The 144179-nt window shown below is 41.7% G+C and overlaps 1 protein-coding gene and 1 long non-coding RNA gene across 2 annotated transcripts; one reads left to right on the top strand and one right to left on the bottom strand.

Moving 5' to 3' along the window:
• The first annotated feature begins 26605 nt into the window (after positions 1 to 26605).
• Positions 26606 to 121190, top strand: LOC146755720 (cytosolic carboxypeptidase 4-like). The gene is made up of 6 exons (XM_085525389.1): positions 26606 to 26804; positions 60203 to 60332; positions 64691 to 64822; positions 67965 to 68141; positions 97620 to 97786; positions 120694 to 121190. The coding sequence occupies exons 1-6, from the start codon at positions 26647 to 26649 to the stop codon at positions 120695 to 120697; spliced, it is 768 nt and encodes a 255-aa protein (XP_085381515.1). The 5' UTR covers positions 26606 to 26646; the 3' UTR covers positions 120698 to 121190.
• Positions 91621 to 96849, bottom strand: LOC146755721 (uncharacterized). The gene is made up of 3 exons (XR_014937971.1): positions 96461 to 96849; positions 96199 to 96290; positions 91621 to 95048 (listed from the first exon to the last, which is right to left on the bottom strand). It is a non-coding gene; the product is annotated as an uncharacterized LOC146755721 (long non-coding RNA).
• Positions 121191 to 144179: the final 22989 nt, after the last annotated feature.

The following is a 144179-nucleotide window of genomic DNA, read 5'->3' as shown; positions in this document are numbered from 1 at the left end:
AGCTAGGCATTGAGGATTCTAAGAATTGAGGATTCTAAGCATTGAGGATTCTAAGCATTGAGGATTCTAGGCATTGAGGATTCTAAGCATTGAGGATTCTAAGCTAAGCATTGAGGATTCTAAGCATTGAGGATTGTTAGCATTGAGGATTCTAAGAATTGAGGATTCTAAGCATTGAGGATTCTAAGCATTGAGGATTCTAAGCATTGAGGATTCTAAGCATTGAGGTTTCCAAGCTAAGCATTGAGGATGCTAAGCATTGAGGATGCTAAGCATTGACGATTCTAAGCATTGAGGATGCTAAGCATTGAGGACTCTAAGCATTGAGGATTCTAAGCAATGAGGATTCTAAGCATTGAGGTTTCTAAGCTAAGCTTTGAGGATTCTAAGCACTGAGGATGCTAAGCATTGAGGTTTCTAAGCATTGAGGATTCTAAGCATTGAGGATTCTAAGCATTGAGGATTCTAAGCTAAGCATTGAGGATTCTAAGCATTGAGGATTCTAAGCATGGAGGATTCTAAGCTAGGCATTGAGGATTCTAAGCATTGAGGATTCTAAGCATTGAGGATTCTAAGCATTGAGGATTCTAGGCATTGAGGATTCTAAGCATTGAGGATTCTAAGCTAAGCATTGAGGATTGTAAGCATTGAGGATTGTTAGCATTGAGGATTCTAAGCATTGAGGATTGTTAGCATTGAGGATTCTAAGCATTGAGGATTCTAAGCATTGAGGATTCTAAGCTAGGCATTGAGGATTCTAAGCATTGAGGATGCTAAGCATTGAGGATTCTAAGCATTGATGATTCTAAGCATTGAGGATGCGAAGCATTGAGGATTCTAAGCATTGAGGATTCTAAGCAATGAGGATTCTAAGCATTGAGGTTTCTAAGCTAGGCATTGAGGATTCTAAGCATTGAGGAATCTAAGCATTGAGGATTCTAAGCATTGAGGATTCTAGGCATTGAGGATTCTAAGCATTGAGGATTCTAAGCTAAGCATTGAGGATTCTAAGCATTAAGGATTGTTAGCATTGAGGATTCTAAGAATTGAGGATTCTAAGCATTGAGGATTCTAAGCATTGAGGATTCTAAGCATTGAGGATTCTAAGCATTGAGGATTCTAAGCTAGGCATTGAGGATTCTAAGCATTGAGGCTGCTAAGCATTGGGGATTCTAAGCATTGAGGATTCTAAGCACTGAGGTTTCTAAGCTAAGCATTGAGGATGCTAAGCATTCAGGATGCTAAGCATTGACGATTCTAAGCATTGAGGATGCTAAGCATTGAGGATTCTAAGCATTGAGGATTCTAAGCAATGAGGATTCTAAGCATTGAGGTTTCTAAGCTAAGCTTTGAGGATGCTAAGCATTGAGGATACTAAGCATTGAGGATTCTAAGCATTGCGGATTCTAAGCATTGAGTATTCTAAGCATTGAGGATTCTAAGCATTGAGTATTCTAAGCATTGAGGATTCTAAGCATTGAGGATTCTAAGCATTGAGGATTCTAGGCATTGAGGATTCTAAGCATTGAGGATTCTAAGCTAAGCATTGAGGATTCTAAGCATTGAGGATTGTTAGCATTGAGGATTCTAAGCATTGAGGATTGTTAGCATTGAGGATTCTAAGCATTGAGGATTCTAAGCATTGAGGATTCTAAGCTAGGCATTGAGGATTCTAAGCATTGAGGATGCTAAGCATTGAGGATTCTAAGCATTGATGATTCTAAGCATTGAGGATGCGAAGCATTGAGGATTCTAAGCATTGAGGATTCTAAGCAATGAGGATTCTAAGCATTGAGGTTTCTAAGCTAGGCATTGAGGATTCTAAGCATTGAGGAATCTAACCATTGAGGATTCTAAGCATTGAGGATTCTAGGCATTGAGGATTCTAAGCATTGAGGATTCTAAGCTAAGCATTGAGGATTCCAAGCATTAAGGATTGTTAGCATTGAGGATTCTAAGAATTGAGGATTCTAAGCATTGAGGATTCTAAGCATTGAGGATTCTAAGCTAGGCATTGAGGATTCTAAGCATTGAGGATGCTAAGCATTGGGGATTCTAAGCATTGAGGATTCTAAGCACTGAGGTTTCTAAGCTAAGCATTGAGGATGCTAAGCATTCAGGATGCTAAGCATTGACGATTCTAAGCATTGAGGATGCTAAGCATTGAGGATTCTAAGCATTGAGGATTCTAAGCAATGAGGATTCTAAGCATTGAGGTTTCTAAGCTAAGCTTTGAGGATGCTAAGCATTGAGGATACTAAGCATTGAGGATTCTAAGCATTGCGGATTCTAAGCATTGAGTATTCTAAGCATTGAGGATTCTAAACATTGAGTATTCTAAGCATTGAGGATTCTAAGCATTGAGGATTCTAAGCATTGAGGATGCTAAGCATTGAGGATGCTAAGCATTGAGGATTCTAAGCATTGAGGTTTCTAAGCAAAGCATTGAGGTTTCTAAGCATTGAGGATGCTAAGCATTGAGGATGCTAAGCATTGAGGATGCTAAGCATTGAGGATGCTAAGCATTGTGGTTGCTAAGCATTGAGGATGCTAAGCTTTGAGGATGCTAAGCATTGAGGATTCTAAGCATTGAGGATGCTAAGCATTGAGGATGCTAAGCATTGAGGATGTTAAGCATTGAGGATGCTAAGCATTGAGGATTCTAAGCATTGAGGATTCTAAGCTATGTAATGAGGATGCTAAGCATTGAGGATTCTAAGTATTGAGGTTTCTAAGCTAAGCATTGAGGACGCGAAGCATTGAGGATTCTAACTATTGAGGATTCTAAGCAATGCATGGAGGATTCTAAGCATTGAGGATTCTAAACGTTGAGGATTCTAAGCATTGAGGTTTCTAAGCAAAGCATTGAGGATTCTAAGCATTGAGGATTCTAAGCATTGAGGATGCTAAGCATTGAGGATGCTAAGCATTGAGGATTCTAAGATTTGAGGATGCTAAGCATTGAGGATTCTAAGCATTGAGGATTCTCAGCATTGAGGATGCTAAGCATTGAGGATTCTAAGCATTGAGGATGCTAAGCATTGAGGATGCTAAGCATTGAGGATTCTAAGCATTGAGGATTCTAAGCATTGAGGTTTCTAAGCTAAGCATTGAGGATACGAAGCATTGAGGATTCTAACTAGTGAGGATTCTAAGCAATGCATGGAGGATGCTAAGCATTGAGGATTCTAAGCATTGAGGATTCTAAACTATGCATGGAGGATTCTAAGCACTGAGGATTCTAAGCATTGAGGATTCTAAGCATTGAGGATTCTAAGCTATGCATGGAGGATTCTAAGCATTGAGGATTCTAAGCATTGAGGTTTCTAAGCATTAAGGTCTCTATGCATTGAGGTTTGTAAGCATTTGGGATGCTAAGCAATGAGGTTTCAAACAATAAAATTTCTCAGCATTGACGTTTATAAGCATTGAGGATTCTAAGCATTGAGGATTCTAAGCTAAGCATAGAGCATACTAAGGATTGAGGATGCTAAGCATTGAGGTTTCGAAGCATTGGGGATTCTACGCGTTGAGGATACTAAGCACTGAAGATTCTAAGCATTGAGGTTTCTAAGCAGTGAGGATTCTAAGCTAAGCACTGAGGATGCTACGTATTGAGGTTTCTAAGCATTAAGGACTCTGTGCATTGAGGTTTCTAAGCATTGAGGATTCTAAGCATTGAGGATTCTATGCATTGAGGATTCTAAGCTTTGAGGTTTCTAAGCATTGAGGATTCTAAGCATTGAGGTTTCTAAGTATCGAGGATTCTAAGCATTGAGGTTTATAAGCATTGAGGTTTCTAAGCATTGAGGATTCTAAGCATTGAGGATTCTAAGCATTGAGGATTCTAAGCATTGAGGATTCTAAGCTAAGCATTGAGGATTCTAAGCATTGAGGATTCTAAGCATTGAGGATTCTAAGCATTGAGGATTCTAAGCATTGAGGATTCTAAGCATTGAGGATTCTAAGCTAAGCATTGAGGATTCTAAGCATTGAGGATTCTAAGCATTGAGGATTCTAAGCATTGAGGATTCTAAGCATTGAGGTTTCTAAGTATCGAGGATTCTAAGCATTGAGGTTTATAAGCATTGAGGTTTCTAAGCATTGAGGATTCTAAGCATTGAGGATTCTAGGCATTGAGGATTCTAAGCATTGAGGATTCTAAGCTAAGCATTGAGGATTCTAAGCATTGAGGATTGTTAGCATTGAGGATTCTAAGAATTGAGGATTCTAAGCATTGAGGATTCTAAGCATTGAGGATTCTAAGCATTGAGGATACTAAGCACAGAGGTTTCTAAGCTAAGCATTGAGGATGCTAAGCATTGAGGATGCTAAGCATTGACGATTCTAAGCATTGAGGATGCTTAGCATTGAGGACTCTAAGCATTGAAGATTCTAAGCAATGAGGATTCTAAGCATTGAGGTTTCTAAGCTAAGCTTTGAGGATTCTAAGCATTGAGGATGCTAAGCATTGAGGTTTCTAAGCATTGAGGATTCTAAGCATTGAAAATTCTAAGCATTGAGGATTCTAAGCATTGAGGATTCTAAGCTAAGCATTGAGGATTCTAAGCATTGAGGATTCTAAGCATTGAGGATTCTAAGCTAGGCATTGAGGATTCTAAGCATTGAGGATTCTAAGCATTGAGGGCTCTAAGCATTGAGGATTCTAGGCATTGAGGATGCTAAGCATTGAGGATTCTAAGCTAAGCATTGAGGATTCTAAGCATTGAGGATTGTTAGCATTGAGGATTCTAAGAATTGAGGATTCTAAGCATTGAGGATTCTAAGCATTGAGGATTCTGAGCATTGAGGATTCTAAGCATTGAGGATTCTAAGCTAGGCATTGAGGATTCTAAGCATTGAGGATGCTAAGCATTGAGGATTCTAAGCATTGAGGATTCTAAGCATTGAGGTTTCTAAGCTAAGCATTGAGTATGCTAAGCATTGAGGATGCTAAGCATTGACGATTCTAAGCATTGAGGATGCTAAGCATTGAGGATTCTAAGCATTGCGGATTCTAAGCATTGAGTATTCTAAGCATTGAGGATTCTAAGCATTGAGGATTCTAAGCATTGAGGATGCTAAGCACTGAGGATTCTAAGCATTGCGGATTCTAAGCATTGAGGATTCTAAGCATTGAGGATTCTAAGCATTGAGGATTCTACGCATTGAGGATGCTAAGTATTGAGGATGCTAAGCATTCAGGATTCTAAGCATTGCGGATTCTCAGCATTGAGGATTCTAAGCATTGAGGATTCTAAGCATTGAGGATGCTAAGCATTGAGGATGCTAAACATTGAGGATGCTAAGCATTGAGGATTCTAAGCTATGTAATGAGGATGATAAGCATTGAGGATGCTAAGCGTTGAGGATTCTATGCATTGAGGATTCTAAGCATTGAGGATTCTAAGCATTGATGATTCTAAGCATTGAGGTTTCTAAGCATTGAGGATTCTAAGCATTGAGGATTCTAAGCATTGAGGATTCTAAGCTAAGCATTGCGGATTCTAATCATTGAGGATTCTAAGCATTGAGGATTCTAAGCATTGAGGATTCTAAGCAAGGCATTGAGGATTCTAAGCTAGGCATTGAGGATTCTAAGCATTGAGGATTTTAAGCATTGAGGATTCTAAGCATTGAGGTTTCTAAGGTAAGCATTGAGGATTCTAAGCATTGAGGATTCTTAGCATTGAGGATTCTAAGCATTGAGGATTCTAAGCATTGAGGAGTCTAAGCATTGAGGATTCTAAGCATTGAGGATTCTAATCATTGAGGATTCTAAGCTAGGCATTGAGGATTCTAAGCATTGAGGATGCTAAGCATTGAGGATTCTAAGCATTGAGGTTTCTGAGCTAAGCATTGAGGATTCTAAGCATTGAGGATTCTAAGCATTGAGGATTCTAAGCATTGAGGATGCTAAGCATTGAGGATGCTAAGCATTGAGGATGCTAAGCATTGAGGATGCTTTAGCATTGAGGATTCTAAGCATTGAGGATTCTAAGCATTGAGGATGCTAAGCATTGAGGATGCTAAGCATTGAGGATGCTAAGCATTGAGGATGCTAAGCATTGAGGATGCTTTAGCATTGAGGATTCTAAGCATTGAGGATTCTAAGCATTGAGGATGCTAAGCATTGAGGATGCTAAGCATTGAGAATGCTAAGCATTGAGGATGCTAAGCATTGACGATTCTAAGCATTGAGGATTCTAAGCATTGAGGATGCTAAGAAATGAGGATGCTAAGCATATAGGATGCTAAGCATTGAGGATGCTAAGCATTGAGGATTCTAAGCATTGAGGTTTCTAAGCTAAGCATTGAGGATGCGAAGCATTTAGGATTCTAACTATTGAGGATTCTAAGCAATGCATGGAGGATGCTAAGCATTGAGGATTCTAAGCACTGAGGATTCTAAGCTATGCATGGAGGATTCTAAGCATTGAGGATTCTAAGCATTGAGGATTCTAAGCCAAGCATTGAGTTTTCTAATCTTTGAGGTTTCTAAGCATTAAGGCCTCTATGCATTGAGGTTTGTAAGCATTTGGGATGCTAAGCAATGAGGTTTCAAACAATAAAATTTCTCAGCATTGAGGTTTGTAAGCGTTGAGGATTCTAAGCATTGAGGATTCTAAGCTAAGCATAGAGCATACTAAATATTAAGGATGCTAAGAATTGAGGTTTCTAAGCATTGGGGATTCTATGCTAAGCACTGAGGATGCTAAGTATTGAGGTTTCTAAGCATTAAGGACTCTGTGCATTGAGGATTCTAAGCATTGAGGTTTCTAAGCATTGAGGATTCTAAGCATTGAGGATTCTAAGCTAGGCATTGAGGATTCTAAGCATTGAGGTTTCTAAGCTAAGCATTGAGGATTCTAAGCATTGAGGATTCTAAGCATTGAGGATGCTAAGAATTGAGGGTGCTAAGCATTGAGGATTCTAAGCATTGAGGATTCTAAGCCAAGCACTGAGTTTTCTAATCTTTGAGGTTTCTAAACATTAAGGCCTCTATGCACTGAGGTTTTTAAGCATTAGGGATGCTAAGCATTGAGGTTTCAGAGCAATATAATTTCTAAGCAATGAGGATTCTACGCATTGAGGTTTCTATGCATGCATGGAGGATGCTAAGCATTGAACTTCCTAAGCAGTGAGGATTCTGAGCTTTCAGGATTCGAAGCTAAGCAATGAGGATGCTAAGCATTGAGGATTCTAAGCATTGAGGATTCTAAGCTAAGCATAGAGCATACTATGGATTGAGGATGCTAAGCATTGAGGTTTCTAAGCATTGGGGATTCTACGCACTGAGGATGCTAAGCACTGAGGATGCTAAGTATTGAGGTTTCTAAGCATTAAGGACTCTGTGCATTGAGGTTTCTAAGCATTGAGGATCCTGAGCTTTGAGGATTCTAAGCTAAGCATTGAGGATGCTAAGCATTGAGGATTCTAAGCATTGAGGATTCTAAGCTATGCACTGAGGATGCTAAGTATTGAGGTTTCTAAGCTATGCATTGAGAATGCTAAGCATTGAGGATGCGAAGCATTGAGGTTTCTAAGCTAAGCATTGAGGATGCGAAGCATTGTGGATTCTAAGCTCAGCATTGAGGATTCTAAGCATTGAGGATTCTAATCATTCAGGTTTCTAAGCAGTGAGGATTCTAAGCTAAGCACTGAGGATGCTAAGTATTGAGGTTTCTAAGCATTAAGGACTCTAATCATTGAGGATTCTAAGCATTGAGGATTCTAAGCATTGAGGATTCTAAGCATGGCATTGAGGATGCTAAGCATTGAGGGTTTTATGCATTGAGGATGCTAAGCATTGAGGGTTTTATGCATTGAGGATTCTAAGCATTGAGGTTTCTAAGCTAAGCATTGAGGATTCTAAGCATTGAGGATTCTAATCTATGCATTGAGGATTCTAAGCATTGAGGATTCTAAGCTATGCATTGAGGATTCTAAGCATTGAGGATTCTAAGCCAAGCATTGAGTTTTCTAATCTTTGAGTTTTCTAAGCATTAAGGCCTCTATGCATTGAGGTTTGTAAGCATTTGGGATGCTAAGCAATGAGGTTTCAAACAATAAAATTTCTCAGCATTGAGGTTTGTAAGCATTGCGGATTGTAAGCATTGAGGATTCTAAGCTAAGCATAGAGCATACTAAGGATTGAGGATGCTAAGCATTGAGGTTTCTAAGCATTGGGGATTTTACGCTTTGAGGATGGTAAGCACTGAAGATTCTAAGCATTGAGGTTTCTAAGCAGTGAGGATTCTAAGCTAAGCACTGAGGATGCTAAGCATTGAGGTTTCTAAGCATTACGGACTCTGTGCATTGAGGATTCTAAGCATTGAGGATGCTAAGCATTGAGGTTTCTAAGCATTGAGGATTCTAAGCATTGAGGATTCTAAGCCAAGCATTGAGTTCTCTAATCTTGGAGGTTTCTAAACATTAAGGCCTCTATGCATTGAGAATTGTAAGCATTAGGGATGCTAAGCATTGAGGTTTCAGAGCAATAAAATTTATAAGCAATGAGGATTCTGCGCATTGAGGTTTCTAAGCAATGCATGGAGGATGCTAAGCATTAATGATTCTAAGCACTGAGGATTCTAAGCTATGTAATGAGGATGCTAAGCATTGAGGATGCTAAGCATTGAGGATTCTAACTATTGAGGATTCTAAGCAATGCACGGAGGATTCTAAGCATTGAGGATTCAAAGCTATGCATGGAGGATTCTAAGCATTGAGGATTCTAAGCATTGAGGTTTCTAAGCAGTGAGGATTCTAAGCTAAGCACTGAGGATGCTAAGTATTGAGGATTCTAAGCATTGAGGATTCTAAGCATTGAGGATTCTAAGCATTGAGGATTCTAAGCATTGAGGTTTCTAAACATTCAGGGTTCAAAGCATTGAGGATGCCAAGCATTGAGGATTCCAAGCATTGAGGATTCCAAGCATTGAGGATGCTAAGCATTGAGGATTCTAAGCATTGAGGATTCTAAGCATTGAGGATTCTTGCCAAGCATTGAGTTTTCTAATCTTTGAGGTTTCTAAACATTAAGGCTTCTATGGACTGAGGCTTGTAAGCATTAGGGATGCTAAGCATTGAGGTTTCAGAGCAATAAAATTTCTAAGCAATGAGGATTCTACGCATTGAGGTTTCTATGCATGCATGGAGGATGCTAAGCATTGAGGTTCCTAAGCAGTGAGGATTCTGAGCTTTGAGGATTCGAAGCTAAGCAATGAGGATGCTAAGCAATGAGGATGCTAAGCAATGAGGATGCTAAGCATTGAGGATACTAAGCATTGAGGATTCTAAGCTAAGCATAGAGCATACTAAGGATTGAGGATGCTAAGCATTGAGGTTTCTATGGATTGGGGAATTTACGCATTGAGGATGCTAAGCACTGAGTTTTCAAAACAGTGAGGATTCTAAGCTAAGCACTGAGGATGCTAAGTATTGAGGTTTCTAAGCATTAAGGACTCTGTGCATTGAGGTTTCTAAGCATTGAGGATCCTAAGCATTGACGATGCTAAGAATTGAGGATTCTAAGCATTGAGGATTCTAAGCATTGAGGATTCTAAGCTAAGCATTTAGGATTCTAAGCATTGAGGATTCTAAGCTATGCACTGAGGATGCTAAGTATTGAGGTTTCTAAGCATTAAGGACTCTGTGCATTGAGGATTCTAAGCATTGAGGTTTCTAAGCATTGAGGATTCTATGCATTGAGGATTCTAAGCTAAGCATAGGGCATACTAAGGATTGAGGATTCTAAGCATTGAGGATTCTAACTATTGAGGATTCTAAGCATTGAGGATTCTATGTATTGAGGATTCTATGCATTAAGTACTCTAAGCATTGAGGTTTCTAAGCCTTAAGGTCTCTATGCATTGAGGTTTCTAAGAATTGAGTATTCTAAGCCAAGCATTGAGTTTTCTAATCTTTGAGGTTTCTAAGCCTTAAGGCCTTTATGCATTGAGGTTTGTAAGCATTAGGGATGCTAAGCAATGAGGTTTCAATGCAATAAAATTTCTCAGCGTTGCGTATTCTAAGCAATGAGGATTCTAAGCTAAGCCTAGTGCATACTAAGGATTGAGGATGCTAAGCATTGAGGTTTCTAAACATTGGGGATTCTATGCATTGAGGATGCAAAGCACTGAGGATTCTAATCATTGAGGTTTCTAAGCAGTGAGGATTCTAAGCTAAGCAATGAGGATGCTAAGTATTGAGGTTTCTAAGCATTAAGGACTCTGTGCATTGAGGTTTCTAAGCATTGAGGATCCTGAGCTTTGAGGATTCTAAGTTATCCATTGAGGATGCTAAGCATTGAGGATGCTAAACTATGCATTAAGGATTCGAAGCATTGAGGATTCTAAGCATTGAGGATTCTAAGCCAAGCATTGAGTTTTCTAATCTTTGAGGTTTCTAAGCATTAAGGCCTCTATGCATTGAGGTTTGTAAGCATTGAGGATGCTAAGCAATGAGGTTTCAAACAATAAAATTTCTCAGCATTAAGGTTTGTAAGCATTGAGGATTCTAAGCATTGAGGATTCTAAGCTAAGCATAGAGCATACTAAGGATTGAGGATGCTAAGCATTGAGGTTTCGAAGCATTGGGGATTTTACGCGTTGAGGATGCTAAGCACTGAGGATTCTAAGCATTGAGGTTTCTAAGCAGTGAGGATTCGAAGCTAAGCACTGAGGATGCTAAGGACTGAGGTTTCTAAGCATTAAGGACTCTGTGCATTGAGGTTTCTAAGCATTGAGGATTCTAAGCATTGAGGATTCTAAGCATTGAGGATTCTAAGCTAGGCATTGAAGATGCTAAGCATTGCGGATTCTAAGCATTGAGGATTCTAAACATTGAGGATTCTAAGCATTGAGGTTTCTAAGCTAAGCATTGAGGATTCTAAGCATTGAGGATTCTAAGCATTGAGGATTCTAAGCATTGAGGATGCTAAGCATTGAGGATGCTAAGCGTTGAGGATGCTAAGCGTTGAGGATGTAATCATTGAGGATTCTAAGCATTGAGGATTCTAAGCATAGAGGATTCTAAGCCAAGCATTGAGTTTTCTAATCTTTGAGGTTTCTAAGCATTAAGGCCTTTATGCATTGAGGTTTGTAAGCATTAGGGATGCTAAGCATTGAGGTTTCAATGCAATAAAATTTCTCAGCGTTGAGGATTCTAATCAATGAGGATTCTACGCATTGAGGTTTCTAAGCATTGCATGGAAGATGCTAAGCATTGAGGATTCTAAGCATTGAGGATTCTAAGCTAAGCATAGAGCATATTAAGGATTGAGGATGCTAAGCATTGAGGTTTCTAAGCATTGGGGATTCTATGCATTGAGGATGCTAAGCACTGAGGATTCTAAGCCTTGAGGTTTCTAAGCAGTGAGGATTCTAAGCTAAGCAATGAGGATGCTAAGTATTGAGGTTTCTAAGCATTAAGGACTCTGTGCATTGAGGTTTCTAAGCATTGAGGATCCTGAGCTTTGAGGATTCTAAGCATTGAGAATGCTAAGCATTGAGGATTCTAAGCATTGAGGATTCTGAGCATTGAGGATTCTAAGCATTGAATATTCTAAGCTATGCATTGAGGATTCTAAGCATTGAGGATTCTAAGCATTGAGGATTCTAAGCATTAAGGTTTCTAAGCTAAGCATTGAGGATTTTAAGCATTGAGGATTGTAAGCATTTATGATTCTTAGCATTGAGGATTCTAAGCATTGAGGATTCTAAGCATTCAGGTTTCTAAGCAGTGAGGATGCTAAGCATTGAGGATGCTAAGCATTGAGGATTCTAAGCATTGAGGATTCTATGCCAAGCATTGAGTATTCTAATTTTTGAGGTTTCTAAACATTAAGGCCTCTATGCACTGAGGATTCTAAGCATTGGGGATGCTAAGCGTTGAGGTTTCAGAGCAATAAAATTTCTAAGCAATGAGGATTCTGCGCATTGAGGTTTCTAAGCAATGCATGGAGGATGCTAAGCATTGAGGTTCCTAAGCAGTGAGGATTCTGAGCTTTGAGGATTCGAAGCTAAGCAATGAGGATGCTAAGCAATGAGGATGCTAAGCAATGAGGATGCTAAGAATTGAGGATGCTAAGCATTGAGGATTCTAAGCATTGAGGATTCTATGCTATGTAATTAGGATGCTAAGCATTGAGGATGCTAAGCATTGAGGATGCTAAGCATTGAGGATTCTAAGCATTGAGGATGCTAAACATTGAGGATGCTAAGCATTGAGGATTCTAAGCATTGAGGTTTCTAAGCTAAGCATTGAGGATGCGAAGCATTGAGGATTCTAACCATTGAGGATTCTAAGCTATGCATTGAGGATTCTAAGCATTGAGGATGATAAGCATTGAGGATTCTAAGCATTGAGGATTCTAAGCATTGAGGATTCTAAGCATTGAGGATTCTATGTATTGAGGATTCTAAGCATTAAGGACTCTAAGCATTGAGGTTTCTAAGCCTTAAGGTCTCTATGCATTGAGGTTCCTAAGCATTGAGGATTCTAAGCCTAGCATTGAGTTTTCTAATCTTTGACGTTTCTAAGCATTAAGGCCTTTATGCATTGAGGTTTGTAAGCATTAGGGATGCTAAGCAATGAGGTTTCTAAGCATTGGGGATTCTATGCATTGAGGATGCTAAGCACTGAGGATTCTAAGCATTGATGTTTCTAAGCAGTGAGGATTCTAAGCTAAGCAGTGAGGATGCTAAGTATTGAGGTTTCTAAGCATTAAGGACTCTGTGCATTGACGTTTCTAAACATTGAGGATGTTAGGCATTGAGGATTCTAAGCATTGAGGATTCTAAGCATTGAGCATTCTAAGCATTCATGTTTCTAATGAGTTAGGATTCTAAGCTAAGCACTGAGGATGCTAAGTATTGAGGTTTCTAAGCATTAAGGACTCTGTGCATTGACGTTTCTAAACATTGAGGATGTTAAGCATTTAGGATTCTAAGCATTGAGGATTCTAAGCATTGAGGATGCTAAGAATTGAGGATGCTAAGCATTGAGGATTCTAAGCATTGAGGATTCTAAGCATTGAGGATGCTAAGCGTTGAGGATTCTAAGCATTGAGGATTCTAAGCACTGAGGATTCTAAGCATTGAGTATTACAAGCATTGAGGATGCTAAGCATTGAGGATTCTAAGCATTGAGGATTCTAAGCTAAGCATAGAGCATACTAAGGATTGAGGATGCTAAGCATTGAGGTTTCTAAGCATTGGGGATTCTACGCTTTGAGGATGCTAAGCACTGAGGATTCTAAGCATTCAGGTTTCTAAGCAGTGAGGATTCTAAGCTAAGCACTCAGGATGCTATGTATTGAGGTTTCTAAGCATTGGGGATTCTACACTTTGAGGATGCTAAGCACTGAGGATTCTAAGCATTGAGGATTCTAAGCATTGAGGATTCTAAGCATTGAGGATTCTAAGCATTGAGGATTCTAAACTAGGCATTGAGGATTCTAAGCATTGAGGGTTTTATGCATTGAGGAATCTAAGCATGGAGGATTCTAAGCTATGTAAAGAGGATACTAAGCATTGAGGATTCTATGTATTGAGGATTCTAAGCATTAAGGACTCTAAGCATTGAGGTTTCTAAGCTTTAAGGTCTCTATGCATTGAGGTTTCTAAGCATTGAGGATTCTAGGCCAAGCATTGAGTTTTCTAATCTTTGAGGTTTCTAAGCATTAAGGCCTTTATGCATTGAGGTTTGTAAGCATTAGGGATGCTATGCATTGAGGTTTCAATGCAATAAAATTTCTCAGCGTTGAGGATTCTAAGCAATGAGGATTCTACGCTTTGCGGTTTTCTAAGCAATGCATGGAGGATGCTAAGCATTGTGGATTCTAAGCTAAGCATAGAGCATACTAAATATTGAGGATGCTAAGAATTGAGGTTTCTAAGCAGTGAGGATTCTAAGCTAAGCACTGAGGATGCTAAGTAATGAGGTTTCTAAGCATTAAGGACTCTGTGCATTGAGGTTTCTAAGCATTGAGGATTCTAAGCATTGAGGATTCTAAGCATTGAGGATTCTAAGCTAGGCATTGAGGATTCTAAGCATTGAGGATTCTAAGCATTGAGGTTTCTAAGCTAAGCATTAAGGATTCTAAGCATTGAGGATTCTAAGCATTGAGGATTCTAAGCATTGAGGATTCTAAGCATTGAGGATGCTAAGCATTGAGGATTCTAAGCAGTGAGGATTCTGAGCTTTGAGGATTCTAAGCTAAGCAATGAGGATGCTAAGCATTGAGGATTCTAAGCATCGACGTTTCTAAACAGTGAGGATTCTAAGCTAAGCACTGAGGATGCTAAGCATTGAGGATGCTAAGCATTGAGGATTCTAAGCATTGAGGATTCTAAGCATTGAGGTTTCTAACCAGTGAGGATTCTAAGCTAAGCACTGAGGATGCTAAATGTTGAGGTTTCTAAGCAATAAGGACTCTGTGCATTGAGGTTTCTAAGCATTGAGGATCATGAGCTTTGAGGATTCTAAGCTAAGCATTGAGGATGCTAAGCATTGAGGATTCTAAGCATTGGGGATTCTAAGCATTGAGGATTCTAAGCATTGAGGATTCTAAGCTTTGCATTGAGGACCCTAATCATTGAGGATGCTAAGCATTGAGGATTCTAAGCATTGGGGATTCTAAGCATTGAGGATTCTAAGCATTGAGGATTCTAAGCTTTGCATTGAGGACCCTAATCATTGAGGATGCTAAGCATTGAGGATTGTAAGCATTGAGGATTCTAAGCTATGCATTGAGGATTCTAAACATTGAGGATGTTAAGCATTGAGGATTCTAAGCATTGAGGTTTCTAAGCTATGCATTGAGGATTCTAAGCATTGAGGTTTCTAAGCAGTGAGGATTCTAAGCTAAGCACTGAGGATGCTAAGTATTGAGGTTTCTAAGCATTATGGACTCTGTGCATTGAGGTTTCTAAGCATTGAGGATTCTAAGCATTGAGGATTCTAAGCATTGAGGATTCTAAGGAATGAGGATTCTAAGCATTGAGGATTCTAAGCATCGAGGATTCTAAGCTAGGCATTGAGGATTCTAATCATTGAGGATTCTAAGCATTGAGGATTCTAAGCATTGAGGTTTGTAAGCTAAGCATTGAGGATGCTAAGCATTGAGGATGCTAAGCATTGAGGATTCTAAGCATTGAGGATTCTAAGCATTGAGGATTCTATGCATTGAGGATGCTAAGTATTGAGGATGCTAAGCATTGAGGATGCTAAGCATTGAGGATTCTAAGCATTCAGGATTCTAAGCCAAGCATTGAGTTTTCTAATATTTGAGGTTTCTAAACATTAAGGCCTCTATGCACTGAGGTTTGTAAGCATTAGGGATGCTAAGCATTGAGGTTTCAGATCAATAAAATTTCTGATCAATGAGGATTCTGCACATTGTGGTTTCTAAGCAATGCATGGAGGATGCTAATAATGATGTTCCTAAGCAGTGAGGATTCTGAGCTTTGAGGATTCTAAGCTAAGCAATGAGGATGCTAAGCAATGAGGATGCTAAGCATTGAGGATTCTAAGCATTGAGGATTCTAAGCTATGTAATGAGGATGCTAAGCATTGAGGATTCTAAGCATTGAGGATTCTAAGCTATGCATGGTGGATTCTAAGCATTGAGGATTCTAAGCATTGAGGATTCTAAGCATTGACGATTCTAAGCCAAGCATTGAGTTTTCTAATCTTTGAGGTTTCTAAGCATTTAGGCCTCTATGCATTGAGGTTTGTAAGCATTTGGGATGCTAAGCAATGAGGTTTCAAATAATAAAATTTCTCAGCATTGAGGTTTGTAAGCATTGAGGATTCTAAGCATTGAGGATTCTAAGCTAAGCATAGAGCATACTAAGGATTGAGGATGCTAAGCATTGAGGATTCTAAGCATTGGGGATTCTACGCGTTGAGGATGCTAAGCACTGAGGATTCTAAGCACTGAGGTTTCTAAGCAGTGAGGATTCTAAGCTAAGCACTGAGGATGCTAAGTATTGAGGTTTCTAAGCATTAAGGACTCTGTGCATTGAGGTTTCTAAGCATTGAGGATCCTGAGCTTTGAGGATTCTAAGCTAAGCATTGAGGATGCTAAGCATTGAGGATTCTAAGCATTGTGGATTCTAAGCACTGAGGATTCTAAGCATTGAGGATTCTAAGCATCGAGGATTCTAAGCATCGAGGATTCTAAGCTAGGCATTGAGGATTCTAAGCATTGAGGATTCTAAGCATTGAGGATTCTAAGCAATGAGGATTCTAAGCATTGAGGATTCTAAGCATCGAGGATTCTAAGCTAGGCATTGAGGATTCTAAGCATTGAGGATTCTAAGCATTGAGGATTCTAAGCATTGAGGTTTCTAAGCTAAGCATTGATGATTCTAAGCATTGAGGATTCTAAGCATTCAGGTTTCTAAGCAGTGAGGATTCTAAGCATTGAGGATTCTAAGCATTGAGGATTCTAAGCATTGAGGATTCTAAGCATTGAGGATTCTATGCATTGAGGATGCTAAGCATTGAGGATGCTAAGCATTGAGGATGCTAAGCATTGATGATGCTAAGCATTGACGATTCTAAGCATTGAGGATTCTAAGCTATGTAATGAGGATTCTAAGCATTGAGGATTCTAAGCATTGATGATTCTAAGCTGAGCGTTGAGGATTCTAAGCATTTAGGTTTCTAAGCCAAGCACTGAGTTTTCTAATCTTTGAGGTTTCTAAGCATTAGGGCCTCTATGCATTGTGGTTTGTAAGCATTTGGGATGCTAAGCATTGAGGTTTCAAAGCAATGAAATTTCTCAGCGTTGAGGATTCTAAGGAATGAGGATTCTAGGCATTGAGGGATCTAAGAAATGCATGGATGATGCTAAGCATTCAGGTTTCTAAGCAGGGAGGATTCTAAGCTAAGCATAGAGCATATTAAGGATTGTGGATGCTAAGCATTGAGGTTTCTAAGCATTGGGGATTCTACGCGTTGAGGATGCTAAGCACTGAGGATTCTAAGCATTGAGGTTTCTAAGCATTGAGGATTCTAAGCTAAGCACTGAGGATTCTAAGCATTGAGGATTCTATGCTATGCATTGAGGATTCTAAGCATTTAGGACTTTAAGCATTGAGGATTCTATGCAATAAGGTTTCTCAGCATTGAGGATTCTAAGAAATGACCATTCTACACATTGAAGATTTTACGCGTTGAGGTATCTAAGCTAAGCATTGATGATGTGAAGCATTGAGGATTCTAACTATTGAGGATTCTATTTTAAGCATTGAGGATTCTAAGCATTGAGGATTCTGAGCTATGCATTGAGGATTCTAAGCATTGAGGAGTCTTAGCATTGAGGATTCTAAGGTATGCATTGAGGATTCTTAGCATTTAGTACTTTAAGCATTGAGGTTTCTAAGTAATAAGGTTTCTCAGCATTGAGGATTCTAAGAAATGAGCATTCTACACATTGAAGATTTTACGTGTTTAGGTTTCTAAGCATTGAGGATTCTAAGGTATGCATTGAGGATGCTAAGCAATGAGGATCTAAGCATTGTGGATTCTATGTATTGAGGATTCTATGCATTAAGGACTCTAAGCATTGAGGTTTCTAAGCTTTAAGGTCTCTATGCATTGAGGTTTCTAAGCATTGAGGATTCTAAGCCAAGCATTGAGTTTTCTAATCTTTGAGGTTTCTAAGCCTTAAGGCCTTTATGCATTGAGGTTTGTAAGCATTAGGGATGCTAAGTATTGAGGTTTCCAAGCAATAAAATTTCTCAGCGTTGAGGATTCTAAGCTATGAGGATTCTAGGCATTGAGGTTTCTAAGCAGTGAGGATTCTAAGCTAAGCACTGAGGATGCTAAGTATTGAGGTTTCTAAGCATTAAGGACTCTGTGCATTGAGGTTTTTAAGCATTGAGGATCCTGAGCTTTGAGGATTCTAAGCTAAGCATTGAGGATGCTAAGCGTTGAGGATGCTAAGCATTCAGGATTCTAAGCTATGCATTGAGGATTCTAAGCAATGAGGATTCTAAGTATTGACGATTCTAAGCTCTGATGTGAGGATGCAACACGTTGAGGTTTCTAAGCATTTAGGGCTCTTATCATTGAGGATTCTAAGCATTGAAGATTCTACGTTGAGCATTTAGGTTTCTAAGCAATGAGGTTTCTAAGCATCGAGGATTCCAAGCATTGAGGTTTCTAAGCTTGGCATTGAGTATTCTAAGTATTGAGGTTTCTCAGTGTTGAGGATTCTAAGCAATGAGGATTGTATGCATTGAGGATTTTATGCATTTAGGGTTCTAAACTAAGCACTGAGGATTCTGAGCATTGAGGGTGCAAAGCGTTGAGGTTTCTAAGCATTGAGGTTACTAAAAATTAAGGTCTCTAAGCTATAAGGTTTCTAATCATTGAGGATACTAAGCATTGAGGTTACTAAACATTAAGGACTCTATGCATTGAGTTTTTTATGCATTGTGGATGCTAAGCATTGAGGATTCTAAGCTTTGAGTATTATAAGCAATGTGGATTCTAAGCATCGAGGAATCTAAGCTAAGCATTGAGGATGCTAAGGATTGAGGTTTCTAAGCATTGAGTGTTCTAAGGTTTGAGGATTTCAAGCTAAGCATTGCGGTTGGTAAGCATTGAGGTTTCTAGGCATTGAGGATTCTTAGCATTGAGGATGCTAAGCATTGAGGATTCTAAGCATTGAGGATGCTAATCATTGAGGATTCCCAGCATTAAGGATTCTAAGCTAAGCATGTAGGATTCTAAGTATTGAGGTTTCTCAGTGTTGAGGATTCTAAGCAATGAGGATTCTATGCATTGAGGATTTTATGCATTGAGGGTTCTAAACTAAGCACTGAGGATGCTGAGCATTGAGAGTGCAAAGCACTGAGGTTTCTAAGCATTTAGTTTACTAAAAATTAAGGTCTCTAAGCTATGAGGTTTCTAATCATTGAGGATACTAAGCATTGAGGTTTCTACGCATTAAGGACTCCATGCATTGAGTATTTTATGCATTGAGGATGCTAAGGATTGAGGTTTCTAAGCATTGAGTGTTCTAAGCTTTGAGGACTTTAAGCTAAGCATTGCGGTTGGTAAGCATTGAGGTTTCTAGGCATTGAGGATTCTATGCTTTGAGGATTCTTAGCATTGAGGATGCTATGCATTGAGGTTTCTGAGTATTTCAGATTCTGAGCATTGAGGATTCTAAGCTAAGCATTGAGGGTGCTAAGCAATGAGGATTCTCAGCATTGAGGATGCTAAGCACTGAGGATTCTCATCATTGAGGATTCTCAGCATTGAGGTTTCTAAGCATTAAGAACTTTAAGCATTGAGGATTCTAAGCATTGATCATTCTAAGCATTAAGGACTCTATGCATTGAGGTTTCTAAGCTTTAAGGGTGCTAAGCATTGAGGTTTCAAAGCAATAAGGTTTCTCAGCATTGAGGATTCTAAGGAATGAGGATTCTAAGCATTGAGGATTCTGCGCATTGAGGTTTCTAAGCTAAACATTGAGGATGCTGAGCATTGAGGATTCTAAGCATTGAAGTTTCTAAGCACTGAGGACTCTATGCTTTGAGGTTTCTAAGCATCGAGGTTTCTAAGCATTGAGGATTCTAAGCCAAGCATTGAGTTTTCTAATCTTTGAGGTTTCTAAGCATTAAGGCCTCTATGCATTGAGGTTTCTAAGCATTAGGGATGCTAAGTATTGAGGTTTCCAAGCAATAAAATTTCTCAGCGTTGAGGATTCTAAGCTATGAGGATTCTAGGCATTGAGGTTTCTAAGCAGTGCATGGAGGATGCTAAGCATTGAGGATTCTAAGCATTGAGGATTCTAAGCTAAGCATAGAGCATACTAAGGATTGAGGATGCTAAGCATTGAGGTTTCTAAGCATTGGGGATTCTACGCATTGAGGATACTAAGCAGTGAGGATTCTAAGCATTGAGGTTTCTAAGCAGTGAGGATTCTAAGCTAAGCTCTGAGGATGCTTAGTATTGAGGTTTCTAAGCATTAAGGACTCTGTGCATTGAGGTTTTTAAGCATTGAGGATCCTGAGCTTTGAGGATTCTAAGCTAAGCATTGAGGATGCTAAGCGTTGAGGATGCTAAGCATTCAGGATTCTAAGCTATGCATTGAGGATTCTAAGCAATGAGGATTCTAAGTATTGACGATTCTAAGCTCTGATGTGAGGATGCAACACGTTGAGGTTTCTAAGCATTTAGGGCTCTTATCATTGAGGATTCTAAGCATTGAAGATTCTACGTTGAGCATTTAGGTTTCTAAGCAATGAGGTTTCTAAGCATCGAGGATTCCAAGCATTGAGGTTTCTAAGCTTGGCATTGAGTATTCTAAGTATTGAGGTTTCTCAGTGTTGAGGATTCTAAGCAATGAGGATTGTATGCATTGAGGATTTTATGCATTTAGGGTTCTAAACTAAGCACTGAGGATTCTGAGCATTGAGGGTGCAAAGCGTTGAGGTTTCTAAGCATTGAGGTTACTAAAAATTAAGGTCTCTAAGCTATAAGGTTTCTAATCATTGAGGATACTAAGCATTGAGGTTACTAAACATTAAGGACTCTATGCATTGAGTTTTTTATGCATTGTGGATGCTAAGCATTGAGGATTCTAAGCTTTGAGTATTATAAGCAATGTGGATTCTAAGCATCGAGGAATCTAAGCTAAGCATTGAGGATGCTAAGGATTGAGGTTTCTAAGCATTGAGTGTTCTAAGGTTTGAGGATTTCAAGCTAAGCATTGCGGTTGGTAAGCATTGAGGTTTCTAGGCATTGAGGATTCTTAGCATTGAGGATGCTAAGCATTGAGGATTCTAAGCATTGAGGATGCTAATCATTGAGGATTCCCAGCATTAAGGATTCTAAGCTAAGCATGTAGGATTCTAAGTATTGAGGTTTCTCAGTGTTGAGGATTCTAAGCAATGAGGATTCTATGCATTGAGGATTTTATGCATTGAGGGTTCTAAACTAAGCACTGAGGATGCTGAGCATTGAGAGTGCAAAGCACTGAGGTTTCTAAGCATTTAGTTTACTAAAAATTAAGGTCTCTAAGCTATGAGGTTTCTAATCATTGAGGATACTAAGCATTGAGGTTTCTACGCATTAAGGACTCCATGCATTGAGTATTTTATGCATTGAGGATGCTAAGGATTGAGGTTTCTAAGCATTGAGTGTTCTAAGCTTTGAGGACTTTAAGCTAAGCATTGCGGTTGGTAAGCATTGAGGTTTCTAGGCATTGAGGATTCTATGCTTTGAGGATTCTTAGCATTGAGGATGCTATGCATTGAGGTTTCTGAGTATTTCAGATTCTGAGCATTGAGGATTCTAAGCTAAGCATTGAGGGTGCTAAGCAATGAGGATTCTCAGCATTGAGGATGCTATGCATTGAGGTTTCTGAGTATTTCAGATTCTGAGCATTGAGGATTCTAAGCTAAGCATTGAGGGTGCTAAGCAATGAGGATTCTCAGCATTGAGGATGCTAAGCACTGAGGATTCTCATCATTGAGGATTCTCAGCATTGAGGTTTCTAAGCATTAAGAACTTTAAGCATTGAGGATTCTAAGCATTGATCATTCTAAGCATTAAGGACTCTATGCATTGAGGTTTCTAAGCTTTAAGGGTGCTAAGCATTGAGGTTTCAAAGCAATAAGGTTTCTCAGCATTGAGGATTCTAAGGAATGAGGATTCTAAGCATTGAGGATTCTGCGCATTGAGGTTTCTAAGCTAAACATTGAGGATGCTGAGCATTGAGGATTCTAAGCATTGAAGTTTCTAAGCACTGAGGACTCTATGCTTTGAGGTTTCTAAGCATCGAGGTTTCTAAGCATTGAGGATTCTAAGCATTAAGGACTCTATGCATTGAGGTTTCTAAGCACTAAGGACTCTATGCTTTGAGGTTTCTAAGCATTTAGGTTTCTAAGCATTGAGGATTCTAATCATTGAGGATTCTAAGCTAAGCATTGAGGATGCTAAGCATTGAGGATTCTAGGCACTGAGGATTCTAAGCATTGGGGATACGAAGCTACGCAGTGAGGGTGATAAGCATTGAGGTTTCTAAGCATTAAGGACTCTATGCATTGAGATTTTTAAGCATTGATGATGCTAAGCATTGAGGATTTTATGCTTTGAGAATGCAAAGCAATGAGCTCTCTAAGCATTGAGGATTCTAAGCATTGACGATTCTAAGCACTGAGGATTCTAAGCATTGAAGATTCTAAACTAAGCATTGAGGTTTCTAAGCAATGAGAATTCTAAGCAATGAGAATTCTAAGCTAAGCATTGAGGTTGCTTAACATTGAGTAAGCTAAGCATTGGGGTGTCTAAGCATTAAGGACTCTATGCATAGAGTTTTCTAAGCATTGAGGATTCTAAGCTGTGCATTGAGGATGCTAAGCATTGATGTTTCTAAGCATTGAGGTTTCTAAGCATTGAGGTTTCTTAGCATTGAGGATTCTCTGTTAAGCATTGGAATTCTAAGCATTGAGGATTCTATGCATTGATTGTTCTAAGCCATTGAGGGATCTAAACATTGAGTGTTCTAAGCATTGAGGATTCTAAGTAAAGCATTGAGGCTTCTCATCATTGAGGATTCTTTGCAGACTTGTTTCCCTATCCTTCGCTATAGGTATGCTTTTGTTTCATCAGGTATTAGTTCACTTGGTTGTTTTTTAGTTGCATCATATGGAATATTAGTCAAATGTGTGTAGAATTTCCATCTGCCTTCAGAATTTGGGATTTTGGGATCTGCCCCAAAATGATTTATAGAACCTGACATTCTAATTTCTTGGAGTTAAGGGGCTGGGGGAATAACCCATAAAAAGAATAACGAGAATATCCATCTTTAGTAGGATGTTAAACTGTACTATGTCTGGATGCTTTGTACATGTATTGGTCTCTGCAGTCATTTCTGATCATTCTGATTCATTGGTGAGTGAATTCATAAAACTCATCCACTAAGGGATGTTTCCAAGCAACTTGGAGCCTGGAATACCTTCACCCAGCTTTGATGGTAGAAAGCAGTTAACCAAGGTGATTTGTAACATTCACTTCTTTGCCATGAGGACCATTGATAACGCATATCGTGTAAGTGTATTTAAGGGAGGGTTATCTCTCTGATAATTCTGGAAAACAGCAGTGGGCCCTGTCAGACTAGGTAAGCTGCCTCTGCATTAAGATGTGTCTCTTTGAGTAGGATTTTGCCAAATGCAGGGTCAGGAAATAAGGAGGAGGTGGGGTAAATGGAGGAGCATAGTATTACATCGTGGAGTAACTGAAAATGTGACAACTTGGGGAAAGATTTTGGGTGGGGAGCGGAGGAAAGTGACCAACACGGGTTCTGCCTCAGAGCAGTCTCAAGTTTTCTGTGATCTCAGTATTTGAAGTTGTTTTTTTTTTTCCTTCTCCTTGAATATATTTGATGTACATCACACCATATCCTGTCTTTGTCAGACTTTGTTTAACTAGGCAGCCTTGGGCAGTTCAGATGTATCCAAGGCAGGATGCAGCCGTGATACACGCAGCAGAACTGCGTTTGATGCTCTTTTTTACACATCATTTGACTCTCAGAATATGCTGTAGAGGTCACACATAATGAAGTTGGGTGGGAATGTTGGCTTTCTTTGTTTATCTCTTATGTCCAGGGGATAAACTTGAACCTTTGATCTGTGCAGCTCTCATGATAAAGTCATGTTGTATTTAGGAATAAGGGGGAGTGGAGGGAAGGCCTATGTTTTGTGGGCTCTGGCTTGGGGCTGATAGGATGAGAGGTATGCAGAGGCACGGCCAGAATCATTCCAGTCAAGACCTGGATCTAGGTTGAATTTGTCACACGCTCTTTATGATTCCCTTTGACTCCTAATGAAATCCCAGTCTTGTGTCATTTCAAAACCTTGTTCCCTTTCAAACGCTGTGGCCCAAATAGCAGCTTGACAATGCATAGAATTTTAACCCATGTCAGGGCATCTGGAAGTGCACTTCATTTCCCTTCTGTGCCTCTTTTTATGAGGCGAGACATTGATTTGTTAACGGGGTTTCATTCTTTTATTTCAGATTGATCTTTCCCCAACTGATGTCATGATTTCTAACTTCCAAATCAGATAAAATCAAGAGGAAGATCCCTGCAATAGGCAGGAGATTAAGCAACAAGTTAGCAGTACTGTAGGAACAAAGCTCTTATTTTCATGCATATATCCACAGTTAAAATGAATAAAGAGAAGGGAAGGTGGGAGGTGGTTGATACGTTAGATTTATTACTCAAAGGGTTTTTGCTCCATGTTTTGCAAGAGGCATCAGTGCCTTTAATCTCTCATCTCTGGTTTTGTTAGTGGCACGTTATATCCTGGCCATGTCAGAATGTAGCACAGAGTAATGAGACAAGATCTGTTGGATGGGGCTTTATGTAGCACGAAAAGGTTCCTCTGCTCACTCTTTTTATTATTTACATTCCCAGTGAAGGTTACGTGTCATGTGGGCTTTGCAGAGATAAATGGGTAACCTGAGCTTTCTGGCAGCTTCCCCAGGACTTGGGGAGGATTCAGTGTAAGGACTGACTTGGGGATTTTGAAGCATCAAACTCAGTTCTGGGCCCTGAAGGAAACACAGAAGAACATGTGTCTCGGTGTCCTGAGGAGGTGCAGTGTAGCACAAGGTGGTATCAAGGGGCTCTGGACCAAAATTACACTTCAGAACAGTAGGTGTGTCCCAGAGCAGATCAGCAGCACTGGGGTGGCTTCATCAACACTGCTGTTATGGGGCATAGTGAATCAAGAATGAAGTGTAGCAGCTCAGCTAAGTGCAGAAATCTTGACTATTGCCGGCCAGTTGGTGCCCGGAGATGTGATTTTGGCATTGCAAATATACCTGTCAGGAGGGGAGTGAAGCTTAGAAAGGGAGTTTTAAGTGGAATAGAGATGTTTCCCCACCTGGATCCTATGGATCCACTATTTCCTGGGGTTTAAAATCAGGACTCTCTAGAAGCTTTTGTCACGTTGAATGTTAGACAGAGGTTTATCAGTCTTGAGGAGAGCAGAATTCACATCTCTGCCAGTCTCACAGTATCCTCAATTAGCTGAATTGTGGCAAACCTTCCATTTCTGAGATGTGAAGACCCTTTCTTGTGGTTTCGTTTTCTCATAGAGTAACTGAAGAAAGAATCGCTCAATTAACATGCTGCATGCTTTCCCAATGTATAGAAGAGACAGGAGTTAAAGCCGTTTTCATCAGTTGCAAGGGAGCATGTTTTATTTTGCTTTGTGCTATTTACAGCTGTTGTCCATTAGGAGTCCTCAAGAGCCTCATTCTCAACTACAACAACACAGTCCCATAAGTTTAGCTCAGCAATGAGCCTGCAAAACAGCACTAAATCATGATGATGGGAGAAAGAAGAAAATGTTTGGAAATAGCAAAATGCAACTGATGCCTTTGTGAAAAGTAGTTTTTGCTTGTTGCTGTTTTAAAGCATTACTAAGGTAGACTGTAATGCACAGCATCTAGCTGGAGCTGAATAGAGGTTGTTTTCTAATATATATATGTTTTTGTAATAAAAAGTAAGCAGAACTCCTAGTATGTCTCTATTGGCTGAAGGGATCTTTTACAGTCCATTAGCGCCTTGGGCACTAATGTATACACAGCAGTGAAAATATACTAATCTCAGGGTAAGGTGCAAGAATGATAAAGGAAAAATAAAGATTAGTACACGGCTATTGAATAGCAGAGTTCTGGTTGCTTTACTGGACCACAGTATGATTGCTCTGTATGAATTCGAGTGGAGACTCTGGTCATGCCCATCAAATGCCTATGAATGGGAAGGGGTGAATGTGGGATTGTTTCCAGACCTGTCTACATCCTTGCAGAGGAGTTGGACCAAGTGACCTTTAAGGATCCTTTCCAACTCAAAAGGTTCTGTGATTCCACTCTGTGTTTCACATTAATTGAGTAATGATTTGTAAAGCTGTTAGAAAACTGAAGGACTTTAGTACAGCTTTGGGAGCTGAGGACATAGAAGCATAACTTGCTAAATCAGCGTTTGCTTACAAGGATGCTCAGATGATACCTTTGATTGTTTTCTGTCCCTTTACTAGAGAGCCTGTGCTCTGACAGAGCTGCAAAAAACATCATGGCATCGTTGTGATTCCCTGTCAGATAGTGGCTTCCACTAAAGCAAATGTGTCAGGTTGATTTGTGACAGCAGCCTGAGATTGTGAACATTCACAGAAGGATAATTTTAAGACACATCATTGCTTTGTCCTTTTCTTTTATTCTCTATGCTTGGCAGGTGTCTACCTCTGTCTTCTTCCCTTGGCCCATCTGTGGATTTTGCTCAACACAGATGGGATTTTCAAACAATCTGCTGTCAAATTTGGTCTCTTCTGAGCATGTGTATACAGAGAGCTTTTGGAGACGTGTAACTAGGCCAAATGAGGGTGCTTTTTCATGGGAATGGCAAATAACGTATCTGATAGCAAGACAATTTTCTCTGCCAAATTGCTAGTCTGCTTTGCAACAGGGGTTCATTAGGCTCTGTCCATGAACTGTTTAGTAAGATTCTCTCTTAAAAAAAAAAGTTGGCATCGTATCTCTGCAGCTTCTGTGCATAACATCTCCATGCCTTTGCTTTGTTTTACAGACAGTCGTCCTTATGTCTTTCTGATGGCCCGTGTTCATCCTGGTGAAAGCAACGCCAGCTGGGTGATGAAGGGGACCCTGGAGTTCCTTGTGAGCAGTGATCCCATTGCTGATCTCCTGAGGAAATGTTTCATTTTCAAGATTGTCCCCATGCTCAACCCTGATGGAGTCATCAATGGCAAGTGCGTTGTAGTAACATACTTATTGTGAATTTTCACTGGGTTTACCTGCAGGCTTTACTGCTGTATACTTAGCAGGCCTAGTCTTCAGTGTTTTGGGCCAGAATTCCTGTTGCCTTTTGCCTTGTGTTTTATTCATCCTGTGATCAGTCCTGTAAGGAGAATGTAAGTCCTGGATACAGCCCAGTGTGCTGTCTCGTGCGCATCAGATATTCATGGTTCTGTACTGTGTGGGGCCGTAAGGTGTCCCAACTGACTGGGTGAAGTATTAGCGATAGCAGACAAACTGAATCTTACTTGCTGAATGGAAAGTTATCTATTCTGCCAAATCAGCAGGGCAAACTTTATCTGCAAGCTGATATATCTGGGAATAACTGGCTTTAATTAATGCTTTATATAACCTGAATGGGGGAAAGATGTAAGGATCTTTTAAATGCTCGTATCTTTATGGAAATGTTTCCGTATAATGAAACTCCCTCCTTCTCCTATCTCCTTTACTCTGTTTCCTCCCACATGCTTCTGAAGAGATTCCAAGTCTTTCTGAGCTTATGAATATACCAGTTTCTTTTTGCATTCTTCAGAGCTGCCTTTACATTGCTCCTACCCACATCATCACTACAACCATTCATCTGGTTTCAGGTCAGGTTGTGCTGATCCGGTGCTGAAGAAACAGGGTAAAGACCTTAAGCAAATCTTGAGCTTATTTGGTCCTAATCTAATTCCTTTCTGTTGTGGTCTGGGCTTCAGCAGAGGGCAGCTTGGAGTGTTCTTAGCCTCTGGTCTGCGACTATGAGCATAGTTTTTTGTGTTCCTGTTCTCCCCAGGACATGAGTGTGTTGTAGTTTAGGCTGTTCAGGGGAGCTGGATGCTGCCCCCGAGTATTGGAAGCTTCTGCTGGCACCAAATGTTTCCTTGATTCTTCCAGACAGCAGAAGCAAAAATGAAAGATTGTGGCTTTCTGTTTTTCCTTTCACTCTGCTTAATTAAAGTTTCCAGCAGATGGAGGGCTGGAGGGAATGTCTGACCTTTTTTCTCCAGCTGTCAGGAGTGAGCATAGCAGAGGAAGGGTCCTCAGGAGGGACAGTGTGGCTTTTGGTGACACCTGGAATGAAGGGTACTGTCTGAGCTCATATCACACAGGAACGTGTGGAGCTTCCACTGTAGTTCAACCTGGTGATGAGTAGGAAAGTTTGGTGTGGGATAGGAGCAGAGGTCCAAGGACTTGGCTATGGCTCTGTAGCTAAGCATGAAGCCTGGGGAAGGGAGAGAACCATTCCATCATGCTCCAATTTAAATGCTGTGCTGTGGGGCCTCCCATGGCTCTGTTGCTCTTGCTTCTTCCCATGTGCTTTTTCAGTGGACTGAGGTGTTCCTGCACAGAAAGAAAAGCTTCTTTTCTTGGCCTAGAGTTTATTGGCAGCTTTTTGGAGATGACTTTTAGTCCCTTGCTGCATGTGGAAGCACATGCAGGTTTCTTTGTCCATTAATGTTCTACTTCATCTAGGTTTAAGTGCTGTATTAAACTCTGTTGTCATTCAAATCACTGCCACAAAGGGAAGCTCTTTTTCCAGGAAAAGGGTCTGTAGGCCATTATTGACTGAGTAGCTGTAAACAGGTCCATACTACTTACTTTTAGGTCTCTGTAGCACATTTCAGGAAGCCACTTATTTGCCTTGAGATTTACAATCACGACTGAATGTGTCAAATCCACTGTTTATTTTGAATCATCACTCATTTCGAATCTTCTTGCTTTGAAAGTGCATCTTCTGTACTACCCATCCATCCTTCTGTTATCTGGTATTAATCCTGCTCTAGTCTCGTTACCTCGGTATCTTTATATTTAAAAAAGGGTTGAATTCTTTTCTGTTGGCAGTTCTTTTGAAGCTCCTCACTCTCTCCCTCCTCCCCAGTCCTGTGTGCTGGGGTGTGCATAATGCTTCCCTGCCCGTCACAAAGATGAATGCCATCGCACGGTTACAAAGGATTTCTTCCAGCAGCCCAGCTGTGCCCCTTCCCCAGCTGACTCCCTGCTGCAGGCACAGCTCAGTGGAAGAGTGCTCATCCCAGCAGGATACCGTGCAATCACACTTCAAGAGCCTTGTGCAGCAACAAGACGATCAGGGCCTTGGTATTTGCTTTGGTTAATGTGATCTGAAAGTTGCATGCAGAGAATGTTCCTCTGTCACAGATATGATGGCAGTAATGTGATTATGCTCTGACTGTGTGTGGCTGAGCTAGGAAACAGCCTTCCCTTTCACTCCCTTTCACATCAGTCAGTACTATGAGGATTTATTCCTGTCTGTCAGTGATGGAGAGAGTTGAGTCCTGTTGCTGATGCTAAATGAAGGTAGTGGTGATGCAAGCATGTCTGTATGAGTAAGGCTGTCATCACATAAAAATAAAAATCACTACCCAATATCACATATAATTTGAGTTTGTTCAATCCAGAGAGTACTGATGAGCAGTTGTGTTCTGTGCGACTGTTCTCATGGAATCATTAAGGTTGGAAAAGAAGTCTGTCATCTGGTCCAACCGTCCGCCTACAACCAGTATTGCCCAGTAAACCGTGTCCTGAAGTACCACATCTCCATGTTTCTTTAAGGTCTCCAATGGATGGTGACTCCACCTCCCTGGGCAGCCTTTGCTCTGTCCTGAATAGCAGTCAGATGTAGGGTTTGTCAAATAAATTTCAGCTGATCTGGTAGTGGCTATATATTTTAATGTTAGACACTACTTTTTATTAAGTGCATCCTGTGTGTTGTCACACAGTAGTGTTTGACCACTGCTGGAAATGGGATGCTGCCTCTGATAGATGTATGGTCTGACCTGATATAGTTATTTGTGTGTTTTTTTTTCTTCTTTACAAGTAAAAGTAGTCTTAATCTCCAAGAACGGTGCTATAAGATGGTCCAAAGTGACAGGCATTAAATTACTAAAGGGAAAGTGTCCTTGTAGGCTGATTATCTTGCGAAGGCTGTTCTGTGAAAACCCAAGGTATTGGTTGGTGTTCAGCTGACTGTTTTCTCTCATCCCTTTATCGTCTTTTTAAATTAAATCACGGATTAACAGGAAAGCTAGAGAAGGAATTCCATTCTACACAGCGGTGGAGAATCCATGAAGGAGCACAGCACTTTGATTAGGAAACTGCTGAGTTATACTGGGTGAGTGAGAGACCCGTGCTTTGTTCCTGGCTCTGCTGTTGATGAAGTATGTGACCTTGAGCATTTCCCCCTCCTTTTTTTTTCTTTCCCCTGAGTTTTCTTCCTGGGAGGATGAAATAATGACACACCACAACCTTCACACAGCTTGAAATGAGTGAAATATGTGTACCAGGAGCATTTTCTCTTCAATCTAGTTCTTCTGATTCATCCACTAAAACCAGGGTCAGGAAAGGAACTTGTAAAAGCTTATGACAGCACAAACAGTTCTGTTACAAAGAAATACCCAGCACTGTTGGCTGTTCACACTGTTCCACATAAGCTCATTACCACACAGTGGAGCAACAAGTTGCCTGTGCACCAACACTTCTCCATGCAGTTGTGTACCATCTTGTGACCTGCTTTTAGGCTGTCTTCTCTGTGCACATGCTACATACCCTTCTGTCAACAGCTTGTGTATGCAGCCATTCCTCAGTGTCTGCTCACACCTGCATATCTTCTGCACCCACGTACCTGGTGCTCCCATGTGTATGTTAGCAGTCACAACGTGGTAGTCAGCATTTTGTGGGGATTTTTTTGGCTGGACTTCTTCAGAGTCTGCAGTTTCATATAAATATTGCTATTTATTACCCCTGAATTTAGGGTTATTAATTATATCAGTATAACCTAATTTATATCACCATAAACAGCAATAATAAATAGTGCCAAATGCTAACGCGCAGTGCTTGCCAACCGTGCCCGTGTTTAATGAGTGCTTCCCCCCCACTTCCCAGAAGTATTAAATTAAAAATGATTCGGCCTTGCGATATGATTGATCAAACAAGAGGTGGAACTCCTAGATAAGTGCTTTTGTTTTAAAGAATATTTCATCTTCAGACTGCCCATGCACTGTCTATTATGAGCATCCACAGGTCTTGAACTGCCCAATCTCTCTCTTCCAAGTTCATGTCTCTCTCCTCCATTGCCACCTTCTTCCTTTTTCTTTACTCCCTTTCATGTTTCCTCTTTCTTCCCTTCTGTCTGCCCTTTTCTCGCTTTCCTTTCCCTACTGTTGAATCAAAGAAGCTTTTCAATGAGAGGAACTTGATGTGTTTTTGTAAATGAATTGAACCAATCAGTGGAGATGGGAGCCGGTGAGTTTATTTTGGTAAAGGAAGATTAATTTTTTTGGAAGCAGTGTGACTTCTTCGAAGGCATGGGGTAACCATAGTAGCTGTTAGGAAGAGGAAATCCTGATTTGCATTTTGGATTATAGCCATGGACTATTCTTTATCTGGTTTAAAAACACCCTGTTCCCTTCTGCACCTGCCTTCCCACAACACAGGCTGAGTAAGCTTTGCTGCTGCTTATAGGTAAGGCAGGTGAGCTGGGCTTTTTGTTTGTTTCTCTTTATTGATATTCACTCTCACTTTAGTCAGGCTGTTTGTTCCATCCTGTTTTACTTACAGGGCTTTGTTTATTGCGCCCTGGAATCCAGCAGAGAAAAGCTTTAACTCTGACAATTACAGAAATGGAGAGATAGAAACGTCCTCTGAAAGCCCTTTCAGAACACATTTCTATTGCATGCTCTCAGAAGGGAAACTATTAACTATTAATGTTTCCCACTTACTTTTTGAAACAAGGGCCTTTTTTTTTTTCTTTTCTTTTTTTTTTGAAGGATACTTGTAGGAAGAACAGAAGCAAGCTAGTTCTTCTACCCAAAAGCATTATCTGTGTATATAACTTCTATTTCCTCCTATATTATTGTGCACTCTCCTGCACTGAGACATTTTGTTCTCCACGTAGTCAGAGGCAGAGCTGGACATAGACAGCAAACAAGCTAAGGGCCGCACTTGAGGACTCACTTGATGACCCAGAACTGCATCCTTGAGGATTAAATCTTGAAGTAGAGGCACACAAAGCCATGTGGCTGTAGACATCCCTCCTACTCTCCCTTCCCTTCTCTTGTTTGCTTCTCTCTGATCAGAGGGTTAAAGAGGAGTTGAATTCTCAGAATCTAGTCTTGCATATCTAAATGGATGCCATGCACTTTGCAAGCACAATTTAAGGGGTCTCTCCAGACTAGCTGATGTGTGATGCGTGCATTTCTTTAAGGATAGTGCCAACGGTAGTTGGGTAGATGCGTGTGGAAGAACATTTTTGCATAAGATTCAGTCCTTACTCATTTAGAATGGCTGTGCTCTGAGCTCTGTGTTATAAGGTGGTCTATTTGCAAGCGCTGACTCGGGACCTCAGAGCAGATGAAAATGCCATGTCTGAGGAATGCTTGTACTGCATCTGGAATGTGGCTCAGGGAAGTGCTATGAACTGTGGGTGAACTTTCTTTGAGTGCAGTAGATGGTTCTTATCTAAGTGCTGCTCTCTTGCCTCTGGTGTTGCCTCAGCTGTCCCCATAAAGAGGACAGTGATCTTGCACTGGTGGTGAGGCATAACTGGTGAAAATGTGCTTCTTGTTGGCCATCACGGTCTTCTCAGCAGGCCGTCCTGAGAATTTTGGGTGCTTGTTCTTTAGTTCTAGTGAAGAGGGTCTAAGACCACTTATACTTCTTCAAGGCAAGCAGCCTTATTGTTCCTGATAGTCTCAGCAGATTCCCTATAGCAGAAGCCCATGATTTGGAAGGATAGATCTATAGGATGTGAGGTAATGGCCTCAATTTGCACCAGGGTAGGTTCAGGTTGGATATTAGGCAAAATTTCTTTTTAGAAGGAATGGTGGTGTGTTGGAACAGCTGCCCAGGGAGGTGGTGGAGTCACTGTCCCTTGAGGTGTGCAGGAACCGTGGAGATGTGGCGCTGAGGGATGTCACTGGGCATGGTGGGGATGGGCTGATAGCTTGGCTAAATGGTCTTTCCAACCTTAATGAGTCTATGATGCTATGAAATCTGGCTAGTACATGAACAACATAAGATAAAATATGGGTATGTGATTCTTTAAGTCTTTGCAGCTTCTCCCTTGGTGGACCCAGAACCAGAGTCTGATCCTCCACCAAACTCTTCTCAGTACATCAGTATGCTGTGGGAGATGACCCTATTTCAGACAAAGCCTTTGCCCTGTGCTAACATGGCAGTCCATCCTTGGCTCTCCTATGGTAAACCTCTGTTGGCACGCAGCTACACCCCAGGACTCCTGACAGCACTTCTAATGCAGTATTGTTTATTCCTTCCTTTATCAGCTGGAGCTGTTGGGCTCCCCTGAGTTATTAGATCTATTCGCTCATTGTCAGTGTTTCCTCCTTTGTAAATATGTCCCCATATGTCTCTGCTCCTGAGGAATATGCTTTCTTTTCTATTTACTGCTTTTCCCAGGCACCCACCTCCTCATTGCTCTATCCACCCAGTGGCCCAATAACAGCCACAGAGATAAATAAGCAACATAACTCTTCCTAGCTATTGTTGTTATTGTTGTTGTTGCCGCCCTGCATAGTAATACATATAATAACAAGGAAACAAATCTTATTACTAAAGTAATTACAATAAATAAAAAGCTGAGAAGGGAGATGAAGGAAGGGTCTGTCAGGGGAGTGATTGCAGTAGGGGTTTTTAAAATTTAATTTACTCGAGATGTTCTTTGCTGCTTTATTGATACCCTGCTGAGGGGGCTGCGACTAATTAGCAACCAGCTGTTGTTCTAACACACCCTCACCTAATTTATTGTTTCGTCAAGTCTCTAAAATAGGAGTCTGTCTGCTACCGTTGTCTGTGGGACTCGGCACCAGTCTCATGTCAGCAGTTGGTTTTATTGCTTGGTGCTTCTGTTTTCTGAAAGCTGAGTAGCTGAGACTTTGGGTGCTTTGCTGCCTTTCCTTTTATTTTCCAGCACTTTCCATGCGCTTTCAGGAGGTCGGGCAGGAGAATACGCTCAGTCTCTTGAATTATAAGAGCTTGTCCCAGAGTCCAGAGGCCTGTTATTATAACAGGCCAACACAATGCTAGATTCTGGTAAATTGCCCAGAGGGCTGTGCCACTGTTTGTATGCCTTGGTAGAGACCAAAAAAGACCTCACAGAGGAGGTCTGGCATAGATAGGGCCAAGGGTTTCTTAATATGTAATGTCTATGATCTTGTTCTCTTGCTTGTCAATATCCTATGGAAGTGCTGTACTATTGTTTGCCTTTGGAGAAAACAGTATCATGTCTAAACATCCACAAAAACGAATTAGTTAATGGTCATTTTAAGAACAGGGGGGACCAAATGCATTGTCTCTTGTTTCTTTGGTCTTCCAGTCCCAAAAGCACGCACAGTGTTTGCTCTAAAACAGTAAAGGTTCCCCCCATGAGGTGCCTGCAGCTCCCTCGATGCTTTCATACCCAATCTGTTCAGATTAGTCAAGGTCACTTGGGAATTTCACTGCACTTGAAGATTACTTGATATGAGCTCAGTGATATTAATGTCTTGGACTACTAAACAATTCAGCTTTAAGCCTCAGAAATTATTCCATTTTATATGGCTACTACCTTGTATTTTCAAGGTAGCATGAATATTAGATATGAACACGATGTTCCGTGGGCTCAGAAAGGAATTATTTTTGTTCAGCATTCATGTCTAGTCTCCTGACTGACAACGGGAGTTCATAATCAGATGTCTGCGCTCCTTTGACAGTTCTAAGAGCCAGGAGGCTGATGTACAAAGCTAGCTTTTAGTAAAGTTAATGAGTTGATTGAATTATATTCTTATTTGCATTAGTTTGAGTGTGTATGATTATCTTTTGTTTGTTATTATGCTCATTTAAGTCCATTTGGTAATATATTATTCCCATAGCAATTGTGCCTGTGCTAGGCTCTGTGCAGACAGGCAAGGACCAGCTTGTCTCTTGTTAGGAGCTGATCCAATACTGGCACAGCGTGCTTTAGAATTGGCAAGAACAAAGAGGATACTGGGGTGCTGGCTAATGGATCTGTTGTGAAGGCTAATCCATTTTCTCATGATGTACTTTATGGAGGTGGAAGCTTTTGTAGTTACTGCTTTCCTTCACTGTTTCTTCTTAGGATGGGGGGGAGAATCTCACTGCCGTGACTTCTTCAGCCACCCAGGGAAGATTTGTGAGGTTCAGTATCATCAGTGAAGGGACTGGAGAGCGCTGTAAGATGAGGGATTTCTTTATGCTTTCTTGAAATTGTCAGGATGCACCTGCAAACCCTGAACCCAGTTCACCCCATAGTTAAACACTACAATGAGATGTCACACAGATACTAACGAACTTGGATTTTGCATCTGATTCCTGGTTGTGGTAGGCATGGAGTACCGACATAAATGCTGAATGTACTGGGTAGAAGCTCATGTCATGAGTGCAAGGGCTAGTTTTGATCACTTATCTCAAGACCAACTCATCTTACCCAAGTTAATGCCTTTTGGAAGCTACAGATTCAGACTTGGAGTTGTTATTCATGGGATGGGAAAAAAGTCCACAAAATGAAATTGTAAAAACTTCACTTTTATAGATGCAATGAAGAATGTCCAATACTTTACTGCAATATCCACACTACCTGGAAAGCTGAAATTGCCTGGGAATGAAGATTATTGTCTCTCATAATATACCTTCATATATTACTGTGTAATAAATCGAGCAGTATTTCTTTCACCCTGCAAACTGGACATCCCTGGAGTTCCAAGTGACATTTCAAATTTTATACGACCATTCAGTCCCTTTTAAGTATTAAAACACATCATTTTTTGTGATATATGCACAGAAGTTCTTTCTAAAAGCATATGAATAAAAAAACTTGGAGCTTAGTTATGCAAAGGTAGAGCTGCCTTACTGCGTGTTGGCTTTTAAATGTCTCTGTTTAGTTAGCTCGGTATTTTAGCTACTACTGTTCTTTAACATCTCTGTTTCTGTGTTTCTTTTCCGCTCTTCCCTGCCCTCTGTTTCATTTGAATAACAGATTCAATTGAATAACAGCTGGCAAAGTACAGTGGTAGGAGAGCAGATATGTGACTGCCTTGGGTTGGAGAAATGGGCTGGCAATTGGAAAATGGTGTTTTAAAAAATGGGACAAAGAGGCATAACAACAAAAATAAGCTTCATCTGGAAGCCTGTATTTTCAAAATTGCTTGTTCAAAAATGCACCCACAGAGGACCAGCTGAGGTTGAATAGTTCACCTGTGTACATGGTTCATATGATTGCACATGCAATTAGGGTAATTACACGGGCAAATTTTACCCCAGTAGTTTGAGCAAATTGTCACCTTAATTTCTGAAACCAGCTGCATGTCCCAGGGAAGCAGCAAGAGAATGAAAAACAGAAAATTAAGTTGATGCTGGAATGACAAAGAGTGGGAAATCAAAACCTCTCCTGTGACCTGAAAGACAGCACTGCTGGGAGTCAGGGAAAAAAAAGTCAGCCACACTTCTAATGCTGTAAAGCGTTGGAGTCTTAAAGGGATAGAAAAATGAAGAGCTTTTTGAAGTCATCTGGCCCAGAATTTGAGCTGGAGGAAACAATATGAAACAAAAAGAAGAGGGTGAGATGGGCAGCAAAGGGGGCTTCAGTAATGATGACCTTGTGTCTGTATGCACTGTAGAACTACGAAGTTGGTATTTGAACACACCCCAGCTCGGTGATGTTGTGATCCTGTTAGGAACCTTCAGATTAGCACGGTGATACTTCATTGCATGGGAATAGTGATTATTTTGGCATTAAGTTGCTGTAGAGATCTTGCTGTGTTCAGAGCTCAGCCACTCTTCCTTGTACTGTTAGAACTGGCTTGTAAATTCCACAGGTGGATGTGTCCCTGTACGAGGTGCTTAAATATTCCATTACATTCGATAGAGCCTCTTCTGCGTTGTTTGCTTGAGGAAGTAGAGCACAGTGAGGAAGTGGTAGTGGACAATACAGTCTAGATCCTAAACCACCTTTTGGGTCGCTTTGATTTGTCTCCAAAAATGATAAGTACTTAAGGTATAGTTATTATAGTTGAAGAAGTCCTATTACTCCTACTCCTGTAAAGTTATTATGCAGTGACAACGTTCTGGGTGAGTACAGGGGTTCTTTCTATGTATATCACATGGCATCTCAGATGGTAATGTTTCTTTATCTCCCATATCTCTAATTTTTCTCCCCTACATGTTCAGAAGCTCAGCTTTTGATTAAAAAAAATCTATCCTCCATTTAAGGGGCACCTGGTCCCACTGAGCACCATCTAAAGCAAAACTTGCTTCCCAGGTCTATCTCTGGTCTGTGACGTTTCTACCAGTAGATAACAATGATAACAGTAATGTAAACTTTGAGGAACATTTTGCATATTCATTGTCTGGTAGTTTAAAGGCTTTTGTATTTTTTTTTAATGTAATTTAAAATATACATTAAAATTTTAAATTATATTAAAAAAAAAAAAAAAGATTTAAAAAAAAGTGTCTATTTTTCTGTCATCCCCCAAATGGTTATGACACATAAGAGGATGTAAAGTGCAGAGCAGCTGAACAATCATAAACTATTTTAATACCACTTAAAAATGAGAAGAAGCAGGAAAAGAGGTTTGGGTATTAATGAAGTTTATTGCACTCGTCTGTCACTTCTACAGAGCATGATTGGGGTTTTAAATCCTTGCTCCAGTGACGTGGAAAAAAACGTGGTGGTCTTTCATCCAAGTCCCTTATAGATGTTATTCTGTCACAGAAATCTCTAGTACCACATTTGAGCTCACGGTGAATTCTATGCTCCAGTGGATGTAATGTTAAGCAAAGCAGTTCTGGATTATATTTGTGGTAGCAGAGCTGTAAAGCAGAGCCTGAAAGTGAAGTCAAGAGTTATAGGAGATTATGGCTGTTACATTTTATTTGAACTTTTTTAGGTGATTCAAGGTAAGCTCCTTGGATTTAGGCTGAGATATCTGGGGAGTCAAGGCTGGAAAGACAGGCCATACTCTGTGGGTTAAACCATTTGCAAGGAATACCCAAACCTCTTTCTAGTTGACCTGTTTAGTGTCTCACTATAAACATATATTAACATTCAGTGTAGAAAGCTCACTGCTGAAGGCAGCAGAGGGGTGACTGTTCCCCACCCCCTCCAAAACATGTCAGGGAAGAAAGCTTGCTTTGGAAGACCTCCATGCCTGGGTGATGCATTGCATGTTTTTGTGTGTGTGCTAGTTTTCAAGTGAAGAGCACCAAAGAACTGCACTAACTGAATTAGCTGTAATTTGTCTCTTTCTGTGATGTGCAGGTGAGGGCACCCTTGAACTGTTCTAGTTCTCTGTCTATCTTTAGACTGATTCGAGCAGCACAGGATCTCATCAAGCATGTAGTCTGTTCAGAGGCAGTGGCTTTGAGCCTCCCAACTCATAATACTAATACAACTGGGAATCTAAATAAAAAGGAGAATGTTAAGAAAAAGTCTCTGTTGCTGTAAGCAGAAATAATCAGAATCAAGTCTATCTTTCCATTATGTGGTTTCTTACAGAAACAAAAGCCCAGCTCGGGGCTGTTACTTATAATGAACTGGTTTGGCCAGTGTTCGTGCCTTTCCCTTTTTTTTGTTACCATGTGTCAATTCTGACTGTGTGTACTGCTATGACAGCAATTTATTTCTTATATCTTTTGTCCCAAAGGGTGTCAAAGAGCCATAACAAAACTGTATGTACTTTAATGTCAGGCATTGCTTAGTGTGCTACCTTTGGGCTGCTACAGAGTAGTTCTTTATAACCTCTGAACCTGTTGCCTATGAATACAGGACGTTGCTGGATTTAAGCCATCGGGCAAAAGTCACAGCAACTGGGTGTGCAGCAGTTATTGTGAGCTACAGAGTGACTGAAAGAAATCCCTTAGATGCAATCAGACAGTGTCCGTATTCTGTTTTTGTTTTCCCCCAGCATTTTATCCATCTTTGAGAAACACCTGGCAGCTCTGAAACCACAATTGTACTTGCATGATCTCAAGTGGAATGGCTGGTCCCTAAACAGCATGTGTCTACCAAGCACTATGTCTCCACAAACTACCTGCAGGGCATGGTTTCTTGCTTAAGCCTGATGTGAGCTTAAATAAGGAGTTTGCTTTGAGGTTTGCCAAGAAGCGTTCTTTGTGTGTAAATGTGTATGCAGCCATAGAGTAATGGAGACCATTTTGACACAGGCTATCAGGATTGAAAGGCTGCAGTTTTGCTTGGAGGTTACGTATACGTTTTTATATGCAATTAGTTAAGTTGGGGTTTAGGCATTTAAATGGCCATTTGTGCTCTCACTTTTGAATATTATGCTCATCCTTTGGGAATGAGCTTGTGCAAATTAGGCATGAAAATAAGCATACGTTTTGTGTGCTGTACTGTCAGCATTTTGCTGTATTTGGTAATAAACTCGTATTGATTTATCAGGTTTTTTTTTCCCTCTCTTGATATTTCTGCTGTAATCTGAAGAATGTGAGCTGGTGGCTACAAAGCAGCAGTACAGCAGTGTTTTCCTTTTCCTAGTGACTGACTCCTTTAATTGTTCCTGTAGCATAAGCTCATATTTCCATCTAACTCTTATTTAGGATACTCTCATGGTGAGTTGGAATTCATCCCTGCTTTGCCTTGTGGTTGAGTAGTGACCAAGACTTGCCCCTAGCTGATTTATCCTTCTTTTATCTTCTTTCCCTTCATACCCACACAAAAAAAGTCTGTCTGTGTACCGAACTGTGAAATACATGGGAATACAGAATTGATATTGTTGGTTCAGAGCTCCATCCTGGAAGCTTCAGAGAAAAAACTGCTTACAGGGGGATGAAGGCCTTTGAAGGGCTTATTAGTGACTTGGCCTATGGGCTTCCTGGGGGCTTGCTAGACTCTGCTGTATCACAACTTTAATGTCTCCACATAAAGTTATCTACTGTGAATACTTAATAAGGGGGATGAAAAGATCAGATCAGTTGATGAAAAGAACAGTTCGAGCTGATGCTAAGTTGCTGCCCCAAAACCTTGAGGATACTGAAATTTGCAATGAAATTTGGAACCTTTGAGTCAGCTGACTTATGATCCATTGTAGCATAATAATATACACTGTTGTTTAATATACCTTCCATGATTCTACTGTTAGAGTAGGCATCAAGACATGAGAGCAGCATTGTGAGTGCCACAAAGGGTAAGAATTTTGTCAGTTAATGTTCATTGAGGAAGAAATTAATCTTTGGTTCTTTCACATTAATAATCCTATTAAGGGTTGGCTTAATGAAGTTTTACTGACTAATTTTCGAGCTGTAATTTGCCTGTGATTCTTTTGAAAATTTTTTAATGAAATGGAAATTTACATAGACTGCACAACAATAACCTAATGAAGTGGCAAATCATATTTTAAAATCACTTGTGATTCCAAATGGCATCTTAATTCTTGGAATTGAAGACCATTCACACTGAGAGGTTCTGAATCATTGAAAGTAAGATGGAGCTTTTTCTAACCCAGGAAATGCTAACGAGTACAAAATGAGTCTGTGAAATGGTTCATGCAAGCTTGGACCAGTTCTGTGTGTTGCTGAAAGAAAATGAAATAGAGAAGATCTGAAAGGAAGCCCTCATCTTCTTGAATGAATGCTATGGAGAGTCTGTGCTTGGGTAGCACAAACATGATACTGTCAGTGAATGCAGCCAGTACCGAGATGGGGCTGCATTCCTACAGACTAATGGCAAAAGAGCCTGGATGGATCATGGTCTGATTGTCATCTCTTAACACTTGAGAGGGAGCGCAAAGAGTGATGAATGTATGTGAGTGTTACAGAGAGCAGAGCTGAGGCCCCAGCAGTGGCTCCAGTCTCCTCTTATGTTTTCACAAATCACCTGGGAACTGACTCAGTGAAATTTTTCATTATAGAGTGATTTCTGATTACTGTAGGTAGCCCAAAACAGGGCCTACTGGGTAATCTCTAGAGGCTTTCCTGGGTGTTTTAACTCCATTCCTTGCCCTTGAAGAGCTGAGATATGCCTCCATTAAGCAGCCGAGTTCAGGAGCTTATCTGCATTGCTTTAAGCTTTCTAGTTTCGCATCAGCCCATTAGAGAACCTCTTTCCTGGGTTGGAAAGGAGAAGGAATTCTTTAGATCTGCCAGTATTTTTCTAATACCTGATGCTCATAGGCTGCTCTTTTTACACTTTAAAATGTCACATTGGATTCCTGATGGAACTGGAGATTTTTATCTTCCTCTTTTCTGCCAGACCTGACATTTTTCTGGTTTTCTTCTACACTGAAGGCTTAATTTCTCACATGTGTGAGACAGAGTGAAAATTAAACAAACAAGCTGGCAGATAGATAGAATGGTTCTTCATGTCTGGAAAGCTGCAATGAGCTGTGACTTAGGAATTACAATGCTTCATATTCAAACTTTTCTTTTTGATGCATTGGGGTGGCACAAGAGCTGACAGTGACATATGGAGAAGGCCCTGTTAGGAGGATTGAGGCTGTTATGTGATAAATGACACAGTATGTCAAAGGACTTCTATTATCCATCATGCTGGCTTCCTCTGAACACGGTCTCATTGAAAAGAGAAGTAGCTGCACGTACAACTGGGGGATGCTGTAATAGGGTCAGTGGTATGCTCCAGAGAAAATAAGAAAGCTGGCAAGTACATGTTTGCGTGGGAATTGATGACTCTGGAGCTTTGAGTTCAGAATTTTCAAGTCAAATTTAATTCAAATATCTGAGGTATCCCCACTGTACATTTGTGTCAAGGATGAGCCCTACCTTCAAAAGAAGCTTTCTCAAAGCTCGCTCACGTATTCAGAAGGCTTCAAAAACCCACCAAGTTTTCAGTGTTGAGAAGCTAAGCTTTCTTAGGAAAAAAAAAGAAAGCTATTTATTATCAAGTTCTGGACTGATGGCATGATTCTGGCTGCTGATAAATCCCCAGAGTTCTCTTATTGCGTTTTTTTAACCTCTGTTGACTGCTTTGACTCTGAAATGCAGTGGAGTAAAAGTTGTGATCTGCGCTTTCCTATATGCAGGAGACATGTAAGTACTGTTGCCCTTATAAATACAAGGGATAAAAAGTACTGCTGACGGAACAAGACTTTGTCTCTCGTGACCTGATACAGAAATATCCTCTGTAAGGCGCCTTCCACCCTTCTTGACCATACAAGTTAAGAATCAGAGCAGGCTTTCACAGCTCTGTGCCTCACACTGGTGGAGAGTCTGTCAACATTTTCCTCTCTCTCATCACCCTTAACCCAACAGTGCCTCCTTGTTTGTATAATCTATGTCAGAATGACGCACGAACTGGGGGCTGTTCAAGAGAAGCGAGGAATGTATGGCACGGCACAGGCACTCATCCTTTTCAACCTCCTTTAGACCATCTCTTTTTGCAGTACCCATAATAGCTGTTTTTTTCCCTGCTTGATTAATGGACCCTCAATAGCTATGTAGTCTATAAACCCAGACAAGACAAGTAGCCTGTCTCTTTTGATCCCTGCACCCTAATAGCCTGATTTTGACTCCGCTTAAGTGGTGTTTATGTGCCCACATGAGCGGTAGTAATTGGTGCAGAATATCAAATGTCACTATTTGACATTTCATTCGTAACAGTAGTATTTAAAGTAAAGGCTTTAACTTGATGATTCATCAGTAGCCAGTGTCAAATGATCTGGGACGGTCGGTATTTTAAAAGTGTCAATCAACAGATGGATCACTCTGGAGATAATTTAATCAGAGCCCATCAGTGAACTGGCCTTAAAAAACAATCCTTCAGGATTATTGTCACAGCCGTATTGTTTAGAAGATGAGAGCGGTGCTTGCTTGGGAGCAGGCTTGGTAGCAGAGTGGCTCCTTCCATAGCTCCTCTAACAAGCCTGTTTCCTGAGAGGATGGAGTTGCAACTTCCTCAGTTGACTCTGCCCTGTAGTTAAATACAGGACTTCAGGCTCTGTTGCTGTTGAGCTGAAAGCTCTGCTTCTTCAGAACAAAATCTGCAAAACACAAACCAGCCTAAATATATAGATAACTTCACCCCCTCCAACTCCTAGCACTGCTGTGCTCTGTTTTATTTGACAGTACAGCTTTTTCTTCACCAACTCTTCATGTGATGAGACGCTTATTTCAGCTGTTGACCCCTATCAGTGACCCCTCACTGGGAGATCAGGTGTAGAGAACCGGGCTATTATCTACCTTCCACTCCTGTGTTTCTAATCAAAGCAGCCGATTTTGCTAATGCATACAGCTGAAGTCACAGTGAGGAAGACCTGGCTGAGTACAGAGAAAAGAAGTGCTTGGAACGGTAGAGCAAGGGGTAAGAAATCCTAAGAGTAAGAAAAATCAAGCTGGGAGAAAAGATGAACAAGCAAAGCAGGGAGAAATGTTAAATTCAGTTTCATATAGAATGTACAGCCATGGCAATCAGTTCGTGGAGTGAGGCAGAGCATCACCCTCCATGCACCTGTCCATCCATGTTCCTTTAGCTTTCATACTCACTGAGGTGTCAGCAGCACGCAAGCGTTGTATTAGATTTTCAGTTTATATATTTAAGATAAAGCAGGTTAAAAAAATGAAATCCAGAGCGGATCTGAGAGGGTTTAGTCCAGGTGAAACACATACTGTGCTCTTCTGACCCAGGCATTGAATTCTTTGACATCTCAGATGCACAGAGTTCTGAGCCCCAATGCATTGGGTTCACAGAAGAGGAGATGGCAGGACTGTCACTTAGCATCTTCTGTTTCAGAACTTACGGTCCGTGCTACTACTGGCAATCACTGTTTACGGTTATTACCTGTAACCAGGTAAACCTTGTTAGAAAGGGCAGTGATGCTTGATAATGTATCAGGCATTGCTGCTGTTCCCTTCCTTGCAGTATTAGCATTGGTTCAATCATTTGAAACTCAGTTCCTTTTCACCATGATGTAGAGCTGTTACTGTTGTCACGTTTGAATGTTTTAACTGCACTTCAGTAATAGGCGAGTGATCCCAGTATCTTATAACCTGGCAGAGCAGGTTGTCAAAGGTTTACAATCAGAAATGATTGGCTGGCAGCCCAGGCTGGAAACTGACACTGCCTTTATCTGCCATGGTCTTTGATTTTCATTTTTTTTTTTCTGGTTTAAAGGTCCTGTAGTCTGTAATTGCTTTTTTTGGGCTGATAAGGTTGTATTGTTAGCCATGAATTTGAGACCAGCTGTTGTCTTCAGTAGTTGGATGTTTCACTGCCTGAGTTATAATTATAGTCCATAAATTGTGTTAGAATACTTGGTAGCAAGGAGCATACTGAAAATGAGATTCTTTTCAATATTTGTGTCACTTTGCAGAAGACAGAGAAAGAAGTATTGTCAAAGGACAAGTGTGTGCTGTTTTTCTTATCTTTCTGGGGCTTTGAGGTGAACGAGAGTTTGTCTGGCATTTTCTCTTGGATTGTACTCGGATAAGCATGTGGCACTACTTGGATTTACAGCATGAACTTTAAGCCAGAACCACCATGCTGCAGAAACTTCACAGCCATAGGAGTGCAGTGTGAATATCTTTTCCACTGAAAGACCCGATTCCTTGTTTGTAACCCTGCAGTGAAGCTGATGGAAGAAGCTCTAAGCAAAGTGCTGGCTCTCTATGTGTAAACAAAACAGCACTGAGAAATCCCCCAAGGTCCAAGCTGTTGGTTTTTCTTATGATTTATACCTTCTCAGTTATGTGAATAGAAACGTAAATATTTACCCTATCTTTGATTGTTTTCTTCACTATCCCAGCATACATTTTCTTTCCTTGAGGTGCCCCCAAAGGGAGTGAAATCCCAATTTCTTTGCAGTTCAGAGTCTCTTTTATTTTTGTCTTTTATTTCTTAGCAGAAGTCTTTCTTTCTGTTTGCACTTCAGCTTCTGCCCTTTGTGTGCTGCTTTCCTGCTCTTCCTTTTTTACTCATTTTTTGTTTTGCTAATCCACTGAGATTATTGAAGCATCACATGTCGTTACTGGTAGGTACTGTCCAGAACTCTTTCCAACCCTTTACTTTGTTCTTTGCCAAATATAGCTCGATATTGGCCTATGGTCACAGTTTTATCTCTATGGAATCCATCCATGCTGTCAACTATAGAATCTCTGTCCTAGTAGTTCTTTAATATTTGGAAAATAATTCATCTTCATTCCTATTCAATGCAATGGACTGTATCGTATTTCTTGAGTAGCTTTGTTCCCCATTGGCCTATTCTGTTACAATATTTTCCCTATTACTTATGTAGGACTGTTTTATATTAAATAATAGAGAGCGTTAAGTGGTTTTGTTATTAGTGTTCAGAAATCGTTAGTGTAGCTTATGCTCTCCTCAGACCCGAGTTTAGAAGATATAATCTGTAGTTTTCATTGCTGTGGCAGTTTCCCTTCATCAGCAAGGAAAAAACAAGTGGTGCTTGTAAATTCTCTGTCTAGTAATTCAGTGATTACGATATTAGTAACATGTTGTGCAAAACAGGTGGTGGTGGGAGGAAGAACTAGAAGAGAAGAGAAACTGTCAGTCTTGAAAACGGCAGTAGATTTCTTTGTTTCTCCTCCTTGAAACTCATTTGGTTAAGTGAAGTGGGATTGGGTTTGATCGCTTGTTTGAAAAATCACGTTAAATAATCCATTTATCTGCGGGATGTGTGGAAAGGCCTCTGGATTCCATGACTTACTGTAAAGAGCTGTGGGGTTTCACTCTTGGCAACTGCATTTGATGCCACTCATCCCAAATAGGTAAAACGTACCTCAGTGGGGTAGGAAAAGATCTTGATATCATTTAAAAGCCACACTGTGGGGTTTATTTAGATAAAATTAACCAGTATATGCCTTTTTTTTTTCCCCTCTTTCTTTCTATTTTTTCTTCCAGTCGTGCGATATGAATAAAACATTTGCCTGTGTGGAGCTGATTGTAACGCAGTGTTCCTATTGCTTCCAGTAGGGATTTGAGAAGGAAGTTGCTTTTCATATACAGTCCTATCTGGTGGTTAAAAAGATAAACGTCTGGTAGGGAAGATGAATTGTTTCCATATATTTTTCGGTTATATTTCTTAATGGGGCACATTTAAGAAAGAGATGATTGTGTTTATGTAGAATGATGTGTGTCCTATCTGTGGTACATCCAGGTGTTTGAAGGTCATTGATGGATCAACCCCCTAAATGTGAGGCTTCTCTTTGAGCAATACTTTTCACAGTCCATAAGCGTTTCTTCACTGTGGCTTTGAAGTGTACTGAAGATGGTTATTGTTGTTGGAAAGAAGGCATCTTTTCTTTAAAAATGTACAATGTAATGGAAGTTGAAAGGAAGGTAGAAAAGCACAGTGAGGAATTGACAGGCAGCTCTATCTATCACATGACAGTTGTACTCTAACAGGACAAAAGTTGACATTTGCTACAGTCATATTCAATAGGCGACACTGAGTGTCAATATGGAGCTCTGGGCAGTCGTTATAATGGCTATGAGTGGTAAGGGAGAATGACATTTTTGATCTGTTTACTGAGATCATCTTATATCCAGAAACTGAAGGAATAAGAATCTCTACGACTTGGCTCTAAGTAATTTATTTTCATTTGCTCCTCTTATTAATAGAAATCACTTCTTTTAACATGCACCATAATGCATTGAATGACAACAGTGATATCTTTGGCAGATTCTGAGCCTACAAATGTACTGGAAATGCGTGTTCTGCTGGAAAATCAGACAAAATAGGAAGATACTGAGTTGGTGAACTTTCTTGTTTGCGTTGTTACAGGAAATGATTAAGGAAAACCAACTGATGGCCTTTTGAGTCGCATTCTGTGAAGCATCTCTAGTGCCATCAGCATGATGGGGAAATTGGTCAATAAAGGGGCAGTGGCTTATGGTTGCATTCTGCTTCCCCTGCATTCTGCTGTAGATCTACCATTGCTCTGCTGTAGTAAGTGAAATTAGTTTGCAGGCTGGTAGCGTTACTGGTAGTGTAACCCAATTGTGGTGTGTAAATTCCCCCATTTCCTTTTTTATCTTCCTTAAGAAACTGTAAACTTTATTTGTCAACCAGTCAGAATCTCTCAGTGAAACATCTGGCTGAAACAACTGCTAGCAGATAAAACAAAAACTTCATCACTGCTAAAAACAAGTAGCAAATGTTGTGTATGTGAGGATAGTGATGATAAGGGACCATTTCCTTTGGGAACAACAGAAATGAGGGATGTACCGATGCTTTCTTGCCATTCCAACTTTTGCTAGGACCTGATGTGTACACAAGTGTGCTCTGTTAGAGGATATTAGAGGATATATATTTGCTGTTCAGGAAACCTTCTCTGATAATCTGGCTTAGCCCAAGCCTGGGGTGAGTTTCCCTGCTCCATTTTTTGTTTGTGCTGATGCTTTTTTGACTCAGGGTAAATGGCAGATGAACTGACCCTTCCACTCTATGGCACTATGGTTTTGGTTGTGCGTGAGTCATCTACTGGTATTCAGTACTTGGTGGGATGTGACCAGAGTCCTTCCTTACAGTGCTAGCTGATTTTTAGCCCAGGTTAAGTATCCATTAAAATGTAGCCCATGATCTCATGCATAAATGCAAGGCACATCTTCTCCAAATGTAGTGTGGATATTTTCTGTGTGGACATTCTGAGTGTAGTTTGAAACATAGATAAGTGATCAGGTTAATGGAGCAGCAAAGGGATATTTGCAGTTGCAAGCAGAGAGCTAGATAATAATAATAAATCAGTAAGAAACTAAAATTCAAACATCTCTCTTCTTTGATTGCCATTAAGGGATTGTGGCCATTCAATCAGTGGATATACTTTGCATTTGATGAAATCCTGGGCTGTGCGTGTAAATAATACTTTGAAAACGTAGTTGACTAAACTACAACTTAAAAGACACATGATTTGACTGTACTGATTTCTATTATTCCTTTGTTCAAATGGCATCTCCCATATTACTGCTGCAGCAAAGCTCTCTCTTCAGAGAGCTTGTCAGTGGTATCATTGCTTCGAGTGCCTCAAGGGTTCTTCTCCTTGCTCTTCCCTTTGCCAACTTTCAGTCACATCTATGACCTCAGCAGGAATGTTATTTGAAGCAATGGCAGTGCTTCAGTTCTTCTAACAACCCTCTGCTAAATCATTTCCCTGAACTCAAAATGGCAATGCATCTGAACCACCGATGGACTTAGTGAAGGGAAAGTATGGGAGAGTTGGGAAGGGCTCAGCCAGATGCCACAGTGAAGCAAAGCTATTGAATATGTGATCATGCAAAAGTATCTTAGCTTCTTCCACCTTTGCCAGCATCTTCAGATGGAATTATCTTAGACGTAAGCTAGATGAAGGAGGTGCATGCACCCTAAAGGGTATATTCAGAAGTATTTCTCATCAAGTATGACATAATATTGAGGAAGAAGACATAAGTCTGTACTTTTGCATGTAACTGTCAGGCTGTTAATTTGTCCCTAGTATCTGTGAACCATCCAACACAGCTACTCTTTTAGACAGCAATCAGTACTCAATGCCACATAGACAGGAAAACCCTAACAGATAAACAAGAGAAAAAGGCACCTGCTTGTTCTGTAATCATTGGAAACTTGCTCAAAGTTGGAGTCATGAGGATTTCCTCTGAGATGTGTCTACTCTGAAATTCAGCTATTATCTTTCTGTTTGAAACCATTATGCTTAGGAGGTCACCTCATCACCTCTTCCAGTGGCGTAAAACCACGTTCTTGTGATATCTTCCAAGCAAGTCCTATTCACCTGACTGAGCTGGGAAGCGCTAGAATGAAATAATGCTCAGCAATTTTGAACCATTCCAACACCCACAAAATTTGTGTTTTCCTAACGTTTGCACACAATTGCAGTTACTGCCTTTTTTGCGAGGCAGCAGCTGGGGGCTGAGAGCAGGCAGCTGCAGCCTGCCACAGCCACCGCTGGAGTGCCTGCACATATAAAAATGATGGAACATCCAGCCCCGCAGTTCCTTAATTGCAGCTGGGATTTTGCAGCTGTGGAGTCATACCATGAGAAATACATTCAGTGCTGCCATTCAATGAGCATAATTTTGGGGCCAACAGATTTGCTGTGTGAGAAACGAGCTCTATAAGGCCTAGTTCTTCCTCTTTCTTTTTACCTTGTTGCTATCTCTGTTAGCTTTCTGTTCCTGGTATTTTGCAGCACTCAGGGCTAGAGATAAGCGTCTATCACGCTATCCACCACTAAGGAACTGCTGCTCAGACTGTGAGGAGGTTAAAAAAGTGTTACACCTTAAGAAGAATTAAAGATATTTAGCATTTCACAGCACTATATAGCACTATTAATTATATATATTTGGAATTAAGTTGTTCAAGAAAGGTGGAAGGCTGAGGTTTTTTTCTAGGTCTTCTGCTTCAGGCAATCAATGACTTTGCTTACAAATACACTATAAAGATAAGAAGCTGAGAAAGCACTAATTTACCTAAATTCAAACAGTAACAGCTGAACTACGTTGTTTATATATATAGGAGAAAGATAACTTAGATCTTAAGGTCTTTCCTTTGTTGGTGTTTATTCCTCAGTGTTTTTACAGCCACGGTCAAAATTTGCAACATTTATTCCAGTTGATCAGAATGGCCTACTTGAATTTGCACATTGATTTTTGTAGAGGATATTTCTATGAGCTTATCGGTATTGATTAAATGTTATGCAGCTGAGTCTTTAATCTCTCCTAGGTCTGAGAGGGGCGGGATAGCTCAAAGTACAAGGAGTCCTGGAGAAATTCAGAAAAGAAAAACACTATCAGATAACATCAGAAATATTCCAGAGCCTCGTTAGCCTTCCTGCCTCTATTTATGATTCTAAGCACATGGCGTGTTTCTGTTTCAAATCCATCTTCAAACAGAGAATTTTATTCCCCTGTACTTCCCTTCCATGTCATTCTGTGGATAGAAATGCTATGGATGCCCTCCACTGAAAAATATGGTTGGAAGTTGCGTCTAAGGTTGTTTCTTTGCAGTGATGAAATATTGGTCTTTAGAAGGCAGTTTTGAAGCTCTTTTGGTTTAAAGTTGGTGCTTAGCACAATTTCTCCTTCGTGGCATAAGTAGTATTGCCCTGTATGATGCACTTAGCAATAAATCAGTACTGTTATTCACCTGTTAGGTCTGGAAGGTCCATCAAGAATTAAAACATAGAATCATGGGCAAACCCTGCTTTACCCATGAGGTGATGAAAACTGTTTCTCGTATTAGAGAGAAGAAAACTGTAGTGCTCGGTCGTTAACTTAAGTAAAGGTAGACAGTATGGTCCTACTCCTTGTTTAGTGACTGAGCATGTAGAGCAGCCAGCAGACACATGTTGTTTAGTGGCACTGTATCAGCTTTTAAACATGGACCTTTGAAGTAGAAGAGCTATAATGATCCAGTGGTCCTATTAGTGTTCTTATCTTGTACCCTTTTCTCCATGTCTAAATGAGAGAGCTTACTGTGCTGCCCTTTGCTATGTCGTGAGTTATTTCAGCTTTTGATCAGAACCTGAGGTTTTGACTCACTGACGCAGGACAGTGCTTCTAATCTGAAAGTTTTTTAAGTGCTTTATTACCAGAATTGGATGCCGATCATTGATTTTCTTCATAAGTGTCTTCAAACCCATTGATGCCCAAATATCCTTAATTCATTACCCTTCAAGAGATTTTTCCTCTACTTCAATACATTAAAAACAAGGGAAGGGAAGGAAGAGCTATGCAGAAACTCACCAAAATACTTGGAAAAGTTCTGTGTCCTCCATTCTAGAATATTGCTGATATATTCTGATACGTAAAGCTTCCTGATTCAATTGAAGAACAGAGATAAAAACGAATAGTAAGGACCATAAATTAGTTGCCCTGATCCAATATGTTTTAGGAAGCTAGTTAAGAATTTCCTGACTTTGGAAGATGCTGAGTGCTTGCAATTCTATTGAACTTCAATAGGCAGTGATGAGTAGCTCCATATTTTGAAAAATCAGGTCATTTATTTCAGAATTCAAGTAACTTCACTTTACAAATCTGTTTCAAGAGGGATTTTTTTTTGATCGTATGAGCCCCCAATTAAAATTTGCCAATTGCTATGGAAAAAAAAAAAAACAGCTTAGATTTCTGCTCACATAAGTATATAAGAACCGCTTACATTTGTTCCTATCTACTGTCCTAGTTTTTCTTTGACTTTTGTTTTTTTCCACTAGAATCTTCCAGCAAAACTGCTGCACTTAATGTGTTTGCCCTGGTTTCTAAGGCAGATCTCCCCTCAAATTCAAATCCTTTTTCTTAGGAGTCTTCATTTTTCTCTATGCGCCCTCACTTTTCTGTGCCAGCTTTACTTACCACTTGCGTGGCATCTCTTAAACACTTGGCCCAATCTCACCATTATGTGAGTTTCCCTGGAGAATTGGGTCTGTTTTGTTTTGTTTTATAGCGATTTTATCAGTTACTGCATTTTATATGGATATTTTAATTTTTTTTTTTCCTGAATGTTTTGCAGACATTTACAAGCCCATCAGGTTTCTCCAGTGAATACTTTATTTTAATAAGTGGGTATTGAATGCTTCGTTTAACTTTACTATTGTGCAGTGCCCAGAGACACTGTGCTTGGATGAGCAGTTACGTAAGTGCAATTTGTTTTAGTGCATCTTTTCGTATCAGAATTAGCATTCAGTTGAGCTTTGAAGTCATGTAGTGCATAAGCATAGGGGGAAAGTAAATAAAACAACTTAGTGCATCTGCAGATATAACCCCAAACTGATTTACTTATCTGTGCCTGCTCACTCTGCTCAGTGACAGATCAGTCCCTCAGATGCTTTTCTAGTGATGGTAGAGCAGCGGTTGCCTGATCTCTGAGGATGCATGGAATGCGTGTCTAGTTCAATAGAAGACATGCATTTCCCTTCAGAGTCAGGTGGAATGCATAACTTGAAAATAAGTCTTTTGTTGTTTTTTCAGTGTTTTGCTCTGGCTTTTTTTCCTATTTTGACATGGAAACTGTATTGCAAACAGACCTGATCTGTAACTATTGCATATCTCTACAGAAAGGAACACTTATTGCAAAGAAATCAAATTGTTTCATAGGAATTCGTGACTGTTCAGTGGACTAGGCAGGCAGAGCTGGAAATTCTGTGTTCAGAAAGGGGAAAAGCTTGCATTCATGTATATGATTGCTGAGTAACCTGTGAGGAATTATTACTTCATTGCGGGGAGATTGTATTTGTCATGCAAGTAGCCTGTGAAGTTAGTAGGCATCGTCACACAACAGTGTATATATCCTGTTATAGCGGGCATTTCCAGTGGAGCTGTAGGCATCAGTAGCAATATGATCACAATCATATTGGTTTTAAGGCGTGACTGTAAAAAGAAAGGGAGAAAAGTAGGAAGAAAGAAGGGAAAGCTCCTCCAATGTGAGTGATTAGCAAAGTCTAGTGTTACTTTCTTTAACTGTGCCTGCCATGGAGAGGGTGGTTGACAAACTGTGTTCTTGGGTTTGTGTTATTTCATAAGCTACCGCTCAGCATATTTCTGGTAATGGTGCTTTGTCAGTACTCTAATTTACTGACGGAGGAAGTATAGTATGTCTTCATATATGTCAACCTGCAGTCAGTTCCAGCATAAATCACATCACAGTCTCATGTACTGAGATCTCTGCTCGTGCTGCTGTCAGTTTGCTGAAACAAGTCTGATACACAGATCTTTGCAGGCCCCAAACTGAAAAGGGACTCTAGGTTTCCAAAATTGGTTTGTCTTCTGAGGTAGGCGCACAATGTCCTGATCAATGACTAGCAGGAAGCGGGATGTTACAAGCTGGACAAAACCTTTTAGATGATGCTGAACATGATTAGACCAGGATGATGTTAGTGATGGTCCAGAAGGGAACTGTATCATAATATCTTGGACCACAGTCCTTGTGCAGTGTTTGTTTCATTACTCTCATTACTAAAACAAAAGTGCAACGGTTCTTCAGCACTCACTGACAATGTTTTTGGATTACTCCAATTATTCTATAACTTATTAGCAGAATATTTCTGATTCGTAGCATCTGTTCTGAGGTCTTTTCCTCCCATTCTAATTAACATCTTCAGTTCGCTCTTGCCTGTAGGAATGAGTGCTACCTACTGGACTATGGGGCTGCATAAGGATCCTAGGAAAATTGAACAGATCTGAAGGTATCTCTGCACATTCTATTTATTTTTTATTCTTGGCCTCTACGCAAGGCTCTGCTTGTAGTTCTTATTATTGATCTATGATGCCACACTTTGCTCTTATGTGTCACTTAGTTGGGTTTAAATTTTAGAACAGTCATCTGGACAATGTATTTCTTAGTGTTCATTTGTATATGGAGATTGCACTGATATAACTACCCGATATTTAAATCAACTCAATTAATTCAATCCATATGTGAGCAATTAGCTTAAGTCAGTTAAGAACCTTTCTTCAGGTATATGAATGTAAACCATATTTAAATTAAGAAAGTGAACAATGCAAGACTTAGAAGCAGGCTGAAGGACATTACTTCAAAAGTAAAATGTTAGTTATTCAGTCCTTTGTCTTGAAACCTCTGGTTCTGGTCTTAATTTTTCACTGATTTGCTACCTTGTTGCATGAGTGTCTTCACTTTTCAATATTTGTGCCTGCAAAATTAGGATCTGCTGAAAGAGTTTGTAGGAGGATGAGGCTGTCTTAAAGAACTGTTTTCTCCCCATGGTAAACTTAAGCTTTTCAATGAGTAATAGTCAAGATTGGAGCCAAATCTTCCCATTTAAAAACATCATTTCCATTTGGAAATGTCATTGCAGTGCCATTTGGGAGTTGCTTGGCTGTCCCGTTGTCCTGGCTTCACCTGCCTCCCCTGCTGCATCTTAATTTGTGCATCTTACTGAATTAGTGTTGTCAGCGCTTTAAGTTGTGTTGTAGGACACGTGGCCCAGACAAAGAGGCGCTTTGGCAGAGAAGAATGAGTACCTTAGAATCCTTAAGTGCACATATTCTGCCATATGCTGAGGGCATCTCTTAAACAGTTTAACATTCTGAACTGGCCAATTTGAAGTTTTGATGGAAAACTCCAAGTTTTGAAGAGAATGAGCTGAGGAAAAGCTATGATTTCCAGCAGGAAGCAGGTACTTGTTAAAAGAAAAATCTTGAGTTGAAAATTACTTTTTCCAGTCAGAACTAGTGACTAAAAATTCTGTTTTGGGCTTTCTTACCAGTGAGAAAGTATTTGAAGTTGTTGCAAAAAGGGTCTAAAGATGACTCAATCTCATGGTAGGTGTCAAGAAACTTTCAGTTTTTAGGTGCTTCCTGAATCCTTATTTACTCCTCCACAAAACAGTACAGATCATCATAACTTGCATTTTCCTCATAAATGACAGTGCAAAGTGTCACCAACTGCAGGTGAATTTGTTCTCATATTTGATAGTTACTGTTGTTGCAGCTAAAATAGTAGAAATCTGATGAGCGTCCTTTCATGTGGAACTGAGGAGGTAGTTTAGCTGTGATAAGGCTGTTAACTCACCTTTTCAGTAGGTCATGTGAACTTCTTGTCTCATTTGATTATGACATTGACAGTGTTAGCTGGGAATGATGCAGATCTCATTCTGTGTCTAACTGGTTTGTGACAAAGTGTGGCTTAATGAAATGTGTCCGCTGAGAGAAAAGGAACTCTCCTATCAGAACAAGGACAGAGACACAGTTACACGGACCAAAAGGAGAAAGCACAGACTAAATCATTTATCTTGGGAAGGAAGAATTGTCCACTGTAAAAAAAATCAGTCAGATGTAGAAGGTGAAACTCTGAAGGCTCGTTATGCTAATTAGCATCAATGCTCTGATGTGGGTAGGCAAGAAGAAGCTGATGGAGTGGTGCTTTAGAACACCATTTGCTCAAGAGGAAGTACAACGCATCATGGATTCATTAATCTGTGCTGAAATGGAAAAGTCTTTGAGCAGCAGTGGTCTAAAGTGGTCAGGATCTTTCCAGTGGCCTTGTTCAGTTGGTTGGCAGCCAGATAGTACGAGTGTCATCTAAGAGATAAGCTATGATCAGTAGTGAATTGTTAGCTGCAGTAGTGTGGATGGAAACTGCTTTGGTCATTGGTGCCTGTATATATGCCTTGCAGATATTCACCTATATTTCACTGTGAACAAATGAAAATCTGGTAACTTCAATCCCTGAACAAAGAAAGAACATTGCCCCCTTTGTTTCTTGAAGTAAATGGGGAAGGGATCACATTTCTTCAGTGAAACCCCGTGGCTTGCCAAGATGCCCAAGTGAGGTATCCCAGAGGGAACTTTAAGCAGCTCACTTAAATGATGGGAAAGAAGTTTCACTATGAAATTAATGATGCAGCCCAGAGCACAGTAGGAAAACACCTTGCCCTCTTTTTCCCCATCTTTGATTCCAGCTGTAGAGTCCTGTAGTGCTTATCTGTATATTTATCTGCTATAAAATGAAATGGATTATATGAAGAGCTCTACGAAGCAGTACTCAGTACTTCAACATTTCTCTAATGCAATTAAGGCAGATATTTCAGAAAATGGAAGACTGTTAGTTGCCATAAGCTGGTGTTTCATTGGATTGCACACAGTTTAAAGCCTCCAATATTGCTGTTGTTGTGGGGGCTTCCTGTTTCTAGAATGACCATAGACATCGCAGGGCAATGCTGTAATGCAACGACTAGATGGCATTGGATGAGCATCTCCATGGAATAAATGTATGGTGAATGTAGTCAGTTCCAGCGCATGGACTTCAGGCTGTAAAAAAATAATTCTATTTCTGTCACATCTTCCTTTTAATTATGAGGGAGGGCTTTACTGGTTCTGCTGCTTTCCAACATCACTGCCTTGTTCTCTGAAAAGGTTAACAATCAAGAAAATTCACGATTCCACCTGCCCTCTCCACATGTACTCACATCTCAGGTTGATCTGAGCTTTCTTAATTGCAAGACCAAAACACCTTAATGCAAATATTCCTCTTGCTTCCATCCTGGGTAAGCAGTAGTTATTTATAAGTCCAGCATGCTGTGTCTGTCTGAGGCTGCCACACGCTGTTCAACGGCATCCTGATGTTTACTTGTGCCTACTTTCCTTTATAGATATTCTTATCCTGTGCTGGTACTGCTGTCTGCTTTTAAGATGCACAGTGAATGGTGATGTTGCTCTCTACATATCAAACACAATGCATCCCTTTAGATTTCATAGTTCACTGTGCCCCAGGTGCTGTTATTATCAGTCCTGACATCATTCATTTGATATGATGGGCCCTGTCTTTCCATTTATCTGTAATGGACAGGAGATTTTGAATCATTTTATCTTCCAAGCACAGCAACATCTTTTCTTTAAAAAGTGACTTTCCTCTCTTTCCACTTCTCGCTTTCTTCCTGGTCTAATATCTTGTGCATTACATTTATCCCCCCCATGTCTTTATTTCATATTTCCTTTTCCCTTTTGTTTTAGTGGTTTTTTTTTTGTTTTGGTTTGTTTTGTTTTTTGGTGTTCGTTTTCTTTTTTCCCCTCTCCTCCCCATGTGTTCCCTTCTCTCTTTTTCCCCTCTCATTTTTCTTTCCATGCAGGGCATCGAACCAGTCTTACAGCAGCCAACTGAAGGGTTCTGTTGACAATATCAGCCTTGGGTTAGGACTAGTTCATGTCTCCCAGTCCAAAGACATTTCAGAATTCAGTACAGTTGGAAGCTGAGGCGCTCAGGGATCTTTTGCTTTGCTCTTAAACCAAGCAGACCTAAGGGTGAGAGAAAAAAAGAGGATGAATCTTCATTAAAACATGATGTCAGACTTCGAGGTACAAGATTAAAAGCAAGGTCTTAAAATTGCAAACAGACTTAAAATATCATTCTGTTTTTAACTGAATAGGTCCGTGCTTTAGCAACTTAACCTCTTTCTCATTAACTCTCTGTGAGGTGTCCCTGCCTTCAGAGCAAGGTCTAATGCTTCTCTTAGAAGTGCATTTACTGCCTGTGTATTCAGAAGAGAAAACTCAACCTCATCTTTATGACTGTGGTGTATCAATTTGAGATTTTAAGGATCTGGCTTTTTTAGAGTAGTTCTCCCATTTGCAGTTCAGAATGACTACCTGCCTTTATACATCTTTAGAGGTGCGGCTTGCAGAGGTGCAGGAGTATTACTGATGATGTGTACTGATATTTGAAACCAACAGTCATCAACAAATTCACCTGTGGTTGAGTTTTCTTTGCTCACAGCCAGTCACAGGAGAGCTGAGCGTGTTCCATCAAATCTTTGCTTCAGGGTGTGGGCTTGACTACTTTCTGTTCATTTTCCAGGGCTGCATGGCACTAGTATATCTGAAAGGCAGACAACCCAAGCGTTTCTTTCCTCAGACAGTTGTGAGTGCTGGGTGCTTTGCTGTGGATCACTGTGGCAGTGTTTTCTGGCTACGTACGTTTTTAGAACACCTTAGTTATGCTTTGAGGGTCCCATCTTCTACCAGCTCTGTGGCTTTTCCTGAGTTATTCTAGAACTACTTACAGAAACGTTACAGCCCCAGAGTCTGCTTGGAGGAGAAGGTCAAAAGTGTTTGGTCTTGATTGGTGGGAGAGATGTGTGATATTTGCACAAACTACTTCAAATTGTGGAACTGATCCTTTCTACAGTAGCACTAACGGATCGTGTATCTCAAAGGTTGTGGCCGAACGTTTAATGGAGCCACTTCAGTTCTTATGTAGAACAAAGGAGCAAATAGTTTCCTTTTTTCTGTGCTCTGGTAGTCAAGCAGTACCCCAGGAGGCAGCTAACAGCTGTCCCACATGCTGACCCCCGTCAAAGAACTGTTTAAAGGTAGAAAAGGAGGTAGAGCTATAACAGAAGTTCAATCCAAAGCATCAGACTTGTGAGCAAGAGAAATACAATTTAATTACGGGTAATCTGTTTAGAGGTAGAGGTGGGGTTTCCTTTACTCTATTGGAATTCCTTGTGGCAAACATTTTCATCACTTGGTTTGAGCTGCTGGGAGTCCCATCCAGGCTGTCACGTAGTCTCACTAATGCTGCAAAGGAGAGAAGACATAAAGCACTTAAAGCAAATACAGTAGCTTGGAACTACGTTGTGAGAAATGCCTTTGGTTTGAGAAGTGAATTTCATTAAATCTTGCCAAATGTAGAAAGCCAGTCTCAGCTTTCCAGTCTCTTTATTTGCTATCAGCACTTGAGATCAGCTTAATATTTTACCTTCACCCTTGGATGCAGAGCATAACGGACAAAACCATTATCTGCGAATGTCATCGCTATTAGGAGAGGAAGAGAAGGAGGAAAGGAGCAAGGGAACAGAGCTGGTGGGGATCTCCAAAAATAAACAGCCTATAACAGTATGGTCAGAGGGAGTGAGCGAGGTTGGAAAAATCAGTGTCTCATAATTTAATTAAAGTTCTGCATCTCCTTCAGAGCTATGGCTACAGGCTGCCAGGCAGAGGGCTAATATCTAAAGGTCATTCGAATGAGCGAAGATACTAATCACTGGAGGACAAAACTGAACTCTGCCTCCCAGTTCTTGCCTTCTTGGTGAGATTTTACCTTCCTTCCATTATAAATTAGCCTGTGAATGTCATGGGGCAATTGAACTGTCATAGAGTCTCCTCTAGGAAGAACCTCCTTTTGTATCAGAATGATGGAATTGGTAAATTGCAACATGGGCAGAGTAAAGACTGAAGAGTGAGGGTACTGTGACCTATGAACATGTCAGCATGCTGTGTACAAGATGTGCTTGTGAACCAGCCCTACATTCCAGACCACAGTCCATAGCAGAATCTAATGCTGCAATGAGAAACACTGCAATGCAACAGGATCGATTAGTTTTTCTTGCCTCCTTTTCTAAGAGAACATCTAATTTCTTCTTGTGTTCAGAAAGAAGAATAATTTATATATATATTTACAAACTGGCTTTTTGTTTAGTGACTTTTAGAATGGAGTTACGCCTGCTGGAAGGAAACTGTGTATGCACACAAGTTCTTGGCAGAAATACACTTGTAAATCTCAGCTGAGCATCTGTTCTCTTGCAGGTCAGGAAAGGTGAGCCTGCAGGTAACTTTGCCTGAAGGGCTATTAAGAAACATAACAGAAACGGTCATGTTTTTACATAGAATATTTGGTAGAAGCATTCAGTGACTTCTCATGCTTTTGTTACTGGCAATATTTTTCAGCTTTCAGAATGAGCAATGTAGCAGCTGTGGGTTATGAGGAAAAAAGGGAATTCAGGTAACACTGAAACTAGAGTAAAGTCAGAATGAGTCTTGTGATGTTGCCAGAAACCCCAAGATGGCATCAGAGACCTTGTTTTTCTCCATTAGAAACGTATGACATTTTTAGTGGATTTTATTGTTTCTTTGTTTTCCTTTCTTAACCAGTTCTCCATTGTATCTAGTATTTTTTGAAGTATTCCAGCCTTAAGACCTTTTTTCTGCAAGCATTATTTGCAAGGCTCACTGATAACGCTGGATGCAATGCACCCCAGTTGCAATGCGAGATTCTATCTTCAGACCGCCAGATTGTGTCCCCAGGAATACATCTGTACTTATTCTGTGACTAGGAGGCTGGAACAGCAAAGCTGGATGTAACTCTGTAGCTAGAAATTTGTCCAGTACTTACAATAATTAGGCTCTGCAGTGCACACAATCACTAATGAGGGAAATTAGTCAGATTCTGCAAAATTGTACAATGATGTGCTGCTCCTTACAATCAAATATCCTGCAGATTTTTTCACTGATCACTGAGTCAGGAGCAGAATATTTTCAATCCAACTAATGAAAACACTTTCTCAGTGCAAATCTAGGATCCTTATTTAGCTTTTTATCCAGTCTTTGCAGTGAATCTAGGTAATTGTTCCACATAATGATGTAGCATGCATCAAGATCTTCTTGATGTGCTTCAGATAGCTACATTTCTCATGAGCGGAGGAGCTTAAATGAGATATCCAGCTCATCTCATTTAAGTGCATACATATTTCAGGCTGGTCGAAGAGATTCAAGCACCTGTCTTCAATTAGAATGAGTAGGAGTTGGATGTACTTATTTGCTGTGGAGGTTTTGAGAAGCCTTTGCTGTGCACGTAAGCTGGGTGAGTTTTGTAGATAGCGCAGAATTTAGAGCGTTTCCGAAGGTAATTTTGTTTGTAAGTGGTCCTGATTGTGTATGTACTTAAGTAAAGGAAAATCTGCATTTATTTTCAGGGCTGTAACTGTCTGAATTCTGGAAGGAAAGGGGATGATAAAATCTGCATGGTGGTACGCACCTCTGAAATGTACCGACTGTTGATTCATTCCAACCCAGTGTTAAAAGTCTTTGATCTGTGTTTTAATTGGCATTCCCCATCTTTGTGCCAGGTCTTGCCAGAATCAGGAACTCTTTGGAATCAACTTTTGTTTGTGATGTGTTGCTTTGTGATTTCAGCCACCGTTGTTCCTTGAGTGGAGATGATCTGAACAGGCAGTGGCTGACTCCCAGTTCTCAGCTCCATCCAACAATTTACCACACCAAAGGTCTTCTGTATTATCTGCGCAGCATCAACCGGGCCCCTGTGGTGAGTAACTCCCTGTATCTTCTATGGGTTATTGCACGCAGATGGATTATTGCAGTTGTGTCAACAGCCCTGTTTTATGGTTAGAGATGTGGAAAGCATACTATACCGCTATACTTTCATCATTGTGGGGTGTTTTTGAAAGTCTTGGGTTATCTACTGAATCTTCTAACCAACTCCAAACTTCAGAGTCTTCGTGCACCTGCAGAGTGAATACAAATTCCTTACAGCTCCTTAGTATCCTCAAAGTACTTCAGCTAAACTAGATATTGTTAGTAAGTTATTGTTATCTTTCTGGCAATGACAGGAGAAATTCTGTGAAGACATAGTCTGAATGGATCATGCAAAAGCCCAAACTGGAGCAATCTGTGCAATCAGAGAAACACAAGTTAGCTTTCAAAATGGTTGAACTTTTCTGCTGCTTCAGTGAGAAGAAAATGACTTTTTGGGGGAACTACCGGAAGTTCATGAGGGGTGATACTACTGGCATATGTCTGGGATCTGTCCCCATCTGTTCGGTCTTGATGCCCAACAGAATGAATAGTTCTGAGACCTCAGGATAAAAAAAAAACACTGATGGTTTCAAATGTTGATGAACAGAATGGAAGTGGATGGAACAGCAAGTTGGCTTCTTATAGCCCCAGTTAGGCAGGAAATGTCCTAAGATGCACTGTTCACTCTGGTCTTGATGAGAAAATCCTCAGACAAGGTGAAAATGTCTGTGAGTTTCTTTAAGTGAATATTTGTGGAAATATGCTATTTTTGGCCTAAATGACAGCCCTGACATCGAGCTCTGCACTCCAAGGAATCTACTGGAAGTTCAGCTTGTATCTGAGAGTTTATTCCACCTACATTTTCTTTGGGTTTTGAGCTACATCTGATCAGTTTTGTTTTATTGTGCTAATCGTATTGGGCCTTTTTAATTTAAATTTTTCATAACCATCCCTGTCACATCCAGATGCATGAAGTTGAACATGCACCCAGTGGAAGTTTTCATCTTGCTGAGTGAAGTAAGACTATTGATCGTACCATGTCTCTCACTCACAGGCAGTATGTCAGACGTGGTAAACTGATTTTTTCTTTGCCTTTGAAGAGTACATTGATTTTGGTTTATACATGCTCGCAAATGTCTTTTCCCAACTCCAGAAGAAGCTGGATTTCTTCTGCCCTGCACTCACTGCCAAGATGCCATGAAGGCAATTTCACTGATAGCCAAATGATTTCTGTGGAGTGAATTAGTTTAATTTATCTTGGGGATGCGCAAGCAGTTTCTTCAAAGGAAAGGAAAGCTTCTTGAAAGTGAAAAGGAAATAACTTTAAAGTTAGCGGCCTTTCAAACCAAACCCATTTTAATTGGTAACTTCAGCCATAGAAAACAGCCATCTAAGTGCTTTATTTGTTTATTTATTTTTGCTTCTCTTGTTGGTTTTGGAAACCCTAGTAAAAGAAGGGGCTGGATACGCTGTAGTATTGCAACTCTCCACTGAGGGTGGTTTCTTTTCAACTGAGAGCAGCGGGAGTATCAGAGAGCTAAGCTTGGGAGCAGCTAGGACTGAAGGGGAAAGAGATGTTGCTTTTTCCCCTTGAGCATTCGTGGTGAGGAAATGTGCAGTTTGTGAATTACAGTTGACAGTGCACTTGCAGGATGCAACAGGAAAAGTGTAGCTCTTACAGAGGGATCAAGCTGCAGCAAAGAGCAAGTTACTTTTGGAGGGGACAGGAAGATGCTGTTAGGGACCAGGAGACACAAAGCGGTGTTTGCTTTTTGAGATATTCTGTCAAGGTTGGAAACAGAATCTGACTGCAAGTACATAGCTTTTTGTGAGCAAAGCATCCTAAACGTGTCTACCTCAGCAGTCTGAGATTGGGTCCTCTCACGAAGCTACTAAGGAAAAAAAAGAGTATTTGCATCCATTTTCTGTCTTGCTTTTCCTTTGTTTTAAAAGCTTCCTGATTCTGTGAGTCATGAGGGGGATTGTTTTTGAGTTTGAAAGCAGTCCTTACCTTTGTGGTGCTCAGTGCTGGCACATTACTTTAAATAGATAAAAATTTGCATGTGTGTCTTGAGTCATACCCCAGTGAACACCAGACTTGGAATTTGACTGTGTGTTGGTGTCACAGCTGTACAAGAAGGATAGAGAGAAAAAAGGGGTGGGTAGGTCTCAAGTTTACCTTGTGGTTGCCCAGGCTTAACCCAAGGAAAGTTCTTCATTGGGTGCTGCAACTATAAAATACAGTTTTGTCTTGGCTGAGTGGTGAGGCTTGAGCTACTCTGTAGAATAAAAATAGAGCAGAAGAATGCATTGTAAAAACAAAAACAAAACGATTTGTCATAAACATTGAGAATAACTGCAGTGCTCAGTAAAATTAATTAAAATGTAGGTATATATGATACACAAATGGAATGGAAACATTTCCAGTAGTGTTGACTTCTCTGCTGTGGAGGTGGGTGGCAGTCATGGATTCATCCCATGGCATGAAATAGTGGTGTTACAGAGCCTGGCTTTTACAATGCTTTACTAATATGGAAGGCTTGTTCCAGACTTGTCACTTAAGGATTCACTCTTGAGATGCAGAATTATGGACCTCCTGCTTATCAGGCAGCACAGCTATCTGAGCAGCTGATCATCCCTGTGTGGTTTCTGATAAGTAATCTTTTAGGTAATAATATATGCATCTTGCATGTTAGTAATTCTGTAAATTGGCAGGTAATTGATACCTGGTTGAGCTGGGATCTCTGCCTCAAAATAGAACCACAGCTATAAAACCTTCTTTGATATTCATAGGAGTAAATTCTAGTTGGTACCTGTGGTTAAACTAATCTATGACTGTATTGCTGGAAGCATAGATGGAACGCTAACTGGAAAAATGCCTGTCATTAAAAGAACCAATAAATGCAGCTGTTTAGAAGGGGGCTTTATGGGATAATTCCCTGTTTTTCAGGCAGTTGCTTGAAGTGTAGGACTGCATAAGCCCCATGTGTTGGACTGGGTGATCCTTTTACAGGTCCTGTCCAACTCAGGATGTTCTGTGGCTATAGCAGTCCTGTTAACTAGGACTTGTGGGATGAATCTGCGTGTGAGTGTCTTAGCATCTCCAATCAACGTGCAGCTTGTCAGAGCAGCTGGAGGAATTTAAATGCTCAGTTCCTTAGGTAATTAAACTTCCTGACTGGCTGCAGCTAAACTGAGTTACTGTATAACTACTAAACAAGCATACTAGGGTAAAACTTGCCTTAACAGTTGGTGGAAGAAGTTGATCTATTCCATCTGTTTCTCTCCTCCTGTCTATGTTTATATAAGAATATGTATCTTTCTTCCTCATCTTTTTAATTGATCCACAGTGCTTCCCTACCTTATGACACCTGTCCCTTTGTCTCTGATAGATGCCTCAGAAAACTATTTAAATGATATCACGATGTTCCTTTCTAATCGGCAATGAATATTGCCTTAAAACAAACCAATTTCTTCTCTTTAGAAATCCTTGTCTTTTCACTGCTGGATTTCTGAATGTTTCTGATAAAGACATGGAGAATATATGTAACAGCAGTGTCTATATTGACTTCATATTCCGGAGGGCAATGAGATTGATTATTATTTAACACTTGGGTCAATATTTTCCTCTTGGGTCATTAAATCGTGATTTTCATTTTTATCAAAGTTGATATGTGCCTATGAAGGCAATCAAAACTTCCATTAAAACCTGGAATGTACCTTGTACCTAGTTTATATGATAGCTGACATGAGAGATGGATTAAATAGATACATTACGTTGTGTGGAATCAGATTATTTGTCTGACAAAGATAATGTCCCGTGCTTTATGTCCAGGAATTCATGTAAGTATCTGACCACATACAATACATTTTTACACAACTGCACAATTACATTTTCCTAAACATTGTGTAGCACAGTTTTTGTGTTTAAAGAAGCCAAGGTGATTAATTGCTGGCAAAAGGTGCAGTTTTAAAATCTCCTGAGGCTAATGCTAGAGTTGAGAAGTCAGAGGAGCCCAACAAATTGCTCCGTTGTATCATAAGTTACCATGAACTCTCAGGTTCCTCGGTTGGCATGGAATCTTGCACAGATGTCATGTTTATTTCTGCTGTGGACAGAAATGCACCGGTGTTGACACTGGATTCATGAGATCATGTCAGTTCCAATAGGTAAAACGAGGTACGGCTGACTAACAAAGTTTGACACTGATTATAGGCTTGGCCCAGAGCTCTGCTCTGAGTTTGTCTGAAGAGCACTGACAAAGGTGTAATTCCTCACATACAATCCTCTAGTATTTATAGTGTCTGTTGTGAAGAACCACAAAGCTTACTTCAGTATTACAGATTTTGCCTTTCTTTCCTCCCTAGGTGTTCTGTGACTACCATGGACACTCCCAGAAAAAGAATGTGTTCCTCTATGGTTGCAGTATCAAAGAGACCTTGTGGCAAGCAGGTTGCGTGGTCGACACAGCAGTTATCACAGAAGATGTTGGCTACAGGGTAGGTCTGCTTTGTTCCTTTCTACAGTTGTTGGCATATATGTGCACCTACATCCCTCTTTAAGATGAGGTCAGATCACAAGTTCTGTTGGTAGGTGCAAACTTGTCTTGCAGCAGAGGAGTAGAGATCCAGAAAAGTTTAAATGATTCCTACTATCTTCATGCACCAGATATCTGCGAGAATATTGTCAATAGGTGGATCTCTAATTCATTTCATTAAGATGCTGTTTTGTTGTCACTGCCGCTGACTAATAGAAATGTTGTATTTTTGTGTTTTATAAGTTCCAAGTATACATGTGCTTCTCTCACCCTCAACTCACGAGAAGTCCCCGTGGAAACACTTGTTTCACAAGGAAAAGCAGGAAGGGTGCTTACAGTCAGAACATCGCTTGTTGTATTTGAAATCAGTGGGCTTGAAAAGGCTGAGGATAGTTCACTGTTACACAAACAGAATTCAAATGCTGCTTTCAGCATCTGGTGCCTGTCTTGAATCTGCAATGAAGAAACCAAGAGCAAGCCTCCAAGGGTGTCCAAGAATCTGCAGTGTCCTAGATGAAAGGCTTTGTGATTGCAAAATATGGGAAGTTTCTCTCCTTCCTCCCATGAGTAATTGGGGACGATCCTGCTCTCCATGTATTTACTTCCCAAAAACATGAGCAAAATACCTCAAGAAAATTGTGATTTTTGAACAGCCTTTGCTGTAGCCCTTGATTCGTGGGAGAAAGAGGCATTGTTACTTCCTAATACTTGGCCTCAGATGACATGCGTAGCATTGACATTGGAAAACCCAACTTCAGGATTTCTCCTTTTAATCACCATTCCAGGCCCCTTTGACAGTAATCTCTGAAGGGACCTCAGTAAAGAATCCTAATTCCATTCTGACCAAATGGGAACGGAGGTTTATGGACATGGGCAGCACCCCCGTTTTTGTGCATGCTAAATCCAGCTGTATGAGAGACAGGGAGCATGGTTAAAGTAATGTGTTGTCATAAAAGAATCCTTTGAACAGATGCGTTTTCACCCTCCCAGAAATACAATTGAAAGGTAATTAATGAGAAAAGCAGAGGGGAAAGAACTATTAGTGTGAAATCCAGTGAAAGCTGGTAAAATGAAAGGAATATTAAATTCAGATTTGATAATGCTTCTAAATGAGTCCTGACTACAGAGACATTACTGTTACCTGCCAGCGTTTTTATTTAATCAAATATAGAAGACTGATTATGCATATAATTTCAATTGTTTTAAAAACTAAACTGGATTAGAGATCTGATTATGGTACTTCATAGCATATATTTACAAAAATCTGTGTGCTGTTTCAGATAAGGACAGAATGAAAACTATCTGAACCTTCACACGCAGTTTAGCTGGATCTCATGATTGTGTTCAGGATTATAATTGTTTGGGTGACTGTGCTTTATTTTTAACCCAGCTCCAGGAAAACCTGGATGTGTTGCTCGGAATCATAATATTTTGCAGCAAATTGTACTTTGAGGGCAATTCAGAAGCAGTGGATGTTTAGTTCAGAGCAAGTAATCAATTTTAAAGATTCCTCTGTTCGGTATTCTCCCAGGAAAAGGAATGCTGTAGTTCTTAATAGCACACTGTAGATCTTGACTTAAGAGTTAGGCTCATGCTGGTCTCAGGTTTGAAATGTAATCTCTCACTTTGTTCCAGTTATCTGTTCACAAGGTTTTTTTCTGCTGATGAATGGACCTTATAGATCTTTATGTCTGTACCTTACAGAACTGGTAGGGTCCATTCATATCTATAGATTGGATATGCTGAAAATAACATTTACTTTCTTATTACAGAGGTATGTATGATTATGATGTTTGCAGTGGATATTGCAGAACAGTTTAGGCCAAAGATTTTATCTTCTGCGTCAGTCATCCTTTAAGAGAAGACCAGCTATTAAATGTTATTTTCTCAATTTTGATGAAACCAAGCAGTCCTGTACAGAACTGTGATGTAAAGCTCAACAGAGTGGAACTAGAATTGCTTAGAATCAATCAGTTTCACTGATTGTTATTGGAAAGTGAAATTAGCTGGTTGGCTTTCACTGCCCAAACTGAATGAAATTTGAGGGTCAATGCCATTAGCAATGAGCAGAAACTCCTTCTGTATGATTCCATTCCATTCAGAAGTTTAAGAAAGCTGTCATCAAAGAAATAATGAACGTTCTTATTTTACAAGCTCTTCACTGGATGGTCTTTGGGCATGTACTGGGATGCAAGCACAAAGGTTTATATGCACATATTTGCTTTTGTATGTAAATGCCCAATTTCTACACCGAGTACACCTAGTGTTAAGGTATCTAGTATATACTTTTACAGTTAGCATGAAGAAGTGTTGCATCCACACTGATAGAAATATTTGATAGCGCTGTGTATTAGCAGTGTTTATAGGCTGCTGTTGAGAAAAATGATTTCTAGAATAAGAAAATCACTCAGAGCTAAGAGGTAATTTTACTGAATTTTCATATTTACTCTTTATTGCCGCTTTCTATACAGAGTGCATTCAATGTACCATTTGATCCCAGATGAGAATAGTTTGGTTTATTTCACAATGCAAGATAGTTAAATGCTAAGCTCTATTTTCCTATAATTATCTGTGACCTTCAGTGGGATTATGCATTCCCCTTCTTTGCTGTGTGCTGTGTTCAAACAAAATTCCTCCTATAGCTGAATCCCTTGTCAAATTGTGAGGAGGAGCTGGAAAGGAAAGAATGGAAACATTGTGTGCTGAGCTATGACTGCAGCCCTCTAGGCAGAACAGGAAAATGTAGTTAATGTTGAAGCAGCTTAAAAAATAAAGCTTCATAAGTGACTTCAGCAGTCCAAAACTATAGGATGTGCAAAGACATCATTTTGGATGGGATGTACCAAATGTACTTACAGCATTTTTGTCTGTGACTGGGGACAAAAAAACAAACAAACACAACAAAACATTAGAATATGAAGATTTCACTTGGGATGAAGATGAGACCAGTTTGGCACTAACTGGAACTATCACAGTGACAGTTTCTACAGGTAGCTTTGGTGATACGCGCTTTAAACAGCATAGGCCTCTTGTAGATGTATTTGTGATATAAATGCATGTACATCTGTTTGATTCATTTTCTCATTGCTGATACTTTCTTATAGACTCTTCCTAAAATCCTGGACAAAGTGGCCCCTGCATTTGTCATGAACAGCTGCAGCTTCCTTGTAGAAAAGTCCCGCGAGTCAACAGCCCGGGTGGTGGTATGGCAAGAAATGGGTGTGCTGAGGAGCTACACCATGGAGAGCACGTACTGCGGCTGCAGCCATGGTCTCTACAAAGTAAGTACCTCTTCCAAAGAACTACATGGCACACTCCTTCTAATGTGTGTCTAATGAGCTTGGGAGAATAGAGAGTGCTGTTTTTATGCTGTTTGGTATTGCCAGCTTCCTTCTATAATATAAGTGTAGCCATTCTACTGAGTTTCTTCTCAGTTAAATCCTTCCACGATCCTTCACTTTTAATCTTCCATGCCAGGGAAGTAGGTTCCTTGCTACGAGGTTTCATTTGACAGTGAAATAAAAAGAAATTCCAGTCTAATGCCAAAAATATTGAGCTGAATGAAGGAGTGTTTTTGAGATGATACAGACTGTGTCTTTATAATGGTATTCACAGTAGATCTGAGGTAATTAACATGAATATTAGGAGTCGTACACTTCCTGTTGCAGTCTATCTGGGCATTTGCTTGGCTAAACTTAAGAGCCTGCACTGAGAATTCTGCACTTGGAGTTTGTTACTGACAGCCAAAGGTAGCTCATCTATGAGCTGAAGCCACAGCTTTAACTGTGAACTAAATGGAGCTAAATTTCTTACCAAATGATGTTCCAGATACTGTGGGAAGGGCTGTACTTGTGCTGAGTGCATCAGAGACAGGAGCCTCTTGGCACTTTTTAAGTACATGGTTTGAGCTCTGGTAATTGTATTTAGCTGTACATAATTCTCCACTTGCTCAGTTGGTGAATTCTTTTTGTTCCTTTCCCAAACCTGTTGCTTTCCATGGAAGGGATTCTGTGCTCCACCTTATTTCTCCCACTAGGGAGCAATCCTTATCTATACAGCATTAATATGTGGTTAAGGATCCGAAAAGACCCTTAAGGAAAAAGCCATTGTTACAAATAACAATTAATAAGACGTTCAAATTATTCTTTGCAAGTTCTATGTTAATCCTTTTACATTCCATAGAATGTGGCCAGCAAGTACTCAGCTACTGTTTTAACAGTGCTCTACTATACTCACATCATTTCTTAGATAGAAAAGGCAGAAGAAATATCTGAAGATGGTTTAAAGAAAGAGAATATAACTGCCCTGAGCATTACACCTAGTGCTCCCTACTCTGAGAAGTGCTGATGGGGTGCAATAGGTACCACAGGTTGTGGTGGGGTTTTAAATTTCCTTCAGACAGTGGGGAGAAATTCTACCTTGACTAATGTCAGTGGCAAAACTCCTAGTGATCTCCATGGAGAATTTAACTCATTTCCTAGATAATCTGAGTAACATCTAAAAGCAGTTGGACATCAGGTTATATCAGTGTCTAATGATTTGTTCTCTACTTCCTTCAGTATTTTCAACCCAAGTTTGCATAAGTTGTGCCAGCAGATCTAAAATGTTTTATGCAACGTTCTCCCAAGTGCACCACCACTCAGTAAGCTGGTGGTCAGGCTTCTAATGGTGTTGGTAGCAGTTCTGGATCCTGATCTTTGACTTTCTTCCTTCTTGAAAATGGTGAAAATAATGGTGAATGTAGCTGCTTTGCTGACTGTAAACTGAGATACAAACTTCTTGTGCTTGAAGTTGCACATATCTGATAGGGAGTTTGCAAAGGATTTAGGAAAAAACAGAGGAAGGCTTTGTAGAGACTGTAAGAAGCTTAAATATTAAATACACAGGGCTGTCAGGTAAGCCCCCTCTCACCACAGAGCAATGTTGTAGGAGGGCTGAGGTAACCTGTCTGATAGAGAGGCCCAGAAAAGAAGTTCCTAAAGTTTTTCGATTGCACGGTGTGTGGCATATCATGTATAGAAATGTGACTTTCATTTCTAAAGCAGTTTAGTGAGTGAAAAATAAGGCATGAATTTGTTACTAGTGATATGTAAATGAGAAACAGTTGTGACCCCAGCCTCGATTAAAAGTCATTTGATTTCAAATGTGTATGGGGGGAGGGCAGAAATGAGAGCAAAAGAAAAGATGACTTGTCTCTGTTGAATCTCCCTGTCTGTGTGATCAATGGAAATGCAATAAGCCATCTACCCTTAAGGAAGAGAAACATAAAACTAAAGAAACTATTGATCTTATCTAAGGTTTTATTCAACATAAAGAAGAAGAAAAGAAGGGGAAAAAAAATCCAGACTCTCTTTGATTTTGTCTGGATTGTCCAATTGAGTCTTAGAACAGCAGTGTCTCCATTTGAAAGCTGCCTAAAACAAAGCAGTCAATTTCAACAAGGAATTCTCCTTCCTACTTCTACCAGTTTACAATCTCACAATCAAAAAGTAATCAGAAACTGCCTATCATTTCTCTCCCAGTGTGAATGCAGTCTGTATTAACTCCCTCACTGGACCTATTGCCCTCCAGGTTTGTATTACTGTCCTCCTTTTGCAGGATTTTGTTGAGCCATCTTGTCTTATTTGGTTTGCAGAATACTGAATATAAGGCTGTGCCATAGAAAGCTCTATTCAGTACAATCGGGAGCAAATATTGGCCCAAAAGAATCAAATCTGCACTGACGCATATGGATATTCTCCTAAGTTTCTTCAGTGTGATTCATTTTTAAACTGGCATAGCTCTTTGTTTTACCATATCCTATTGTACTACACTTTATTCTTCTTGATTCTTGGCTGACTAGTTAAGACGCCTGTAGTAACGTACTGCACTGGGATGTTCAGATTACTAACTGTATTCACCATCCTACGAGTTTGATGTATTTTGAGCCATGTATACATTTGCGTTCCAAAACAGATATAGTAGAAACATGGCAAATCTCAAAACTCAGCTCCGTGCTCTCTCAGTACATGTGGTGTTGGAAAGGCATTTTCCTTGACATGTTGTGCCTGGTAGAGGAGATGAAGTACTGATGTAAATAGACTTCAGCTTCTTGCTTCAAAGGGATACACGCAACAAGGAGTAACAAATGAGTTTTTAAATTATTCCAGATATTTTGACAGTACCCTTTGAAGGAGATTTTACTGGTGACGTGGATCCCTTTTTGAAGAAAGTCTTTGGGAGAGTCAAGAGAAAAAATTAATTCTGTCCAGTCTAATGCTTCTGAATGAGGGGAATTGAATGCCCCAACTTTTATTATCCGACTTGATGAGAGGGAAAAGCCATCCATTTGCAGAGATGATGGAATCAGGGAGAGCAGCACCGAGCAGAGTGGCCATACGTTCATAAGAAATTGTTGATAGTTGTTCAAAACACCTTTGAAAGGAGGATTTGGGGAATTTCAGGAACGCTCTTCCATAGAACCCATCTTCATGTTGGAAAAGTTTTTCTTCTTTTGAGTCCAACTACTCAATTCACTGAACTGGTAAAGCAAGCTAGAGGTGAGGAAAAACTGATGTTGTTTTGTTGGTTGGTTGGTTGGTTTGATTTGATTTTGCTTGCATTCTCTCCAGTCATTTACAGTAGGAGAAATTAGAGGTAAAATTGTGCCTGATGTAACGGCAGCAATTGGCAGGTGGAGCCTGGCCAGAGTAACTGTCAAAAGTCATGGCCTGTCTAACAATTAGAAGCCCCCATCTCTACAAAACTCACCCCAGATAAATTGTGAGAGTGAATGTCCCTGAAGGTTCTGTGAGCCATCTTCGTGTGAGCGAGGATGTGACATTAGTCATGTAACGTGTGTTCCACAAATCATGTGCCATCTTGCTGAAGTCTGTCTCGTTCTGTTTAGAAGGTTAATAAATTGCATCTTTTTGTTTTTCCTATGCTATACTGGCATAAAACCAAGATAACTTTCTTGTTAGACAAGAGCCAATAGTTTGTATTTCGGAGATGGAAGTACTTAAATGCTGAGGGATAAAAGGACGGAGCTGCTGATAAACGGGTAGCAGAACTGGATGAAAAGCTCTGCATCCTGGCCCCTTATACAGTAACTGCAGAGATGAGAGTCTAATAAATGGGAAGAGCTGCCATTATCCATCCCCTGTAACCTGGCTAGCATTTACTGAATTATTTTATACAAGTAATGAACCAGTGAATTGCCGTGAAAGTGTGGCAGAAATAAAGCAGTATGCCAAGATGAAAGCCTTTCCTCTTGCTACTCTTTCAGAGGTGGACTGCTCTGGTTTGACCCATTTCTGTCCAAAATAACCAAATTGTTACTAATACATCATTTGTCCCTGAAATTGCAGTTCTGTTTCTTTATAGTTATCTATAGGCAATGAAAGATTTTCTTTATCTTCCTTATTATTGCGTATCACATATTATATTTCTGTGGAATTTTTCTGTATGCCTTATTCATAAGCAGTTTATTACAGTCGATAGTCAGAAATTGGGTTGTTTTGAGGGAGTTTGCAGTCGCATAACGTTGTCTTACTGGCATACAGAAGCAATGATATTCTTGTATATCATTCTTGTAATTGGATGCCTAGTGCACAAACTTGCAAATAATTTTAAATTGGACTCATGCCAGTATTCAGGCACCAACAGAAATGGTTGCAGCAATGTTCTTGCCACAGAGTGTATTTGATAAGTACTTGCAGAAGGGAAATGAAAAGAGATGGAGTTTATTCTGGGCTTTCTGATGAGCATTCCAGTAAATTGTTTACATCATCTTTGAAATCTGAGGCTTTTCCTATTTCTGGTTTCCATTGTCTCCCACGTTTTACACTTTTCCTAAGTATGAGTAAGTTTCACAAGCATCCAGAAGTTTCTATCCAAAAAATCATCTCTAAAACGTGCATCTAGTGAACCCTCTGAGGCCTGGGCACGTCATTCAAAAGCAGATGCTAAGAAATATAGAAGAATGTATTTTTGTTTTTTTTTTTCTAAATAGTTCTGCTTCCAGTTCTGGTCCAAAGTGATTCAAATTGGAAGCAGCTGTAATTGTAAGAGAAGTATAAGAGAAAAACAAATAGTTATCTTGTAGTAATCTAAGGAGTGAAGGATTAAATTAAGGTTTTCTGCTCATTGTGTTTTCTTTAGTTGTTGCCCATTGCAAACGTTTGCATCCTGTTTTCCGTATTTTCATGCTCCTTTTGTGCCCACCAATCCTTTTCAGTAAATTGTGATTCAGTTTTCAAGATATTCTAATGGTACCTTTTAGTCTTGACGATTTCACTTAATGCAACGATATAAAGGTTAATGGCATTTAGGAAATGAGCAAAGGCACATGGGAAAGAGCAAACCAACCAGGAGACGGTGAGCATTCATCTTCCTTGGATGGCCAGAGCAACATAATGATTAGTCTGCAAGCACAGCACCAGGGCTTGTGGCTTGCAGCCACAAACCTGTATTTTCTGGTCCTCTTAGGCTGGATTGAGTCAGATGAGCAAAGTCTTGGATGAGAACTCTCCACGGACTTGGCAGAAAAAATGAGTGTTATATCCTAACTCGGATTTTGTTGATATAAACAAAAGGAGAAATGTATATGGCCTTGAACTACAGAGAAATGAAAAATCAGCTGACTTCTCAGCCTATTGGAACCAATTTCAAAGCTGATCAAATAGGATCTCGACTTCTCCAACTCCTAAATAAACAGAGTAGCACAATCTGAGCCCTTTGGAAGTAATAGCATCTTAAATCAGTTCCTTTGTCTCTGTTGTTGATAGATTATCGAGGGCTGTCTGTCAGTGTAACTGGAGAACAGGTTCCCTCCCTTGTTGTGGTTTGTAATTGCTTTGTGTTTTGTTGTTAGTGGTGTTTTTTAGGTTTTGTTTTTTTTTTTTTTCTTCAGCACAACAGAAAGTAATGATGGGATGAGGTCATTGTAGATCTGACTTTGCAGAGTTGGAAGCATCTAGTTCTGTGGAGGTACACTAGACATGGATGTATTTGGAACAGCAAAGCAGAGCCATCATGTGCTCCCCTCTTTCTCTCAACTCTTTTCCACTACTGTATATAATCGATCAGTTGCTGTAGCTCTGATGTTTACCACTTCTGTTTGGGGCTTAGTCTTAAAGGGCTTGTTCCAACAAATCCCTGCGTTTCTTTCCTTTTACTTGCAAATGATGTGAGCATCTCCTAGTTAGCAGCTGGTTTATTTGTTAAACCAAGGAACACAGCAGATTCTGTGGGACCCAGGAAAGGAAAACAGATGTTACCTTGATTCTGTACATTTCTGAATGCTGATATTTCTCTTTTTTCCCCTTCCAATATACCATAAACAGCTGATACCTGTTTTGTTTGTTTGCTTTCTCCCTCAACTACTTCTAAACCTTTCTAGATGCTTGGTTGCAGCCCAGTCTTCCCATACTCTTGGGAAGAAAGGTGGTAGTAGGTACAGATTGGAAAGAGTTATCGAGCTGCTTCCCTAGAAGCTTTTTTTTTTATTTCCCTAGGAAATAAAAAGCCAGACTACATGGAATCAGAAATGCAAGTATTCAGTCATACCCATTTTCTGGGAGTTGTGGATGGGATTAGATCGAAGATTCCCAGGTGCTGACATTGCAAACCCAGACAACTTAGATGTTAGAATCAAAAAATTCATTTGCAATTAATTAATTTATGGTTGCATGGAAAAGATGCTGCACTTTGGATGAAATGTTACTCTTTCTGAAGCCCACTGAACAATTCTGAACGGTGCAGCCTTGAATATAAGTGGGATTTAAGTCTGCTAATGAAAAGAACTCTTGGGAAGGATGTGAGACAGAAAAGCAAAATTCCTAATGAAAACTAGCTGTAGTATTCTGGCAGTGTCTCTTTAAAAGTCTAAATATCATTGCACATCATCCTTTCAAGTTTTCAGTGGAATTACAGCGGCTAGGTTTTTGATTTCTGATGTCTCTCTTGCTTGTTAATCTGGTCCCATGTGGATTTATTGTACAAATCTATTTGGCAGCTGAAAATTGCCCTTTGATGAAGCTCATAGTCTAATCATGAACTCCTCAGGCATGGCAAATAAGAATGGGAGGTTGCAAAAGCACAGGCTAGAGGAGCCACGTTTGTCTTTTACTCTGCATGGATTTTAGAAGCATCTAAATTTCAAAGTCTTTTATACACAGGATTTTCTGCGAAGATTGATTTTTACCCCTCTTAGCATCATAACATTTGCCATGCTGGATCAGACCATTGGTCCATATGATCAGGTATCCTGTCTCATACAGTGTTTGGTTCCTCGTGGCTCCTAAGAGAACAAAACCAGGCTGTAGTGCAACTGATTCAATTACACTAAGACATGGAAAAGAAGAAATAATCCTACCGGCCCACCTGACCTGCCTCCTTTCTGCTTCATATGCTGCAGCATGAGGCCTGATTATTTCGAGGGTGTGGTAATGATAATGAGCAACTTTCTCTGTTGATAATTATGGCACTTTTCTGTCCCCTTTCGTAATATTTTCCCACACGGGATTTCCTGCAGCAGTGAACTCCACTAGTTCATACTAGTGATATTAGTGGTATTGGATATGCTGTCCAATATTGAATGTAAACTATATATTGAAATTTAATCTCACTTCCTCCTCCATTCTGTCCCTCCACTGATTTCTGCACTGTACTTCTCACAGCTGCTGTAGCTCCCAGGTTCTTTAATCTGCTGTTCTCTGCCACATCCACTGTTGTCTTTATTCATGGATGATCCAATCGTAGGTCCCTTGGTCTTGTCAAAAAGAAATCAAACTAACTCTATTCATTCTTGCCAACTTTGAAATCTGTAGGTGCATCCTTTCTTCTTCTTTTTTTTTTCTCATCCAGTTCTTGTCTCTTTGGTCTTTCCTTTTTTATGTTCCCAATTGAGATTTATATTTTTTTTTCATATGTGCTAAGCTCCTGTACTGATAGCATTGTCTTTCCTCTTTCCCTTCTTCCACAACACTTATTTCAGCTTATGGTCCCAGAAAGAACCATCAGCTCTTCTGGTTTTGACCTCCTATACTACATAGGCAGCTTTGTACCAAACCCTCGTGTTTGTGTAAGATTTTTCATAGAAGAAAGAATTCAGACTGGATTTGAGAGCATCACATGATTGGAAATCCATCTGGTCCCCTGATATTTTGTTCCAGGGATCAGAAAGTGCTAAATATTATTTCCTTGTACGAATTTGAATTCGTCTGCCTGCTATTTTCAGAGGTACTCTAGTTTTTTCTCTGTTGGTTTAAAGAGAGATTTAGTAACTTGCAGGTTCTTCTCTTAAAAATACTTACAATGCAACCAAGTTACCTTTCTGTTTTGATAATTAATTAAAACAGGCTGAATTCTATAATAGTTTGTATGAGAATGTGCAGGTAAGTACCTCTGAATTAGCTAAAGGAGCAAGTGGAAAGTCCTGTGCTAAACCACATTAAGCCACATGTCAACACTCTGAAGCAGAATTAAGGTGGCCTTAATTAAATTTGGCTTAACTCATTTCCAAAGTAAATTAAACCAAACTGAATTGCAAACACTTTAATTCTGAATAACGGAGGAGAAATATGTGTTTCTGAATGTGATAAACTTACAGATGAAAGAGGTTGCTTGTGCTGGGTAATCTATGAGGCAGAGAAGGCAATATGTTTAGACATGATATTTCTGGAGCTTCATGGCTTATCTTTAGGTAAGAGGCTCTGTTGTATACCACATATGGATGACAAAGAGAAACCTGCTATATTCTAATTTTTGTCCAAGGAAGAAATTTTTGATGCATGTGATGCCAGATGGTGGCTATCTGCAAGTCATGCATGGTCAGAAAAGAGAAATTACAGCACACAGCCTATGGAAATGCAGACATTAGGGACAATTAAAAAGTGATTCACATACATACTATAAGTGGGGACAGATGAGAGGTGAACGAGCTGAAGACAGTAGAGATCAAAGAAGTTGTTGGCTACTCATAGTTGTGAGAGAAGGAGAATTTGGAGACATCCAAGTGCTGATGTTTTGCAGTATTTCTTTTACTCTCAGACACTCAAGACAGGCAGCTTCTGGAGTATAGAATATTAATCTTTGATGAATAGCTGCTGAAGTGAGACAAGGAATCGTTAAAATATTTTCAACCAAGTAATTATCATAAGCGAGTTCCACTTAGAAAAATGGACAAAGGAATAAACAAGTGTAAGTGTGATTTGGCGTCACACTTTCTTCTTAAAGCAAACAAATATGATACCAAGAGGAGCTTAGATGATGCATGTGGAAATGAGTGCAGTTGTGTGTCATGGGATACGTACGGTTCTTGGTGAAAAGGAAAGATGTATTATTGTTATTATCTAACAACTTTTTAGAGCTGAAATTGAGAGAAGGAAGAAAAGATGGAAAGGTAATGGTTGTGTAAATGATGGATAAACCGAACTGCTTTCCAGTGGTCATAGAGGAGAGTGGTCATAGAGACTTCTGTCTAGGTGTTATGTACCTGAGATTTTGTGTAGGCAGCAGTAAATTCTATTACAGATTCCGAACATTACAGATGATTATTTTCTAGTACAAAAGATGTTGTATCCAATATAGCTCTATTCTGGACCACACTATGATAGGAAAGGGTGAAATAATCTTCGGTGTGAGAGTTGGTGGTTACCTAGACACCAGTGATCATGACCCAATTACGTTTAATAAGGGCAGAGCGCATCATTTCTATTAACATGTGTTCATGTATGTTTTTCCCTTAATATGGGATAATAGTCCAGGACTGAGGATGTATTATAAATAAAGCAGACCACAAGAGGAAGAAAAAAAAGATTACGGAGGTATTATAAATTTTAAAACCAATGTTTTTAAAATAGATTCTGTTACATATCCCAAAAAAAGCTTAATCAAGAATTGAGAACACATTTAGTTAAAACCCATCTTGGTATAATAGTAAAGAGAAGGTGATAATTAGAGCATAGAGGACAGTGAATCATAACACTGATGAAGAATCTATGTAATAGATGGATTGTCAAGAGGTGGATTTCACTTCTTTTAGTCTGTTTCCTTTTTGCCAGTACTAATTGTTTACTAGATATTCTGACAGATACGAGTAAACAGTGGTAGAGGCCATTTACCTAATCATGATCAAGATATTCTGAGGTGAAAAATGCATAGGTTAATTCTCTGTGAACAAAAGAAAAAGGGGAAAAAGGGTATCGGCCAAAGTAATGTAGGAATTAGATGTGGGAAGCTAAGAAAGTAACTGAAAATTCATGGCAATTGCTACTAAAGACAGTAAAAAAGAATTCAATGCAATGACTGGAAAAGAAAAAGCTATTCTTCTTATGACGTCTGATCAGAAATGTAACCTAAAACCCAAGGAGTTCTTTCTGAGAAGAGCCGCCTGAAGCCTGGTGTACTTCACAATTAAGTTCTGCCTTGGATTAAATAAGTTTTTCCCAAAGTATTCCTAACCAAATCTCTTACTGCGTGCCACCTCTTCTTGGCTATTGCGAAAAGTTTCCTTTGGTGGTGCTGGAAGTAGCAGGTGAACTTACACAAGAATATTGAATCAGAGATTCACTCAGAAACAAAATGAGAAAGGCGATTTTCAATGAGTTTGAAAACGATATTGAAAATGAGTCTGTGAGAGGAGTACAGCTACATACAATGGGAATAAAAAGCCCTGAAACACTGTCCATTTTGCAGTAGCTTATTCCTGGTAGAGATGACTTCTTTTACTAAGTAGGGTTTTAAGTATGTGTATGTTTTTGCCACATGATCAGAAGGACGGTTAGCATCTCAGTGGGAAGTATTCCTTTAAAAGCTGATGGCCAGCAGGCTACAAGTGGAAAAACTTGTTCTGACTTGGAGATAAATATAAAATGCTGTTAGCTTGTGAGGGAGCTGAGAATTGAATTAAGTAGTTTATTTGATTTGAAATGCTAATTCTGTGTGAAAACAATGGAGGACCAGCACTTGTTAAGATATTTCCTCTGCCGCTTTCTTTTTCTGTTATATTATGCCTTCAATTCCATTGTATTATTGTCTGTCTTGTGTTCTTTTTCCCAGCATTGAGAAGTAATAGAGTTGGATCTGACTTGTCATCTGGGTTGGGGAGAATGGGCTGTACAGCCATGTTGTGATGGCCCAGGGCATGCATGCATGCATCGCCAATTGGCAGTGATGGGAAAAAGGGAGACAGCTCTGTAACGCAGCATAAACACGCTTGAGCAACACAATACCTTGCTCACAACCTTCAGATGTCCTGCACCTGGGTGAACAGGCACCTAAAGTCAACACCGTGGCCAATACTACTGCTTTCCACCAAAGATGAAAGCACTGGATGAGCTATGTGATGGGCTTTATGTTCCCTGCAGTCTGATGGCGCATAGGAAGTTTGCAGCAGGCAGCTGGACACCATTTTCCCAGTGACCTTTTGCGAGCAGCCCTCTTGTCTTTTCTAGTGAGGGAGAATGAAGTAAATGGAGTCTGAAAACAGCTCAGACTGGCTCTGAAATAGTGACCGAAAGGTCACTTTTCTGATCAAGCCATTGTCTTTGGTGATTGGAAGGGCTTCCAGAGGTCAAAGTGCTGAAGCTTTTCTAAATCAGGAATGCTTTCATGAGCCCCCGTGTGCACTGAAATGGCTGGAATTTCTGCTGGTTCATCAGTTGTAGGTAAATGTATTACATAGGCTGAATATCTGCAGCAAGCTACAGCACTGGTTCTGTGGTTTCATGTATTTGATCATCCCTCGCTCACATCAAATCCTTTAATTTGTGAAGCCTGATGTATGATTATGCTGGGGAGTGATATTAAATGTCAGCTTTGAAAATGGGCCTTGTCACGACTAATACGAAATTCACTCCTGTTGTTAATTTAATGGGATAGAGTGACATGCATCATACATTTATTAAATGACCATAATTATATTTATATTAATGCCAATCTCTGCCCAGGAGAGATTCAGGCCTGGCGTAATGGGACGTGTTCATAATGCAGAAGATCTCTGAATATAGATACAGTGAGAAACTCAGGACTGTAAAACCAAGGCCATGTTGTAGGCTGAGACCGAGTAGCTCTGAGATGCTTGGACAGCATTTTGGGTGGGTGAGGCTGTGAGCTTTGATGGAGGTACATGATTAGAGCTCGTGTCAGACCAACAGCTTTTTGGTTATTCCACATGCTGCAGGATTGGTTGAAATTCATTGAGGTATTGACTTGCTCTTAAATGTAATGCATTTGTATGTTCATTCCCTTTAAAAGGTCAACGAAGCAACTTGACAATTTTTAAAGGTAGCCTGCTGTGTCTGAAGTATATTTAGTTTCATGCTGTCTTCTCTGCAGGATATGATATCGAGTTGTTCTGGTGTTATACCGAGCATGTTGTGCATCGTTATGTAGACAAGATCATTGCTCAGACCTAGGAAACAAATAAGAATTGAATTTTTTTTCCGAATCTTTTTTTTTGTACAATTATGTTGTTTTAGGAAAATGGCCCTCGGTTATTGCTCTGGTTTCTTCTATCTGGTTGCATCAATTTCCTGGGAATAAACCAGATTTCTGGGACAGCGGCAGCTCTGCTTGTTGCAGGAGGCAAGAGCAGCCACTACTGAATTCAGTAGCTCCTGTCTGTTGCTTATGCTGATAGTGTCCACTTCTCCTACGCTGCATACTGATGTGTCCCCTGTCTTCACTCTTCTTGTCTGTCACTATAAACAGAGGGGAACAAAGTTGACAGTGTTGGATTGAAGGGCTGTAAGTGGTTATTGATTCCCAGCCTTCTCGCATGCATAGAGGTAGGGTATGTGTTAGAATACAGACACGAGCACACAAGTGGCAATGGCATGTTACTGCCACTGAGTTATGGGATGTGCATAATTGTTCTTTTCAATGCAGTAGCTAGGGGAACATCTGTATGCACACTAGAGGATGTGTTTGTGTGCTGCACTTGGAAGAAGTTGTGCCCAAAGATGTTTGTATGCATGCATTTATTTCTGGTTTTAGGCAGAACACAAAAGGTGTGCAACTGACATGCATATTTATTGCTTTAAATACATGTCTGTATTTTGTGCATCTATGCATAGCACATGTGGCTACCTTAAGGTCTATATTTTCTACGTACAGCTAGAATTATGTTGTGCTGTGTGTCATTCCTCTGTCGTATGACACTGTTTCATGGCTGTCAGTGGAAAGAGAAAAAGGAAGGGATGCATAACTCACCCTTTTGGCCAAACCATTCTTGCAAAGCACTTGTGGGAGCCTGGATTATCTCGTGAAGGGGAAAGGAAGTTCATTTCTAAATGAAAACTGAAAAGAAAAGGTACACAGCAATGATGAAGTTCAGGTTTCATTAGCTTTTGATGTCTGTTCACAGGAAAAAAATCATGTTTCCTTGGTGACCTTTTAATAAATGCAAAGCTAGGTGGGAAATCTGTCCTTCAGTTCCTTTGCATTTGTAACTAATTAAAGGTGTGGAGTGTGGTGTATAGGATTGCAATGAAGCCTGATGTCAGGCAGCACACTCGCAGTGCTGGGGTCTATGGATGTGTGCCTTGCTGTCCTGTGGGCTTCCACGTGCAGAGGAGATGGATGTCTTCTAAGGCTGTTTCGCATCTCCTCTTCTAGCTGAGATTGGAGCAGAAGGGTAAGGTGGGCTCCTCACACTGCGCAGCTCAGTTCTTATATGTATTGACACAAAGGGTGCTAAGGTGGTGGAAAGCAAAACAAAGCAGGCAATTGCTGTCAGTACAGGCTGTCTAAGCTGGTGTGACCTACTGCATTGTAAAGTGAGGGGAAGTGCCTTATTCCTTGTAAAGTATTTTCACTTCTGTTCATCCAGTGTTCATCAAGGTGTTGGAAGGAACGCAGCACATGTTCCTTGACTCTTCTACAGCTTTTTAGTAATATCTTTCTCAGCTTAGGTGTTGCAGAAATTAAACCAATCTGGTTACGTTTTGTGGCATAGGAAGACAGGATAAGCAAGGTTTGCCACAGCAGTGGGTGTTAGAGAAGCTGCTGACAGAAAGCAGAAAAGATAACAGACAGAAGTCAAGTCAGCTTCCATTTAAATACCTTCAACCTCTTGATTCAGAGATACAGTGTGTAAATGGTGAATTGTTTGTCATGTTTTTGATACTCACTGCTTCTGGACAGACATTTGATCTCAGGGTATTCAGGTAACGTTTTAGTGTCTGCCCTTAGTTGGTGTAGCATGAATGATGTCTTCTGTGAATTCATTGGTAGAGAGGAGGAGGAATATTAGCAGAATTTTCTGTGTCTTTTTGGAATAATCTTTAGTGATGCTCTCTGGAAGAGAAAACCTTAGATTTCTGAGTCTGTGTGAAAACATTCAGAGATGAGGGACAGCCCAAAGAGGTGTTGGTTTCATACTGATAAGATCTGGTGTGTTACATGCTGACATGCATCATAAGAATGAGTAGCACCTGACACTTCTGGGCTCACTCCAGATATATAAATGCAGTCCACTTAAGGCCAGGTTGCCTTTGCTTGAGATTCTGACTGGTTGGAATAAATGGGAGTGAAATTTTGTTTATTTCATGTACATTTAATAACACACATTTCAATCCCCAAGGTGCTTCATCAAGTACCCTACTCTTCTCAGTCAGTTCCCCTGATTTCACATGAGGATGTACAGCTGTGATAAGCTGAACTGAATGTGAGGTCTCATAACTCTACAATTTAAACAGTAAGAAGCTTCCAGAAAGGCCAAATCAGTCACTGAAGACCTTCTTTTTAAGACAACCAGAGCAGTCCCAATACAAATCATGTTTTACCCATATTATTTCTGTGTCCGTGTTACAGAGACTTGGCACAAGCCCCAAATACATCTCATTTATATATACACGCTTGACATTAACTGGAAGGGGGAGACTGTGGAAGTGGAGAAAAGACTCATAAAACCTTTAATTCTTGCAATGGCACGTTGGCACTTTTGTGTGCCACAGCTCAGCTACTTGTTGTATAGAGAGAACTCAGCCTATAGGACTGTGTAGGATTTGCATCCTGTTTAGAGGGGAAAGCCAGCAGCAGAGTGCATGGAGAGTACATGCCTATGGTTTTTGAATTACACATTAAATGAGTGTTTGTTCCGCTGGGCTGGGTTTGTGCAGTTAGTATTCGTGGGTGCAAACTACAGACTGTGGAAGACTACAATATAAACATGAATGTGGATACACGTGGGTGTGGAAGACAGTCCAATGCATGTTCAAGTGTGCACCAGTGTGTCTGATGAACGTGTAACTTTAATTGTGTCTTTATGGATGGTTGTTGTTTGTTGTAATGCTAGAGTCTTAGAAATGTGTCCCTGTACATCTGTGATCATGTAAATGTGTGTGTACGCACAGATCTATATAAATGCCTGATGAGAAGTGCTCAGGGTTTCCAAGTAGGAGATAACACAGTGTACCAAAATCAGCGGGAAACTCCAGTGCATTCACATTCAGCCATCATTTTGTTCTAAGAAAATGGGGATTTTCCTTCATGAAAGAAGAGGCACAAGTGCAAAAGGGCTTTTGTGGCACTGACTGTGCAGCTGATTGTCAATCTGAGACGGAGGACTTTCCATACGTGCCTTTTTCTTTCACTTACCCTCACAGATGTGACCTCTGGAAAGAAAAGCTAATAAAGCCTTTTTCCCCCCACAGAGAAACACACATAAGAGCTTGGCAGAAACTGCCATTTCTTCAAAGTCATGTCTAACAATTTTTCCACCAGCACCAGCTCTTCCTTTTAGTCTCTGAAAAGAAGGCTTGCCAGTAAAAGTACAGAAATAACTTCTCTCACTAGAACCCGTGTTTGCCAACAATAGCTAAGGAAAGGGAATCTATTTTTGTATCTGGATTGTAGTGTGAGATAGTTCTGGTGGCCTAATCTAATTGTGGTTTAGGATGTTGTAATCTCTGTATTGAGGTATATGGGAGAAAAATAGTATGTGTGCCTCTTCTGAGAAAAGAATTAGGGTCAGTGCTAGCAGTAGGAGAAATTGAGATAATACCAGATAGTCTCTGTTTGGCAGCCAAGGCCAAGTCTCACTGTCTCCAAGCAAGGTAAGCAGACCAGGCTTCTGAAGAGTACTTGGATTCAGCCACGAGTCCACATTATTAGGCAAGTCCATGGTAGTGTAGCAGATCCAAAGTGAAAACACACGTTAGTAATTCAGGGTGATGTTTGTGGGGTCAAAGAGCTCAGAAACCACTTGGCAGGTCCACAGTGACAAGGTGATGCTGGGAAGTCAGTTCTGTGAGTCAGGGTCTCACCATAGGGTACACCATATACACACCATAGGGTGTGCTCAGGTAAAAGCATGTAAGCGTTGCTACAGGAGCTACAGACCTGCAGTTTTACAGCAGAGCCCTAAGCTGAAGTGGGGCTCTTAGAATAGGTAGAGGGTATGGGTAAAGGCCCCAGGCGGGTCTGGCTGAGGACCTTTATGGCCTGTTAGTGCTTTCAGAGCTCTGAAAGAATGATTCATTTCACCATCAGAGTATCATGTCTGGGTTGTCTCTGTTCTGTATCAGAACTGTGGAACAGCTGCTAAAAATAAACCTTAGAAAATCTATTCCAGACTTTATACGAGACCCTGTCTGTGTTGAGCAGGAGATCTGGGGTTCATTCAGACAAGTATCTGAAAACCTCACAACCAGCTGGGTGTACTCAACATGTGTGTTAGCTGTTCTGAGTTTTGTAACTTAAGCTATTAATTTAAGGCTTCTGTTCACTCTGACTAGCTAAGATCCTGACAGGGACTTTAATTCACAGGCATAAAGCTCTGACAGTCTCTGCTTCTAACTGCCATAATGGACAAACTTGATGGGCAAATGCGTTTGTTATTTTTCTTAGGAGACAAAAACTGATTCAGGTATTCAGTTGCTGTGATAATAGCTATTCTAATAGAAGCAGACGTCTCCTAGTGTTGTTTCTATCTCTTGCCAATCTTGAGCTTCACCACTCTCCTGAATGTGTAGCTTTTTAGTCCTTCTATTTACTGAAGGTCTGTAGTTGTACACTGCCTTTCTGAGAGAGCTCAGATTCCACTTGTCTGTCCCTAGTGGGCAGGATAGAAGGTACTCCCCTCCCATATGTTCAGGGGCACAACTGCATCTGCAGAGCTTTGAGGTTCTTTGTCAGAGAGTAGTGCTTGCTAGTTACTCTAGAAGCTGCAGGTGACCCAAAACACTGAGCAAGGGACTCCACACTCTCTACGAGTGTGGGATTGGCAGCACATCTGCCTGATAGAAGGTCTTTATCTCACAAGAAAAGAGAGAAGAGGGAAGCAACTGCTGCCGTGATCTCTGCAGCTGCCTGTCATCCTGCCTGAGTGAGTTTGATGTGGTGCTGTTGCTTCTTTACAGAAAAAGACGCAAATTATTTTAAGACACTCTTATTATTTTTCTTATTTTTTGGAAATCTTAATCTTTTAAAATATGGCAGGATCTCGAATTAGATGCTTCAAACAATTTTGCTTCCAGCAGTGAGGGGTGAAGTGTAGGAGGTAAAGAGAACTGTGGGTTACCTCCCCATCTCTGCTGATGTCCTTCACTAGGTGCCCTTCACTAGGTCACTCCTCCTCTGATTCAGCATCCCTGTTGGCAGCTTGCAGTACTGCTCTCCTATCTCCCAGAGGATATCCTGCGATTAATTGAGGGATGTATCTAAATCGCTTTAGCATGCAAGCCAAAAGTCATCGGGGACAAAGCTGTTACTAGGGCAGGAATAAAGGTCAGACCCTTGCTGACATGGTTGTCTTGATTAATTACTACACTAATCTCTATAACTCCTCTTCAGCAATATAATTTGGCCTCATCCCTTGCTTGTTTGTTGGTTGTTGTGGTTTTTTTTCCTTCCATTTTCTGCAACTTAGTGGTGAGAGAATTACTGAATAAACCCACATGGAAAATGCTACTTCTCTCTTTCCCACCTCTTGGCCAAACCTATGCCTCATTCCCCCTTAGTGTCCTGGGGGAATGTGTCTTAGTGTCCTGGGCAGCCTTAGCTGGTGGGGGCAACCAGCCCATGGCAGACAGTTGGAACTCTGTGATCTTTAAGGACCCTTCCAACCTAAGCTAAGAATCTATAATTCCACGATTCTTAGGGATTTGAGGAGTGATAGACAATTACTTGAATTACTAGGAACATGATGCATGGAACTGGCAAAATCAGTTCATTTGATACTATTTTCCTGCAGCTTTTTTTATGTAGGAAAGTACGAGGTCGGTGCAAGAAATCCTTAGCGTCCCTGTTCTCTGGGTGAAGTGTATTGAAGGGCTGAGCAGCCAACCATGGCTGAGGGCAGGAGGTGCTGGTAGTTTGGATTCTGCGACTAATACAGCTCTGGGGCTCATTGTTTTGGGACAAACACTTTTGAACACAGAGACTGTGCAGAGTCCACTAAGGATCACCAGCAGCATCAGAAGAAGATACAGAGGGGCTTGGAGAGGAGCAGAAGGCAGACTGAGTGAACGTGTGTAGTGAAGGGTAGTGAACCGAACCTGCTTTGGATGAACAAGAGGGAAGATTCCCTCCAGGTTACTGCCCAGTGGGAAATCAAAGAAATGAAGAAAATCACTCCGTGTTTCCTATTCAGCTCCTCATTCGGATCTGTTGTATTTTCCACTCCTCTGTGATTACGTCCGTGTCTCAGTCAGGTATTGTTTTCTGCTTGAGTTGGGAATGTTCCCTAAAGCTGTTCCGAGTGCGCAATACTCTCTCATTCTCTTTCCCAGGCCAATTTTGGAGTGAATTTTGGCAGATTACACAAGTGCAGAGTGTTTACTGTCCTGTCTTACATCATCATTTTCCCGTATCGTTTATTTTTCCTTTGACAGATTTTTAACACTGCCAGTCTAATATGCATCAGAGATTGTCGAGTATTACCATAATGCAGTGTATTGTGGGTAATCCCATGCAAATTGTTCTGTGGAAAGTCATGCTAAATTATCTTCTTGGGGGGAGAAAGAAAAAGGCTTTTGCTTTCATTTATTTTAACCGTTTGTTCTTTGGATTTCAGAGCAGCTGCCAGTGGCAATGATTTAGAACAGTTGTTTGACACTCGGCACCATGTGAGGCGATGCTCCTCCTCAAAAGACATGGTGCTAAATGCATGGCGTTGTGTACTGTGCTAGATTTATTGTATACGTGTCTCCAGTGTTCACATTTAAAACGTTGGTAGGTTGTCTAAGGAAAAATCTGAGTGTATGTTGGGTTGGCACAGTGAAGGTAGGCATTGCCAATTTTTCCAGCTCCATTGTATGAACATATTGAGGAAATACCAGTTCTTGTGAGCCTGAAGTGCATCAGATGTCTCTTGGAAGAGGCAGATCTGATCATACACGCTCTTGTTTTCTTTTTTTCTTTATTATCAAGGTCATTTGCTTGTAAACTGGCTGCTTTGTTCTTTCTGAGGTCCATATTACTTCCCCAAACCGAGACAGTAATCCTCCTTCTGGATGGAACACTTGATTGTAGTAGAAATGATTGCAGTGTCACAAACAGAGGATTATCGTTTTAAGTGGAAATCATAAAAACAGGTTGAAAAAGACTTCTAAGAAAGAGGCAGCTTGTTCTTATGCAAATTTTCTCAGGTAGTACAGCTGCAAGATAAGAAGTCTTGAAAGCCTATAATCTGGAGTCAGCATCTTCTCTGTTATTACAGGTTTGCCTGCGTCACACTGTGAACGGTCAGTAGGTCTCCAAAGACTCAGAGAAACTTAGTTTATTCTTCTGAGGCCTACATGTCTTTCTCTTTTTGCATGATGCTCTGGAGGTTGAGGCATTACTCAGCTGCTGTGCATTTGCTTCTGGCTGGTCTCCTCTGAAAAAGACAAAGTGGAAATATTCATTGCAGAACAAGAGGAAATATAAGCTGCTTTTGTGTGAGTCACATCAGTTATCCCACTTGATAGAGATAGTTGCCTCCCCCTCACCCTACTTCTGTCTCTCTGATCTTGTTTCCCTTTCTTCAGTCTGTTCCTTACAGCCTTCAAACACCTGATTTCTTTTTCTCTTTCTTTCCAAAAGCACAGTAAGTGGAGAAGTTAAAGTAAGCCTTTGCTGGTGGGATTATAAGAGCAGTAAAGGCTTATAGGTGGTTTGAAGAAGTTTGTGTCTAATTGACACTCATCCTTGGTAAACAAGTCCAAACGTCTGAGCTCATGCTGCTGGTAGGTTCCTTGTGGGCAAGCAACAGGGGCTCATATCTGCTGTAATAATGTAGAATATTCAGTTTTGATCTCTGTTGTTTTTGTTTGCTGGTTCCTTTCTTTTGATACTAATCGTATTCTCAGCCAAAAGAGTGGTTTAAAAAAACCCCATCAGCCATCAGACTACTTGTACCAGCGGACATCTGGGTTGGCAATAAAGTGAGCCTTTGGACTCCGCAGACCTATAAATCCTGGTTAGCAGCTGGTGGCAACTGTTTCACCTGGAGGAACTTATCTTGATGTCTGGCATCTGGTTGTGTGGTCTGTATTCCCAAGACCCTTCACAGGATGTCCCTCCTAACCCAACCTTCTTGTAAAAAGATCATTCTTTCTCCCTGGGCCTTTTGGTAAAATACGTCTGTTAAGGTAACTTTCTGACATATTCAAGCTGCAAGAAGCATCCTGTATCAGAATAATTATGCTAACACCCATTAGAACACAGCCAACAAGCCCCTTCTTTGTACTCCCATCCTTCACCTTCAAAGGGAGCAGTTACCAGGCTGGATTCCTCACCAAACAGTGTGTCTCTTTCCTCTCTGATCTGAACTGGGCACGTATGCCTTTTGTGCTTTCCTGTGTATCCTTGGCTTGGGAAATCAATGGTTCCTTTGTTGCTTTAGAAGTGCTAATACAATGAATTCTGGAATTGTAGTTGCTTACTGTCACTGATCACTTGGAAGTGTGTTAGGTGGGGAAACCAGCTTTGGCAGCTGGCTGAAGATAACCAAAGAGAACTTGTGAAATGAAAAAAGATAGAAAATTGACATGAGGAATCCTTCATAATATAGGGGAAAAGGCGCAGTGTAAGGGGACAGCCATACAATATATGTGAAATTTGAGAAACGAGAAAGGAAGGCTCAGAGCTGCAGATGGCTCTGTGCCCTTACCTCTCACTCATGAGTCTCTTTATGAAGACGTGTTTAAAGTAAATGTTTAAGGAGACCAACAAAGAGAAGGTCTTGGGCTGATCTGTGAATATGTGCATGGCAATTTAACTGCAGGAGCTGGCGTGTGGCGTGGCCCAGGCAAAGGGACTGCCATCGGGTAGAAGTTTTGCTCTGGTGCCAATGGAAGCAGGAGTCAGAGGAAATGAGGGATTTAGTATAGAACAGACTTAGATCTGGAAAAAAGAAGCATGCTCCAAGGCATAATCAAAAGGCTCTGGAAGGAAACAGTGGACCCTCAGGACTGGAATAATAAGGAATTGTGAAGGCTGAGATTTGGATGCATGCTGGAGCTATTTATGCTGTCCTGGGGCCACAGGCATGTTGGCAGAGCTGGTAGGCAGCCAGGACAGGCACAGAGCAGAATGCTGTGGGACCACTCTGGCTGTTTTATGCAGGAAGACAATGTCTGCACGTTATCTGTCGGTGTTATTTTATATTCAACCAAGGCTACAACACACAGAATCAGGTAAACCTCAGGTTTTATTGCTGTAAGAGTTATAAGGGAACAAAGGAACTGAAGATTCAAACTGGTAAAATCATTAATAATGGCCAGTGGGGTAGATAGCAGACATCTCAAACATGCTAAACAATGTGCTCATTCTGATTCCTTATGTTTTAAAATTTACTCCAGAGGTTGAGAACCACCAAAAAAAGAAAAAACCTACGAGAAACACAAGGGCAGGGAAGCACAGTGACTGAGTTAATTGCCTTGATGGCATGAGTGAAGGGAGATGCAGTATACAAAGTTTGTCATTTGTTAAGACTCATATTTAAGTGAGCAGCATTGGTGGACATCCTAGTTAAGTCAGAACTAAGGAGAAGAGAGTTTCCCTCACCCAAAAGAAATCCCAAAGGGATTGGAGTTTTGGGGTGAGGCACAAAAGGGTCATTTGTATAGTGAAAATCTACTTAAAAGTCTGGAAAAATAGGTGGGATGTATTAATCATCACTGGGGTGGGAAGAAATGGATAGTAAGGTGACTCCAGCTACCACTCTGTTTTGGTCTGTATTTCTTTAATGACTGAGAAATGAGGAGAACAGTAAAATGCTAAGATTTACTGTTTGCAGCTGATATGAATTATACAGTAGGAAGGAGGACAGCAAGACTGTGGTTACGGGAATGGAAGATAAAATACAGACGGTGGCGGGGTAAAGCATGTTTGAAGGAATAGTTTAAAGCATTCAAACACATGGTTGGATTCTGAATTAGCTCTGACTGTTCAGGAAAACATAAGTAGCGATTAGAAAGACAGCTCAATAAAGATATCTGTGCCATGTGCAGCAGCAACAATAAAGAAGAAAGTGAGTAAGATGCTTGTGTATGTGAGAAAATGTAGGCTTGGAAGATGCTATAATATCCCTATAGACGTGAATGGTAGTACCTCCTTTGGACTGCTTTGTCTGTTATGAGTTATTTTCTTTGTAAGGCAAAAGAGATAATGAAAGGGGGGGCTAGAGGAAGCACACAGTGGCCTGGAAGGCAGATTCGATATGGGAGAGTATTAGTGATACTTGAGCTATTGAGAGAGAAAGGGAAAGAGTGCAGAGAGCTCAGCAGTAACACTCAGCACTGTGCTGGGGAGAGGCTTCACAGTGATGTGGATATTTGGTGGCAGCATAGCAGGAAGCAAACTCGCCACCCCATTAAATTCCACTCCATGTAACGTTGCTATCAGGCCAACATGCAGCTTTGCCGGTCTGCTTGTGTCTGTAATGTGCTAGCATGGGAACAGAGCACCAGAGATCCTGTGGGGCAGACAGCTATCAGGCTGGAGCATGCTGTGATGTCTGGGTCATGCTGTGCTGGCTTCTTTCTAAATGCACTCTAGTGCCTAAATCATTATGTTGGTGCAAAAGTGATACCATGATCCATCATGGGGTCTTATTTTGTATGGGGAAGAAAAGCGTACTAGTGTTGCTGTGTCATTTTGGTCAATACATATTTTCATCACCTCTGGGATGGGCAGAATGGCATATGTTTTATCAGAGTAAGAGGGAAAGGCTTCAAAGCTTTCTATATTGCAGATTATAGTATAGTGAATTTCAAAATAAAATCTACTTTGTAATTTCCCAGTAACTATAAATACTTGCTCTGCTTTAAAGCCACACAGAAAAATAACAAGGTGTTGTGTAACATAGAACAATATGGAGGGCATTTCATGAAAAGATACAATTGGTTCTTTATATAACACATAATTAACCAGGAGAATCTGATAGTGAATGACATTGTGGAGACAAATACTGTACTAAGAATGTTCAAAACAGGTTAGACGCTTTCTGAATAGCATCTGTATTTACGTTAGCCAGAATAAACATCATAAATCCTTTTGTTGCCAAGCATGTGGTGATCACCAGCCAGGATTAGGAAGTTATTTAACTCCCACGGTGAAATATGGCCAAATGAGTTAAACTCATAGCTGAAAATGCTTGGGTGGGCCTGGAGTCTGCTCACTTTTCTGTATGCTGAAGTTATTCATACAAGCAGAGAAGTGGAAGTAGAGAGGGAGGAAAAGTGATCCAGGGATTAAACTGCCAATTTAGGACTTGCAAAAATTCAACTTCTTGCTTTCCCAGACTGCTTTTATGAGCTAATTCATTTGACACAGACTCTCAGATGTACTTAGAGCTCCACCTCACATTTAATCTTCAGGCACCTCAGGCTATAACCTGGCTGTGACTTGTTCCAGGTTCCATAGAGTTCACACAGCAGAAGGTGTACGAGTGAGAGAAAGCCGTGGGTAGACTACAGATGAATGTTGAAGGCACAGTCAGATGGGGTAACAGCAGTTAACCTGTTGCCAGTACTGGAACCTGCATTAAAGACAGAAATGTTCTTGAACAAAGCACTTGGTTGTCACCAGTGTAAAGTAGTTTTCTTTTCTTACACTGCCCCAGAATCACTGTATGACCTTGAACAGTTTCCCCATTTCTTCTTCTTGTCTGCCAAGTAGGAGAGTTAATTATCTGGAGCACTATTTGTTTTCTTTCAAGAATTAGCACTTATTTTTTCTATTTATTTTCTGTTTTGTTGTTGTTGTTGTTTTTCCTGACAAACAAACAATGACAACAACAAAAACATACTGACAATTCCCACTACTTTTGTTCTTTGCCCTCTGGACCTTCTTTATGGCTCATCTACGTTGGTTTTGCTTTCTATTTTTGTCCATCTTTTATTCCTGATTCAGCCACTTTTCACAGTTATGCCCCACATAAATGTATGCATTGGTCCCAGTGATACCCAAGAAGTGATCTGGCAAAACTGGACCTTCTGGTACCATGTACTACCTTCCATCTCAGGAAGCAATGCGAAAGAGGTGCACCAGCATCCAGCAAGTATGGAAGCATTCCATACCCAACCACTACTGCTCTGTGTGAGTGTGCAGTCTCTGGGGGAGGGTGATGAGAATATATCCCCATCTTTATGCTTACTTTGGTTGGCTATCTATGCTATCTGAATAAGTAGAACTTGACAACCAGTTTTACCATTTGCTAAATCCTCAGTTCTCTTACAAACAGGCCTTTCAGGCCTCTTTCTGCTCTCTGATCTGCTTTCCTCCATCCCTTGAACAATCTAGCCTGTAGCATCTTTAGCCAGGGAAAGAGTCCGTTTGAATGACAAATCAATAACCCATCTTGTGACGAAACAAAGAAGTTTGCTCAGTCCCAGCTGAATCAGAGCATCAGCTAAATTCAGCAGATTTTCAGGGAGGGTTGACAGCAAGCTGGGCCTTGTTTCCTCACCTAGTAGCCAAAGTACTGAGGAAAGCGAGGATGGGCATTCATAACGAAGCACACCTCTCCAACAGTGAGATGGGGATTGAGGTTTCCATTAGTTTTCCTCTTGTTATCATTCCTCCACATCAGCATCCACTGACCTCAACCACCCCTCCCTCTTTCTCATCCTTTTATCTCTCCAGTCCTTTTATCTTCTGTCTTTAACTCAACCCCTCTCATCTTTCTAGAAATTCAAGCTACCCAATTTTTTTTCTCCATCTTCAGCCTTTTCTGCTTGCTTAATCCCTTTGAAATCTTTTGGCCCAAATTTCTATCCCCTAAACTTTGTCTGTTTAGAATGTCATACCTACTGCTTAGGGATCTCTGGGCCATGAGAAAAACTGGCTTGTTCCCTACTGTCCTCATCTCAATAGCTGGTTCCCCATTGTGCATCAGCATGTTTTCTTTCACAGGGGTTTAAAGGACACTATCTTTTGGGGCTGGCCCAGGCTAAAATTTCATCTGCAGGCACCAAATGTTTCATTCAGCTGTGTGGTTTGTCCTGTGCAGCCTCGAAGTAGTTTCTATTAGTATTCCAATGGAGAGCTCACTGATGGAATTAGTGGGAAACCAGACTGCCAATTTATTTATACCCAGCCTTAGGGCATAACCATTGTGCATGTGTAAAGCTGTTGAGATGCAGAGTATACTCTGCATGTGTGTGTGTATGTGTTGACTGGAAGTAAGTTTGCAGGGAAAAATATTGCCTCAAGGATTGAACAGTGCCCAAAAGTGACCGTACTGTGTGCCAAAGATCCCTTTTCTCTGAACGCAAGAGAAAAATGATGGCTCTGAAATCTGTTGTCTACTTGTGTTTATTAATATCTTTCAACTCCAGTTTAACTGCAGCTCTTGTTACCCTGGTGGAGAGAGAAAATTCTAATTTAACTTCTGGAGTCCTTCCACCTTCAACAATATCTGTGTTATGAAACTATCGCTGCCTTTGGCTTGTGGGGTTGTTTAAAGCATATGAGTAATGAATAACGAAGTTTTCCCATTACATTGTCTCTTAGCCTGTGATGTGTTTTTAGGTAAATTGAGAGACGTTGGAAGCATTTAGTTGTGAATATATAGTTGATGCATCAGTGCTGAATGCGAATGAACTCTTTTTCCGGTATAATTTCATCAACTTTCATTAGGAGAATTTTTATTGCCATTATCTTGGCCAAATGATAAATCACGGAATAGCTTTCTTATTTTTCCCCCTCCTTCCGTGTTTCCTATTACTGTGACACAGTGTCATTTAGGAGATGCAGATGAACACCTCACTGCCCTGTTATGATAAAAACAGTTTGGGCAGAGAACAAATGTACTGGTTTAACTAGGCCAAGAGCTAATAGGTTGTGTTCATTTAATTCATCTGATTAGCCATGTTGAGTTCCTCTGGAATGTTTCTTCCCACCAAATCATATATACAGATACATCCAGATATTAGAGCATGGTGATGTCTCTTACCATACTGTCTGCTGTGGTATGAAAAAATGAGAAGAGATTAGCAAATAATGTCTAGTTCCATTATTCTTTATAACAGCCAGGAAACTATAAACCTGTTATCCTTTAACATTATGTCTTCAAAAGACATGCATGAGGGGGCCCAGGGGACCAGTGGGCATATTTGTATTGCGCAGCAATGTGTGTATTGAGCCAATGCTGATCCAGACTGGCACTTTCATGTTATGAAAAGCAGAAACTATGCAAAGATATGAGCTGATCATCAAAGAAGAATACCTTTGTTAGCATATCCATGAGGCTAAACTAATTAAGACTGATGATCTTGTCTGCAGCTTTCTGGTACAGTTTTCTGATTCAGACTTTGCTTAGATTTTGCTGGCTTGGAAGACTGCACTGCACTCCGCTTCTCATACAGATGCCTCCAGAGGAGGATGGAGCCATGTAGGATTGTGATGGGGAAAGATAGGGTCTCTGAGAGTTCAGGACATTGCAGAGGACCTGATGGCAGGTAGAACAGCTTCCTCCTGCATGGTAGTGGCAAACGGGTTATATATTGTCACTGTGAGTAGAAACAATCCAGCTTGACTGCTGTGGAGCTTCTTAACCAAAATCAAAAGTTCACCACTTCTCTTTCTTTATCTCTTGTAGAATTTCAAGAATTTCAAGCAAGGCAGGAGGGGCTGGTTTCTACCCAGAGCACCAGCTCTTGGCACTGCTGGCAGATATCATTAATGCTGTTAGTTTGATGCATCAGTTCTGTCAGCATCTTCACTTTAATGGTAGTCACCAATGCAGCTCCAGCTCCTGCCTCTGCTGAGAGCTGAGGAAGAAGAGGGAGAGCATTGTCTGAGTTGGAAAATAAAAGACTGCCTGTGTTTGAAGTGAATTAAATGTGTTAACTTGTAATGTTCTAGCTGAGGTTTCCAGCTGTTATTCCCGAGCTGTCTGTTCTCGAAGCAATATGGGTCCATCATAAAGCAGCTAACTTCAGAGCATGAGCACTTACTGTCTGAGGCTTCTCAGGTGTATTATACTTTTATTATTATTATTTCTCTGTTCATAGTTTCCTAAGGCCTCTTCATATCCTGAATAAAACCCTGGGGAATTGTAAGCCCACAGGCTGAGTTTTAGCACTGTCACTATTCGCATCTCCTGGATTGATAGGTATTTAGTGTGCTGCCTGGATCCTGGAAACAGGACCCTAAGATACACCCCAGGGAAAGCCCCAAGATGTTCCTTGTATTTTTTACCCCTGAGAGAATAATTCCTTTGCTGTGGAAGTGACTTATTTTTGCTCAGAAATGTCACCATTTCCACCTGCCAATTGTAACTGCCACACTAAAATGTCTTCTGAAGTAAAATAATGGAAGTGAGGAATCTATGTAGAGCTGCTAGGCCCTCGTTGTTTTGTATTAATGACCATTGGTTCCTCTAAGCCTCTTCATCTATTTTCTTCCCATTATTAATAATTACTATAGTTCATTGCACCTGGCTCTTACTTAGCAAAGCTTGCAGTGATTAGGATGGGAGAAGAAATGGTGTTAGAGATTTGCTGACTGCTTTAAAGATATTTAAGAGACTTTCTGAGAGCAGAAGTCAGATCTCCAGAGTCCTTTGTCTACGCCTGGCAGGGAGGCTCTGTTTTCTCATATTGTTTGTGTGCTCTTCTAGGCACGTCCTCTGCTTATCTAGCTGTCCAACCACTCAGTATATGTACAAGCTCAAAATAATGCATTATTTGTTCATTATTCATTATTATAATTACCTATTCATATTTATTCATATAGTTTGAGAAAACAAGCAGAATTTCAATGTGGTTACTATAGGAAAATGTGTTTGTTATCAGATAGGGCTGCTTTAATGTTAGATTTTATTTGTACATGCTGGACTTGCTGGAGTTGAAGTGAAGGCATTCGCCTTGTAAGACATTTTGTGGCCTCTAACAAACATGAACCAAAAAAAAGCATTACAAGGGAGCTGTAGATGGTCACTTGGGAAGCCTCTTTTTTCCATCCACCTCCATGCTGTTGGCTCCCAATTTCTCTCAGCTGTGCAGAAGATCCTAGAGAAATTATAAGTGCAACCTTACATAGGAAACATAAACAAATTAAAGAAGGCAAAACAAAACTAACTACTAAGAAACAGGAGACTGGAGCTCAGCCCCCTGTTATCAGTTACTGGTATATTATATATATATAATATATAATATATATAATATATGGGCTCTGTTACCTGTAAGATGTGCAGTAACAAACACCGAGTGAAGGGTCAAGAGCAGGCCATGCTGGTGTGGAGCACACACTGTGCTTGTGGCTGGTGCCAGGGCTGTGAGCACGGACTTATGGCAGTTGCTAAGGAAACAGTCTTGGAAATGGGATTGGAGTTCTTGTCAGAAGGTTGGCTGCAGAAATGGTTTGTGCTTCAAAAGCACACGGGGCTGATACTGACAAAGGCTGCAATTGTTCAGCAATTGATTCAACCCCTGGTGTGATAGCATTAAGGAGTAACACATGATGTGATCACTAAATGCCAAAGATGAGGGATTTTGCAGTTTCTTTGGGTTATTTTCGGTGACTCTTTTGTGGTTTTGGAGGTTTTTTTTGGTCTCTTGCCATCTCACTGCTTGTGAGAAACTACCAGTAATTACACCGGATTACTCCTATGTAGGCCCTTGATGTGTTACTTTTTTGTTGGGTCTTTATTTTTTTAAGTAGTGAAAAAGCATGCACAGACAATTCAAAGTCAGGGCTCTTCCATGTGAGGATCCACAGCTTGAAGGAGTCCTCTTGGAAAGGTGATGTTGATAATCCCAGTCCTGTTTTTGCATTTCTTTGCCTGCACGTCCCTACTAGAGACATAGGCTTTTAATACACTGAGAAATTCCTCAGAGTTATTTGTTATTTTGCAATTACTTTGTAATTGATTTTCTTAAAAAGCAATTCATAACTTGTTAAAGATGTTCCCTCCTTCCCCTCTTCACTGTTTTTTCTCTAATCTCTGCCACTGTCCAGTATTTACAGTCATAAAACCTATTTGTTTCCCATTGCTTAGGGAGATGACGCTTCTAGAGAGAGAAAAAAGATGAGACCTAATGATTTGTAAGAGTGTATTTAGTCAGATCCTCTTGGGGTATGAGTCTAATTTGTACAGTGACAACTTCAGTGTAAGTAACCAGAGCAGTTACACTACTTGCCTCTGTTGCCTCTGTAAAATAGAAGCTATTTTAGAATAGATCCTGTAGAACAAATGCTATCATTGAATTCATGATTGACTGTATGGGAACCTGAATGAGGTGATACTGTAATACTAAGAGCTGTCCTTCTGAAAAACAGTCTCCCAACACCTGCGCTTTGTACACTCAGCAATGAAACTTCCTCCTTTTTTCCACCAGGGCCTGCAGCTGGGAACTCAAGAGCTGGAGGAGATGGGAAGCAAGTTTTGCCTTGCTCTGCTCATTCTGCACCTCAAATCCTTGCCCTGCAGCAAGAAGGTGATGGCTCAGGCAGCGCTACTCCTAGATCTGGAGGAAGAGATAACAATAACAGACCGGGCACAAAGGTCAGTGACAGTTTCCTTACAAATTTCATTTTCCTCTCAAAATATTTCTTGAGCATATGGATGGCACTGTCTCAGTGAATTCATCAACAGGAAACTGAAGTTTCAGGTGATACTCTGTCCACCTCAGATCTCCTCTGTGGAGTCAATCTCCTACAGGGAAGATGTTCTCTAGGTGAAGGACTTTGATGGTATGATTTAGAAACAGTATGCCTGATTCTGCAAGGATTCGCACAGTCATTCCTCTTTTCCTCACAGCATTGTATCCTACAGACATATGAAGCATAGGTTTGTGATTTTTGGTGCGTGTGATGAAGTCATTATCCAAACAACCATATGGGAGGTGTTTTTTCCTAATTGCAAAATTCATTTCTTAGCTTCCTGTGTTCAATGGGATGTATGCAAGTGAGGTTGCCTCATATGTGGGGAATTTGGCCTGGGTAAAGGTCAGAATATGGGATGCTTCAGCTGTGATGAAGCAGAAATGTATGTGCTCTTTCTAAACCATGCTATTCCTAGTTCTACATGCAAGCACTTACTCTTGCAATATTGTTTTTCCAAGACAAATGGAGGAAAAAATAACTGAGTGATGTGATATGATTTGAAGTTCCCAGTGGGTTTGTTATCAAAGAGTGCTTCCAGCTTCATCAATGAAAAGCCAATTTTTTCTGTTGCAGAAATGCCCCCATAATTTACAGCAAACTTCCAGTCTTCCCCCTGCAGGAATACTTAACTGACATTCGCACCACCTGTTCCTCATGCCTGAAACCATTCTTACAAGCTTGTTCGTGGTTTTTAATGTTTATGGGGAACAATGAAAAAAAGAGAACTAAAATATAGAGACGTTCCTTTTGTATAGCTGTGCTCACTTGTACATATGAACACATAAATGAAGCAATTAACATGTATCCTAAATGGTTTCAGTACTGGGGACAGCCATCCGAGAAATCGTTGGTGTCTCATTAGAGAGAGCTACTGAAGCCTGGCCAGGTGGATGAATTTGAGATATAAATCAGATTTTCCAATTCTGAATTAGAGCTGGAGGAGTTTTTGCATGAAAGTAACTTCAGGGAAGGAAAATATTGAACTCTGACTTGTCCCAGACACTGAAAATAAGTTGGTCATACCAACTCCATGAGCACTTTCTCTCATTTGTGTGGTTTTCCATTACCTTTTTCTTTGGTTGGTTTCATGTTAGTGAGCATTCATTTCATTTTTCCTGATGTTGTGTGGGCGATGAACCTTTACCAATATAGCAGCTCTCTAATGACAAATACTTTTAAAGAAGTTAAGAATTAAAGAAAAATCCCTTACCTTGTACAGCTCCCATGCCATTCCATATCTGTTTGTGGTGGTCAAAAGCAAAGCGCTCTGTCCCTTCAAGGTTCTGTGTCATCTGGGGATGGGATGTCACTGCTGAAGGCAGTGTGATGGTTACTTGTTCATTTTCACTCCAGTGGGTGGAATTGCAGATTTATGGAGTTCTGATGGGTTAGGTGCAATTAGTTGGCATTTGTAGTACAAGTAAACATTACATTGTTTGCTCCTGTCTAAAGATTTGCCATATTACAGGAGCTTTTTGCAAAAGATCAGGAAAAGGGAGATGTGGGGACCAAGGGGCTTGGCTTGTAAGTGTATTCTATTTTATGATAAATAATTCATTGAAAAGGATTGTGCAGCTTATTGATTCTGATTCAGAAAATTAATATTTTGCTTCTGGGTTTCTTTGAGTCTCGCCAAGAGAACTGCATAATTTGATTTTAGAGGGAATAAGAGGCCTAAAGCAACCAAAGGAAGAATGCAGAATAAAGAGAGCACACTGCTATGGGCAGGAGAGCAGCTGTATCCAGGCCTCTCCCCCAGCTCAGACTTTGAAATAAAATAATGCATAGACTATGAAATAAAAAACTGATTATCCATCAGAACTGGAGGTTGCAGTGTGGGGTTCCACTCGGTCTAATCTTACTCTGTAAAGATGAAATCCAGTCTTTCTCCATTTAGGTAGCACAGGGAGCTCAGCAGAGTCTTTCTGCTTACTGGTGGTGTGTCACTACATCAATGGTAATTATAGTCTACTTTTGCCAAGACTAGAGCTGTCTTTCATGGTTTAAGGAGCAGGAAGTGTTTATAGCTTAGAACCAGTGCTGTTGTCTTCTGTAGTTACCACAAAAAACACTTGAACACTTTCTATGCTTTCCTCTTGTGAGGATGGAAATAACCCAAATTATTTTTGTACCTTTGCCAAAGCAGAGTTGAACTCGGGGCCTGCAGGTGCTACACAGGAGCGACCTAAATGGTTACACTGTGGGATGTCTTTCTTGTGTGCTTTACACTGTGAGCAGAGGTGGTTTAAACACCTTGCAGGCAATCCCTTTTCCAGACCTCTGTACTGTGTAATGAATAGTGGGTGTTTAAGTGGGAGCCAATGGGTCTGACTGCAGCTTAAGTTTGTTTTTGGTAGAGCGTGTTGCAGAAGACTGTCTTGACTGACTTTCTCACCTAGAGAAAGATACACATATGGATGTTTCCTATCAGAGCAGGATTAACAGTGTCAGAAGAAAACGATGACTGTCACTCGACCTTGATGAAAATACGATCTTTATTTAGTTGATAAGGTTCTATTTTGCAGAAAACATGCTGAAATTGCTCTGACCACTCCAGCTGTGATCAGTGAGATTAATTGCACAGTGCTTATGTTCAATACATCTATCTAATTTTCTAAATGTGCATTTCTGAGTGCCCGTCTCTATAGTACTCCGGGTGACAGGTCAAGCCATGGAAAGAGAAGTTAATCCAGTACTGGACAGATCTGACTTCCAGGTGATATGTCTCATGGCAAAGGTACATAGATCACAAGCCAGAGGTCTTTTATGTTACGAAACTCCTACGGTTCATGTTCTGCGTTTGTGTCTTTTTTTTTGTCATGGTGTCTGGTGTGCGTGGCATTGACTTGGCATCTCAGCATCTCCCTCCAACAGCGAACATTTTCACCTGTCAACGTTTATAACTGGATGTGTCTTTTAATTTTCCTCTTAGAGCTCTCTCTGCTCAGGGCATTTTGCAGCCTTACTTTTCCGCTACTGCTGTGAGGAGGATGAAGGAGCAGGCTGGACACTGGCTACTTCTCTAGAATAAACTATTTGCTCTGTCAGAGTCAGTGAGCGGTAGATCGAAGCAAGGTAATAGCTACTGGGGAAATGACTGGTCTAATGGAGGCATCTTGTGTGAATGGGGGATTTCTCCCACCTGATTTCATAGTGTTCAGTGTACAGTCTCCAGTGAGCCGAAGAAAGGTGTGCTAAACCTTTAGTGGTCCTAACAAAATGTATTTTGGAACACAGGCAAGAATTCCTTCTTGACCTCAGTCTAGCACATACAGTATATGAAGTCATTCAGGAGCATTAACTGTGTAGTAAGTTCCCAGCAGAGGCAGGGTAACAAAGTAGCTATATCTGAAAATAAGCAAAAAGGGAGTTGAATTTTTGTCTCTGGGGCTACATTACTAATAGAACAGTAGAGTATTTCCCCCAGAACCTGGAAATCCTTGGAGAACATGAAATTCACATAACAACTCTTCATCTCTGGTTCTCTAAGTGCAGCTGTCTTAAAGACCAACAGGTAACTACTGAGATTATTGCCATGAGATGCAGTGAGATCATAGGATTCTGGATTACCTGAAAGTGCTTGACTGTGTGGAAATAGTTTAACTCTGAAATCTCTACAGTACACTGCAAGTTCCTTACTCAGATATTCTCTCTCCACAAAAACCTCCTATTTACTTCCTACTCAATGCTCTACTCAATGCTGTACCTTTCTAAAACTGGGGAAAGTCTAGTAAGGGGACTTTTGTTTTAGCTCTGTTTAAATGGTATGTAAATGATGTGCTAGCAGAGTCCTGGAACCAGTACTCCAAAGGTTGTTGGTACCTAATATATTGCTTCCCATGATTATTAGTTGAAGACAAAAACAAGTGATTCTTTAAATGTTTCCAAAAAGAATATCATCCAGAGAACATCCTGCAAACTTCAGAAGCATAGATGCATCTGGGGATGGAACAAACTCTTGATCATCCTAATACAATTCTCATAACTGCCTGTCTAGTGGTTAAATTGTTCAAGGTATCAGCCAGCTTTTAGTTAGCATCCTGTGCCCCTGGGGCATTTCTCCTTAACTCTCACACTTGTTTAGGTGCCGTCACCCTCATATTGCACAAGACCTACTAAAGAACTTAGTAGTTTGTGGGTTTTTCTTTTCAGAAACTTTTTATAGGTGTTTTTCTGCATCAAAAGGCTATTCCTCTACCAGCAGGCCAGTTTTAAGGACCATTCTGCCAAGTCAAATGTCAAATATGTGGAGGGTTAACTGCATTTTGCAGCCATCTTCTGAAAAACAAGGTAATGTATCAGTTGATTGTAGAGGCATTTTACTCTCTTATCTCACAAAGATACAGTGCTGTAGATGTTGGCCTCACAACTCTGCTTTTGCTCAAGAAGAGCCACTAATTCTTGTATTTCCAGCCATGTCTTGCAGTCAGTTCAGGCATTCGGAAGCTGTCTTCTGGGAAAACAAAATGACAGCATGTACTTCAGACATCATGTTTTTTGATAATAAGTTTCATGCCTCATTTGCTATGAAACAATTGGGTTTTAAGTCAGTGCTGCCCAGGTAACTTCACATTTTTCATGACCACAAAGAGGATGAGAAGCGACTGCTCACTAAGAGCAGGTTTCAGAAAGCATTACCTTGTTAAGGGTGTTTTCCCCTTTTTCCTCATGTTTTGAACGGATGGCACTTCTGTTCATTCTCTTTTTGCATTTGTGCCTTTGAGTGTTTTGCAAACACTGCAGCAGTTGTAGCCCTTTGTTTGGGAGGTGTTTCTTACATACTGAGGCAGACCCTTGCAAAGTCATTAAGTGTTTTCTGCTGACTCAGATATTATTCATCTCTTGTGTTTCTTTATCATTTCTTATGTTTCTTGAACAGAGATAAATTTCTCTCCTCCCCAGATGGTAAATATACCTTACTGTGATATTAATCAGAAGCAGAATGTTTAATCACTACCATGGCCCTTTGTCCAGGTGCAATCTATTCATCTTCCATACAGTGAGCAGTTAAAATGGTCAGTGAGTGGATGGCAAATCCAATAATATACAAGAAGGATTTGTAGATCATTTGGAACTGTGCTTGCTCTTCTCCTATACTTCATTGATGCACCATCACAATCCTAGATAGTATTGAACTGTTGGATTTCCCATCTCTTCTCTGTAATGCATCCTCGCCTGATTATGGCTGTGCAAGCAATTCTGCTCATCTTTTAAGCTATGTGGCCAAAATGCCATTCAGATCAAAATAGAGTGAAGCAGACCCAAAGGTGGGAAGTTCAAAGAGCAAAAGAACAAAGAAGGAACGAGGCGTGTTGGTTTCAATTCATGCATCTTTAACACATATTTAAACAGCAGAATTACGACATGATAGTTCTGTGCAGTGATGGCAAATGGCTCCCTTGCTTCCTGGTTTGTGTCTTCCTCTGCTTACAGGTGAATGTGGGTTTCATTTGTTGTTACAGTTTTTTGTTTGTTCGTTTAAATTATATGAACTGGAACTAATTTTGGCTGAAGTGTTTGAGTGCAAGACAGTGCTTCACCCTCCCAAATGCCCCATCTCCTCATGGTTCCAACAGGCTGAGTACCTGATCCACTGGGGCAGTCTGTACGGTTGGACTCTGGGGAGTCCTCTGACACATGCATGGAGATGAAAGGGCTCTTTCATCATTTTGTGAATCTAATTCCCTGGAAAACATCAGCAGGAATCATCTGGTAGTTTTGATTCAGATTTCTGTTTGATTGAACGTTCATTTTTCTTTAAGTAAAGATTTGGAACATTTTTAACCTTGATCATCTGTAGACATTAAATATCTTGGGGCAGCTTTCAGAAGGAGAGGTTATTTATTGATTCCATTTTTTAGCTTGGTCACAGGTTATGTAGCTGTTAGAGGAATTTGAAGTTTCTACTGCTTTGTGAACATCTATGAATGTGATATTCCTGTGTTTGGATGCCTGAGCAAAAAGGGCATGGTGATGGTGATAGCTTATTAGGTAAATCCAAGTTTCGTGTTTGCCATACTGTGTCATGTTAGTGGTGTAGAACATGGAGCAAAAGGAGCTGCTAATGTATTTCATATAACTCTTCAAGGGCACCGCCTAACTTTTAACAGTAAAGGAGTGTGTCAGCTATGAGAGCAGCTGCAGAGTTCTGGGGTAGACTCACATTACTGTAAGGAGTCAGAATCAGTTTATGACTACCAGGAGCTATTGCTTAAATACATATATACTCTACAGTGCTCTTTCATACAGATGCTGCAAAAGGGGAGTATCTTCTTTCTGTCCAGGGTCTGACGTAAAACCTTGATGTGCCTGCTCATGAGAGGAAACACCTCCAACTTTGGATTTAGATCTATTACTGGATTCAGATTTTACTCTCAGTACATATATATTGATAATTGTGTTTTGTAAATAAGAACATGAACTTTCTTCCATCCCTCCCTCCCTTCATCCTTCTCATCCAGCACTCTTCAGCGTCTCTCCTTTGTTAGTGTGAGAATACAAGCCCAATGAATTCTGTGGAGGTTCAGCCGAGCAATGCAGTCTATAATTAATGTATTTGGTATTCAGAAGGCTTTTATGTAGCTGTGCACAGGTGAGCCACTGTAATTCAGCAACTTTTCATTAACACTTTCTGGAGCTGTCCCTGTTTTCTTCCTATTGATTTTTATTATTATTATGAAATAACCTTGGGAGCCACACAGATCTTGTTGACTGTTACCAAATACCAGTCCAAGCCTATCTCAGGCTGGGAACAATTATTCATGCTTACTTCAGAGGTAATTCATTTATCATTTAATAGCTAATAATAGCAATTTAAACAGCAGTAGGAAGGGATGAGATGAAAAGAGCAAATGGCAGAAAAAGGAATCACAGAAGGACTGCATGCTATCATATCGAAGGTTATTCAAATTACTGTACACGTACAGATCTGACTGGAGTACCGATAATGAACTTGTATATATCCAGCAGAACAAATGGGCTCTGCATTGCCCTTTCTGTGAGGCACATTGCTACTGCCTGGTATTAGACATTTTCGTATTGATTAGGAGCATCTGTATTTCTGTGGTACAGTCCTTTTCCCTTAAAATCGTACTTGAAATGTGGAAGTCATTGGGTCCCTTCACATGCTGGGATAAAAATTTACTTCTAAAGCAATCAACATTAATTTATGAAGTTATGAAATATCTCCCAAAAGACTGGATTATGAGGGATATGCACTTCCGTCTGAGGTGATCTTTATAGACCAGGATAGTGCTGACACTGGAACGGGATAGAGTCTTTCCTAGAAGTCACAAAGGATAATGAGAGGATTGATATGTTTAGACTTACAGTCATTTTGAATGCAGCCAGATGCGACAATTTTGGGTTGACCATGGATCAGGTGTTTAAGAGGCAGTGTTAGGACACTCCATATAACATTATTGCAGAGCTAGGTGGTGAAGGCTTTACCACACATCAGTCCTGCACAGCATTGATGGCGGCAGGGTTACGTGTGCTGCTACTGTTTAAAACATTAGTGTTTAAAATGGATGTCTTCTGTCGTGGGCAAAATATGATAGAAGGAGCTGCATCCTCAGTGAAACCATCAGTGGGATCCACGTTTTCCTCAGGTCAGAATTTTATATGTATTTAAGTTTCTCAGGCAATAAGAGCAAAGGAAAGCATTGTGGTTCTGATACAGTGATGCTCATCAGCACACTGTGTCCCCATCTCTCTGTTCTTTCTCTGCAGAGGGAACACATGAGATTTGTGCTTTCGAGGCAAACAGCTTATTGCAGGTTTTGGTCTGATGCCCAGCCTGCAAATGAGAGTCTGACCAGGCCACTTGTACTGTGGTGACAGTATACAGCTGCTATCTAGGAGCATATCAAAAATCTTAGCAAGACAAATGAGAGACTGAACAGTTATAGGGATAGAAAAAGACAGATAAATTCATAATTAAAGCTGTCGAGTTGCAGTAAAAGGAACATTTAACTTGGAACGAAAGTGGGTGGGCGAACAAAGTGTCGTATTTGGAGGTGAAAGTTGGCACTTGAACAGCATTTTTAAAGTACTCCAAAGCCACCTCCACTGACATCTCAGCTCTATTGTATATTCTGTCAGAGGCTCTGGCTGTGCAGTGTATTGTGGCTGTGACTCATGCGCAGCCCCTGCTGCTTGCTGCCATATGAGATATTAGAGAGACAGACATGGCAGGAGTATTGTGTGAGACTGAGGTAAATACGTGCAGGTTGGTGTTTTTAGACCCAGCACACACATGTACATGGACATATATGCATAGAGGCATAAACATGTAAGCCAGCTGCTGTAGCCTGTGGCGATTCATTATATCGTCTCAGAAACAGTGGGGGTTTATTAAGATGTATAAGCTAAATGAGATATTAGCAGGAAGAATTTGTGAGAATTTGGCTGGAGCTGGGCCTGCAAAGATGTGATGATAAGATCATGTGATGTTAATACTTCATACGGATCTTCACAGAGGGTTGGAACTTGATGATCCTTGAGGTCCCTTTCAACCTGAGTATGGTTCTGTGAATACTTAACATCTGAAGAACACACACACACAAAAATAAAGCCTAAAATCTCAAATCCAATTCCCATGAATACTGGGGGAGTTCACTCACAAGATGAAGACCTGTGCCATTTTGGCCACGGCCAGTCTGTAGATAACAGTAGTTCAGGCTGAGCAAAGACAACATGCCAAGCACTGGCCACCACCAGAGCAGGAAGGAGAAGCAGGGTCTGTACACTGTAAGAGGATAGAAGAAAAAACAGCTGTTTCCAGCTATTAGAGCGTGTTCTTTCCATGTTTCTCCCCTGATGCAGTCGGAGTCCCTTGCTGAATATGTCTCTCAATCCTGCATCCATTTCTTCTTGGTAAAACTTGTGTTTTTCGGATGGATGTGAAGCTAATTTCTGGAAGGATGAGTTTCATTTTTAAAGTAACAGAAGCAGGCTTTGTGTGGTTACGCTTTCAAGTACATCCTTAACCATTTAAAAGTGCATTACCAGCAGTGTTATTTATGGTATCTTATTACCTGTTAAACTATAATGGCTTCCTATTAAGCATTAACAATTAGTTACTACCTTAAATCCCTCTTTCAAAAAAGAGTTAGAGGAATTGGAGCTTGGAGGGAGAGTAAGCAATGGAAGAAACTAAATTCAAGAAGAGCTATCAGGGCAGTATCATTAGAAATAAGGAATAAAGGGAGGAATAGAAAGCATCTATTCCTGTCTATTCTGTCTATTCCTGTGTAATCTGTTTGTTCTGTCTGGGCTGCTCAACAAGTTTTTACATTACACTGTGTACTTCAGAATTGTTTCTGAAGATGCCATTCTACAGTATCTTCCATAAAGCATCAGCATCTCATTAAAAGATAGAAGTCCAAGGTATTCAAATAGCAAGCAAACTCCCAGTATCAAACAACAAAACAGTGTTTGATCTCCTTTGAACTGCAGGGGGCAGCCAAGAATTTGGGTATTGCTACCTGGATTTGTCTTGTCAGGCTTTCCATCGCATTAATACTTATTTTTCATTGTAACACACAACCTGTATTTTCATCTGTGAAGATGTGAATCATGAGACAGGATCCATTGTACGATGTTCAGCCAGTCAGGAGTCCTTCCTGACAGTGCCCAGCATTAGAGATTTCAGAGAGATGCAAGAAATTGCCATCGTGGACAATTACAAACTATTCCCACCATATGGGGGAATGCCTTTCTATCTTCAGACAGTTATTTATTTATACTTGGAAATGTGAGAAATTATAGCCTTTCCAAGTAATTATAATAACAATAATCCTTTCTAATGAAATGTTCCAATGTTCTTATTTTCTGTACGAGTGGTTAATGCTTTTTGAGTCTATCAGTTGAGTTTCATAGATCAGCTGTGTGTTGCTCAGAAAATGTTTCCTCTCTTCAGCTGCGCTTTCACCTTTGCAAATGCATTTTTGTCCTCTGCTGTAAGAGAGAATAATTGGGAGTGCCCAAATTGCCAGTTATTTTGTAAACAATGATTGTCTCTCTTGTGCATCTGGTCACGAAAGACACTCATATTTTTTAGCCTTCCTATTGCTCTAATGACTTTAATCACCTTCTCTGGAACCGTCCTTATTTATCTACTCAGACATACAATCTGATTTTTGGGTGGTCCAGTATGGACTCAGTAATCTCTATGGGTCCCTTCCAAATTGGGTTGTTCTGTGATTCTATGTGTTATCCTTTAACATGTAGGAAGACAGGAATTCAGGATGGCTTCGATAGAGAAAGCAGAGCATTTCTTAAAATAAGTTTTGTAATATTTTCCATCCTGTTGTCTGTAGGCCTTGCAGTTTATTGTTTTCAGGAAGGATGGAGGTTCCTGGATTAATCAGCCTTATCATCACCTGATTTGATGAATGTGTTGGAGAAACCATTTTATCTTTAAGTAATAATCTTGGAAGATTGCTGGCCACAAAGAGGGGTTGTGAAGGAAACCAGAGTCTCTCAGGTGGGAATGCATGCCCGTAAGAAATGATGTCACTTTTTATATTTAGATCTTTTAGATTTCAGCATTATGTCTGACTTGAAGACGGTTCTCACCTAATTAGTCCAGAAAGGATGAAATGGAAAAGAGAGAGTTGAGTGGATGAGGATGTCATGCTGGCAGCTTGTGGGCAGCACAGGAGCAGTGAATAAGATAGAGGGTCCCCATAAGAAGCTGGGACCTAAGATCCCTCCCTGCTTTCATGGAAGTGAAAAACTGCCTTAATTTCAAGAATTTTCTGTATATACATATATATATATATTATTTTTTCATGGAGATACAAAGAATGGATTAGGCTGAAAAATTAGTTGGGTCCTTTGACAATATGTCTGAGATGTCTTTGCCATTTTCAAGGAGCAGATTGGAGACATAAGATGCAGAAGCAAAGCTTGTGTTCACTTTTCTCTCTCTCTCTCTTTAAAATCATACCCAGGTTCTTTTTGTGCAAATGTACTACTCAGGATCAAAGCCTCTGCTCCAAGTGGAGGAAGTCCCTGGAGAGCAAGGCCTGAAAGCTAAGCCTCTAATACTGCTGCTGCTGGCCATACACCAGGTACTGCTTGGGAAATCTAGTCATGCATGACCCAGCACCTGGAGATAGAGAGAAACTGGGAGCAGTGTACTCAGCATCCCTGCATAACTTCTGATCTTTGTTCTCTTTGCTAGCTCATGTCCTTCTTTTGGTCGTGGTCCATCAGGAGTTTATTCCCAGCAGTGTCAGATATCTGAAAGACTCTTCTGTAATGCAGCATCCACTGATTCCTTAGGCTTCTCAGAAGTGTAGTTTCTGTCATATGGACTGGGGTTTATCAGAAAGTGGATAATGGATAGGCTCACTACAGGTCTCTGCTTATTTTGGTGTATTTTTCCTCATTTCTGGCATTTCCATCTCCTTACTGAGTGGCTCTAAGTTAACGGCTGTTGGGGAAGGATCAATAGAAAGATGCTCTCTGCAACATCTGAGATTATTTCCCCTGCAGGTATGACAGGAACAGCCTTGCAAGCAGGATACTTCTTTGCCTTGTGGTGCTTTCCTGCCTCTCTTGTGAGGTGCTGGGTTTGCATGCTAAGAAAGCCACAGTTAGCACAGCTTAAACAAGATGACTCTCAAGAAGCAGTGTCCTTGATCCCTCATTAAAAATGTCCTTGACACATTGTGCCATCAGAAGGAAGGTTTGCGATGCTGATCACCGGCAGCGTTTCTTCTCCTATGGATGTTATACAGCCTCAGAACATTTTGTTTAATTCATGGGAGAAGGAAGCTCTTTGGGTTTTGCTTCTCTTTACTTTTCTTTTTCTTTTTTTAATGCTTCCCTGAAGGCTGCATGAGAGCTATGGGGGTAGGAACGCAATTGTGGGAAGGTAACCTTTCCCATCCCTCAGCCTCTCAAGAGATGCATGCAACAGCAAGATACATGTAAATCCATCAGAGCTGATAGTGTGGTTTAATGCTAACAGATGTAAAGCATTAAAGGAAATAAACAGCCTGGCCCTGAATGGGATCCAGAGGTATAAAGCTGCAGCCTTGTGCTCACTCCCCGTGTTATTCCAGGTAGTTATTAGTCGTTTAGCTTAACTAAGAAAATGTCAGCCTTACTGCTGCTTTCTGTCATGTCTGTACGCTGCTAACAGTAATGCAGGTTGATTTTGGTTTGTTGTTCTTTTATTAGTTTAAACAGCAGATTATGTTCGTTTTTCAGCAAAGAGGACTTCATTCTAAGACTTAGATGCTGAAAGAGTAACTGTTACCTCAGCAGACAGGTAAACAGGCCAAATTTCCTTCTATTTCCCAAGAGTGCTGGAGGCAGAGGTAGACAGAGAAGTCTGTGCATTCTCCAGTTAAGATCTTCTCTTCCACACCAGTAAAATATCTTTGGAAATATATGAGGGAGCCTTGGAACTTCAGGAATAACAAAACCCAGATCCCTGCTATGTTTCCCTCAACAGATTTTATCTTCTTGGTGTTTGGGCTTGGCTATTTATCTGATTCTTTACATCCGAATGACATTCCTATGCAGTGTGTAGCCTTGCTGTTCTTTCCTCTCTGTTAGATGTGTGGTTGATGTAACTGGGCAGAATTTTCAATTAATCGACGGCCTTTATTCCACCTTTTCTTACAGTAGTGGCATGATGTGCCTGCAGAATTTCCCTACTTCCTTCCACCTTACGTTGCTAGAAATCACTTGGCTCAGAAAATAAAAGCATGGAGCCATTTACCCTTGTTTAGTCCCCTACTGATGGGTCAGAAGTGGAGATTAATAGGGTAGGAAGTGTGTTTCTACTCTGCAGTCAGTAAAGGAAATTCACTGGAACTAAATTAATCATGAAACGGACACAAAGAGGAGAATAGATTAGCAGGGAATTAACTCATTAATTAGATTCATGCCGAAGTTCAGAAGAGGCTTTCCTTCAAGATAACAGCCGAGTTCAAAGATCAGCAAGGGCTGATCATGAGAGGCAGGCACACCGTTTTCCTTCTGAACTCTGTCAGGCTTTACCTTAGCCCAACATCTGGCTGGTTATTATAGGATATCAGACATATGGCTGGCAGGAATTCAGCAGCTGGCAAAGCCTAACCACTTAGTGCCCAGCGATGGAGGCTATTATCAGCCCTTTCAGCTCCCTGGGCTCTGGATCCTGGTGTTGGCGTGAATGCAGGAGCTCTCTCTGTTGTGCCACTTGGCTATTTTTAGAGCTCCATCACAAGTCCTTGTGTGAGCAGCAACAGCTTGTTGGAGAATGGGTTTATTTCCAGCGTTAGGGTGAGCAGAAACCAATACAAGCTTAAGATAGGTAAAGTGCTAAAGCACTTCATTGTGGTAGGGTAGAATAGGTAAATCATTGCATGTTTCTAAGGAGATGGGGTTTGGTTGCCGTCTTCTTACTGTTCTAATGGGACACTTCTCTACAGGGAAACTTATGAGAGAAGCAAAGAACTGTCTCTGCAGTTACTTCTGTGCTGCACAAAGCCCCTGCCAGCTCCCTTCAGGCTCTGTATGACCCCTTGCTGCTCACATGCCAGAAGGCCCCCTTACTGAGTAGTGCATTGTAATAAATGCCACGCTGTTGCACGATGGAGCTGGTGAGAAGCATGGAGAGACTGATTTCTAACACACTCTTAATGAACTAACAAACCAGTGCTAAACACCGAGAGCAGATCCATGTGAGAAGGGCCCCCTGCCTTCTGACTTAAGCTTTCCCTCCCTTTGCTTTTGCTGCCTCACAGCATGGATGCAATCAAACCATATTCAGGAACATCTGAGCTGTGTATTTGCCACTTAGGACTTTCTGGGTAGTGAAGTTTCCACATTGTTTATTTAGAGTTAAGTGTTCTGCTGGGTCTCTTATCACTTTCAGTAAATAACAACTGTCCTCTAAATTCTTCAGGCTGATTACTGAGACTGACAATCTGTGTGTTTTGAGTTGCTGAGCTGTATTAATCTCTAATATACCCTGGTCTGTGGATGGAAAGGGTAATGTATTGAGGATGTCACAAGAGGTATAAGCCAAAGGACTTGGTCTTCTTGGGAATGTGAAGTGCTTTGGTTGTGACATGAATAAATCTCCCAGCAGTAGCAGTGCTATTTCTGTTTGGAATAAAGATGTAAGAGGAGTCTGTCTTTTAATCCAACTTGTTAGAGATTTTATAGCACCAGAGCTAATTCATTTCTAGAAAAGAGATTGCAGACGTTATTTTTACCTGCCTGTAGTTTGCCCTGATATAGTTTATTCCACTTGCTTAATGGTGGAGTTGATAAGAATCCCAACCCCAAAAGAAAAATCGTACTGCAATTATAATTTAAATAAGGTATCATACTGGGGAGTGGAGATGAGGGTGGAAGAGAAGGCATAGTTTATGGCTGTAATCTGTTCTTTGTATTGTAGAGTCTAACCTTCCTATCAGTATGAGACCTGGAAACGTGTCTATTGAAACCCTACTGAATGACACCTACCTGCAGCCTTTGCTAAAATGCAGGTAGGAAAGTGAAAGGAGATATCAGGTCCATGGACTATATAAAATGCAATCCAGAATTTATGCTGAGATAATTCAGTCCTCTGTAATCCATACCAGACTGATGAAATATTGACTTGTACTGTGAATGTGACCCAAGGCAACTGAAGACTTTACTGTGCTTTGGATCAGAACAGTTAAGAATGCAGAGTGCACATTCAGTCAACAAAACATTCCATCTTTGTGCTTTTAATACAGCAAAATGCTTTCCTGCTTCTTTTGTTTCCTTCCTTCAGTCACAACAAAGGAGTGTTATAAGTGGCCCCAGAGAAACAAAGCCTGGAATAGAAAAGGGATTTAGAGAGAAGAGATCAGATGAAATTGGTAAGAGAAAGAATTCCCAATACGATGTTCCCAGCTCAGCCTTCTGAAGGGAAGCCCTGTGCTCCTGATCTGTTATGATTCACTTGGCAGCTCTGCCCAGATGGCCTCTCCCCTTCATCTATACCTCTATAAACTAAGACCCAGCGATAACAGCCCTGCCAAACCTGGTTGCTGCTGATAAAATGTACACAGCTTTCAGTAATCTATTTGTTCCTAACGGCTCATCAATGAAAGCTCATTCTAATTCTGTTCATTTTGATCTTCTCTGGAGTTTCTGTGAGGAGGAGTGAGGTTGCAAGGAGTGACCTGTAATCCTCCTAGGTTTAACAGTACCATAGGCAAGTTTTATTCAAGCTTTCATTTTATACTGCCTGATTCCATTGGTGCATATTGATACAGGATTATACTTTCTCATCTTTTTGTTTTCTGACCTTACAGTGATTTGGTTTTAAATACTGCTGTGTCCAATAGCGATTGATTTTCCAGTCTTGGGTATCTTACCAACACATCTCATTCCCAATCAAAGTTGTCCTGTGCTGTTCTAGCAGAAGTGTCCTCTAAATGTCCTGTTACTCCTTTGCCTTTTCTCTGCCAGTTAATGTTGGAATTATTGTTCCTACATATTAGTTGTGGTTGCATAAAATTAATGAAGCTAATGGCTGGCGGTGACCTCCACCAGCCATCTTTTTTCTTCAACTTAGCTGCATCATTTCTGATAGGTTAGTCTAAGTTTTCTGTAGAGATCTCTAATATTGGGATTACCAGACTCTGTAAGTAATCTGTTCCAGCTCATACAACTCTCATGTTTAGAACTGTCTGTCTGTCTTAAGTCCTATCTTGCCATAGGAAGTCCTTGCCATATATATTCTTTGTCTTACCTAGACTAGCCATAGGAAGAAGCTTATTTGCTTTTCAGTGATGTCCTCTGGACCTTTTTCAGTTGTGCCAAGTCTCCCTGTGAATTGCTTCCTGAGTCTGGAAACAGAATTCTAACAGAGAGATTAACAGTGCAGAGAGAACAGATTAATTTGTGTGTCCTGCCAGCGTACAGGTTTTTTTTAATACCCAGCCAGAATTGTATCTGCACTTTGGTACATGAGTGGCTGGCTCACATGCAGCTTGCAGTCTTCAGCAGTGCAGAATGTTGTCGTTTTCCAGTAGAAATGCTACCTTGTCATTGCTCCTCGTTCATGTGTCTGTAGCATTGATTATTCCTGCCTGACTGTAGTAGCTTGTAGTTGACCCTATTGAATTGCAGTTGTTTACTTCAGGCTGCTTTTCCAGTTTGTCAAAATGATTTTGAATTCCAATGCAAACTTGTCTTACATTGGTTTCATCCACAAATCAAATTAACATACTTTCTATTTCATCTAAATCTTTAATAAAAATATTGGATTGTACCAATTCTGTGACCAGGTCCTGCAGAAGATCATTTAGAACAGCTATGCATTTTGACAGCGAGACTGAGAGCTACTTTCAGAGTACTTTTTCTAAGCAATTTTTATAAGAGCTGCTCTGAAAGTAAAGCCTCCTATTTTATTATGTTGGTTGAGGATGTCAGAGGCAGATGTTGGTGGTATGGCAGTAGAGTTTGAACCTTCCCACCAGGATCCCCTTCTGTTTTGTTGCTGTGTGATAAGTGGCAGCAGAGGCAAAATAGCGTCTGTCATGGAAGTGCACATGAAGCAAAGGAATGGAACTGAATTTCTCTGTGCAGAAAAAATGGCATCCATTGACGTTTGCTGGACATGTACAGTGACCAATCAGTGGATGTGAGTACAGTGAGGCAGTGAATGGTACATTTCAGCACTGGTGACAGTGATGTGAAAGACAAGCTGTGTTCCAGATGGCCATGCAGATTTTTTAAGTGCGACCTGCAGGCTCTTGTTCACTGCTGGTGAAAATGCATAGCTAATGCTAGCATCTGAGTTGAGAAATAGTGTTTAGTAGCTGAGAATTTACTCTATCAAGCAGTGTTATTGTGCTCTTTGTATCTACTGTGATGTCCGTGGAAATAAATAGGAGGCATTATTTTTGGAGCAACCTACAGATGTTCATCCTTCTATAGCTCATCTAAACCATGTTGCTTATCTGGCCTGAGAATTTAGTAAAGTTTTGGAAACTCTCTTGGCATCTCGTCCACTCTGTGTTGCTCTGACACCTTCTCACAGGGGTAAATTAGAATCATTAATAGTAATTTGTTCCTGACAAAGGTGTGTTGAATGATACCTATCTCTTCTAAGTTGTTCTAAACTGTTTCTTTCTTCTGAGGACCTGGAGTTAAGCTGACAGGTCTATCATTTTTCATCATCTCCCCCCCTTTTTTTTTTCCTCTCTTCAAAAGAAGTCTGTACATTGTATCAGTTATCTGGTTCATCACCAGGCTTTCCTAAGTTCTAAAAACATAATCGTTAACAGCTTTGAGATTGATTGAGTCAGTCCCTTAGAAATGCAGTAGGAATATAGCAGATTCAGCTCATTCGGAGAGATCTAAGCTATGTATCTTCTCTACCCTATTACTTTTGTATTCTAGGCCTTTTTTTTTTTTTTTACTTCTTTGTTAGTTCTTAACAACCTTAATTCATCACAGTTGACCTTTTTATGAAAACTGATGCAAAATCTCTCCTCACAACCTTATCAATAGGATTTGCTTCTCTGATGAGGAGCAAACTAGGACTTATTATGCAGCTTTTTGCTACTAATAAATTGAAAGAATTGCATCCTTTTCTGTGTGATATTTTTGCCAGACTCGTCTCACTTTGTGCCTTCATTTCTCCACCTTTATTCCTAGTTGTTCTTTCTGTACATTTGTACTCATTCATATTAATCTATTTAAATCTTTTTCTGCGTATTGATGACTGCGTTTACAGTCATCAAAGAGCTTGTGATATGATCGGGTTGGTCTCCTAACCCTTTGGATATATTTATTTGTAGTAACAGAATTAGTGTTTATATTCTTTATATATATATATTGACAGTTCTTAAGTCTCTTAGAAGAAAATTCTTAAGGATTCTTATTCATAAACCCACCCACCCCAATCTCCATTGAGTTGTGTGGAAGATTTTCATAAGGCCTTGCCCACTTGAACTTATGTTTTTGCATAAGTTTTGATGGAGCTCTTCCGTGGCATCACTTTTACTGGGGCCAAAATGGTTCTGAAATGTGTGTTGTCTTTCTCTTCCGACATTGCTTACAAGGAAAATACAAACTTGTTCTTTAATGCTAGCAAACTGCATGTCCTGTGCTGGGTTGACAGGGTCTTTAGAAGTAAGAAAAGCTGTTCGCTACCAGGGTTCACTGCTTCTAAAGGAAACAGAGTTCCTGCTAAGAGTCAGCTTTATGTGGAAATCATGCTTGTAGTCAAGCACATTACGACCACATTATTCTATCAAAATGTAGCTCAAACAAAAATTACGAATTTCATCACAGTTACGAAATGACAAGCAAAATCTTTTCTCATTTTTATCTAAAGACCTTGGCTTTATCTCTCAGCCTGCAAGTTCTGTTTCCCAAAGCATCATTTTCCTTTGAAGGTATTGACAGTAGATTTTGATCGAATGAAGGTATTAAAAGTAGATTGGAGATAAATTCCAGGTTGAAGCCTTCATTCATCTCATCCCTACTGAAGCTGCTGACCTGAGCCCACCAGACACCTCAGGCACCAGCCTGGACTCAATGTCTCTGCAGTGCAGCCCAGCCCAAGCACAGCCCGAGTGCCCCGACAGCAGCACCACCATGCAGGCTCAGGTCAGCATCACCGAGGAGAAGCTGAGCATCTCGCAGGGGGGCACAGAATCAGGACACGAGTCCCAGGCTCCGGGCAACAGCACAGGCTCTGAGCAGCTCTCATGATTACAAGAGAGGATGAGTCCCATCTTTCCTCCAGACCTCACACCCCCTCCTTTCTCCTATTGAATAAAGGCACGCTCGTGCTCAATCAACGCCTTGACTGAATTCCGAGTTTTCATTCGCAGAGATTGGGATGAGTGCAAGAAACATCAAGGCAGCTCAGCTTACAACACTCTGGCTGTGGGGTTTGTGCGGCCGAGCTCTGGGTGTGTTCCCATTTTGCCTGACTTTGGGATGCCTGCAGCGAGAGCTCTGCTGCCGTTGTGTATGGCAGCAAATAGTCTCTAGCATCCTGGATGCTGCTCATGAAAACCCCAAGCTTCCTGGCTGTTGCTCTGTGATGCTTTTCAGGGCCTTTTGATGCTCTTTGTTGCCGTGGCTGCTCCCTAACACCTCTGTCCTCCCGCCGTGTCCATTCCTGGCTCTCACCTGTGAGCTGTCCCTGCAGATCATCTCCAGCCCTGCCATCATCGTGATGCGGCAGGAGGAGCTCGCCCTGACCAACATCAGGCAGTGCTGCCTGCCTCTCTCACTCTCTAGACCAAGTGTAACTACGCTGTCATGGAGACAAATGCTTTCTGTCACATCCTCCATCCCCGCAGACATTTACCGGTAGGCGGCTCTTGCAGAAGAAGATTCAAGCAGCAGAACCTTTTGCTCAGCTACAGCACACAAATGCTACAAAAGCAGGAACAACCCGCAAGCTCTGGGTCTGTTTGTCTTGCACAGGCATGCACTAACTGCGTTTGATGGTACCCCCCATCCTTGATTTCCTTCCCTGCTCCTTGTCTGATGGCGCTGCTGAGCCAGGAACAAGCTGCCCAGTGTGGCAGAGCATGGTGCAGAGCTGTGCTGGGACCTCCTCCCCTTCATCTGCTGCAGATCAGTGCCCCACACGTGCCATTGGGATGCTCTGGCACGGGATGTGCCTCCAACCCAAAGCTCCTTCCCACCTCCCAAGGAAAAACAAAGCAACCCAAGCATCTCCAGCAAAGCTGCCCAGCAGACAGCAGGGAATGCAAACAGCTTCTGGCTGCTCCCCTGCACTCCTGTCCTAAGTAATAGACCCCATGAGGACTGGCTGGGAAATCAGTGCATGACACATGTGAGTGTGCACAGGATTGTGCAAAGCAGTGGGGTTCCATGACTTTGTGTGTGTGTGTATCTCGGCTGTTATGAAAGCATGGGAAGACTGCCTTACTGAGTCCCAGATAATTACTTATCCTCAAATGATTTTTCCTGGCCAAATTTAAAGCCTCTTACAGGTAATCGAGACCAACAGGCTGTTGTTGCACAATCAACAGGCACAATCTAGATGAATAGCTGAGGAAAATAAAGCATCATGCCAAGGGTACTAGATAAGTGAGCAGCTTGAGATCTGCACATTTATGTGATACTCATGGTCTTAGACAATATTTGCTTAGTGAGGTCACATAGAATGAAAGTAAAATAGAAGAAGTGCAATTGGTCTCAGTTCACACAGCTGGCTGGTTTGTCTCAGGCTAATCCTGAACTGCCTCAAGCGACTGCTTTGGGGCTCTACAGAACAGCAACTTCAGAGATCTCTTTCTATTACTAAGTGTTTGAAAGAGCAATTTGCTCTGTTAATTATCCATCATTTCTGTGCAGTCTGTTTTGTCAGACTTGTCTTTAGCTTCCAAGTTGTATGTGAAGAATTGTTTCCGTTGTAATGCACAATGTACTAAAAATTGAGAGATGAAAATGTGAAGAGTTTTTCCAGCTTTGATTTCATGTCTGGAATTTTGGAACCCACTACTTGCAGTTGTTAATCTGTCCAATCTGGTCTGGTTTGGGATGCCCTCATCCTTCTTGAATCGCTCTGCTGTTAAAGGCAGAACAATTCCTACAAGTGCCATGGCCCCACTGTTGTTCTAATTCTTATTTCTTTGTTTTCCACACACTGCTTTTCAAGCCTCCTTTTTCTTTACAGTCAAAGTGAGAATTGCACTGTGAGGTGTCTGAACCTTGTTGTGCCTCTACATAAAGAGAACAGCAGCAAAGCCTGACAGGTGACTGTGCTGACAGCTCTCGTAGCCAGTAACACGTAACTGTGCTAAATCCCTTGTGACGGCTTTGATTTCATTTTTGCCAGTGAAATCCTTGTAAAAGGAACTGCAGCAGTGTGATGAGCTAAGGTGAAGATGCTGGTTTTAGTAGTGCTCTAAGCTGAGTGAAAGGGCAATTGAATGAGGGTTATATGCTTTCTCTGGGACGATAAGGCTCTTTTTCCTGAGGGAAAGAGCCAGCTTTTCATGGGCTATATGTGGGCTTTGGCAAGGGCAGACAATCCAGTCTGTCAGGAAGCCATTTGAGGTGCTTCAGGTTTGTAAGCTTGTCTTTTTGTTTTTCAGGCGGATATTTGGAGCATGGGTGTACTGCTGTATGCTCTGCTGTGTGGGTTTTCCCTTTGGATGATGACAATATGATGGCACTCTACAGGAGGATACCAGTGGGTATCAGTGGTGCTAGAATACACTGAGAAGGGAAATAGCTGAGCTTGACAAGAGGCCTTGCTTTTCGGATGGCAGAACATGCTGAGCTGTGGGTAGAAAGGCCACAGCACAGTCTGCTGAATATTGTCCCTGTTTTTGCTGCTTTGTCTACCAGTATTTTGTGGATTTGGTTCTACGCTTGGTTGGCCTATGTGGCACTGTAGCCTAATTCTGTACCATAATAGCATACGGAATTTAAGGAGAAGTATTTTCCTGCCAATGGGCTGGATTTTTTTGTATCTGGTTCTTCAACTGGCTGCTCCCTATACTATCTGTAGTAAAAATACAGACACATCATTTGATTTCCCTGAAATGAATGTTCCTAAATGCCAGCTCTTCTCATGTCTACAAAGGTCAAAGTTCTGCATTTGCTATTAGAATTTCCTCTTCCAGAATCAGGAGGTAATGTAGGACCCCACAGATTGCCTTCAGAATCCAACAGTCAGTTCTGTTTCCTTTCAGAGTGCATAACAACCTGAGCACATGAATTGAATGACGTGGCTTTTTAGTCTGGTACAAACTCTGCTGTACACTGAAACTTGGTCCATTTGTAAGCAGGACTTTGTCCATCTCTGCAGGACAGCAGAAAACCCTTTGTGCTAATCATGATGCCAAGAAGCAGAATGCGGCAAATGGCAGATGATCCAACTGCTTCAGGTGTTCATTGCCTTAAAACTGTGAATAGTTTTGGACTGAGAGTTTGTAAGCAGAACGGAGCTCTTAAAGCTGTCAGAGATTATTCCTGCACTGTTCAATTCTATCTGCCTGACATACACAGGATCTCAGAACTGCATTGCTTGAATTGGTGGAAATTGTTGAAGTGAACTGGGATGAGCAAGTTTTAGAACTTAGTCAGAATGCAGTAAAAAATGGATAATCTCATGGGTATTAAGGTACAGGCTTGCTATTTCTGCACTGAATTTGTTTTTATTTTACATGGCTGTGATCTGAAAGTTGCTTGAAACGCAGGCACCTAGGCACTGTTGTGTAACTGAATTTCACACGATAGGTCCTGAAATATCCTGGAATCAAAAACTCTGACTTGTTTTAAGTCTGCTGCTTGAGTATAATCAGGGTCATAGTGTCTGTGTGCAGTGTTTCTTTCCCTGTAATGCTCCACATCATTTCATTTTGGGAATATTGAAGGAAATGGACTATGTGCCATAACTGTTGTTAGAACAAAGTATGTCTGGTGTGATCTTATGCATAGGTTCTGTAACTGCTCTTCACAGCTCAGGTGTTTGACCTTCCTTTTGGTGAAGTGATGAAATACTGCTGGTTTCTATTTGTGCTTCTAGGCACCTTGAAGCTCTTAGGAATAGAACAATTGTCTCCAGTTCTTTTCAATGATATCAGTAACAACTCGAGTGCTGCTGCCCACTAGGTAGACCCAAAGAAGCAGATTACAGTGAAACAACACACGAGCTGGACCTGCACGAGGATCACTTTCAAGACAGTGGCTCTGTTGCTTGAAGCCTATTTGCTTCTTCCTGCCGCCACTCTATTACCAAATATCAACAATCTTTCATGATTCAACTTGCAAACGTTTGACACTAACCCTTGTGTTTCTATGCCTTCCTAGGTGATTCGAGCCCTTGTCAACCCCAAAGATCCAAACCAAGTAGTGATGTGCAGTGTGTTTCCATCAATGGAGAGTTCTTATTAAGCACGAATTGCTGCAATTCGGATGACAGCCTTCCACATGGTAACAGTGATTGACACAAGGGGCTCATCCACGTTCATGCTCTCATATCTCCTGGCTCTGCTGAAGATGCTGACCTGAGCCTGCCAGACACAGCAGTCACCTGCCTGGATTGTGACCCAGCGCCTTTGCAGTGCTGCCCATCCCAAGCACAGCCCGAGTGCCCCAGCAGCAGCAGCACCATGCAGGAGCAGGTCAGCATCAGTGAGGTGAAGCTGAGCATCTTAGATGGGGACTTAGAGTCAGGCTGCCAGTCCCAGGCACCAGGCAGCAGCACAAGCTCTGAGCCACTCTCATCTTGACAAGAGGGGTCCCATCTTCACCCCTGACCTCTCAAGCCCTCCTGTCTTTTATTGAATAAAGTCACTCATGCTCAATTATCGCCTTGACTGCATTCTGAGTATTCATTCACAGTGATTGCGATGAATGCAACAAACAGCAAGGCAGCTCAGCTTGCAACACTCTGGCTGTGGGGTTCGTGCAGGCAGAGCTCTGGGTTCCCATTTTGCCTGGCTTTGGGATGTCAGCAGCAAGATCTCTACCATTTTGTATGGGAGCAAATAATCTCTAGCATCCAGGTTGCTGCTCATGATAATCCCAGTCTTCCTGGCTGTCACTTTGTGATACCTTTCAAAGCCTTTTGATACTCTTTGATGCCTTGGCTGCTCCCTAACACCTCTGTCCTCCTGCCATGTTGACTCACGTCTCCCACTTTTAAGCTGGCTTTGCAGATCATCTCCAGCCCTGTCATCATCACGCTGCAGCAGGAGGTGCTCACCTGGCCCAGTGTCTGGCAGTGCTGCTTGTTCTGCAGATGAGCAGCTGCCTCCTCATCTCTTCAGCTACAGTAGTTTTTCTCAGGGCAGTTAGATGCAGTCATGCTCCTCTGGATTTGGTGTGTTAAATCCATGCTGCATGGCAGCAGTCAGTGCAATACAAAGGCGTTCTGTGTGCCATAGCATTTCTCCAGGGGCTGCCAAAGGTAGAAGCACAACACAGCACCATCCTTCTGACAGTAATGTCTGTGAGTGTTAGACATGTGAGCACTGCATCATCCCCAGCGTGTCAGTGCTTTTCCACACCAACCTGACTCTCACACTCTGCACTGAATGTAACTATGCTCTTGTGGAGACAAATGCTTTCTGTCACATCCTCCATCCCTGCAACCATTTGCCGGTAGGCAGCTCTTGCAGAAGAATCAAGCAGCAGAACCTTTTGCTCACCCTACAGCATGCAAATGCTATGAAAGCAGAAATAACCTGGCGTGCTCTGGGTCTGCAAGGCTGCACAGATGGGAGAGGTAGATTGTGTTTTTGCAGTGGAAGTTTCCAGTATTTTCAGTACATAGTGTAGGCCCTAACTGAATGTATAACCCTCTTGTAAAACAGCTGTATAAGTAGTTTTTCCACCAAGAAAGTTGCTGAACAGAGTTAAGTTCAGACTGGGGGCATTCTGACATGGGGAGAATTGAGACAAGCACAAGATAAATACACAGGGTGGGTAGAGCCCAGCACAGGACAGAATGAATGTACTGACTTTTGGAAACATTGCCCTTCTCTCTCTGCAGAAAAGTACAAGGCAAACCTAAAAACAAGAGGTTGGTAATTGACCTTATATGGAAATGAAACCTAGCCACAGTCTGGAGGAGTCTGTGAGCCTGAGATGCTCAACCAATGAGAGCCATGACAGTATTATTTGCATTGGGTTTAGGGCATAGAACAGAATTGATTTCACTGACTGGTGTGCAGTTTCTCCCTTGCCAACAGGGGATGTGCGCGCAGTATTGCAATAATGAATAAGCACTGCTGCTATCGCCATCTTTGCCTAACTAGAAATCTTTGACTTTGAGAGTTTCTCACACAAGGGGAGAGGGTAAGAAAGTAAAGAGGCACAGAAAACTAAGGGAAACTGCTCTTCTTTATCTTATCTATAAAAATTGATACGATGCTGTCGTGCATTTTTTAATTTATTTTTAATTTTTTGCCAATGTCAGTTAGATTGTTTTAAAATATCCACACACCAAAATCTGACTACCAAGCAAATGTAATGAAAATGAAATGAAGGTGAGTTAGCGGAAAGCACAAGGCCATATTATATTAGGCTCTAGCAAATTTACAGGCAGTCACTGCACGAAGAGGTAGATCTGAGTTGCACATTATATGATTCCCACAAAGATTAAGGAAATCTGAAGCTTTCAATATATTTTTTTTATTCTTTTCTCATTTCATTTTTTAAACACCTGACCCAGACCCCAACCCTCACAGGAGCTGTAAAGATAACAGCAATAACCCGCAATGTAACTCTAATCCTAACCCTTACCCTGATTCTAAAATCGTCTCTAACTCCAAATGTAACAACAAAAATGATGCTAGAAGTTTGTAGCAAAAGGAACCTTTAACCTGATCATAGTCCAAAAAACAATCATTAAGGTAACAATAATCTTTACCTTAAAAGTAATATTAATCAGAGCCCAGATGATGCCTGCATCCAATCAGAAGCATGCTTTGTATTATTTAAGAGTTGTATTTTTTCCAATGAACTCTCTCTATTATCACTTTTATAAAGTAACAGAGTCTGTTCTTTTTCTCCTGACACTGTGCCTTACTCCTGACATCCCCTGGAAATGACCCAGATAGGGCACCATTAAAGTAATGCTAATAGTAATGTCAATCCTAAGGGTATCTCTAGCCTCAGTGTTAATGGGACGCTAACAACAATCCCAACAGCCTTAAACATTCTGGTGGTGTGACAGAGGTGCTGCCTTGCACATGCTGGGCAGTCCCATTGCCTGTTAAATGCAGGCGGCAGCGTAGAAACATGATGCCCGTGGTCAGAATGCCCTGTGGCAGATCCTGGCACCGGAGAACTGACCGGAGAACCATGAGAGAACTGACAACAAATCACGCGACATCAGAACCGACCCAGTGGTTATTTACAAGCCTTGGGTGACCCAGACAGGATCTCAGAGTGGTGAATGTAGGTACAGAAGTTGTTACTACTCTGTTTTCTTCTAAAAGCTGCTCAGCTGCTTTGCGTTTCAGACCATCCCTGGCTTCACTGTGTGCATCTGTCCAATTGATACCAGGTGTTTCTTCATCTCGGAAGTTGAGGGGGGCGGGGGAGAGTGGAAACAGAAATCAATTCAATTACTCATTTATTTATTGACAGACATTCACGTTTGCTACGTTTGGAGAAGTTTTTATTTGTTTGCTGTGGTTTGTTTTTTTCTTTTTTTCTTTTTTTTTTTCCCCCTTCCCTCCTCTTCCATCTTTGTGTTCTTCCCCTATAATCAAAAGAGAACGGATCCCCAGGGTCTGTCCCGCAGACGTTCTTTCCGTGGTCTCTGCTGCCACCTGCTGGCCAATACACGGAACTGCCACTGTTGGGCGTTTGGTGCCGGAGGAAGCACAACGCAGATCTGAGTTCTGACCGGTCTACGCAGCAAATCCGCCAATCTTTATTGTGATAAGCCCTCCACATGGCATTGCGCATGCACTCGAACACGCAACAGGCATAGATTTCTCCTAACTCCTTGAGGAGCAGGCAAGCAGAACAACTGAGCGCACCACTGCTTGTGATTGGGCCATCCCCATCATAGAGATGTGTGTTAGATCTTTTACCCACCCCTGGACTGGCCTTGTTGTTTAATGATAACCTCTGAAATCTGAGCTACTGGTTCTACCACCTGTAGTGTAGAATAGGTAGCCAATAAATGCTTTTCAACTGTGATGTATCTTTATTCTGCTCCATGCCAAACCTGTGACCAAAACCTCATAGGGGTTCACAAAGAACTCTGGCTCTGCCAGAGCCCCCATCCAGACCCTTCTTGAGTTACATTCACATCTAGTTTGGCTGAAAAGGTTGGACTATAAATACTCAGTGCTTGGGCCTGTTTAACAGATATTTTTTCCTGATTATGCTGTCCATCGATCTTTTTAAACTGAACTCCTGCTCTAATCTGGTCTTTAAACATTGGTTGTCTCAAGACCCTAATGGGTCCAGACTGGATTACCTTAGGGGCTGGACGCCTAAGTCATGGCAGCAGATGGTTCTCTGACCTTTCCACCACCATTCAGAGACTGCATCTGGCTGCAGGCACTCTTGTCTCCCCATCAATTGGGCAGCCTGTTGTATTACAGCACCTGAGGGCCACTGGGGGGTTCAGTATGGATAACATAGACCCATCCTGATGTAAAGGTGATGGCTGTAGGATGAGATCCCTCGTTCCTGATGAAAAATTTATTGACTGGGCTCTCAAAATCATCTTCATAGATTGCCTCTTTCATGCCTAATTCTCTAATATAATTTTGTTAGTCCTCCATAGAGGACCACAGGCTGATATTTAATGGTATGTCATTCTTATTTGGCCATGTTATATGACACACAGCCATAAATCATTCACTGATCAAATGGCTATCCTCATTATGTTGGACAGAGCATACAGTCTTTGCCTGAGGGCAGGGTGAGTAGTAATGGATGTCAGTTTTGAAATTTCCAGTCCGTTCACCACAGCGCTTTCTGCCTCCATGTCCCATAACCAGAGCAGCTATGCTGGCATGCTCTCTTGGTTTCTGTCTAAACCACTGTACTATATCCATCAGTTCAGCTGCTGTATTATGGGCAGCAGGGTTTGGGGGGTTGGACACTGGTCAGGGCACTCCCACCAGCCTATCCTGCATTTTTTTTTTTTCATTTTAGGGTTACAATCAGTCAGATCTCAAATAGATCTAGTCCAAATGGAACCTCAAAATCTGACCTTTTAGTGCCTTCATTTACAGAGTCCATTTTATACAGATTCCCTTGTACAGGTTCCCCATGGTCTTCCAGAAAGATGTTCCTGATCTTCCATAGGAGAATGATTGAATTAGGTTTTTTCCCCATCAAAACTGCCACCTGTCTTTCCAGTTTTTCAACACTGTCATTCAATAGCTGATTTGCATCAGCCTGAGCCTCTTCAGTTATGTTCAGACAGTTCAAGGCCATCAGCAGTGGCCATGCCACCATGAACGCAGCTAACTGTCATTCTCAAGTTGTAAGTATGTCTTTGCTAAGACCATGGAAATACTCAGTCAGGTGGGCCAGGGACTCATGGACCCTCCCTCCGTCCCACACAGGGCCCCATTTTTCAGTGACAGAAGCAGTGCTGCATTTTGAGGATCCTAGGAATCCCAGGACATGCCCTGACAAAAGGTCATTCAAAGGGGTAGTCTTTCCCCATCCAAACAACTCCATGATATTCACAGAATCACAGAATTGTAGGGGTTGGAAGGGACCTCCAGAGACCATTGAGTCCAACCCCCCTGCCAAAGCAGGTTCCCTACACCACGTCGCACAGCTCGGCATCCAGGCAGGTCTTGAATATCTCCAGAGAAGGAGATTCCACAACCACCCTGGGCAGCCTGTTCCAGTGCTCTGTCACTCTCACCATAAAGAAGTTATTGCACACATTAGTGCAGAATTTCCTATGGTGCAGTTTCTGTCTGTTTCCCCTTGTCCCTCCTCCACACACTGCTGAAAAGAGTCTGGCCTCAACACTTTGCCCCCCACACCTCAAATATTTATAGACCTGGATCAGGTCCCCTCTCAGCCTTCTTTTCTCAAGGCTAAACAGACCCAGTTCCCTAAGTCTCTCCTCATAGGGGAGATGCTCCAGGCCCTTCACCATCTTTGTGGTCCTCCACTGGACTCTTTCCAAGAGATCCCTGTCTTTTTTTTACTGGGGAGCCCAGAACTGGACACAATATTCCAGATGAGGCCTCACCAGGGCAGAGTAGAGGGGGAGGATCACCTCCTTCGACCTGCTGGACACGCTCTTTTTAATGCACCCCAGGATGCCATTGGCTTTTTTGGCTACAAGGGCACACTGCTGGCTCATGGTCAATCTGTCGTCCACCAGGACGCCCAGATCCCTCTCAGCAGAGCTCCTCCCCAGCAGCTCTTCCCCCAGCCTGTACTGGTGCATGCAATTATTTCTACCCAGGTGCAAGACTCTACACTTGCTTTTGTTAAACCTCATCCGGTGTCTTACTGCCCAGCTCTCCAGCCTGTCCAGGTCTCGCTGAATGGCAGCACAGCCTTCAGGTGTGTCAGCCAATCCTCCCAACTTCGTGTCATCAGCAAACTTGCTGAGGGTGGTCACTATCCCCTCATCAAGGTCGTTGATGAAGATGTTGAACAAGACCGGACCCAGCACAGACCCCTGGGGGACGCCGCTAGTTACAGGCCTGCAGCCAGACACTGCACCGCCAACGACAACCGTCTGCACTCTGCCAGTCAGCCAGTTCTCGACCCACTTCACTGTCCAATCACCTATCCCATACTTCCTCAGCTTTGTTATAAGGATGTCATGGGAGACTGTATCAGTTATAGAGGTTATAGAGTTCAATTCCTGTAGTCAATTTGGCGGCCCAGGTGGGACCAGCTCTGTTCGCTGCAGGACCAGCTGAGAGGGAGACACTTTTGGCGCACCCTGAGATTTCTCTGAAGGACTCCCTTCCTCACCTGATCACTGCAGGGACAGACAAGGACCACCCATAGGTGGACCAGGTATGTGTATGGTAAGTGGAGCCCATATGTCTTGAGGAGACATCCTACACAGTTTACAGCCATACGTGCTGCTCCCAGGGAGGTGAGCTCATGGCTTTGGTTGCCAGCTGGGTAGGAAGACTCCTTGGGTGAGTTCCTATGAAAGGGAACTGTATGTCATATGAATGGAAACAAGAACAAATACTCTCTCCCAGGTAGTTGACAATAGGAGGGGCCTAGGTTGGTCTCTCCTACGGGTATGGGATATAGTGGATAGCCTGTCAAATGGTAGCCTGGGTTCTCCAAGTTGTAATCACGGGGGTTATAGGTTGTATGTTCAATATTATCATCTGCTTTAAGTGTTTGGTACCGTGTGTCAAGCCGACTCTGGGAAAAACATTAACGTTTGCAACTGGTCGACCAGAGTATGAGTGTTATTAAGATTCCAGCTAGAAAACGTTGTCAGCATTGTGTAGTATGAATAAACCATGGTTTTTGATCTAAATGTCAGAGTGAGTGTGGTGTGAGTGAGACACAGAACAGCTGCAGGGTGAGTGCCGAGTCCCGATCCATGTTTCCTTCCTCCTGTGAGGGAAATGGCCAGACACGGACAAAGTGAAAGACTGTGTTGTCTGTCCACTCATATGTACTTTCTGCTTGTATGTAAGAAGACGGGAGTTTGTACTCTGTAGATTAGTAAGATTGTCCTGAGGAGAGGTGTACATTCCACCCAACCAATGAATGTCAACCCATTTATGTAATACTATGTACTGCTTGCGAGGAAGTGTGTGAGGGAGGTGGTTCAATCAGTGCTGGTTCTGTGGCACAGTGTTTATAACTGAAGAATACAGACTGTATTAAGGGAGTTTATGTGAACTGAAGAACTGTACTGTTTGACAAACTGTTTTGATGGTATAAGAAAGTGTAATTGTTAATGATATATGAAAGTGTAGTTGAGGGAATGTGGAAGTGTATCTGAGCATACAAACAGAGGAAGCATTTACAGAAGAAAAAAGGTTAAAGTGAGTTTACCTGCACTGACATGAGAGCAACACCCTGAACCTCTGCCCTGTGAGCTGAGCAGAGCAGAGCAGAGACACAGTCCCCATGTATCAGGTAGTGTTATTCTGCTTACCAAAAGAATGAGTTCACTACAGAAGAGGCAAATCTTCCCCTCTGCTCCATTTGTGGCATACTCTGGAGTTCAAGACATTGCAAAGCTATGGCACATCTACTTTCTTTCAATGATGACGCCTTAGTATGCTCTGGGCTGTCATTTCAATTGCATCTAAAGAAGTCTAGGGTCATGCCAGCTGACAGGAAGCTGGCAAATGTTGTCTCATTGTAAGGAAGAGCAAGAAAGATGACATGGGCAATTATGGACCTGTCAGTCCAGAGCCTGGTAAAATTATGGAGAAAATGATGGTGGGAGTTATGGAAAAACAGCTGAAGGACAATTCTGTCATTGGTTGCAGCCAACACAATTTTGTGAGGTGAAGGTCCTGTTTAATTTAAGCTCATTCTGTGACACAGTTATCCGTTTAGTTGACCAAGGGAAGCCAGTTGATGTAATCCTTGAGGATTTCAGTGGAGATTTTGATACTGTTTCTCACAACAACCTTCTGGACAGAATGTTCTGCATATGGCTAGACAGAAACACAATGTGGTGGGTGAGCAGTTGGCCAGTAGGTCAGTCCCAAAGGATTATAGTCAGTTTTTTCCATCAGGCTGGTAGATGGTCACTGTCGGGGTCCCCAGGGTTCCATTTTGGGGCCACTTTCCTTTCATGTTTATGCAGATGACTTGAATGCAGGACTAGAAGACGTTCTGAGCAAGTTTGCTGATGAGACCAGATGAGGAGGTGCTGTTGCCTCCACTGAGGGTGGAGAGGACTTGCAGAGAGATGTGGACAAGTCAGAGAAGTGGGTACCAGTTGGTACTAAGCACCAAGTGCATAAAGTATAACAAGAACAAGTGCCTGATTGTGCACCTGGGTAGGGGCAATGCTGGACATACACACTGACTGGATATGGGACACTGGAGAGGATTCTGACTGGAAAGGGTTGGGGTGCTGGTCAGCATCACACTGAATGTGAGTCAGCAGTGTGCCAAGGCAGCCAGGAAAGACAACAGTCCCCTGGAGTGCATGAAGCAACTTATTGCCAGCTGGGTGAGGGAAAGGGTTGTCCCTCTGCTCTGCATTGCTACTGCCTCACTATGTTCTGGGCACCACAGAACATAAAGGACTTCAAACTCTGGGAGAATGTGCAAAGGAGGGCACTGAAACCGAGAGATCTGAAGTTCAGAGTTTCACAGGGATTGGCTGCTTGTTCAGACTGGGCCCTTCTCACATCCCTGCTCACATCCTGCAATGAAACATAGGTCTCATATGGGACATGAACCTCACAGCGTCCTTGCACCACATGTAGAGCCTGGGATCTTCTGTCCCCGTGTCTTTCATTTAACATCATACAAAATTCCAACACATTGCCCCAGGAAATGCCCAGAGCCAACATGACATACAGGGCCTCTCTACCACTGGTCTTGCAATCAGGGCTTGACCTGTCTGCTTCGTAAGGCAAAGGAGAGGTTTCTTAGCATGCCAGTGCCTTTGCCTGCCTGTAGTCATGGCTTCCAGTTATCTTCTCTAACAAGTCCCTTGGGAAGCTTACTTGGTAATGTTCCTCAGCGGGCCCATTAATACTCCAAGAAACTTCACTGTTACTTCTGACTTTGTCTTGTTGAGCACTTTGTGCAAACTTCTCTCTGCACTAGAGGCTGATGAACTCAGCATCAAATGCACCCTGGGACCATTATAACCTAAAGAATCTCCTGTGCCTTATGCCATCTTGTTATCTTCTTCAGGTTATCAGAACTTGTTCAGCAAAAAGGAGGGATATCTGGAGAGAGCTTAAAGAATCCAGTATAAATTTATTGTCTATTTATTTATAGTTGGGTTTAAAGAAGACATTAAAGCAGCACTGTGCAACTGATACCAATCCAGGATGTCCCAATGAGTTCTGTACTGTTACTGTGTTGACAAAGGTCCTTCTCAACCTCCCCACCCAATTTCTGCTCACAATGGACCTATGGGACTTGCATCACTTTTCTTCACATCACTCTTCTCCTCTGCATTCATCCGCTCAGTGTTAAAACTGCTTTGCACCAACTCCCACTGGCTTTCCTCAGAGAACCAGCTACACATGGAAAAGGAAAGATTTCTCTTTTTTATCTGGCCAGCAAATGGAAAGAAAGGTGATGCAATTGAATGAACAGTAAAACACAGTGATCAACTGCATGCCATGTTCAAGCGGCATCTATTGAAGTTTGTCTTTCATATGGAATATTTTTAAAAGAAATGATTTATTCTGAGGTAGGATAGGATAGATTGAATCACAGTGAAGTAGTTGACAACAGAGGCCATCAGACTCTGAGAGATGGAGCAAATTCCAGTAATCTTCCTGGGATAGATCAGCCAGGTAGTTGAGAGGTATCAACTTAAAACTGATCAGGACTTGTGAGTATTTCACACATTGAGATGGGTTAACACATTCTCATTGATTTATATCTTTGTCTCCAACTCTGTTTTTCACTTTTACTGACATTAATGAACATCTTTCAGACTTCGTGCCTTAATAAAAAAGAGACAGTGATTGAGAAAAAGAAAAAGTATAAGAAGAAAAAGAAAAAGAATAGATAGGAAGGGATAGATCAAATCACAGTGAAGGAGTTGACAACACATTCCATCAGACTTTGGGGAGATGGAACAAATTCCAGTAATCCCCCTGAAAGTCAGAAATCAGACAGATAATTGGGAGGTATCTGACTGAACAAAGAGCAAGGGATGGAGAAATCTGGAGGGCAGTGGGAGTAGTGTGTGCCCAAATGGCCTGCTGAAAACATGCCCTTAACCATGGCCATTTATTTAGGAGAGCTGAAAAAACTTGGAGGATGAGACACATCAAATAGGCAGCAGGGAAGAGTAGTGCTGGGCACCGGGCTAAGGTCACAGGGCATTGGCACTGGCACCACTGTCTGTGTCTCTGAATCTGAAGACATTTGTGTCCAGCGAACACAGTTCTGGAAAACATTGTAGTTTCAGTAAAAGAAAAAAAAAGACATCAAATCACCTCAAAGATTCATATTTACAACGTAAAATGGAACAAGACTCATGAGAATTTTTCATGTTGAGAAGGGTTAACACATTTTCATTGATTTCCATCTTTGTCTTCAATTATTTGTTTCAGTTTTATTGACATTTATGATCAACTATTAAGCTTACAGCCTCAAAATAAATAAATAAATTAAAAGAGATACATTTGCATCTTGCACATGGCCTGATGCCCCTTTGACCTTCACAGTTCCCACAAGTCCTTCCATGCCGGAGAGTATGAGATCCAGCAGAGCACCTCTCCTCTTTGGTTCCTCCACTGCTTGGTCAAGAAGCTGCCATCTGTGCTCTCCATGGATCTGCTGGATGCCACATGCCCTGCTGTGCTGTCCCTGCCACAGATAATGGAGTGACAAAGGCCACCAAATGGGACAAGGGACAGACAACATCAGATTCCCATCTGTCTGCAGAGGGCACCTTCCATTTACTCTCCCTGATCAGGAAGACAGGAAAAGACACTGATGGTCTCCTCTGTTTGCCATTTCCATTAGCTCTGACCTGTCTGCTCTTCCATCCCCAGGCAGAGCTCAGTGCACTCTCACAGAGGGCAGTCGCCCTTCTTTGTCTCCTCGCCCATCCATCCTAAAGACTCGGTATCCCCCTTGTGCTACAGTGCAGTTGTGGAAGCCATTCAACTGTGTCCCCATGGTCCAAACAGGAGCTCAGGCCTGCAGCTCTACCAAGATTTCTAGCTTCTTGTGTGTTGGTGTTTGCATTAGTGCAAAAGCACAGAAGTAAACATCCTAATTGAAAAGCATCACTGGACATTGCCTGACTGGATAGCTCATCTATAGAATCAGTGTGCAGAAGGTGGCACACAAACATTAGACCGATCGTGGGTCTTGGAGGTGACGTAGCAGCACGGACACACCATGGGCATGGCTTTCCTGAAGGCCCTGTGCTGCTCTTGCAGCTGTGAGTGAATTCACCGGACAGCCGGTGCTATCCCCTCTCTGGCCCTCAGCTGATGCCCAGGAAGGAGGTGTCTATCTCAGGGATTTCCCACACGGTTTACAAGCACTTGCAAACATCAGGAGCAGCCCAGGCACCTTGGGCATCACCCAGTGTCTGTGTGTGAGCTGCTGCCTCCCAGCTGAAGGACCGAGGACTCAGAGCAGGAGCTCACATGCAGGCAACTCCTTGTGCACTTCTGAACTGAACCAGAGGAATCCCAGCTCCTGTGGTTCTGTGGGGAGCCGAATCCCATTTCAGCTCCAGGATTTCTGTCAAGGGATGAGACTCCTGCGCTGCCTCAGCTGGATCACTGCCCTGCACAGGGAAAGTCCAAACCTCGCCTTCCTTGTCTGGTTGCCCTTATTGTTTCATCAAACGATCTCTGGGAGCACTCCCCATATGTCTCCAATCAGTCACTGACCACTGGACATGTGGTGGTTAATTGAGTGGATTTCAAAGCACAGTCATGATGCTGTTGTCTTTCAGGAGCTGTTGGCCATGAGGACCCAGGGACATGTCAGGGGAAATGAGTGGGAAGGATAAAAATGACATAATCTGCTGCTTGCTTGTCCAGGTTCCTGGGACACAGGGAGCTCATAAAAGTGGGCAGAGCTGCAGAGAGACAGCTGTGCCCAGGAGCAGATCTCGTGCACAGCACAGCCTGCAGGTGACAGAAGGAGAGGAGAGAAATTGGAGAGAGCTTGCAGGATGTGTGTGGTGTGAGCGGGCTGTGAACTCACTGCAGGAGCATTGCTCACAGACCATGACAAGGTAAGTCTCACAGCTGACCATGAGCTGCTTTTAATTAAGGGGTAACTATAACTGGGACATCCCATAGGAGATCTGACTGCAGGCACTGCATGTTTCTTTACTGTGGAAAAAGCTTTCTGCTCCAGCTGAGACGGGTGCCCAGGGCTGTCCTGCAGAGCAGGGTCCCTGCTGTGCCCCAGGGGCTGTGTGCCGGGTATGGGACTCTGCCGCCTGCCAGGCTCAGCACTCAGCCTGCCCGGGGAGCTGCCCAGGGCACTGCGGGGAGACGTGTGGGGTAAGGAGCCCCTGGCAGGGTTTGTGCTGCCACAGCTGCTGCCTGGGGCAGGGGATCACAGCTCCACTGCACAACTGAATGTTTCTGAGGGCACTTTGCAAGAGGAGAGCCAAGGCAGGGGGTTTCCATTTCCTGTTCTGAGGCAAAGAGGTTTGGAGTCAGAAATCTAAAAGGGGCAATAAGAGTTCTGAGAATTTTTCATCAATCAATTGCTTGTTTTGTGAACACTCACACATGATGTGCTTTCAGTCTCCCCTTTCTCGAAGGATGGAATTATCTTCATTTTCTGTAGGCATGAATAATTCACTTATCCTACAAACAGGCAGCATTTTCTAACTGAAACTGAATGCCACAGAAGCTCGGGTAGGGGGCTCTAAGAGCACTTGGGGTAAAGATATGAGACATGAAACAGATGAAAATATCCAGGGAGAAGGGATAAGAAAATAAGAGGAAGGTTAGAGCTCCATATGCTGCTTCTGCTTAAGGAATGCTGATCTACATGAAATTAAATGCAAGTAATGGTGCTAAATGTACACTGTTGTAGGAGAATTAAAACATTTCATAGTATAGCAGGAGTAGTGCCTCTGAGAATGGTCTGGACTTGTCATTATCTTCTGCACTCTGAGCAGGACTCCAAGCCCAACAACAGCAGATGCCCAACAGCAGCTCCATCAGTGAGTTCCTCCTGCTGCCGTTGGCAGACACGCGGCAGCTGCAGCTCCTGCACTTCTGGCTCTTCCTGGGCATCTACCTGGCTGCCCTCCTGGGCAACGGCCTCATCAGCACAGCCGTAGCCTGCGACCGCCGCCTGCACACCCCCATGTACTTCTTCCTCCTCAACCTGGCCCTCCTCGACCTGGGCAGCATCTCCACCACTCTCCCCAAAGCCATGCCCAACGCCCTCTGGGACACCAGGGCCATCTCCTACACAGGATGTGCTGCACAGCTCTTTTTCTTTACCTTCTTCCTCTCAGCAGAGTATTCCCTTCTCACCATCATGTCCTATGACCGCTATGTTGCCATCTGCAAGCCCCTGCACTACGGGACCTTGATGGACAGCAGAGCTTGTGCCACCATGGCAGCAGCTGCCTGGGGCACTGGGGTTCTCAATTCCCTGCTGCACACTGCCAGTACGTTTTCACTGCCTCTCTGCCAAGGCAATGTTGTCAACCAGTTTTTCTGTGAAATTCCCCAGATCCTCAAGCTCTCCTGCTCAGAATCAAATCTCAGGGAAGTTGTGTTTCTCATTTTTACTATCAGTTTAGACGTAGGCTGCTATGTTTTCATAGTTGTGTCCTATGTGCAGATCTTCGTGGCTGTGCTGAGGATGCCCTCTGAGCAGGGACGGCGCAAAGCCTTCTCCATGTGCCTCCCTCACCTGGCCGTGGTCTCCCTGTTTCTCAGCACTGGTGCTTTTGCCTACCTGAAGCCCCCGTCCATTTCCTCCCCACTCCTGGATCTGACAGTGGCACTTCTGTATGCAGTGGTTCCTCCAACACTGAACCCTATTATCTACAGCATGCGGAACAGGGAGATCAAGCACGCTCTCAGGAAGGTGTTGCAATACTCACTATTCCCGCTTCAATAAAGTGCACATCTTCATCGCATGATTCCCAGTGATGGTTCTTCATCTTTTATGCATCTTTGATTGATTGATTATGTGAGATATAGCAACGTGCAAAAAAATGTTATTGAACTTGTAAATAAAAATTTGTTTCACTTCTTTCACACCTACTATCCATTTTCTCACTCCAAGAGCTCATGTAAACATGGAACCAGATTCCCCGAATAGGTTAAGAGATAAATAAATAGCATTCAAAATACGCTTTTCCTTAGCTCTTCTCTTATCCAACTTTGTCTGGATTTGGGGAAGGTACAGCCACAGATAGAAGCACAACTAGTTCTTTTCATTCCTCCTCTCTTTACACTGATACAGTGCACAGAGGATTCGAGTCCTCTCATTTCTACAGGCCTGAAGGTCTTGTGTGTCTCACAGCAGTCCCGTCGTCTCTACAGCAGCACTCAGTGGTTTGCTTAATTTTCTTATCTCAATACTTGGAACAGCTACAGGACCTGTAGCATAAGTGACCGCAGAGCTCCTTATGAGGGGTGGAGTGACAGTGGGATCTGTCCAGAGCTTGGAGCAACTGCAGGATGTGTAGCAAAAACTTGGAGCTATTGCAGGGACTGTGCCAGGAGTTGCAGAGGCTGCAGCAATGTCAGCAGATCCAGCTCTCTTCCCCTTGAAGATGCTGAATAGTGTTGAACACAGCTCAGTAGGTGTGGGCCAGGCCCTGGCACACTGCAGTCATTTGGGCCTTTTTAGGATTACCAGTGCCACAGCAGACCTGTCTCCAATATTCTACCAGTTTCTCAGGATCCTGCAGTTGCTCGGAGATGAAGTTCCAAAGCCCTGGGGGTGCCCACCACTCCAGGCAGCTGCCCAGACTGTCCCACACCCCCTGCCATGCAGAGCCTTCTCACCTTGGGGCAGATCTCTCACTGATATTCCTGAATAATTGTTTAACCTCAATCCTAGAATCATAGAATCACCAAGGCTGGAAAAGGCCTGAAAGATCATCCAATCCAACCGTTCACCTATTACCAATAGCTCCCACTTAACCATGTCCCTCAACACAATATCCAGTCTCTCCTTGAATACCCCTGGTCTCCCAGAGACGACAGTGTAAAATGTGTAATTCCTAATCATACCAACAATATTACTTCCAAAACCCAAAGATGTCCAAAGAGCTGAATGTGCACAAAACTTCACTTTGCCAATTTTATCGTGGTACAAACTGAGGTCAAACAGCATAGCAAAATAAATACCCTAATCCAGCATCCAGAGTTGACAAATGATGCAGCAGGGAAAACAAGCAGCAAGCAAGGAGCTGTGAAATGCAGCTTCATGAGAAGACTCAGCAAGCTTCACAAATAGGGAAACTATCAGCACCATGGCCTGCACATCTCCAACTCCCACAAAGCCCTGTCCACTCTGGACAGATGTGCTGTTACCACAACCCTTGGAGCCTCACATCAGGCACCAAAATGACTGTGGTTGTTGAACCCAACATGTGGCTCAGCAGCTCACAGTGCTTTGTGCACTGCCCCATTCCCAGTGGGATGGGGATGAGAACTGGGAAAAAGAGTACAACTTCTGGGTTGTAACAAAGCAGTTTACTAAGAGAGATAAAAGAAGTGGAGTAATAGTTATCACTATATATCCGTTGATATGGAATTGTATGTAACAACTGATGCACAAGCACTTGCTCAGCACCACCAGACTGATGCTCAGCTGGACCCTGGGCAGTGAAGAGACTGAGATGAACTCCCACCCCTTTCAATACAATTTCTGCTTGCTGTCAGCTGATAGAGAACGTCCCTTTGGCCACTATCAGTCAGCTGTCCTTACTCTGTTCCCTCCCAGCTCCATGTGCCCTCCACTGACCATGGCCTTGGCTCTGTACAACACTGCTTAGCAGCAGCTGTAAACATCAGAGTGTTATCAATGGTTTTCTCCTAGAACCAAAACACTGCACCACAGCAGACAGTCTGAAGAAAACAATTCCATCCCAGCTGTAACTCAGATTCCTGCCTGTCCCCTCTTCTTGTTCTTCCTGATCAGGAAGCAAGGAACAGAATCTGCCGCTCTCCTCTCTGAGCCCTTTCCATCAGTTCTCAGCTGGCTCCTCTGCCATCCCCAGGCAGAGCTCAGTGCCCTCTCATGGATGGCAGCAGCCTTTTCTCTTCTTCCTTGCCCATCCGTCATGCAGAATCTGTACCCCATTTGCTACAGTACAGAGCTGAGAATCAACCCACCGTGTCTCTGTGAACCAAACAAGACCCTAGGCCTGCAAAGGCACAGAGATTTGGAGTTCGCTGAGTGAATGTTTGTGGTCCTCTCATTAGTGTAAGGATTCTTCAGAAAGCATCCCCTTCCAGAAGCATGCTTTGATTTAGCCTGTCTGGGTCTTGCATCTACACTGTGGTACTGATGTTCAGGGCCTTGCTCAGAATCAGCAGCCTGCATGAAAGGAAAAGCTCTGTGGTTTTCTCTTGATTTGTCCCGTTTATTTCCCATGCTACCCGCACTGGTCTACAGGCACTTTAGGGCAGCAGTAGGTTGGGGTTACCCCCAGAGGGTACACAGTAAGATTTAGGACGGGGTATTGGCAACAAGACTTTCTCTGAGGAATCCTCACACAATCCTATAGAACAACTCAGAGGCTTTCCATTCAATCTCCAACAGCAACAATATCCCTCAGCCCTTCTCTGTCACATCCAATTCCCCACCCTTCCCCATTTGGACCTGGTTTAAAGCCCTATAATCAATCAGTGCAGGAGCATTTCAGATGGGGTCATGGAGGAGGCAGACTGCCATTCTTGGGGTGGCCATTTTCCCAGGAGGGCATGGTGGGAGGGCTTTGTCCCATCTGGTTCCACCAACACTTGCATCCACCCAGCAGAAGGCTGTGCCCTCTGTGTCCCACTTGAACTCTGCATGGAGCTTACAGTTGGCAGTGACATGGCTGAGAAGCTCTGGGCATGGATTAAGGGACAGGGAATTAATGTGCCTTCCTAACTTCCTCCCTGCATACCTTAGCAACTTCCTTGTAATCTCCCCAAGTACCCAGCCCCTTCTTCCAGAGGACGGAGATTCTCTTTTTCTTCCTGAGTCCCAATAGTTTTTCCCAGTTCATCTGCACTGGTCTTCTTCCCCTATGGCTCACCTTATGGCATTCAGGGACAGCCTGATCTCGTGCCTTTAAGATTTCCATCTTGAGGAGTGTCCAGGCTTCCTGGACCCCTTTACCCATAAGGAGCGACTCCCAAGGGACCTGTGCTACAAGTGTCCTGAACAGGTCAAAGTCCGCCCTCTAGAAGTTCAGGATAGTAGTTTTGCTAGTCACCCTTCTGACATCTCCAAGAATAGAGAATTCTACCATTTCATGGCCACTCTACCCAAGACAGTCCCCAACCTTCTCAACTCCTACCAGTCCTTCACTGTTAGTGAAGAGCAGGTCTAGCAAGGAACCACCCCTGGTAGGACTTCATACCAGCTGTGTAAGGAAGCTGTCTTGCATGCAATCTATAAACCTCTTGGACTGATTCCTCTGCTATTTATTATATTCCCAGCATATATCAGAGAAGTTGTAGTCTCCCAAGAAAATGAGTGCTGGCAATCTTGCAACTTCAGTAAGCTGCTCATAGAATGCCTCACCCATCAATTAGGCGGTCTATAAGAAACCTTTAGCAAGATGTCACACTTACAGGCCTTTCCCCCGATCCTTACAAACATGCACTTCATTCTGAAGCCCAAGCTCTTCAACATCAAAACTCTCTTTAATATAAAGGGCCACACCACCACCCTTCCTTCCTCCTCTATCCCTTCTGAAGAGCTTGTAACCATCCATCACAGCACTCCAGTCATGGCAGTGGTCCCACCATGGGTCGGTAATAGCAACTAGGTCATGGTTTGTCAGATGCACAGTTGCTTCCAGCTCCTCTTGCTTGTTGACCAAGCTGCGTGTGTTGGTGTAGACGCACTTCAGCTGAGGCATCTGCCTCTCTCCCAGCTCAAACAGCATTTCCCTAGGCTTATCTCTGGTAAGCCCTGTTTTGTCCACTCCCCATCGTAGCTAGTTTAAAGCTCTTTCGATAAGCCCCGCTACCGTCTATGCTAGGATTCACTTCCCCCTTTGAGACAGTTGGGTTCCATTCATGGATAACAGACCATGGGCCAAGTAAACTGTCCTGTGATCAAAGAACTCAAAGTTTCTGGCTCAGTACCAACCTCTGAGACAATTGTTCATTGCTTTGCTTTCCAAGCCTGCTCTGTGTCCCTCACTGCCACTGAAGGTATAGAACAAAAAATCACTTGATCTCCCACTTTGTGAACTAAATGGCCTAAATTCCTGAAATCTCTTTTTATAGTTTGTAGTCTTATCTAAGAAATTTCATCACTGCCCACCTAAACTATGAGTAGTGGAAAATAATCAGTGGACCTAACTAGCATTGGGAGTTTCCTCATTATGTCCCTGACCTGAAACCAAGAAGGCAGCAGACTTACTGACAACTGGGGTCCAGTCTGCAAATGGGGCCCTCTATTCCTCTGAAAAGGGAGTCACCCACCACGGCCACCCTTCATTCTTTCATGGCAGAGGAAGTCACAAGGCTTGGTAGTGACTGCCTTGCATTAGGTTTCCTCCTAGGCAGATCCTCCATTGCCTCCCCATTCTTATCTCCTTCAGATTTCAGAGTGTCAAACCTGTTGCTTAGATGGATCAGGGGTCGAGGGCTAGGCAGGCATGGGGGGGCTCCTGTGATGTTGAGTTGGGACTCTCTTCCAACCCTTCTCATCAGTCAGGTCTGTCTGACTGTGACAGGGCAGGGAGTCAACCACTTTTCTGGGGGTATCTGCCTGGCAGCCTTCCCTCGGGGATGCCAGCAAGTCACTCCACCAGCCCATCTCCCGATCACACTCCCTGATGGTAAACTGTAAGTAAAACCTTGAGTAAAGTGAGAGTTCACCTAGACAAAAGTATGAGTAGAAACATGGACTGACGTGAGGGTAAACCCAGAGTAAACCCAGGATCCCATCCATTGGGCATGCACAGCCTCTGAGGGCAACTTTTTCCAGTGTTGCTGTGTAAAAATATAGGTTCCTCACATCTAACCTATGTCTCCCCTTTTTAATTTAAATCCGTTTCCATTTGTCCTGTTATCAACAGACCATCCCATCCTTATTCTAGCGTTAGGCATCTCATCCTCAGATGGAAACCCTGGGGCTGAATTGGGATCAGTTTTTCAAAGAACCACAGGAGCTACAAGTTCACCTAGCTGAGTTCAGATGTGCACAGTGAGGTGTCTGTGTGTGAGTCCCTCATCTGAATCCTTGGTTTTTATTCCACAGGGACTGCACTACTCATACACAGTCTCTCAGTGATGCCCAAGGTGCCTTGGGTGATCCTAGTTTTGTGCTAGTGCTTGTAAACTGTGACGGAAAATCTATGAGATAGACACCTCCTTCTGGAGCATCAGCTGAGGGCCAGAAGGGAGGTATTCTTGGCCATCCTAAATACCACCTCAGCCACGTGCTTAGGGCACCCATTGTGTCTTTTGCACCTGACCCCATGGAGTATGTAGTGATATTCAGCTTATCAAAAGGATGAGCTCAGAACAGAAGAGGCAGATCTTCCTCTCTGCTCCATCTGTGGCATAGTCTGGATTTCAAGGCATTGCAAAGCTATGGCACATCTACGTTCTTGCACTGATGACACTTTAGCATGCTCTGGGCTCGCATTTCAATGGCATCTAATAAATCTAGGGTCATACCTGTTGACAGGAAGCTGGCAAATGTTGTCTCATTGTAAGGAAGAGCAAGAAAGATGACACGGGCAACTATGGACCTGTCAGTCTCACTACAGTGCTTGGTAAAATTATGGAGAAAATGATGGTGGGAGTTATGGAAAAACAACTGAAGGACAGGTCACAGACAACACAAGATACAGAGGGGAAGGTCCTATTTAATTTCAGGTCTTTTTATGACACCTTTATCCATTGAGCTGAACAAGGGAAGGCAGTTGATGTAATCCTTGAGGATTTCAGTAGAGCTTTTGATACTATTTCTCCAGCACCCTTCTGGACAGAAATTCCTGCATACAGCTAGACAGAAACAGAACGTGGTGTGTTGTAATACAAGAAGAATTTTACAGAACAGCAGCCATGGATTGAGATAAGGAGTTCACAGAGCAGCAGCTGCGGAGCAGGATAAACAGCATGAGAACAAAGGACATCTCTAGGAAAAGAATGAATGGCTCGTGGCTTTGAAGGGGGGTTATAGGGTTGTTATTGCAGTAGCTTTCCTCCAATTAGCGTGTGTGATTTTTGGACACCCTTGTCTGTCTCCTATAAAAGTCTGGCTTTCGGGCAATAAATTGATGCAGCTATATGTAACTATATTGGTGTTTCTCTGTTTGACCCAGCACGCTGACATTTTGCCTTTCAGGTTCACCAGCAGTGGTGGGTGAGCAGTTGGCCAGTAGTTCTGTCCCAAAGGATTATAGTCAGTGGGTTCCATTGGGCTGGTAGATGGTCATTGTCAGAGCTCCCCAGGGTTCCATTTTAGGGCCACTTTCCTTTCATGTTTATGCAGATGACTTGCATGCAGGACTAGAAGATGTTCTGAGCAAGTTTGCTGATGAGACCAGATGAGGAGGTGTTGTTGCCTCCACTGAGGGTGGAGAGGACTTGCAGAGAGATGTGGACAAGTCAGAGAAGTGGGTACCAGTTGGTACTAAGCACCAAGTGCATAAAGTATAACAAGAACAAGTGCCTGATTGTGCACCTGGGTATGGGCAACCCTGGACATAAACACTGTCTGTATATTGGACACATGAGAGACGTCTGACTGAAAAGGATTGGGGGTCCTGCTCAACATAAAATTTTAAGTGAGTCAGCAGTGTGCCCAGCCAGCCAAGAAGGCCAACAGTCCCCTAAAGTGCATCAAGCAATTTATTGCCAGCTGGGTGGGAGAAAGGTTTGTCCCTCTTTGCTCTGCATTGCTACTGCCTCACCTGGAGCACTGGGTGCACTTCTGGGCAATGCAGAACATAAAGAACATCAAACTATGGGAGAGTGTGCACAGGAGGGCACTGGAACTGAGAGATCTGAAGTTCAGAGTTTCACTGGGATTGACTGCTTGTTCAGACTGGGCCCTTCTCACACCCCACATCCTGTGATGAGACACAGGGCACATGTGGGATATGAACTTTAACAGCATCCTTGCACCACATGCAAATGCTTTTCCCAGTGCTTCAGTGTTCCACCACCCATTGCTTTCAACATAGTTTTCAACACCCCATTGTATCTTTTAATTTTACCAGAAGCTGGTGCATGGTAGGGGATATGATAAATCCACTCAATGCCATGAACTTTGGCCCAAGTATTTATTAAGGGAATTTTTGAAATGTGTCCCATTATGAGACTCAGTTCTTTCTGAGGTGTCATGTCTCTATAGGACTTGTTTCTAACAACCCAATATTGTGTTTCTGGCAGTAGCATGGGGTACTGCGTATGTTTCAAGCCACCCAGTGGTTGCTTCCACCATGGTAAGCACAAAACGCTTATCATTATGAGATCCTGGCAAGGTGACATCATTCACCTGTCACTCCTCCCCATATTTATACTTTTGCCTTGGCCTTCCCCCCAGAGAGGCTTCATATTCTTGGCTTGTTTAATTATGGCACATGATTCACAGTCATGAATAACCAGTGCAATAGCATCCATAGTTAAGTCCACCCCTCAGTCTCTAGCTCAATTATATGTTATGTCCATTCCTTGATGGCCTGAGGTCTCATGGAACCATCAAGCTTGAAATAATTCACTCTTGTTCTGCCAGTCCAAGTCTATTTCAACCACCTCAATTCTGGCAGCTCGACCTACCTGATGGTTGTTTTGTTGTTCTGCAATAGCCCGACTCTTGGGCAAGTGTGCATCCACGTGACACACCTTTACAATCATATCTTTTTTTTGAGCAGTTATGTTTTTCTACAGTTCAGCAGCCCAAATAGGTTTACACCTCCGTTGCCAGTTATTTTGTTCCCACTGCTGTAACAACCCCCATAAGGCATTTGCCACCATCCATGAGTCAGTATAAAGATAAAGCATTGGCCACCTCTCCCGTTCAGCCACATCTAAGGTCAGCTGGACAGCTTTTACCTCTGCAAACTGACTTGATTCTCCTTTACCTTCAGTGGCCTCTGCGACCTGTCGTGTGGGGCTCCAAACAGCAGCTTTCCATCTCCGATGCTTCCCTACAATATGAAATGATCCATCAGTGAAAAGAGCATATTTCTTTTCATTTTCTGGTAGTTCGATGTATGGTGGGGCCGCTTTAGCACATGACACCTCTTCTCCTGGTGATGTTCCAAACTTTTTATCTTCAGTCCAGTTCATGATCACTTCTAAAATTCCTGGACGATTGAGGTTCCCCATCCGCGCTTGTTGTCTAATCAGTGCAATCCACTTGCTCCAGGTGGCATCGGTAGCATGATGGGTGGAGAGAACCTCCCCTTTCAACATCCGGTTCATCATTGACAGTCGAGGTGCCAGAAAGAGCTGCATTTCAGTACCAGCTACTTCGGAAGCAGCCCGAGCCCCCTCATACGCGGCTAAGATCTCCTTCTCAGTTGGAGTGTAGCACTCTTCAGACCCCTTGTACGCTCAGCTCCAGAATCCCAGGGGTCGGCCTTGGGTCCCTCCTGAGGCTCTTTGCCACAAACTCCAAGTGGGACCTTTCTCTCCAGCAGCAGTATAGAGGATGTTCTTTACATCCTGTCCAGTCCGTACTGGCCCCAGGTCCATGGCACAGGCTATCTCCTGTTTAATCTGTTCAAAAGCCTGCTGCTGCTCTGGGCCCTATGCAAAATCATTCTTCTTCTGCATCACCTGATAAAGGGGGCTTACAATGAGGCTGTAGTTTGGAATGTGCATCCTCCAAAAGCCCACTGCACCCAGGAAAGATTGTGTCTCTTTCTTGCTAGTTGGTGGAGACATGGCAGTGATTTTGTCAATCACTGTTGGGATGTGATGACATCCATCCTGCCACTTTATACCTAAGAACTGAATTTCCTGGGCAGGCCCTTTTACTTTGCTTCACTTAATAGCAAA

This window comes from Coturnix japonica, chromosome 31 (genome assembly GCF_054131305.1).
Source record: "Coturnix japonica strain WE chromosome 31, WE-NBRP24, whole genome shotgun sequence".
NCBI classification, from domain to species: domain Eukaryota; kingdom Metazoa; phylum Chordata; class Aves; order Galliformes; family Phasianidae; genus Coturnix; species Coturnix japonica.
Note: the sequence above shows the minus strand (reverse complement) of the source record. Positions and strands in the feature narration are given on the sequence as shown.

What these genes read in the sequence shown, in the direction of transcription:
- LOC146755720 (XM_085525389.1), top strand. Translation starts at nt 26,647, where the DNA reads ATGGCCCGTGTTCATCCTGGTGAAAGCAACGCCAGCTGGGTGATGAAG. An exon ending in GCATCAACCGGGCCCCTGTG is followed by an intron (nt 60,333 to 64,690) that starts GTGAGTAACTCC and finishes TTTCCTCCCTAG; the next exon opens with GTGTTCTGTGACTACCATGG. An exon ending in GCAGCCATGGTCTCTACAAA is followed by an intron (nt 68,142 to 97,619) that starts GTAAGTACCTCT and finishes TTTTTCCACCAG; the next exon opens with GGCCTGCAGCTGGGAACTCA.